Raw genomic sequence first — 130,620 nt, 5'->3', positions numbered from 1 at the left:
CCCAATCCAACCTTACAGAGCTTGAGAGGATCTGCAGAGAAGAAAACTCCCCAAATACACATGTGCCAAGCTTGTAGCATCATACCCTCATACTTGAGGCTGTAATCGCTGCCAAAGGTTCGTCACCAAAGTACTGAGTAAAGGGTCTGAATACTTACGTAAATGTGATATTTCCGTTATTTACTAAATAGGCAACAATTTCTAAAAACCTGTTTTTGCTTTGTCATTATGTGGTACTGTGTGTAGATTTATGAAGGAATTTTTTTTCCTTCATAAATCTACACACAATACCCCATGATGACAAAGCAAAAACTGTTTTTTAGAAATTGTTGCCAATTAATACATTTTAGAATAAGGCTATAATGTAAAACATTGGACACACCTACACATTCAAGGGCTTTTATTTATTTGTACTATTTTCTACATTGTAGAATAATAGTGAAGACATCAACACTATGAAATAACACATATGCAACCATGTAGTAACCAAAAAAGTGTTAAACAAATCAATATATATTTTACATTTTCAAAGTAGCCACCCTTTGCGTTGATGACAGATTTGCAAACTCTTGGCATTCTCTCATAGCCCTATTTGGTAAAAGACCAAGTCCATATTATGGCAAGAACAGATCAAATAAGCAAAGAGAAATGACAATCATTTGTCTTGAGTCTGCACAACTCTGCCAGGACCTAGGATCAAGGTAGACACTCAAGTGTTTTAGTACTATATCTCTTGACACATAGATTAAATAATCATGGCCTCTAAACTTTCAAGCTTCATACTGGACCCTATTCCAACTAAACTACTGAAAGAGCTGCTTCCTGTGCTTGGCCCTCCTATGTTGAACATAATTAACGGCTCTCTATCCACCCGATGTGTACCAAACTCACTAAAAGTGACAGTAATAAAGCCTCTCTTGAAAAAGCCAAACCTTGACTCCATTCCTCTCATATTTTAGAAAAAGCTGTTGCGCAGCAACTCACTGCCTTCCTGAACAAACAATGTATACGAAATGCTTCAGTCTGGTTTTAGACCCCATCATAGCACTGAGACTGCACTTGTGATGACCTTTCAAAGGCGTCAGACCGAGGCTCTGCATCTGTCCTCGTGCTCCTAGACCTTAGTGCTGCTTTCGATACTATCGATCACCACATTCTTTTGGAGAGATTGGAAACCCAAATTTGTCTACAAGGACAAGTTCTGGCCTGGTTTAGATCTTATCTGTCAGAAAGATGTCAGTTTGTCTCTGTGGATAGTTTGTCCTCTGATAAATCAACTGTACATTTTGGTGTTCCTCAAGGTTCCGTTTTAGGACCACCATTGTTTTCACTATATATTTTACTTCTTGGGATGTTATTCGAAAACATAATGTTAACTTTCACTGCTATGCAGATGACACACAGCTGTACATTTCGATGAAACATGGTGAAGCGCCAAAATTGCCCTCGCTGGATGCCTGTGTTTCAGACATAAGGAAGTGGATGGCTGCAAATGTTCTACTTTTAAACTTGGACAAAACAGAGATGCTTGTTCTAGGTTCCAAGAAACAAAGAGATCTTCTGTTGAGTCTCACAATTAACCTTGATGGTTGTACAGTCGTCTCAAATAAAACTGTGAAGGACCTCGGCGTTACTCTGGACCCTGATCTCTCTTTTGACGAACATATCAAGACTGTTTCAAGGACAGCTTTTTTACTTCTACGTAACATTGCAAAAATCTGACATTTTCTGTCTGAAAATGATGCTGAAAAATGAATCCATGCTTTTGTCACTTCTAGGTTAGACTACTGCAATGCTCTACTTTCCGGCTACCCGGATAAAGCACTAAATAAACTTCCGTTTGTGCTAAATACGGCTGCTAGAATCCTGACTAGAACCCCAAAAATGTATCATATTACTCCAGTGCTTGCCTCCCTACACTGGCTTCCTGTTAAGGCTAGGGCTGATTTCAAGGTTTTACTGCTAACCTACAAAGCATTATATGGGCTTGTTCCTACCCATCTTTCCGATTTGGTCCTGCCGTACATACCTACATATACGCTACGGTCAGAAGATGCAGGCCTCCTAATTGTCCCTAGAATTTCTAAGCAAACAGCTGGAGGCAGGGATTTCTCCGATAGAGCTCCATTTTTATGGAATGGTCTGCCTACCCATGTGAGAGACGCAGAATCAGTCTCAACCTTTAAGTCTTTATTGAAGACTCATCTCTTCAGTAGGTCCTATGGACAGAGTATCCCACCTCAGCTGTAGATCTCTGCAGTTCATCCAGAGTGATCATGGGCCTCTTGGCTGCATCTCTGATCAGTCTTCTCCTTGTATGAGCTGAAAGTTTAGAGGGGCGGCCAGGTTTTGGTAGATTTGCAGTGGTCTGATACTCCTTCCATTTCAATATTATTGCTTGCACAGTGCTCCTTGGGATGTTTAAAGCTTGGGAAATCTTTTTGTATCCAAATCCGGCTTTAAACTTCTTCACAACAGTATCTCGGACCTGCCTGGTGTGTCCCTTGTTCTTCATGATGCTCTCTGCGCTTTTAACAGACCTCTGAGACTATCACAGCGCAGGTGCATTTATACGGAGACTTGATTACACACAGGTAGATTGTATTTATCATCATTAGTTATTTAGGTCAACATTGGATCATTCAGAGATCCTCACTGAACTTCTGGAGAGAGTTTGCTGCACTGAAAGTAAAGGGGCTGAATAATTTTGCACCCCCAATTTTTCAGTTTTTGATTTGTTAAAAAAGTTTGAAATATCCAATAAATGTCGTTCCACTTCATGATTGTGTCCCACTTGTTGTTGATTCTTCACAAAAAAATACAGTTTTATGTTTGAAGCCTGAAATGTGGCAAAAGGTCGCAAAGTTCAAGGGGGCCGAATACTTTCGCAAGGCACTGTATATATATATATATATATATATATATACATACACACACATATGGAGAGTGAAAGAGAGAGAGCGAAAGAGAGCGCGAAAGTGTGAGTGAAAGAGATGTTTGTCAATCGATTCCAGCAATGTAGAATTCCCAGAGGGAAGAGCTACAAAATGTTTTTACAAAATGCATTTAAATATAGCAACCGGAAAGGTTTAATTTAACAAGACAGAGAAGCATACAGATAAAGACCGTCTGGTTACATTAGAAGGATATGTCTGTGGCTACACAGTGTGTGGTCATTGTGATTCTCAGTGGTGACAAAGGCAAATCCCTAAAATGGATTAACCTGAACGAAATCACTGGACAGGAACCAAAATAAGGCAGTGTACATAATACTAATGCAAAAAACTCTTCAGATGAGTACAGCATCTTACGTGGGGGAACAAACATTACGATTTGAAATTATACCTCTGTCTAGTGCCATAATATTAATAATAACTGGGTAGGCTGGAGCTATAAAAAAGCTCTTCTATACCAACAGTATTGTGACAGAGGCTGGAAATGCCAATGCCTCTCTCAGCTGAGTTGCCAATTAGTTACACTGCATATGTCACCTCATATCCAATCAATGATGTGCCATTCTGCCAGAAAACACCATGGGTCCTGTTTGAATACTCTGAAAATGCTTCCTTCCTTCCTGACATGACATAATAGGTGAACGCTATGAAATGGAAAGCTTACTTACACCAATCCAGTATGTCAGATCAGATCACTTCAATGAAGGAAAGAAGGAATGATTAATTGATGAGTACTGGAACAGGGCCCATGTACCATATCATGAAACACATGATTTAATAGCAGCAGCATACCCACAGCACAACTGCAACTGTTGTTATGAGTTTGGATGCACTTTATCTGGATAAACCAAAAACTAGTGTCACGTAATTTGGTCAGTTGCATGATTAACTTTGTTAGAAATTGAGAGTTACGGCGGTTTGCGAAGTCTCCACCCTTGCAAAAGGAAACTCTCAGCCAAAGCTCACATTTCTGCTAAGCACTCCAAGCGAAGAACATGCGCAAAGCACCCGAAGCGAAGCAGTTTAAGCACTGCCTTTGCCCAATCCTGATATGTCCATACAACCAGTGACAAAAAAACAAATACCGGAAATACTGCATCTCGTTATCTCAATTTTGTGTGGTTATCCTTCAATATATTCTCGAGACTTGCCCAGAATGGAATTGTTGATATGTTGTACATTTTATATTCTATACTGAACAAAAATATAAATGCAATGTATAAAGTTTTGCTTTAACTCATGTTTTATGATCCCAGAACTGTTTAGAACGCACAAAAATGTTACATCCCTGTTAGTTAGCATTTCTGTTTGTCAAGATAATCCATCCAGGTGTGGGATATCAGGAAGCTGATTAAACAGCATTATCATTACACAGGTGCACTTGTGCTGGGGACAATAAGAGGCCACTCTAAAATGTGCAGGTTTGTCACACAACACAATGCCACAGCGTGCAATTTGCATGCTGACTGCAAGAATGTCCACCAGAGCTGTTGCCAGATAATTTTATGTTAATTTCTCTACCATAAGCCAACTCCAACTTCATTTTAGAGAATTTGGTAATACGTCCAACCGACCTCACAACTGCAGATCAAGTGTAACCATACCAGCCCAGGACCTACACATCCGGCTACTTCACCTACAGGTTTGTCTGAGACCAGCCACCCGGACAGCTGAGGAAACTGAGGAGTATTGATGTCTGTAATAAAGCCCTTTTGTGGGGGAAAACGTTTTGCAATTGCCTCAGACTGCCTGCCCAGTCATGTGAAATCCATGGATTCTGTTCTAAAACATTTACTCAAATTGACCGGTTTCCTGATATGATCTGTAACTCAGTAAAAGGGTTGAAACTGTTGCATGATGCATTTATATTTTTGTTCAGTATAGATAAAACTTTTTTTTAAACGTGCAAAAAATGTCTTCAGTGTTTTACAGATAGAAATATGAAAAGTTCACAAGTTTGTTTGTTTTATTCACTGCTTTAGCACACTGCCAACCTGGATGTCTTAGCCATGTCTGAATCCTGGCTTAGGAAGGCCACTAAAACCCCTGAAATTTCCATCCCTAACTATAACATTTTCCAACAAGATAGAACTGCCAAAGGGGGCGGAGTTGCAATCTACTGCAGAGATAGCCTGCAGAGTTCTGTCTTACTATCCGGGTCTGTGCCCAAACAATTTGAGCTTCTACTTTAAAAAATCTACCTTTCCACAAACAAGTCTCTCACCGTTGCCGCTTGCTATAAACTGGAACATGCTGGGACAACCCGGCCATCATACAATCTAAGCTTGATGCCCTCAATCTCACGCAAATTATCAACAAACCTACCAGGTACAACCCCAAATCCGTAAACACAGGCACCCTCAACGATATCATCCTAACCAACCTGCCCTCCAAATACACCTCTGCTGTCTTCAACCAGGATCTCACCGATCACTGCCTCATTGCTTGCGTCCGTAATGGGTCTGCGGTCAAAAGATCTCCCCTCATCACTGTCAAATGCTCCCTAAAACACTTCAGTGTGCAGGCCTTTCTAATCGAACTGGCCAAGTATCCTGGAAGGATATTGACCTCATTCCACCAGTAGAAGATACCTGGTTATTCTTTAAAAGTGCTTTCCTCACAATCTTAAAGCATGCACCATTCAAAAAATGTAGAACCAGGAACAGATGTAGCCCTTGGTTCTCTCCAGACGTGACTGCCCTTGACCAGCACAAAAACATCCTGTATGGTACTGCATTAGCATTGAATAGCCCCCGCGATATGCTCCTTTTCAATAAGCATTTTTCTACGGCTGGCCATGCTTTCCACCTGGCCTACCCTGGTCAAAAGCCCTGTTGCCCCCACAGCAACTTGCCCAAGCCTCCCCATTTCTCCTTCACCCAAATCCAGATAGCTGATTTTCTGAAAAGTTGCAAGATTAGGACCCCTACAAATCAGCAGGGCTAGACAATCTGGACCCTCTCTTTCTAAAATTATCAGCATAAATTGTTGCAACCCCTATTACTATCCTGTTCAACCTCTTTCCTATCGTCTGAAATCCCCAAAGATTGGATAGTTGCCACAGTCATCCCCCTCTTCAAAAGGGGTAGACACTCAAGACCCAAACTGCTACAGACCTATATCTATTCTACCCTGCCTTTCTAAGGTCTTCAAAAGCCAAGTTAACAAAGAGATCACCGACCATTTTGAATCCCACCATATCTTCTCCGCTATGCAATCTGGTTTCCGAGCTGGTCATGGATGCACCTCAGCCACGCTCAAGGTTCTAAATGATATCATAACCTCCATCAATAAGAGACAATACTGTGCAGCTGTATTCATCTACCTGGCCAAGGCTTTCGACTCTGTCAATCACCACATTCTTATCGGCAGACTCAACAGCCTTGGTTTCTCAAATGACTGCCTCGCCCACTTCACCAACTACTTCTCAGACAGAGTTCAGTGTGTCAAATCGGAGGGCCTGTTCTCCGGACCTCTGGCAGTCTCTATGGGGGTGCCACAGGGTTCAATCCTCGGGCCGAATTTCTCTGTTTACATCAATGATGTCGCTCTTGTTGCTGGTGATTCTCTGATCCACTTCTACGCAGTCGATACCATTCTATATACTTCTGGCTCTTCTTTGGACATTGTTAACTAACCTCCAGACGAGCTTCAATGCCATGCAACTCTCACATTAAGCATCTCCAATCAAAAATTAAATCTAGAATCTGCTTCCTATTTCGCAACAAAGCATCATTCACTCACGCTGCCAAACATACTGTCGTAAAACTGACTATCCTACCGATCCTTGAATTTCGGCGATGTCATTTACAAAATAGCCTCCAACATTGGATCCAGTCTATCACAGTGCCATCCATTTTGTCACCAAAGCCCCATATAATACCCACCACTGCGACCTCTATGCTGTCGTTGGCTGGCCCTCGCTTCATATTTGGTCACTGGTCACCATAGCAGCACCCAACCGTAGCACGTGCTCCAGCAGGTATATTTCACTGGTCACCCCCAAAGCCAATTCCTCCTTTGGCCACCTTTCCTTCCAGTTCTCTGCTGCCAATGACTGGAACTAATTGCAAAAATCACTGAAGTTGGTGACTCATATCTCCCTCACTAACTTTAAGCACCAGCTGTCAGAGCAGCTCACAGATCACTGCAACTGTTCATAGCACATCTGTAAATAGCCCATCCAACTACCTCATCCCCATACTGTTCATTTTTTTTCTCCTTTGCACCCCAGTATCTCTACTTGCACATTCGTCTTCTGCACATCTACCACTCCAGTGTTTAATTGCTAAATTGTAATTATTTCGCCACTATGGCCTATTTATTGCCTTATCTCCCTAATCTTACCTCATTTGCACACACTATCTAGACTTTTTTTCCTATTGTGTTATTGACTGTATGTTTGTTTATTCCATGTGTAACTCCTTGTTCTTTGTGTTGCACTGCTTTGCTTTATCTTGGCCAGGTCACAGTTGTAAATGAGAACTTGCTTGGGGCGGTAGCCTAGTGGTTAGAGCATTGGGCTAGTAACCAGAAGGTTGCAAGTTCAAATCCCCGACCTGACAAGGTACAAATCTGTCGTTCTGCCCCTGAACAGGCAGTTAACCCACTGTTCCTAGGACGTCATTGAAAATAAGAATTTGTTCTTAACTGACTTGCCTAGTTAAATAAAGGTAAAATAAATAAACAACTAGCCTACCTGGTAAAATAAAAATTGTTTATCTCCACTCATAAGGAACAAATGTGTTCTTGCTCAATCGGTTTAGCTGTATTACGTTCACAGAAAAAAATGTTGCAGTGTTCATGACTAAATTTGTAACAGAAAATCAATGCTGTTGTTATTACCTGTTCGTAAACAACTGTTTATGCCCTTAATTAATGTAAAAGCCTGTGATGTGAAGCATTTTTTGTGCAAAGTACAAATAAGAAGAATATTGCTCATATACCGGCTTGTTGTGAAGCCTCTAGGTGCTTCTTGTGACTCAGTTGAATGTCATATGGTCGGACCAACTCAACACTTCCAATTTCTTTGCATGACAGTGACTTTTTTGGACCAGAAGATAATCTATATGGATGTATTGTTACACTGCAAAAACAGTAGTGCAGTATTATTGCTAATATTTCATTTGTACATAAGGAATAGCTTATAGTTGTAAGATGACATGGTCATTTTAGCCAGATCTGTGTGCTTACTGCTCTCAGTATTTCTTAATTAAATTATGTATCGATTCTTATTCAGACTAGCGGAGGGAGCTTCCTTTTTTAAGGTAGCTCGAGACGAGTCACTTTCTGGGATCAACTTTCACTATAACAGGGCTGGCACTGTCTATCAGTCCCCTATAGATTGTGTGCTCTGTCCATAATAAGTCTCTATAGAGCAAGTTAAACTCTCGTAACCCATTGTTACATTATCAAATCTGGCAACCCATTTTACTATTCATTTCTCTTCACTTTTTGCACCACTTACGTACATCTACGTGTGGGTGTACAAGTTGTATATTATAATTCCTATAGTTACTTTATCAAATCCCGAGTAACCCATTATACTCATCTTCACAAATTCCTCATTTACACTAGTGTTCCATTCATTCATTTCATATCTCCACATACAGAATCCCTATATAACTTTATAAATCAACATTAATGCTTACAGACAATTGTCATTGGGGCTTAGGTATTCACATCCACACCACTCCATGTGATTCTTCAACGATTCCTAAATGCCTACAATAACCTCGTACTATTACCAATGGTTTTCAGACCACGTAGACTTTATCGTTACATCCTATGTAACTTCCTATATGTAACTTCCTATATATATAAAACACCCCATGCTCAATAAAACCTCATGCTGGTAGTCCCAGACTACGATGGGCAGTAATGGACGGAACCCCTAGCTAACGTTGTAGCTCAAACAGAATTGGTTGGGGTATTCATTCAGGCACGCACCTCATTCACTCAGTACTTAATAGTAAGAATATCTCTTATCAAAATATATATTTTTGTTTGTTTGCTTATAGCGTAATATTGCTCATTCAATGCTGTCTTAGTGCCAGCCTCAGTCTGTGGTGGTATGTAAAACAGCTACGAAAATACAGATGAAAACTCTCTAGGTAGATAGTGTTGTCTACAGCGGCGTTTGGTAAGACAAGGGGCGGCGGACTATGTCTTTTTTTAGTAAATAACAGCTGTTGCACAATATCTAAGGAAGTCTCGAGCTATTGCTCACCTGAGTTAGAGCATGAAAAACATTTTTATACCAGGCAGGTGCGCCACGAAAGTCAGAAATAGCGATATAATAAATGCCTTACCTTTGAAGATCTTCTTCTGTTGGCACTCCAAAAGGTCCCAGCTACATCACAAATTGTCCTTTTTTCAATAAATTCCTTCTATATATCCCCAAAAACTCAGTTTAGCTGGCGCGCTTCATTCAATAATCCACCGGTTTCCCTCCTTCAAAATGCATACAAAATTAATCCCAGACGTTACCAATAAACTTTTCCAAAAAAGTCAAACAATGTTTATAATCAAACCTCAGGTACACTAATACGTAAATAAATTATACAATTTAAAACAGAGAATCGTTATTGTTTTTACCGGAGATAAACAACAAAGAACACGCTCTCATCCCCGCGCATGAAAACACTACAGCCAAAATGGGAGTTTATAGAGACATACCCCAAGAGACTTGCAGCTATAATTGCTGTAAAAAATACGTGTCTCTACAAAGTATTAACTTTGGGAGGGGGGAATAGTTATGCACACTCAAGTTTTCAGTTTTTTTGTCTTATTTCTCTTTTGTTTCACAATAAAACATATTTTGCATCTTCAAAGTGGTAGGCTTGTTGTGTAAATCAAATGATACAAACCCCCAAACAATCAATTTTAATTCCAGGTTGTAAGGCAACATAATAGGAAAAATACCAAGGGGTTGAATACTTTCACAAGCCACTGTACAGCACAAACAGATCTTCGACCAGGCTAGGACTTGTCTGCCTTTCAAGTGAAAGCAAATCAAATTAACACAACTGCAAACCTGCCAATCTGTAAGCATTTTGCGTTAGCATACACACATTTCGAGATCAAAGTACGCTGGTACGATATCAAGCTTGATACTACGCACATTTGAGTCAAGACGATTCTGTACCTTAACAAGTGCATCTGTGTAGCCTATTTACATTTTACATTACATTTTAGTCATTCAGCAGACGCTCTTATCCAGAGCGACTTACAGTTGTGATTGCATATTTTGTTTTACTAAACGTTGTTTTGTATTTTTGTATTTATTAAACCTCTCTGGGATAGGGGGCGGTATTTTCACGTCCAGATTAAAAGCATGCCCAACGTAAACTGCCTGCTACTCAGGCCCAGAAGCTAGGATATGCATATTATTATTATATCTGGATAGAAAACACTCTGAAGCTTCTAAAACTGTTTGAATAATGAGTATAACAGAACTGATTTGGCAGGTGAAACCCAGAGCACAATCCATCCAGGGAAAATTTTGTTTGAGGTCAATCTGTTTTCCATGGGTTCCTATGGCAAGCCCGTTTTAATAGAAATATGCTTGCAGTTCCTATGGCTTCCACCAGAAGCCTTTAGAAATTGGTTAATGTTTTTCTTTTGAGTAATGAAGAAGTAGGGCTGTTCAGAATGAGGGTCGAGTCTAGTGTACTGTTGTGTTTGGGGCGCACGACCTAGCGCTCACTCCACTTTCACTTTATCCGCTATTGAACACGGTTTATTCCGTCTTAAATTTGATCGATTATTTACTGTATGAAATACCTAAAGTTGTATTAGGAAAGTTGTTTGAAATGTTTGGACCAAGATTAGAGGTAACTTATTAGATAATGTTTAGTCATATTGGGCGAGTTGGAACCAGGGTTTTCTGAATCAAAAGCGCCAAATAAATGAACATTTTGGGGATATAACTGTAACGGTTTTCTTTACTTGAAGGAGAGGCGGACCAAAACGCAGAGTGGTGGTTATTCATGGTACTTTAATAAAGACACTATACATTAATAAACTAACAAAACAAGAAATGTGAAAAACCAAAACAGCCCTATCTGGTGCAAACACAGAGACAGGAACAATCACCCACAAACACACAGTGAAACCCAGGCTACCTAAGTATGATTCTCAATCAGAGACAACTAATGACACCTGCCTCTGATTGAGAACCATACTAGGCCGAAACATAGAAATACCCAAATCATAGAAAAACAAACATAGACTGCCCACCCCAACTCACGCCCTGACCATACTAAATAATGACAAAACAAAGGAAATAAAGGTCAGAACGTGACAATAACGACGGAATTAATCGAACATAAGGACCATTTGCTATGGTTATGGGATATATTGGAGTGCCAACAGAAGAAGCTCTTCAAAGGTAAGGCAAGAATTATATCGTTATTTCTGAGTTTTGTGTTGTGCCTGGCGGGTTGAAATATGATTGTCATGTGTTTGTTTGATGGGGTGCTGTTCGCATGGTTTGCTTTCACTGTAAAGCCTTTTTGAAATCTGACATCGTGGCTAGATTAACAAGAAGTGAAGCTTAGTTCGCAAGTTAAATATCTTTAATACATTTTTTGAATTTCGCGCTCTGCCATTTCACCGGATGTTGTCAAAACGATTTAATCCATAACAAGTTGCTTTGATCTCTGCAATGGTAGTAGGCGCAAGCACATGCAAGGAAACGTGCGGTATTGTGGTAGTTTAGTGTGCGTTGTTGCATGGATGGAAACAGACATGGCAGAGAGAGCTGTTCTGGAAACTAAGGCAATTTACACGAAAAGAAGGCAGTTTACATTTTCACCAGACTATCCACATAAAGACACTTTATGTTAGAAAAATCATTACCCCAAAATTTTACTTAGAAGAATGAGAGGGCACTGAGGGGGTCATTGAGAACACCTCTAAATTAATTCAGAATCTGACTGTGTTGGCTGCATTGTTTGATATCATTTTAGACTATAGGTTTCAGGAAAAGGCAGTTACAGGTTGTTTTCTTCAACCGTAACCATAGGTCTACATCAGCACCAACTTGTCAGAAAATCTTAGGGAGAATCCTGATTGTACATTGAAACTTTGTTCTAGTTACTTATCGTTGAGCAGCCAATTACCAAGTGCCCGTAAGATTCAAGAGTCTACAATTGCCACTGAGGCATCCTTCTGCCAACATCCTTATTAGGTTGAAAAGGTGCATTTGCTAATGATTTGAGTGGTGTATGGGTGTCCCACATGCGTCCGAGGCAGGGAGTGCGCCGCCGCTGCGCTAAATTGCTATTCATACAGATTCATCAAGGTTAGCAGGTCTGCAACTGTAAAGAAAAGTGTGTTTTTGAGCGCACAAACACTGAGTTTACAAAACATTGTACAAAACCACTGCTTACAAAAAAACATGACTATTTACTCGAATGCAGCACCTGGTTGACACAGATCATTTTATGGATGTACATATGCATTATCCAATGAATACATTATCCTTCTAGATAACCTTTACTCAGGGTCAGGGTCCATCTGTTGTGCTTAAAGAGCCATGCATATTCAGAGTATATACAGTTGAAGTCGGAAGTTTACATACACCAAATACATTTAAACTCAGTTTTTCACAATTCCTGACATTTAATCCTAGTAACAATTCCCTGTTTTAGGTTAGTTAGGATCACCACTTTATTTTAAGAATGTGAAATGTCAGAATAATAGTAGAGACAGTGATTTATTTCAGCTTTTGTTTTTTTTCATCACATTCTCTGTGGGTCAGAAGTTTACACACACTCAATTAGTATTTGGTAGCATTGCCCTAAAATTGTTTAACTTGGGTCAAACGTTTCCACAAGCTTCCCACAATAAGTTGGGTGAATTTTGGCCCATTCCTCCTGACAGAGCAGGTGTAACTGAGTCAGGTTTGCAGGCCTCCTTGCTCGCACACACTTTTTCAGTTCTGCCCACACATTTTTTATAGGATGAGGTCAGGGCTTTGTGATGGCCACTCCAATACCTTGACTTTGTTGTCCTTAAGCCATTTTGCCACAACTTTGGAAGTATACTTGGGGTCATTGTCCATTTGGAAGACCAATTTGCGACCAAGCTTTAACTTCCTGACTGATGTCTTGAGATGTTGCTTCAATATATTCACATAATTTTCCTTTCTCATGAAGCCATCTAGCTGGTGAAGTGTACCAGTCCCTCCTGCAGCAAAGCACCCCCAGAACACGATGTTGCCACCCCCATGCGTCACGGTTGGGATGGTGTTTTTCGGCTTGCAAGCCTCCCCCTTTTTCCTCCAAACATAACGATGGTAATTATGGCCAAACAGTTCTATTTTTGTTTCATCAGACCAGAGGACATTTCTCCAAAAAGTATGATCTTTGTCCCCATGTGCAGATGCAAACCGTAGTCTGGATTTTTTCTGAAGGTTTTGGAGCAGTGGCTTCTTCCATGCTGAGCGGCCTTTCAGGTTATGTCGATATAGGACTTGTTTTTACTGTGGATATAGATACTTTTGTACCCGTTTCCTCCAGCATCTTCACAAGGTCCTTTGCTGTTGTTCTGGGATTGATTTGCAGTTTTCGCACCAAAGTATGTTAATCTCTAGGAGACAGAACGCGTCTCCTTCCTGAGCGGTATGATGGCTGCGTTGTCTCATGGTGTTTATCTTGTGTACCATTGTTTGTACAGGTGAACGTGGTACCTTCAGGGGTTTGGAAATTGCTCCCAAGGATGAAACAATTGTAGGTCTACAATATTTTTTCTGAGGTCTTGGGTGATTTCTTTTGATTTTCCCATGATGTCAAGCCTAGAGGCACTGAGTTTGAAGGTAGACCTTGAAATAAATCCACAGGTACACCTCCAATTGACTCAAAGGATGTCAATTAACTTTTATCGGAAGCTTCTAATGCCATGACATCATTTTCTGGCGTTTTCCAAGCTGTTTACAGGCACAGTCAACTTAGTGTATGTAAACTTCTGACCCATTGGAATTGTAATACAGTGAATTATAAGTGAAATAATCTGTTGGACACAATTGTTGGAAAAATTACTTGTCATGCACAAAGTAGTTGTCCTAACCGACTTGCCAAAACTCCAGACCTGAATCCAATCGAGAATCTTTGGAAAGAACTGAAAACTGCTGTTCACAAATGCTCTCCATCCAACCTCACTGAGCTCAAGCTGTTTTGCAAGGAGGAATGGGATAAAAATTCAGTCTCTCGATGTGCAAAACTGATAGAGACATACCCCAAGCGACTTACAGCTGTAATCGCAGCAAAAGGTGGCGCTACAAAGTATTAACTTAAGGGGGCTGAATAATTTTGCACGCCCAATTTTTCAGTTTTTGATTTGTTAAAAAAGTTTGAAATATCCAATAAATGTCGTTCTACTTCATGATTGTGTCCCACTTGTTGTTGATTCACAAGTTTTATATCTTTATGTTTGAAGCCTGAAATGTGGCAAAAGGTCGCAAAGTTCAAGGGGGCCGAATACTTTCGCAAGGCACTGTATATATATATATATATATATATATATATATATATATATATATATATATATATATATATATATATATATATATATATATATATATGTATATATATACTGTATGTTTATATACATAATATGTTGCAGACCTGGCTTCAAATACTATTTGAAAGCATGTCAAATACTTTATTTGGCTTGGCAGAACTTCCCTGTGTTTCAATGGAACCAATAGAAATGTCCCAAAATTACAAATCCTATCCACCTGGCAGCAAATGCTCAATGTGTTTGAAAAATGTCAAATAGTATTTGAACCCAGGTCTGATCTGTTGTGTTGTAGGTCCTGAAAACCAAGAAGGAGAAGCAGGAGTTGGCTCATGAGGAGGCTCTTGGGGAGGTTGTGGAGAAACACTTCAAAGAACAGCAGGATTTTGATAAGAGAAAGAAGAACATCTAAGTAACCACACTTGAGTGCCATTTCCTAAGAGAAACTTGAGTCTAAAAAATACTCTCAAAGAACTTAAGTATTTAGCTAGGTAAAAGAAACATATATTTTTAAAGCAACGTTCAGAAACGCCACATGAGTCTAAAGATTGGGCTGTTAGTAATGTTGTATAATCACATTGAGTGCGAAAAAAAATCATTTAGGAATAAAATCAATGATTATTATCATGAGTGCTCTTAGAAACACTAAAGAACAGCAGGATTTAGGTAAGAGAAAAAAACGCCTCATTAATGCCCACTCCCTTAGAAACGGTTTGACCTTAACTGAATGCAAACTTGTAATACTTAACAACAAATCTCATCCAACAGATTTCAAGTCAACTTTGTATGCAATAACCCTACATCTATTGAGAACACAATACTGTAATGGTTTCATACTGTGCCCCATTTTTTACTGCAACATTTGCACACATACAGGGACACCCTCCACACACTGAGGGGTTGAGGTGGTGGGAGGAGATCAGAGTTTGGTGGGTTTGATTTCTGTGTGGGCCTCATGAGTATATGTGTACTCTGTACTTGGTTTAAGGTAAAAGTATCTGTTAGATGAACATATATATCATCTGCTTGTTAATTCCCCAGAGTCGACCAGTAACCAGAAGCTGATGCTAGAGTACAAGAACTGCCAGGAGCTGCAGATCAAGTGCAGGCCATGGAGGAGTGCAAGGGCCGCACCCTGGTGGAGCTCAACCTCTTCTACAAGGCCAAGCTCCAGGAGAAGATGCTCATGCTAGGACAGGGTAAGGGTGAGGGTAGAGACTGGGGGTCTGGGGGTGGTCGTATGGGGCTACGGGGTGCTTTGGAGGAGATCACCCTCTTCCAAGAGACGATGATATTTCTGGGCCATTGATTTGGGGTCATCCCGAATCATTTGCGCTGCGACGGTGTAAAAACATTGTAGCCAACTGAATGCGCCGCTTTGAGCAGTAAAAGCCTTTGCCATGTGTGGTCAACTAGAGGATAATTTCAGAACCGTTTTGAGACTCATCTTGATAAATCAATCAATGCCCGATTCTTGTTTTCACTGAATCTCCGTTTGGATATGCTGTTAACAATCGGATGGGAAAGTTGAGGTGAGTTGAGGTCATGATCATTAGTCTCGTTGTCTCATCTATCTATTTAACAGGCATCTATTTAGCATGTTAGTGGATTCTTTTGCTCTTTTTTCATTTAACTAGGCAAGTCAGTTAAGGGAAATTCTTATTATTCTCATTGTAGGAACAACCTAGGAACAGTGGGTTAACTGCCTTGTTCAGGGGCAGAACAGCATATTTTTACCTTGTCAGCTCAGGGATTTGATCTAGCAACCTTTCAGTTACTGGCCCAATGCTCTAAGCACTAGGCTACCTGCCATCCCTCCTACTTGTGTAGGAGCCATGATCCCATTCCTGAAGGTAAGACTCTCATGAACATGGATAGGCCTACTTGTTTTCTGTTTCCCTCTACAAAGCTCTTTACCCCCTTTTTCTCCCCAATTTTGTGGTATCCAATTGTTTAGTAGCTACTATCTTGTCTCATCGCTACAACTCCCGTACGGGCTCGGTAGAGACGAAGGTTGAAAGTCATGCATCCTCCGATACACAACCCAACCATGCCACACTGCTTCTTAACACAGTGCGCATCCAACCCGGAAGCCAACCGCACCTGGCACCAATGTGTCGGAGGAAACACTGTGCACCTGGCAACCTTGGTTAGCACGCACTGCGCCCGGCCAAACTCTCCCTAACTCGGTCGCGCCCGGTTACGACAGAGCCTGGGCGCGAATCCAGAGTCTCTGGTGGCACAGCTGGTGCTGCAGTGCAGCGCCCTTAACCACTGCGCCACCTGGGAGGCCGGGGCTGTAATTTAAACGTAGTCATTGCGAACTATTTCAGTCAGAAATGCATTGACGATAGCTAGTAAGCTAATGATAAAAACAATAGCAGAATTTGTCCGGAAGTCATCAACCTGGTCGGAAGTAAATTAGAACGTTGGAGGCAATATAATGCATAGAGCCTATTTGACCATGAAGGCCTAATTCACGCAGGCTCTTCTGAACAATTGATGTTGAGATGTGTTTATTACTTGAACTCGGTGAAGAATTTTTTTGGGCTGCAATTTCTGAGGCTGGTAACTCTTATAAACTTGTCCTCTACAGCAGAGGTATCTCTGGGTCTTCCATTCCTGTGGCGGTCCTCATGAGAGCCAGTTTGAATATAGCACCTGCTGGTTTTTGCGACTGCACTTGAAGAAACTTTCAAAGTTCTTGAAATGTTCCGCATTGACCTTCATGTCTTAAAGTAATGATGGACTGTTGTTTATCTTTGCTTATTTGATCTTTTCTTGCCATAATATGGACTTGGTCTTTTATCAAATAAGGCTATCTTCTGTATACCACCCCTAGTTGTCACAACACAACTGATTGGCTCAAATGCATTAAGAAGGAAAGACATTTCACAAAGTAACTTTTAAGTCATTTTGGCAAAACTGTCTTTTCCGCATTCATGTAATTATGGCACCGAAGCAGATACATTGAGCACACATTTGGCATGTCAAAGCTTGTTGTACTATTTACATATGCCAACAACAAAGGTGATGGATACAATTTTGGATTTTAACTTTCCTGACCGGGACAGTCATGCAAACCAGAAACCCTGAACATGTGAGTATATATATTATTAATGAGCTAGCAATGCTCTGTGTGTGCTCATCCGGAAAAAGAGTGTGCGTGACTTTTGACAATTCAGTATGGGGTGCACGTCCAACTGACCACCAGCTGGCTAAAGATTGTGTGTGTGGTGTAACATTACTGATTCAAATAACACATGGAATGTCAGAATACAACTATAGGGATTATATTAATTCTAGGTATAATAGATTGAAGCTAGTATATACTGCTGATTGCTTCTTATGGGAGCATGTAGCCCAAATCTATTGCTTCATGCTAATGCTAGCTAGGTAGGTTTTGATGTTTTGGTAGGGGCGCGTGTCGTAGCAGAATCAGAATTATTTAGGTAACATTTATAAACAAAATGTTTTATTTATTTTATTGCATGCTTATGTGAGATATTTGTCATTAGAATGTCTATTTTATCTCTTGGCTCCACAATGTCTGTGTGCCAGTCACTGTGTCTCTGTGATCTTGTCCAGGAGGGGTATATTTGATATAAGCTAGTGGATGAGGTAATGTCTTGGTACTATGTTGTACCAAGAACGAGAAGTAGAACCTCGTTTTAGGAGAGCAAACTGAACGATAATTTATAGCTAATGCTGTCTGGCTATGGGATACTCCTCTCTCAAGTAAAGTCTTCCTTTGTAATGTTCCTAAGATCTGTTATTCATCATGTGAGTTGAGATGGGTGTGTCTTGGCTATAAATGATACTAAGTAGGTTAATGCCATTTACCTTGGTTTCACAGTAACTTTTTGCAGTTACTGCTAATATGACCCCCATTTTCTCCAAAATACAATAGAGGCAGGATACTTGTCCACATGATTAAGTATAACGGATGTGAAACGGCTAGCTTAGTTAGCGGTGGTGCGTGCTCAATGGCGTTTCAATCGGTGACGTCACTTGCTCTGAGACCTTGAAGTAGTAGTTCCCCTTGCTCGGCAAGGGCCATGGCTTTTGTGGAGCGATGGGTAACGATGCTTCGTGGGTGTCAGTTGTTGATGTGTGTAGAGGGTCCCTGGTTCGCGCCCGGGTATGGGCGAGGGGACAGTTTAAAGTTATACTGTTACATAAGCATGTATTTAATGTAGCAGAGGTCAAACATTTTCTGTAAGTCTTCATAAGGTTTTCACACACTGTTGCTGGTATTTTGACCCATTCCTCCATGCAGATCTCCTCTAGAGCAGTGATGTTTTGGGGCTGTTGCTGGGCAACACGGACTTTCAACTCCCTCCAAAGATTTTCTATGGGGTTGAGATCTGGAGACTGGCTAGGCCACTCCAGGACCTTGAAATTGTTCTTACGAAGCCACTCCTTCGTTGCCCGGGCGGTGTGTTTGGGATCATTGTCATGCTGAAAGACCCAGCCACGTTTCATCTTCAATGCTCTTGCTGATGGAAGGAGGTTTTCACTCAAAATCTCACGATATATGGCCCCATTCAGTCTTTCCTTTACACGGAATAGTCGTCCTGGTCCCTTTGCAGAAAAACAGCCCCAAAGCATGATGTTTCCACCCTCATGCTTCACAGTAGGTATGGTGTTCTTTGGATGCAACTCAGCATTCTTTGTCCTCCAAACACGACGAGTTGAGTTTTTACCAAAAAGTTATATTTTGGTTTCATCTGAGCATATGACATTCTCCCAATCTTCTTCTGGATCATCCAAATGCTCTCTAGCAAACTTCAGACGGGCCTGGACATGTACTGGCTTAAGCAGGGGGACACGACTGGCACTGCAGGATTTGAGTCCCTGGCGGCGTAGTGTGTTACTGATGGTAGGCTTTGTTACTTCTGTCCCAGCTCTCTGCAGGTCATTCACTAGGTCCCCCCGTGTGGTTCTGGGATTTTTGCTCACCGTTCTTGTGATCATTTTGACCCCACGGGGTGAAATCTTGCGTGGAGCCCCCGGTCGAGGGAGATTATCAGTGGTCTTGTATATCTTCCATTTCCTAATAATTGCACTCACAGTTGATTTCTTCAAACCAAGCTGCTTACCTATTGCAGATTCAGTCTTCCCAGCCTGGTGCAGGTCTACGATTTTGTTTCTGGTGTCCTTAGACAGCTCTTTGGTCTTGGCCATAGTGGAGTTTGGAGTGTGACTGTTTGAGGTTGTGGACAGGTGTCTTTTATACTGATAACAAGTTCAAACAGGTGCCATTAATACAGGTAACGAGTGGAGGACAGAGGAGCCTCTTAAAGAAGAAGTTACAGGTCTGTGAGATCCAGAAATCGTATTTGTTTGTAGGTGACCAAATACTTATTTTCCACCATCATTTGCAAATAAATTCATTAAAAATCCTACAATGTGATTTTCTGGGGGGAAAAAAAATCAAATTTTGTCTGTCATAGTTGAAGTGTACATATGATGGAAATTACAGGCCTCTCATCTTTTTAAGTGGGAGAACTTGCACAATTGGTGGCTGACTAAATACTTTTTTGCCCCACTGTATATGTTTTACAATGCATTATAGACACTGTAGTTCATCATGCTACCGCATAGAGTAGGAATTAGTAGAATGGACACTGCCCTTCAAGTCAACAACTACCACAGTAGCTACTAGTACAACATCATGTTTTTTTATATAAAAGGGTTATAAGAAGCAGATAATCTGTGACCTGAAGAAGAAGAACCAGGAGCTAGAGAAGTTCAAGTTTGTCCTTGAATACAAGATCAAAGAACTGAATAAACAGATCGAGCCCTGGGAGAACATCAAGGGGATAAAGAAGCAGATGAAGGAGGACCGGGACAGGGAGATCCAAATCAAATTTCATTGGTCACATAAACATATTTAGCAGATGTTATTGCGGGTGTATCGAAATGCTTGTGTTCCTAGCTCTAGCAGTGCAGTAGTATCTAACAATTGAAAACAATACACAAAAATCTCAAAGTAAAAGAATGGAATTAAGAAATATATAAATATTAGGACAAGCATTGTCTGCGTGGCATTGACTAGAAACATATGAAATGAGTAAAGCAGTATGTAAACATTACTAAAGTGACCAGTGTTCCATTATAAAGTGACCAGTGTTTCCAAGTAAAGCCACCCCCCCTGGCCAAACCCACCTTTAACCCAGACGACACTGGGCCAATTGTGCCAGCCTGGTATTGAACCCGGGTCTGAAATGACGCTCAAGCACTGTTTCGTTATAGTTCTAAGTTAAATGTATAGATAATTTTGTGATTATTCATAAAAATCCTATAACATATTGTTAACTGAGGCTGAAAAAAATAAGTTTTGGATTGAAACGTTGTCAGTAAAGTGGTTAATTGGGAGCATAAACAGTGTGCAGGCCTTCCTGTTCTTTACTAGATCTCACCTAACCTCAGAGATATCGATGACACAGTCTTTCGGACCTACCAGGTCATTGCTGATAAGAAAGTCTTTGCCAACGTCAACAGTTTCATGAGTGTAGTGTTCCCCATCCTTCCTTAGAGGATGCCTCACCTGCCTTTTATTTTTTTACCCCTTTTTCTCCTCAATTCCGTGGTATCCAATTGGTAGTTACAGTCTTGTCTCATCGCTGCAACTCCCGTACGGACTCGGGAGAGGCAAAGGTCGAGAGCCGTGTGTCCTTCGAAACACAACCCAACCAAGCCGCACTGCTTCTTGACACAAGCTTAACCCGGAAGCCAGCCACACCAATGTGTCAGAGGAAACACTGTATACCTGGCGACCATGTCAGCGTGCACTGCACCCGTCCCGCCACAGGAGTCGCAAGTGCGCAATGGGACAAGGACATCCCTGCCCTTGTCCCATTACATATTCATAGATAGACAAGGCTTACCTTGCTTCAAAGTAGCACTCCCCTAACCCAGACGACGCTGGGCCAATTGTGTGCCGCCCCATGGGTTTTCCGGTCGTGGCCATCTGCGATAGAGCCTGGACTCCAGAATGTCTAGTGGCACAGCTAGCACCGCGGTGCAGTGCCTTAGACAACTGCGCCACTCGGGAGGCCCTCACCTGCCTTACCTACTTCAGAGGGGTTGGGTTAAATGCAGAAGACACATTTTGGTTGAATGCATTCAGGTGTGCAACTGACTAGGTATCCCCTTCCTCTTACTACCTCAACAGTTTTGTTTTTCACTGAAACCAAGTACTGTCTAATAATAGTAAACCCGCTTTCAAACTTACAAGTACAATAGAAAGGCAGGTTTTAAATTAAGATGATGCATTGTTCTAAGGCCCAAATTTAACTTGAAAGTTTTACAATGTTATCATACTATCCATGGTAAATACAACACATTATAAAAAATAATCTGAATAAAGAAATATCTTACAAACAGATACATTCTTGAATATCGTCAATAGGATACCTCCCCTGAAACCTGAATGCCTAGGCTACTTTACATATTCATAGATAGACAAGGCTTACCTTGCTTCAAAGTAGCCTAGCCAACATTTGATTGAGGGAATTTTTTTATATGAACATTGGTATGCAGGTTCAGTAGGTCTGAAGGGTGTACTACAAAGCAGGGTCAATGAGTTAGACAGTTAACTTTGATAAACAAGCTAAAATATCTACAGATTTTCAGGTTCATTAATAAAGCTAAATTTCAATATGTTTTGGGGTTTTTTGAGTCAATTTGACTATGCCCATTTCAATATTTAGGCAAGTTAACTGGCAAATTCATTGATTAGGCTTTGCAATATAGCCCTCTGGTGTGGGACATGGATTAAGCAACAACTGTCTCAACTGGGAAAAAGTATGTCCTCTCCTCGACTCCTCCATAAACCAAAAAGCAGTTGCCATATGTAGGAGTGTCAATTTGTTAATATGTGAACGAAAGTGTCCTCTCCTTGATAGCCTCCTCCTGCAGAGGAAGTACATGTGTATCCTTCAGACGGCTAGCGCAGAAGTGTTTTAAAAGCCGCCACACACCCTTTGAGTCAGCAGTTGTTTTCTCGATGGAGAAAAGCATGCATGCACACCTTTAAAAACAATACGCTACTTATCTACTAAATGTCTCACACAAAAAATACATTTATTTTTACTACTTTACACTTATTTTAGGATTCCACCCCTGTGACATGCTAGCAGAGAAGGTGAGTCTCATTTCATACAACTACATTTATTTCCAGGTTTCCTCCCCTCCTGTCTTCGATTACCTTTCAACTTTTTCAAAAGCAGTAGAGGACGGAGGAGTGGGCGCAGGTTGGAGATCGTAGACTTAGTTGCACTTCTCATCTTTGTGTCTGTGACAGCATGGGCAGCACCATTTTAATGTAGTCAATTTGTTATTCTACTACTTCTATGAGTTGGTAAATAAACTGAAAGGGTGCATACTGCCACCAGGAGTGTTTTGTTAGGACATGTATATATACTGGTGATATATACTGTATATACTGGTGTATATACTGGTGATATACTGCCACCTGCAGTTATGGAATGTTTTCTCACAAGTATAATTCAATGGATGATCTCTCCTGATGACCTGGGTGGGATTGTCTATCTAAGTCTATGGTGGAGGTGCAAAAAAACTACAAGTGGAGGGCCAGTCACACCATCAACCAATCAGAGCACATAAACAATTCAAACGGACTGACGGGAGAGCATACACCGTTCATAGTTACTCTAATAAGGACACCTCCACCCAAGAGGCTATTCATATGAAGTGTTCCCATTTTCCTTCAATAGCATAAATCACATAGCCTATCTTTATCTTCATGTTTGGCTCTGGCATAAACTATATGCAGTATTATGCCTACACATTAGGAGCTGACATTGGAGTTTGAACAGTATAAGATGGGAAAGGCCGGTTAGAGCCTTCATTGTGGCTAACACAAGAGGCAATCTTAGATCATGTGAATCAATGACGCCATGGAGTGACAGAGGGGGCATTATCTGGAGACACTGACATCAGAGCCACCTCCACAAACACACCAGCCGTCTCCAGCTCAGTCGTTGTGTCCATCGGCTGCCCCATTGTCTGTCTGTCCGCGTGCCGTCTCACTGCGAAGCACTGGTCGATGTCACCAATGCCACACCATAACAATCCCACCCTCCCCCCCTATTTCCACCATATGTATTGTGAATTGTGATTGTGCGGTTGTCCTCTCTCATTGCCCATGTGTGTGTGTGTGTGTGTGTGTGTGTGTGTGTGTGTGTGCGTGCCGGTGCTGGTGCCAGCGAGCCCGTGATGCCAGCTTTGACAGAACCAAGTCAAATAAGTGGGCAGTGTGTCACTGTCATCAGGCTTACCATCTTGTGGGTGAGCGAAGCGTATACAAATCTTCTGCCTACCCACCCTCACTACCATTATCATCACTAGCATCCCCACTCATGATGGATTGTCCTAGACTCCCTCCTTCTGTGTGTTATCATCCTTGATTCTCTACCCTGACAATTATCACAACTCACAGTGAAAGTGTATGTGTGTGTGTGTCTGAGAGAGAGAGATAGGAGAACAGACCAGAGCGAGAGAGAGCGATAGGAGAGCAGACCAGAGAGAGAGAGAGAGAGAGAGCGATAGACGAGCAGACCAGAGAGAGATTACACTAAGGAGGGAGGACCTGTTGACATATATCTCTCAAGTCAGCCATGAGGATCTCCTTCAGGACTGGAAACTACCTCAGATAACCTGACACCACTGCAAACAAGCATACAGTCAACGCTGGGGCACATGGACCATGACACAACCAGGATGACTCCACTCTGAGACCCACCAAGATGCACAGCTTTGGAATTATGAACCACAACTGTCTCAACCAGCCTCCAGGAAGTTTTGTGGAGTGTGTATGTCTATCATGATGTGTTTTTGTTATGATGATCTGATTGGAGGACTGACAGGTGGGATGACTAAAGAGAGGCTGGAGGAACAGGCTTGTTAGTCTGCGCTGGTAAGTAATCTATATGTGACTTTGTTACTATGGCGCCAGCACCATCACGTGCACATTTCAGTACAACTCCAATAACAATCTCTGGAGAACTACTGTAGTATAGACTGCATCCCTCGAGAACTTTGAGTTGTGCATTGCTAATATAAACAATGTTGATGAGGCAACTAGCACAAAAGAGAACAAGTAGAATGTGATGAGATTTGCATGACATCTTTAACCATTGATAGAGTTCTTAACAAAGCTCAATGCTAGTTACACAAGCATAGAATTTGAATATGACATTTAACCCAAACTGCTCTTAACCCCCTCAGGTACCTATTGTGAGCTGGCTGGATCAACCTCGAGGGTGGCTCCCCTAGTAGCCATGGCTGAGATGGAGGAGTTCTCCCCCATGTCCTCGCGGCGCACCCCACGCCGGAACCCCCGTGTGCTGCGCCTGGACCCGGCCCTGCTCCAGCGGCGCGTGTTGGAGGACCAGGTGGAACTGTGGTGGTTCCGCGAGCCGCGGCGCTCCCTGCTCTGCTACTGCATCTCAGTGTGCCTCGTCCTGGGCTTGGGGCTGGGCGGCGTAGGCCTCCTCTCCACCACCACCAGCCTGTCCGGGGAGTGGCGCCTAGGAGTGGGCACCATGCTCTGCCTCCTAGCTCTGGCTGTCCTCCTCAAACAGCTCCTAAGCTCCGCTGTCCAGGATATGAATTGCGTTCACAGCCGGAGGCGGATAGAGTTAATGAAGAGCGGTGGGAGGGCGGACCCGGTGGTCATCATTTTTACCGGGATGTGTTTGGCACTCTGCGGAGGGGTCCTACTATACATGTCGCTGGCCAGCGGGCACCATGGGCCCGGGCAGCGCCACAGGGATATGTTCCTGTCCGGGGTGGTGCTACTGTGGGTAGGGGGCACCACCGGGTTGGCGGTGGCTGGGTACTTGCTGGTAGTGCACCTCCAGCAGAGGAGAGAGAGGAGGATGTTGCAGAGGCGGAGGAGGGGAGGGAGAGGGTTACGGGGCAGGGCAGTCAGGGTGTTTACGGTCTCCTCTAGTAGAACTAGCCTCATCTGAGAGTGCAGAACCGGGTCTTGTTCATTAGGCACCAAACGGCATTGCCCTAATGAACACTACCCTTGGTTGAAATAGTATTTGTGTTTCTTTAAAAGACTTGAGCTGTGCTTGATTGAGCTTGCCTGGCGCAATGGGCCCAGAGCCATAGACACTGTATACATCCCAGGTCTGTTGAAGAGGAGAGGAAAACAAGTGAGGAGAGGAGAGCAGGAGGTGAAAAGAGGAGGGGAGAGGGAGGCAAGTTAGGAGAGGAGAGACGAGATGAGACTAGGGGACTTAATAGATGAAGGGACTTGAGGGGAGGGAAAGATAGGAAAGGGGTATCACCACTCACTCTCCCGGGTCTGTAACAGAGTCCTGTGTTTGTTGCTGGCACTGTGACTGCGTCATCCTGTTGACTAATGCCCATTGCAGACCATGCCCACTATGCCAACTATGCCATTCACCACTGCTGTGTTGTGGGAACCAGGCTGTGCAGGGTGACACCAGCCCCACGGACCCCCAGGACCCTCAGTCACACTGGCCATTGTTTCTATCAGTGGCAGAATGAGCGCTACACTGCCATCGTCACAAACAAGCCACCCGCATTGGGGGAGACCCGACCAAGTCACATTGTTCTAGTTTCTCTGTGTTGTTTTGACTCACTTGTCCTATTTGATGTCATTATATTGACACAAATTTGGTAGTCTTATCAGTGCTTAATTTGTAAATCGGAAGGTGCAGGAACAATTTTTTTGCATGAAATCAGGTGACGTGGGGGGCTCAGAGGTACTGGAAAACATGATAAAATAGATGCATCTTTATAATAAAGCATAACGTGCATATCGTCGCATTCACCTAGTGGCATAGAGTAGAGGCGCTTACAGAAGTTGCACACATGGGCAGTGGTGGAAAAAGTACTCAATTGTCATACTTGAGTAAAAGTAAAGATACCTTAATGGAAAATAACTCAAGTAAAAGTGAAAGTAACCCAGTAAAATACTACTTGAGTAAAAGTATTTGGTTTCCAATATAGTTAAGTATCAAAAGCACATTTAATTGCTAAAATATACTTAAGTATAAAAGTACAAATCATTTAAAATTCCTTATATTAAGCAAATAAGACGGCACCATGTTCTTTTTAAAATTTTAATTAACGGATAGCCAGGGGCACACTCCAACACTTAGACATTATTTACAAACTAAGCATTTGTGTTTAATGAGTCTGCCAGATCAGAGGCAGTAAGGATGACAAGGGATGTTCTCTTGATAAGTGTGTGAATTGGACCTGCTAAGCATTCAAAATGGACCTAGTACTTTTGGGTGTCAGGGAAAATGTACGGAGTAAAAACTACAAGATTTTCTTTGGGAATGTAGTGAAGTAAAAGTTGTCCAAAATGTAAATAGTAAAGTAAAGTACAGATACCTGAAAAAAACGACTTAAGTAGAACCCTTAGTAGCCTAGGGTCTGGGGAAAATGGGCCCTTTTATAAACACATTTCATGCAACTCTACGTACTTTTACGACTGCAGACTTTGGAAGAATCTTTTTTAATACCACACAGATGATTGAAATGACAGGCTGGTTTGACACTGACAAACTGAGAATCTGAATTCATTAAAAAACGACTGAGTCTTGAATCCATCAATAGCCTAGGCCTAGATGTGTGGAGACACATATTGTACAATATGAGGAAGAAATTACAGTCCTAAAATAGCTTTCCAGTTTCACTGATTCACCCAATGATGTGCAACGCACTTGTGGCAAAATCCTATCTCTTTCTTGTTATACTTTGTAAAACATTGTAAAACAATGCTGTTCGCTCAATAGACCTATTTGGAAGTTGATCAAATATGTTGGTAGCCTACAGACAGATTAGTCTTCTCTTTTAAATGGAGTAGTATTCTGAATTATTTCATTTATTTCTGTACAGACAGCAGTAATTCTATAACTTTGGCAAATGTATTTCAATGTATCAGGGGTGCTGACTCTATAAGGAAAAATTGGCATATTAAATAACTGAACAAACAAATGTGATGAAGTGCAATGCTGGAGAAATGAGAGTTGCAGGATCATGTCTTTCAGAGCAGAGAGAGGGAGAGAAATCATAGAAAGTGACTCTCATTCTAGTTCTGTGAGAGACAAGCGTGCTTTTCTCTCGCACCACAGCAACGGCCATTCGTTGGTCTCAAATAAAGGCTACAGTGTTGTGCAAACCTTAATCAACTTTTTTAGGGGGCAGGAAAATGAATGGCAAGGCAACTCAAATGAACTTTGATCGCTTTTATTCACATTTTTACATTGCAAACAGTGAAAGTTATTTATTGTGCCACAAGAGGTACCGGATCCTACCAAATAGGTTTCCTGGAAAGGAACAGTCCAAAAATTAGAGGTGCCAGATCCTGTTCACCTCTTCTAAGATGTCCTAATATGGACACCGCACACTTATTTTGTATGTACTGTATCAGATGAATATCAAAATTTTTACAAATATGATGATATAGACTCAACAGCTCCAGGTCAATCTGTCTGTATAGATTGTATATTCTACTGTTTTTAGGTTAGTCTTTTCTCCATGAGACTTGTTGTCTTAATTCTTCATCAATGATGATAAAGTGGCAAAGAAAATGACTGAAAATATGTTTTTTTTGTACAAGAGCCGCATTTCAATAATTTATTACCAAGTAGATTATAATAAATGTATCAATATCAATGGTGACATGGAAGTGTTGTTCATTTTTAAGGATTGACAAAACAACATCACTTCAGCATAGTGTTTGATGGATCTCGCATCTTGAACATAATACAATTTTTACATCATATAAAAAGTGTCAAAAGACTACACAAAGTGCCTTCAGAAAGTATTTATACCCCTGGACTTATTTCACAAGTTGATTAATTACAGCCTGAATTCAAAATGGATTACATTGATAAATTGTCTCAACGATCTAGACACAACACCCCATAATAACAAAGTGAAAACATGCGTTTAGAAAAGTTTGCACATTTATTGAAAATAAAATACAGAAATATTCAATTTACATAAGTACTCACACCCCTGAGTCAATACATGTTAGAAGGACATTTGGAAGTGATTACAGCTATGAGTCTTTCTGGGTAAGTTTCAAAGAGTTTTTCATACCTGGATTGTACAATATTTGCCCATTATTCTTTTCAAGCTCTGACAAATTGGTTGTTGATCATTACTAGACAACCATTTTCAAGTCTTGCCATTTTCAAGTCAAAACTGGGACTTGGCCACTCAGGAACATTCACTGTCTCCTTGGTAAGCAACTCCAGTGCAGATTTAGCTTTGTGTTTTAGGTGATTGCTGAAAGGTGACTCCATCTCCCAGTGAATGGCTCAAAACAGACTGAACCAGGGATTCCTCTAGGATTTTGCCTGTGCTTACAGTTGGAGTCGGAAGTTTACATACGCCTTAGCCAAAAACATTAAAACTCAGTTTTTCACAATTCCTGACATTTAATCCTAGGACACATGTCCATGTCTTAGGTCAGTTAGGATCACCACTTTATTTTAAGAATGTGAAAAGTCAGAATAATAGTAGAGAGAATTATTTATTTCAGTTTGTATTTCTTTCATCACATTCCCAGTGGGTCAGAAGTTTACATACACTCAATTATTATTTGGTAGCATTGCCTTTAAATTGTTTAACTTGGGACAAATGTTTCGGGTAGACTTCGTTCCCTCAGTAAGATCGGTGAATTTTGGCCCATTCCTCCTGACAGAGCTGGTGTAACTGAGTCAGGTTTGTAGGCCTCCTTGCTCACACACACTTTTTCAGTTCTGCCCACAAATGTTCTATGGAACAAGCTTTTACTTCCTGACTGATGTCTTGAGATGTTGCTTCAATATATCCACGCACTTTTCCTTTCTCATGATGCCATCTATTTTGTGAAGTGCACCAGTCCCTCCTGCAGCAAAACACACCCACAACATGATGCTGCCACCCATGTGCTTCACGGTTGGGATGGGATTCTTCGGCTTGCAAGCCCCTCTCTTTTTCCTCCAAACATAACGATAGTCATTATGGCCAAACACTTCTATTTTTGTTTCATTAGACCAGAGAACATTTCTCCAAAAAGTGCGATCTTTGTCCCCATGTGCAGTTGCAAACCGTAGTCTTGCTTTTTCATGGCGGTATTGGAGCAGTGGCTTCTTCCTTGCTGACCGGCCTTTCAGGTTATGTCTATATAGGACTCGTTTTACTGTGGATATAGATACTTTTGTACCTGTTTCCTCCAGCATCTTCACAAGGTCCTTTGCTGTTGTTCTGGGATTGATTTGCACTTTTCGCCCCAAAGTACGTTCATCACCAGGAGACAGAACACATCTCCTTCCTGAGCGGTATGACGGCTGCATGGTCCGATGGTGTTTATACTTTATTCACTCTGTCAATTAGGTTAGCATTGTGTATTAACTACAATGTTGTTGATTCATCCTGAAATGTTCTCCTATTATAGCCATTAAACTCAATAACTGTTTTAAATTCACCATTGGCCTCATGGTGAAATCCCTGAGTGGTTTCCTTCCTCTCTGGAAACTGAGTTAGGAAGACCCCCAGTATCTTTGTAGTGACTGGGTGTATTAATACACCATCCAAACTGTAATTAATAACTTCACCATGCTCAAAGGGATATTCAATGTCTGCTGTGTATTATGGTACTTGTTAAGCACATTTTTACTCCTGAACGTATTTAGGCATGCCATAATAAACGGGTTGAATACTTATTGACTCAGGACATTTCAGCTTTTAATTTTTAAAATAATTTGTAAACATTTTGAAAAACATAATTCCACTTTGACATTATGGGGTATTGTGTGTAGGCCAGTGACAAATACATATACATTTGAACCATTTTAAATTGAGGCTGTAACACAACAAAATGTGGAAAAAGTCAAGGGTTGTGAATACTTTCTGAAGGCACTGTACATTCTTAAAAAAAGTATATGTTGTTTTTACAAACAGATCATCAGCATTGCGGAGCGTCTTCAGAAAATGAAAATCATTGCAACTATAACAATTTGCATCATCATTACTCATCTTCAATATGCAATATCCTTATCATCCTAATAATAAACTACATTTAAAAGAACTGTAACGGCGTTCTTCCTTAGTTGAAAGAGAGTCGGACCGAAATGCAGCGTGTAAATTACTCATGTTTATTTAGTGAAGACAAACGAACAAACTATACACGAATAACTAATAAATACAAAAATAACAAACAGAACGTGAAACCTATTACAGCCTGACTGGTGCACACAACACAGAGACAGGAACAATCACCCACGAAATACAAGGCGAAAACCAGGCTACCTAAATACGGTTCCCAATCAGCGACAACGAGAATCACCTGACTCTGATTGAGAACCGCCTCAGGCAGCCAACCTATTTAACACACACACACCCCTAATCAACTACAATCCCAAACACTACAAACCCCAATACGAAAATACAATACATAATAACCCCATGTCACACCCTGGTCTGACTAACTAATAAACTAAAACACAAAATACTAAGACCAAGGCGTGACAAGAACTTCTCATTCGATGAGCCACCCTTAAGAAAGGGTGGCTCATTTAGTCCCACACCTGAGAAAAGTCCAACTTTAAACTAAACATAACTCTTAAGTCTTAATGAAGCCGTCATAAAACCTTTATAAGGCTGACATTTAAATCATTCATAAGCAAACATCATGCCATATAAGTTTGGATTGTGTTAAATCCAACTATGTATAGTTGGTGTCCCTGTAAGGTGGTGTCCCCCAAGGTTCTATTCTGGGTCCTGTGCTTTTCTAAACTGTTATTAGGCATAATTAGATGTAATTACCATTTATATCATAATTTATGTATGTGTTTGCTTACAAATGATTTCAATGTACAAAACATTAGGATCACCTGTTATTTCCATGACAGACTAACCAGGTGAACCCAGCTGAAAGATTTGATCCCTTAGTGATTTCACTGAAATCCACTTTCAAGTAGTGTAGATGAAGGGGAAGAGAGGTTAAATTAGGATTTTTACACCTTGAGACAATTGAGACATACACATTGTATGTGTACCATTCAGAGGTTTATGGTAGTAGGTGCCAAGGGCACTGGTTTGAGTGTGTCCAGAACTGCAACGCTGCTGGGTTTTTCATGCTCAACTGTTTCTCATGTGTATCAAAGGACATCCAGCCAACTTGACACATCTTGTAGAGTCCATGTCATGACAATGCTGTTTAGGCTGTTATGAGGGCAAAAGTGGTTGCAACTCAATATTAGGAAGGTGTTCCTAATGTTTGGTACACTCAGTGCACAAAGTGTGCTCTTCAAGGATGAATCCCGGTTTCAACTGTACTGGGCAGATGGCGTGTTATTGTGTCGTGTGGGCAAGCGGTTTGCTGATGTCAACATTGTGAACAGAGTACCGCAAGCTGGTGGTGGGGGTTATGGTATGGGCAAGCATAAGCTACGGACAACGAACACAATTACATTTTATCAATGACAATTTGAGATAACGTGACAAGATCATGGGGCCCATTGTCATGCCATTTATCCACCGCCATCACCTCATATTTCACCATGATAATTTACGGCCCCATGTTGCAAAGATCTGTACACAATTCCTGGAAGCTGAAAATGTCCCAGTTCTTCCATGGCCTGCAAACTCGCCAGACACATCACCCATTAAGCATGTTTGGGATGCTCTGGATGGACATGTATGACAGCATGTTCCAGTTCCCGCCAATATCCAGCAACTTTGCACAGCCATTGAAGCGGAGTGGGACAACATTCCACAGGCCAAAATCAACAGCCTGATCAACTCTCTCCGAAGGAGATGTCGCGCTGTATGAGGTATTTGTGACCAACATATCTGCATTCCCATTAATGTGAAATCTACAGATTAGGGCCTAATGAATTCATTTCAATTGACTGATTTCCTTATATGAACTGTAACTCAGTAAAAGCTTTGACATTTTTGCATGTTGCATTTATGTTTTTGTTTAATGTAGTATTTATGAAGACTTGATGAATGTTCTATAAAGCCTTAATAGGTTGTTGTTTGTTTAAAATGGGACCATGATCATTTCTCAGTATCTTTCATCTATCAACATATTCTCACCAGACCTGGATTCAAATAATAATTGTTTTCTTTCAAATACGTTGAGTGTTTGATTGAGACTGCCTGAAGTGCCTGTTTCGCCTGGAGGGCAGATTTTTCCACTTTAGGGTGCCACACAAGCTCAATTAAGCACAGCTGGAGCATCTGAAAGAAAACAAATTTTATTTGAATCCAGGTCTGGTCTGGACAGCATCTGCTCTGTGAAGTGAACCCACCACTGTCACCCAATCAACAGTAAATAATAATTTTCAACCAGTCCTGAAATCACCCAATGGTGAACTGAAGATCATCATCACTATCCTCCACCACCTCTCCTTCCATCCCTTCGTCCTCGTGACTCTCTGCCCTCGCCCTCTCGCTGGCCTGGATGTAATTATCCTCTATGAAGCCATCGTCGTCATCAGTATCCAACCCTCGATGGGTCCCATTACCTCCACGTCCTCGGCCCACCATACCGTGCCCAGGGACGGTAACCTCGTCTGGGCTCTGCTGGCTGGCTGTGTCCCCCTCGGGTAGCAAGGAGTGGTGGTAGCTGGCTAGGTAGCGGTGGAAAAGGCGGCACTTGATGGCCACCACGATGAACAGGGAGACGGTCAGGGCGGAGGCCAGCGCTGCAGCCATGTAGGGCCAGGTCTGGGAGCTAACGTCCTCACCAGGGGAAACAGCCTTGGTGGAGTTGACAGCTGTGGGATGCAGGGGACAGGAGAATGGGGTAAATTCTGAGAATATCCTGAGAATTTACCAAATACCCACCACACTAGCATACTACATAGATTGAAGCAATGTATTGAGCAAGCACCCTAGGTGGTATGCTAGTGTGAAAATGGGTACATAAGCATATTTATAGTAATTGAATGATTATTAAAGAGTTACTGAACATGGTTATTTGTTCACTTTGTCCAAACTAATACTGTATTTAGCCTATACCAAACCAAAGATAACTTGTCAAGGTATGTTAAGGGTTAACATATGCCAGTAAACTGAAACAGTGTTATAATTTAGCACTAGATTAGTGAGCTTTATATGTAGTCTGGGAAGGTGTTTAATGTAACCTGGGCTGGTGTTATGGGCGGGACATAGGGGGCCTGGCCTGCCCTACCAACTCAAATTGTATTGGTCACATACACATGATTAGCAGATGTTATTGCGAGTGTAGCAAAATGCTTGTGCTTCTAGCTCCGACAGTGCAGTAATATCTAACATATTACACAACATAAACCCAATACACACAAATCTAAGTAGGAATGAATTAAGACTATACACATATTGACGAGCGATGCCAGAGCGGAACGGACTAAGATACAGTAGAATAGTATAGAACACAGTATACACATATGAGATGAGTAATGCAAGATATGTAAGCATTATTAAGTGAATGAGATACCGTAGAATAGTATATAAAACAGTATATACATATGAGATGAGCAAATGCAAGATATGTAAACATTATTAAGTGACTAAGATACTGTAGAATAGTATAGAATACAATATATACATATCAGATGAGTAATGCCAGATATGTAAACATTATTAAAGTGAATAGTGTTCCGTACCTACCTCGCACATCGAAATAAAATATTGAAATATTCATAATTTATCTGTCCAGACAGCATCAGATACATGGACTACATGTAGTAAAACAGTGGCGCTGTTTCGCTCACTAGGATGCATTCTCTGGTGAGAGTTTCAGCAGAGAAGAATAGGAGAAGCGAGAGGACTCACTCTCACACGAATACGTCCAGAATAAGCACAATGGGTTGCTATGGACATAATATGCAGACCTAAGATCGTCACTAGCCTTCCCGCCTTTGGGACAACAGCTCCCATTGTTAGGGTTGAGACATGAGCATCTCGTCATTATATATAAATCTCCGGTTTCAGCCTCTCGCAAATTGGAAAGGAAAGTTGGCATGTGCACAGGGCACTGTTAAGATGCTGGTTTCCCCTAAAGTAAATAAATGTTTTGCCAAAATTATGTAATTACTCCTGTCTAAATAAAAACATTCAAAATACACCAGAGAGCATAACTTAACCAGAGGACCATTCGTTTATTTTAATATAGCTGTGGATTGTTTCAAATCATTTGTGTATAGGCCTATGCCTATTTGGGAATCTAGCCATTTGAGCAGCGCACATGGCAAAATGTCTAGCCAATTAAATTGCGGCGGTCAGTGAAAAGCATCTAAAATATGTGTGAAGATAATGTGTCTTGAGTATAACTTCAAATGCTGCAACAAGTGGGAGGGTGTGTGACGAAGATATGGCGTCTCGCTCCAGAATGCTCCAGAATTACGCGTTTTGTCAATCTTGTCATTGTCTTTCGTTTAGAGTGCTTCGTGAGCAATGAGCATGTGTCTGGTTTCACCGTCCTGATAACACCGAGGAAGTACGGGCCTGCGTGTATGCATAAAAGTAGGCCTATCTGGTGCTGATTTGGCAATGTCTGATTGTCTTAGCTCACCACATCCACCACTAATAAACAGAGCTTCTCAGTCATTTTTATTCACCTCACATATTGTAAATTAAGTATTTGTTTTAACATACATTGCAAATGATAGTTCCTCGGTATTTGATAAATATGTCCAACACTCACGGCCTTGATAAACACCAAGCTTTGGTGTGAAAGAGCAAAAAGCATGATCCCATATATCCAGTGGAAACGTCACTGGCGTGGGAAACTGATGGCCCAGAATAGGCTAGTTGATACGATGTTGCAAGTTCGCTTGAGACACGGCGGAGGAATAGCTAAAGTCAAACGGATAGAAAGGGAGGCAGACAGACGGAGTAGAATGTGATTGAAATAGCGATAATTTTCATCGCGATATTTTATACTATTTTTTTTTCCGGCTTTAGGCCTATGTACTGTATTCTACGCAGTTAATGATGGAAGTGATATGCCTACTGCAAATATTTATATAATAACCATCATATCGAAGTAAACTTGGTGTTACGCCATGACATGTTGTGTGGTCCTTCCACTACGACTCATCAGAAAAGCATGCCGTTCATTAGGCTACAGATTAAATAAATTATGATGAATTTCACAGGGCGGTGAAAGTGCAAGGTGATGAGTTTGATGCTCCTTTCCAATAAATATCGAGGGTTTTATTCTGGTGAAATTATCATCGATGCTTGCCTGCTGTGTGACAAATAAAAATAATCTTGCTCTTCTCTCCATAATAATCTCATCATGTAGGTTATATGTGTGAGTGCCAATACCAGAGTGGGCACACGCACGTAGAGTTGAAAATGCGAAGGAAACCCATTTAATTTGTATTTTTTATTTGGTACCTGGGAATTTACGGCAAACTGTATTTTGATCCCTACGCCATCACGCACAGCCTTTTATCTGCAACAAGTACATTTGATGGAATCATCTCTGGTGGGAAAATAAACAAATTGTTTTTATGCAGATTTTAGAATATTCTCACGAAAATCTGGCGCCAATTAGATGGAAACCTAGCTAATGTATCCATATGGCAGAGACTGGTGATCTCCCCATAGTTGAATTTTAACTTTTAGATTTTTACCATTTTACTTCAAATTATTATTATTTACCATGTGTCAATGCTTTTGAGAAACGAAAACATTATTTTTGAAATGAAACTGTTCCACGAAAATGCGCATACAAAAATAATCATAATTTTCACGCAGATCGATAGAAATGGTAGGCTAAATTGTAAGCTTCGCCTATAATCTTTACTAAAACGGTAATTTAAAAAAAAGATGAACGCCCAAGCGCGTGAACACCTACGGGGTCTTGTGAAAAAACGTGCCCGCCTACGGACATCATAGGCCCGTCCAACTGATTCGTTCTGGCGCCGGCCTTGAATTTAACACTCTTCGAATTAAAGATACAGGTGAATTTGCTGTGAAAATGACACGAATGAAATGCATGTATTTGTCTGTTGACAGTTAATTAATTACTGTTTGTTGAGGCACGGTTCTCGTCACCTTCCATCGGGAAGTTGCTTTGAAATGCTTGACTTTCTCCCAGGACTGATCGAGGAGGATGTGCACCTGTAATAAGTGCCATCCAGAAACAAAAGGCCAGGATCGCACTGCAGCCCAGATGTTCCATGATGATCCTACAGAAACAAGAAGATTTGAGTGACATGATGAGCAAGTGTACTTTAGAGAATCATTGTACCATCTAAACCGCTGTGAAATATATATTTTCTATAACAACAAATATAGTAATTTCTGCCATTTGAAGCTGGGAGAAGGGTGGAATTGTGGCCCACAATTCAGGGTGTTCCTGCATGTGGGCATTCCTGCTCATGCAGGAACCCCTCTCTATACTTCTATTGGTACATTTTTAAATTAGGACAGGTGGGGGGAGGGGGCGTTAATGCACAATAACGTTGGATGCCAGCGGTGATAAACCCCTCAGAAGAAGGGGCGACAACGGTAACTAGCTAGCCATACACAAGTGGTAGACAGTGTCCAATTGCCCTCGACTGTCAGGCACTGTTTTCCTACAGTTCTGTTGATGACGGTGAGGGCAGGTGTTCGGCAGGTGGGAGTGAAGGACACTGTGTGCTAGCTTATCCAGCTAGTCTTAAGGAGGACGCCGGTACACAGTTAGCTAATACACGATGTCACCCTAGCCTCCAGTCTGCTGTGCTAGCGGGAAGCGGGGACGACTGGTAGACAGTGTCCTTCACTCCCACCTGTCGGGCACAGTTTTCTCTAGTACACAGCAGGCGGTGGTGAAAGTATGCTAGCTAGCTAACTTGCAAGCTAGCATACAGTGTCGCTAACTAGCACATGGTGTTGCCCTAGTCTCCCCTCTGCTGTGTACCGGAGAAAACTGCGCCCGAAGGACACTGTCTACCCGTCTGTCAGGCACGGTTTTCTCCAGTACACAGCAGGCAGGGGAGACACTGTGTGCTAGCTAGCTAACTAGTGTCCTTCGCCCCCAGATATTACTTTTATTTCCCTTTTTACCCAAATTCAAAACTGTCACTTAAGCATGAAGATGTCGTGCTCATGTTGGAATAAATGGGGTGCTCGGTGGGGGGCGTGGGGATGGCCACATGCAGTAACATTTCGAATTTTAGGCTGCAGTTAAGGATATTAGAATCTGGTATTTTACCGAAAGTAACATTTGCTAAATCAAAACTTAAGAACAGGAAGCATAGAAATAGCGCACATAGAAAATATCTACCGCTTCTTAGACTTGCTTTCAAAGAATATGGCAGATCTATAACACACATTTCTTAGTGAATTTGGTCAGGTGGGACAAAAATGGTCATATTACATGTTACACAGATACTAAACTCATCTGCCCTGTTTCACTCTAGCTCTTGGATTGGACACATTGATAGACTGAAGGGTCGTCTCTTAGACTCAATAGCGTAAACAGTTTATGCATAAGAATGAGAGTTAACAAAATTAAGGAAAAGTATGGAATTTACACAATACTGTCCAATCCATAATTAACACTCATTCTAATGCACCAACTACCCCTGTTGATAAAAACAAGATGAGAGTAATAATATGATATTCAACACAGTGACAAAACAACCACTGGGGTGATTTTCAATAACAACCCACAATTAACCAAGGTTGACAGTAACAATTACATTATATCAAGGTTGTCACCACAAGTATTGTTTTGATTATCTTAATATTGCTCATAAACATTTTCCAAAACAAATTCTGAAAATAAAAGAGGGAATCTCCAGATTAAATGTTGAGTCTCGTGATACAGACAGGGTACATCAAGTCCTTTCTAGGTCAACAATATACAGTGGTCATATGACCACTGCATGCGTATAACTGACATTACTCAAAAGTATAGCTAACTCCCTCTCCATACGAATATTAACACATCATTTATATTACATACCTGACAAACAATATTTGTTGATATCCAAGTGGATTACAGAAGCTTCAAGATTTACAGGTGTTTTGTCCCCTTGTTTAGCCTTTAAATAGCCTACTGCGACTTGTGCTAAAGGTTAAAAGAGGTGTCACTGACTGCTCCATACATAGCCTTAAGAAAGAGAAAGTTAATAAGTAACTTTATTACTGGGTTTGGTTTGTCATTCATTCCTATCTCTGTCCCTTAATTCAGTCAGCTATTGAAGGCTCAATAATGTGCTGGTAATTGGCTTAGTAATGTATTAAATGGATTCAGTGGGGCTCCCGAGTGACGCAGTGGTCTTGAGGCGTCACTACAGACCCGGGTTCAATCCCAGGCTGTGTCAAAGCCGGCAGTGACCGAGAGACCCATGAGGCAGTACACAATTGGCCCGGTATCGTTAGGGTAGGGGAGGGTTTGGCTGGCCGGCATTTCCTTGTCCCATCGCGCTCTAGCGACTCCTTGTGGCGGGCCGTGCGCCTGCAAGCTGACACGGTCGCCAACTGGACAGTGTTCCTCCAACATATTGGCGCAGCTGGCTTCCGGGTAAAGCGAGCAGTGTCAAGAAGCGTGTTTCGGAGGACGCATGGACCTTCGCCTCTCCCAAATCCGTAGGGGAGTTGTGGTAATGGGACAAGACTGTAACTACCAATTGGATATCACGGATTTGGGGGGAATAGTACAACAACAAAAATATATAATAATGGATTCAGTGGGGAGAATAGTAGTATTTTCCTTGGAAATTACTTGCTGGCTGAAGCACCCATCTCTGTAAGCCTTGAATTAATTTGAGATGGTTCAAATGGAGTGTCAATAATAGGTACAGTGCATTCAGACCCCTTGACTTTTTCCACATTTTGTTACGTTACAGCCTTATTCTAAAATGGATTAAATAAAAACATTTCACTCATCAATTACACACAATAGCCCATAATGACGAAACAAAAAAATGTTTTATAGAATTTTTTGCAAATGTATAAAAAAAACAAATTCAGAAATACCTTATTTACATAAGTATTCAGACCCCTTGCTATGAGACTTGCAATTGAGCTCAGGTGCATCCTGTTTCCATTGATCATCCTTGAGCTGTTTCTACAACTTCATTGGAGTCCACTTGTGGTCAATTCAATTGATTGGACATGATTTGGAAAGGCACACACCGGTCTATATAAGGTTCCACAATTGACAGTGCATGGCAGAGCAAAATCAAACCATGACGTGGAAGAAATTGTTCGAAGAGCTACGAGACAGGATTGTGTCGAGGCACAGATCTGGGGAAGGGTACCCAAACATTTCTGCAGCATTGAAGGTCCCCAATAACACAGTGGCCTCCATTATTCTTAAATGGAAGAAGTTTGGAACCACCAAGACTCTCCATAGAGCTGGCCATCTGGACACACTGAACAATTGGGGGAGAAGGGCCTTGATCAGGGAGGTGAACAAGAACCAAATGGTCACTCTGATAGAGCACTAGAGTTCCTCTGTGGAGATGGGAGAATGTTCCAGAAGGACAACCATCTCCGCAGCACTCCACCAATCAGGCCTTTATGGTAGAGTGGCCAGACGGAAGCCACTCCTCAGTAAAAGGCACATGATAGCCCGCTTTGAGTTTGACAAAAGGCACCTAAAGGGTTCTCAGACCATGAGAAACAATATTCTCTCGTCTGATGGAACCAATATTGAACTCCTTGGTCTGAATGCCAATTGTCACGTCTAGGAAACCTGGCACCATCCCTTCGGTGAAGCATGGTGGTGGCTGCATCATCCTGTGCAGATTTTTCAGTGGCATGGACTGGGAGACTTGTCAGGATCTAGGGAAAGATTAACAGAGCATAGTACAGAGAGATCCTTTATGAAAACCTACTCCAGAGAGCTCAGGACATCAGACTGGGGCCAATGTTCACCTTCCAACTGCCATGTAGGTAAAATGGGATATGAGGTCTGTTATACTCACAGACATCATTCAAACAGTTTTAGAAACTTCTGATTGTTTTCTATCCAAATCTACTAATAATATGCATATATTAGCAACTGGGCCTGAGTAGCAGGCTGTCACGCTCTTTCAAAATCGAACCCAGAAGCAGACCAGGACAAGGAGAGTAGGAAGAAGGTAAGTATTTATTTACAAGTGAATGTGAATGGGTAGATATATCCAGGTGGCGTAGCGGGCAGCGGTGGTGAGTTGATGGGAGTAAATAGGTGGATCCAATGGGGTAGCGGAATTCTCCGACGACCAGGCGGGAATGGGGTAAATGATCCGGGTGAGTAACTGAAGACAGAACAAACGGAGGTAAGTTTAAGGCAAGCAATATGTAAAAAAACAACAAAACAAATTCTATCCAACTTGAGGCTGATACTATGACACGACATACTGTTCATGGCTAACGATCCGGCAGGGAATGGATGTCAGGTCCGGGCTTATGAAGAGGAGAGATGATGATCAGGACCAGGTGTGCAGATAGTTGATGGGATACAGGTGCGGGTAATCAGAACTCCCAACTGGCTACATTGCCCGGCAACCAGACAGGGTGCGTTCCAGGACGCCGGAAAAAACTCCAGAACAGAAAGGCAAAAAACAGACTCAGGAAATGGGATTCGTGACAGTACCCCCCCTCCGACGAACGCCACCGGGCGGACTACCCGGAGCGCCAGGGTGGAGGCGGTAAAAGTCACGAAGCAGGTCATCGTCAAGGATCTGACGCCGAGGAATCCAACTCCTCTCCTCAGGACCATATCCTTCCCAATCCACTAAATACTGGAACCCTCGAACCCCGCCGTCTGGAGTCCATGATGCGGCGCACCGTGTAGACAGGACCACCTCCGATCATCCGAGGAGGAGGAGGACGAGGAGGAGGGGGCAACAGAGGACTGAGGAGAACCGGCATGAGGCAGGAGACATGAAAGGTGGGATGTACTCTTAGTGTAGTAGGCAACTTGAGTCGGACCACAACAGGATTAATGATCTTCTCCACTACAAACGGACCAATGAACTTCGGTGACAGTTTCCAAGACTCAGTCCGTAGAGGAAGATCCCGTGTAGCCAACCAAACCCTATCTCCGACGGTATAAGCGGGGGCAGGAATACGGCGACGATTCGCCTGGATCTGATACCGGTCAGAAACCTTAAGGAGGGCCTTCCTGGCCCGATGCCAGGTGCGGTGGCAACGACGAATGTGGGTCTGGACAGAAGGAACCGAGAGATCCCACTCCTGAGAAGGAAACAAGTGAGGTTGGTAACCATACAGGCACTGGAAAGGAGATATCCCAATGTCACAGGGCAACCCGTGGACCCTGAACACCTCCCTAACCAGGATCTCGGACGTCTCAGTGGCAGAAGGCAGCTTGGAGAGGGGAACAAAGTGGGCAAACTTGCTGAATCTATCCACAATCGTCAGAATAACCGTGTTACCAACAGAAGAGGGCAACCCCGTGACAAAATCCAGGGCCAGATGCGACCAAGGTCGCCGGGGAATAGGTAGGGGGTGAAGAAGCCCAGAGCTGGCCCGATTGGTACTCTTATTCTGCGCACAAACAGGACAAGCGGCAACAAACCTCCGGGTATCGTCTCCCATGGCAGGCCACCAAAATCGTCTGCGCAGTGGCGCCATAGTCCGAGCAACACCAGGGTGACAAGCTATCTTGCTGGCGTGGGACCACTGAAGGACAGCAGAACGAACTGACTCAGGCACAAACAACTGACCGGGTGGACCGTTACCGGGCTGTGTCCGAAGAGCCGCCATCACCTCCTCCTCAATCCTCCATGTAACGGCTCCCACGACAACGTTCTGGGGAAGAATCGTCTCAGTCTTGGCCCCACTCTCCTCCGTCATAGAGAACATCCGGGACAGGGCGTCCGCCTTCCCGTTCTTCGACCCAGGTCGGAACGTCAGGGAAAAATTGAAGCGTCCAAAAAACAAAGCCCACCGGGCCTGACGGGAGTTGAGACGTTTAGCCGATTGCACGTAAGCCAGATTCTTGTGGTCAGTCCAGACCACAAACGGTTGCTCCACTCCCTCCAACCAGTGACGGCACTCCTCCAAGGCAAGCTTCACAGCGAGAAGCTCCCGGTTACCCACATCGTAGTTTCTTTCAGCTGGAGAAAGACGACAAGAGTAGAAGGCGCAGGGATGGAGTTTACCGTCAGTGGAGCTACGCTGGGACAGTATGGCGCCCACCCCCACATCAGATGCATCCACCTCCACAACGAACTAATGGGAAGTGTCAGGTTGAGAGAGAATCGGGGCGTTGGTGAATCGGCTCTTCAAATCTAGAAATGCTTGGTCTGCCTCAGGAGACCAACAGAACTTTCTGGTGCAAGACGTCAGTACAGTTAAAGGGGCGGCCACCCGGCTGTAATCACGGATAAACCTCCGATAAAAATTTGCAAACCCCAGGAATCTCTGGTGCTGCAATTTCGTACCAGGCTGGACCCAATCCCGAACCGCCCGAACCTTCTCTTGGTCCATCTTGATCTCTCCCCTGGAGATGATGTACCCGAGGAAGGACGTCGTGTGGGCGTGAAAATCACACTTCTCAGCCTTCACGAACAGACGGTTCTCCAATAACCGCTGCAGGACCTGCTTGACATGCTGAACGTGGCTAGAAAGCTCCTTCGAGAAGATGAGGATATCATCCAGGTAAACGAACAGGGTGCGTTCCAGGACGCCGGAAAAAAACACTCCAGAACAGAACACAGGCAAAAAACAGACTCAGGAAACGGGATTCGTGACACAGGCAGTTTACTCTGGGCACCTTATTAATCCAAGCTACTCAATTACTGCCCCCAGCCATAAGAAATTTAAGAAGCGTGGTTTGGCGTGTCATGTTTCGGAGGACGCATGACTCGACCTTCACCTCCTGAGCTCATTGGGGAGTTGTAGCAATGAGACAAGATCGAAAATTGAGGAGGAAAAGGGGGTAAAATACCATGATGGTAAGCTAAATAAATACCTGCTTATCAAGGCTAGGAATGTCCGTGTAAATGGGTGAAAATGACTCAAAACATGAGTAGGTTTGTTTATGTAGGAGAATATGCCCAGAGTTAGCTTAAATGACGACGTACCTATTACATGTTACAGGACACCCCGTCTTTTTCTATCATTCCATACCCTCTAAATCAGTACACCCCAGAAGTGACACAGAGTTGACTTGTTCTATCAGTCCAGAGATCCCAGCAAAAATCGGCTTTTCATTTATCTGACTTTCATTTATCTGCATGTCCAGCCCTTATATTTAGCCTTCCAATGAAGTCTTTTACCAGATCACAAAACAATTTGACATATAAACAGTTGCATTCTTGAGTTTTGTGGAAAAATTACAATAAAAAAATATTTTCTGCCAAATGCAAAAACCTGATAAAATTGTATTTATATGAATGCTGTAAGTACAAAAATTGTTTGTGCACTGGGGAATTAATATCTAACTAGTAAGTGACAACTGCAGCTATGTCTTTGACATAGACGCTTGCTAAAAAACTTTCATGAGCAAGCCTTCCTTCATGAACTAGCCTCTGTAAAATGGTACAGAGTCAGCTTGATCCGCTTGGACTTTCTTTTTTGATATTTTCTGTGGTATTGTTAACAAACACGCCCCCATAAAGAAAATGAGAATTAAAAACAGGTTCGACCGTGATCTTGCAGCGTTACTCCACCTCAATAATTGCATTTGGCGAAAGGCTTGGCACATGCATACTCAGGCTGACTGGCTCTCATTCAGGCAAATGAGAAATACGTGCACTCAGGCTATCTGGAAGGCCAAAGTTAGTTACTTTCAGGAGCAGTTCTCTCTCTGTGGGTATAACCCGAAGAAATTCTGAAAAACAGTCATAGACCTGGACAATAAACCCTCCTCACAGCTGCCCATGTCCCTTAAAGTTGAGGATGTGGTTGTTACTGACAAGAAGCACATGGCTGAGCTCACTAATCACCCTATCATTAAGTCAGGATTCCTATTTGACTCAGCCATGCCTCCTTGCCCGTCCAACATTTCCTCATCTCCCACCCCTTTTAATGCGACTATCCCAGATGCTTCTCCCTCTTTTTCCCCTGCCTCGCTACAAAGTTTCTCCCTGCAGGCAGTCACTGAGTCTGATGTGCTAGAGGAGCTCTTGAAACTTGACCCCATAAAACCATGTGGGTCAGATGGTTTAGACCCTTTCTTCTTTAAGGTTGCTGCCCCTATCATCACCAAGCCTAGCTCCAACCTTTTTAACCGGTCTCTCCTTTCTGGGGAGGTTCCCATTGCTTGGAAGGCAGCTGCGGTTCGTCCTTTATTTAAAGGGGGAGATCAAGCTGATCCACTGTTATAGGCCATTTCTATATTGCCCTGTTTATCGAAAATGTTGGAAAAATCAACTGACTGGCTGTCTTGATGTCTATAGTAATTCTCTCTGGTATGCAATCTGGTTTCCGCTCAGGTTATGGATGTGTTACTGCAACATTAAAGGTCCTCAATGATGTCACCATTGCCCTTGACTCTAAGCAATGTTGTGCTGCTATTTTTATTGACTTGGCCAAAGCTTTTGATATGGTAGACCATTCCATTCTTGTGGGCCGGCTAAGGAATATTGATGTCTCTGAGGGGTCTTTGGCCTGGTTTGCTAACTACCTCTCTCAAAGAGTGCAGTGTATAAAGTCAGAAAATCTGCTGTTTCAGCCACTGCCTGCCACCAAGGGAGTACCCCAAGGCTCAATCTTAGGCCCCATGCTCTGCTCAATTTTCATCAACAATATAGCTCAGGCAGTAGGAAGCTCTCTCATCCATTTATATACAGATGATACTGTCTTATACTCAGCTGGCCCCTTTATAGTGACTGGGTGTATTGATACATAATCAAAAGCCTAATCAATAACTTTACCATGCATTGGAAAAGCCCCCTGGCCTTTGCGGTTGAATTTGTGCTTGAAATACACTAGGGACCTCAGATAGTTTCAAGGTTACAAATGTAAAGTTTTATTAGTCCTTTTTACAGGATACGCATGGTCTACATCGTCCAACGAAATGCTTACTTGTATGTTTCTTTTCGACATTGATAATTGTATGTCTGGGGTAAAGAAAAAATGCCGTTAACCCCTATCATTGCACACAGATTGAGTCCATGCAACTTATTATATAATCTGTTAAGCACAAGTTGACTCCGGAACTTATTTAGACTTGCTATAACAAAGGGGGAAAATACTTATGTAACCAAGAAATTTGACATTTCAATCCCACTTTGTAATGCAACAATGTGAAAAAACCCAAGGTGGTGAATACTTATGATATGCACTGTATGCCCAGAAACACATGTACTTAAACACACACACACACACACACACACACGAGTAATGAGCAAAGTTATTGATATGTCCACGCTTCTTCCTAAATTAGCTATTGGTAAACATACATCCTTTATCACTACCATAACAGAAACTCCAGGGGGATGATGCAGACCAGAACACTACTGCCCCACAATGGCTATGGCCAATACATAGCATCAGCAATCCAGGGTTTATATACATCACTTGTTGTAACATACTGTACCTGACTGTATCCAGATGCTTTGATTGAGTCATTTGATCCCAACTTTAATGCATGATGTTTTTCTCTGCTCAGGATTTGTTTGCAAAGGTGATGTTTTGACTCACCATGACTGAAGGCTTGATGTGCAGACATAACACACATCTCATCTTTGTCCTTTGATCCAAAAGGTTTGCACCAATATGTCTACAGTACATTGATCCAAAAGGTTTGCACCAATATGTCTACAGTACATTGATCCAAAAGGTTTGCCCCAATATGTCTACAGTACATTGATCCAAATGGTTTGCATGTTGAGTTAAATTATGGAATGAAGATGTCCTTGAGTTCGTTATTGACCTATATGTCTTTACAATCAGTAATGGGGGGTGGGGGAGTTATGCTTGTTGTGTAGCTGTGGAACATATTTCCTCCTAAAGGTCAGTAAAGATTACCATCATCAGCAGAAGCAGCAGCAGTAGTATAAGAGCAGCTATATAGCGCGTAGCCTTAGGGCTGCACTCACTCAGTAGCTTTTCTTTGTTTCGAGACAAAAATACAGTACAAGCACATACACACTCATGGCTGAAGCAAAGGAAAAACCTCCAATATCTCTCTTCTTTGATTTTTCACTTGGAATGACCCTCCCCCTCAGTCCCCCCAAACAAACGAGTGTTATATGGATTGAACCCGTAATATTACTCCTGAACTTCTTCCTCCCCTCAAGGCATACAATATTGACAAGCTGACTTCTGTGTGCATGTCACGGACATGGCTCCACAATGCACCTGGCAGCACTGGAGAGAGAAGTTATTGGACAAAGCAGCAAGTTTTTCGACGGGGCCAATATTTCCCTTAGTATGCTGGTATTCATAATTCTACAATACAATGGGAAAGTACGTACACACTAGCACTATAAATGGTACGCCAAATTCATTATATTAATTATATACATTTACATTTGGATGTTGTCATTTATTTGTTTTAAATGAATGGCATAACAATATAGAAAGGTAAATGTTTATTTTATCGTGAATTTGGCATAATATTGAAAGTACTACACACCACAAACACATGCAGTACACACTAAAGGCTATGGCAACAGTGCTAGAAGACCAATATGTGACTGTGCGTTGGCTCTATCTAGTGGCCAAATAGGGAAGCACCTAAATGCCACGACACCTGGTTCAGCTTGTTATACAGTAACAGTCAAAAGTTTGAACACACCTACTCATTCAAGGGTTTTTCATTATTTGTACTATTTTCTGTATTGTATAATAATAGTGACGACATCAAAACTATGAAATAACACATATGGAATCATTTAGTAACCAAAAAAGTATTAAACAAATCAAAATATATTTTATATTTGAGATTCTTCAAATATCCACCCTTTGCCTTTATGACAGCTTTTAAAGATTGAAATTCAAATGTCCAATATCAACCAACTTTACCTTGGTTCCGAACCGAACCATATACCTACCGGCTTAATAAAAAGTTGGGTAAAAAATATTTCCCTCTGGATATTTTGTCTCAAATTTCAAGCAGCAGAAGGACAAACTTCACAACCAGTTGAGTAAGTTTACATGTAATTGTATTCAACATTATGGGTTGTAAGGAATAAATGTCTCAGGCTGTACATACACACCAATTCATTCTGTATTACAGCCTGATTAATCGGACTATAGCTAGCCTAGCATGCTGACCAAAAAGTCAGATTAAAGGCCCAGTGCAGCCAAACATGATTTCCTTGTTTTATATATTTCCACACTGAAGTTGGAATAATACTGTGGATTTAAAAATGTTTTTTAATGATAAACAGCTTACACTAAAAGGGAATTAAGACAGATTGAATTTTAAGCCTGTTTTGGTCTGCCTGTGTACATCACCAGGCAGTAAAACTAGTTAATACACTAATAAGAAAGAGTTCCAAACCACTCTGCCAATAACAGCTAGTTTTCCGTTTTCCCCTCCCCACTCAAACCACTGTCAGACAGTCCTAGCAAAATTATTGCTTGAGAAATTGGTGTTTGCTAAGAAGCTATTGTTTTTTTTACCATTTTAATTTATAACAATCGCAGTAAGGTACTTAATTGTTACCAGAAATGATTTGATAATGAGAAAACTGGCTGCATTGGACCTTTAATTAAAAACTAACAGTATTTCAATCTTTAATTATATAATTAACACAGCAGCAAATGACACCTTTCATCCCTGGATTGAGGTACGTTTTCAAGCCACATCTCTAGTTCGTCACAGCAATGCAAATATTACGGGATAGCTGCTTTTCGACTTGAGAAGGTACTTAACTTCAAATCGAGTTTTGGCGAGCTCTTTCGAAGCCTGGGGTTACCTGCAGATGAAAAACTTTTTTTAAATGCATAATTTCATGCACTAACAATTAAATACAAATAAGCCAGGAAACTCAATTGCGTTCTATATTTATTGCAATGATAAGATACAGATATACAATTAAATTATATTCCAATATTGCAACAGACAGTCTCTCTGATATTGATCCAAATATGGACAACTACATGACTAAAGACATTTTGACCAGATAGAACATGTATTTTGATGGGGGAAAAGCAGCATAGTTTAATACTACAATATACAACAGACTGTGCACGAAGAACACTCAAAAGAACAATTAGAGATTTTCATGAAAAAGCCAAAATTCTTAATACAGCTACTGACTGGCACCTCGCTTTCCAGAAGACATCAGGAAACAGAAAAGCAATTAAAACAAACATACTTAGAAAAAGACAAAAAAAGCTACACGATGTGCAGTTGTTAGTAGTATACATGTCCTGTAGAAGAGCTACACGCTGTTGAGAAGAGTTCAGGGAAACACGTCGATGAAGAAACCAGCTGGAGGTCTAAAAATCGGAGGTTAACATGCTCGTCGAAGAGGAAAGCAACACTGAGTACTTGTACCCCTTTTCACACTACTGAGCCTGAACAGAGATGTACTGCCGCCTGTCTGGTTACACATCCAACATAGTTCCAGGAACAAGCCGGCACTACAAAATAGTGTGATATGAGTGTCTCGAAGATACTCCTCAGTTGACTACATTGGGTCGATCTGTGTAGGGTGCGTGATATCAAAGCCCTCAAGTGACCCCCCCTTGCTCTCACAAGTTCTGCTCTACCATTCCACTGTGGGGAGAACATTCCACCCAGAACATTTGTGTGGAAGAGCAATATAAATGTTATGCAAGCCACTGCCAATGAGTTTCTCAACCACTAGTTAATCATTCACTATTCTTACGTGACTTACAGTAAGTAGCCAAATGGATAAACTAGCTACATTACTCTTCACACATTCAAAGAAATGACAGTGTAAAATCGATCAATATAAAATAAAATGGGGTAGCCCATCTGATCCACAAATAAACATAATCCACATTTCTAGTGTTTGAAGGTACACAATAATGAGTACAGTACACTCTTGACAATATGCCTATTGGAGGTCAAAATTATAGCAAAAAAAGTTTAATAAAAATACAAATAAATTACGAAAATAAGTCTTGATACCAAAAACCCAAACAAAAATGTTTCTGTTCAGGTTGAACAAAATAGGTTCATAATATCTCAGACTAAGTTTGTGTGTGTGTATATATATATAAACATATATATAAACATATATATATATATACACACACATTTGATATATCAATAGATATCATTATATAAATGATACATTTATCTATTTTATCCTCACTATGAGTAAAAAATGTGACCTTACGAATGGACAGTCTTGGACCACAGCCCACATATTGCAACAATTGAGGAGAATTGGACCACGACCCCATTTGGTTTCAAATGGAGTCTCCATGCATTCACAGGGGTCTTCATCATCATCTGTTAGCTTGACTAGAATACCAATGAAGGCAACACAACAAACGCAATCATGAAAGGATGGGCATCCGAGTTGAACTGACAACAAGCCTACCATCTTCATTATACGATAGTTTGTTATAATAATATTAAGTACACTGTCTGCTTTGCATGGCTTAAATAGAACTGAAGGGAGAATGGGATCAAAGTCTACAAACCAATGCCCTGGCTCCTACACTGCTCTGCATTCAAAAGGTTTGGAATTTGACAGTAAGTTAAAAAAAAAGAGTAATTGTACCAAAATCCCTTGCTGACACTTTTGACATGTCTTCTCGTATGAAAACAGCATGCATTGCAACAACAATTTACGTGTTTGGCACTATTTCATTTTGACGCCTCATTCTAAATGGTACATACAAACCTCAAACCGTTTTCCCATTCCATCTTTGCTGCCTGCACATGTGTGGCCTCAGATAAATTATTCTAGAAAGGAAAATTTTAGATGATCAGTTTTACACTTAAAATGAGTGCCACTGCTCATGGACACTACTCTTATGTAATGGACATGACTCTTGCGAAACTCTGATTTTATGTGTGTGCAGAACTGCACGATGATCATGATCAACCATACAAACAAGCATTTCTCATTGAAAATAGAAAGCACTGCAAAAAAAAAAACAAAGCTGTGGGAGAAACTACAGATTCTGGTCCATCCAGATTAGTTATATTGGCACAGCCAGCGGTTGGTCAATTGTAACGTGATGGCTGCCTACGAGAGATCAGATTCTGGCTTTAGTCCAAATACAAGAGCTGAACTGTGTACAGAGGGACAGCTGCCGCTGCTAGTACAGGACACTTGGCCCAGTTGTGTGACAATGGTCCAAAGGAAAGGTTTGGTTTGAGTAGGGAAAACGTGCCTACTGGACACACCACTGGGCTTAACTTTACTTTGATTGTACCAATCACACATCTTTCATAAGACCACAGTCAGGATTTGAGGGACAGGTAGAGAAGATGGCAGTATTTATCCTGGCAAAACAAGGATTCCATTGTTCTATAATTCCCTCATCTGTGGAGATAGACTAAAATTTTTGCCTCACATACAAAAACAAGACATACAAGGGACCATTGTACACATAACATGTAGAGCAGATGAGTCTTTCTGAACTAGGATGATATGGGATAAAGTCATAACGAAAGTACCAAAAAAATTGGGAAAACATCGGGAGAACAATCATGACAACTTCCTCAGACAAGCACATCTGTTAAGTTAGTTTGCATTTCTCGGTTGAAATAATTTCAGAACCACAATAAGGCGTTTTTTTCCCCCCTCTTCTCTTTTCCATTGTCATAGCCGTTTGCTTCGTTTCACCGGTGTCAATACCAAGACAGACGTGGTACAGTATAGTTAGTGGAAGATCGGAGCAGACAAGATGGGGAGGTGTCTCCTCAGCGAGGTTGAGATGACCTGGAGGAGATCCTTCAGAGGAGGAGAAGGAGGTGGTGGTAGTGATAATGTTTATGTTTGAACAGACAAGGGCTTTGCCTCACCGTCTCCCTTCTCCTCCACTCCTCTTTCCCCCTCTCCTTCCCCTTCCGTGTGCTGCTCCAGCTCTTCGCGGGTGATCATCTCAAAGTCGTTTCCGTTGCTGTGCTGCGAGCCCTCGTCCTCCCGGCGGTCGCTGTCCGTGTCCGAGTGGCGCTCGGCGGCGCTCACCAACGGCCCCGCCGCCTCAGTCACCTCGCTTTCTTCCGTCCCTTTCGGCGCCTTGCCCTCACCCTCTTCTTGTTCCACCTCTCCTTCCTCCTCTTCCTCCCCACCATCACCCTTCTCCTCGCTGTCCGACTTCTGGGCCTTGGCTGCGTCTGCATCGGTGGATTTGCCTTCCGTCTTGTCCGGGCTCTTCTTGCTGTAGCCCCTTGGGCCCTTGTACTCGTGCGTGTAGAGCGGGCGGAAGGAGTCGATGAAGCCCACGTCGGCAGTCAGGTTGGGCAGGAACCAGAAGTGGTGGCGACCGCCCGTCACCAGCCAGATGATCAGGAACAGGATGCAGCGAGCTGATGGGAGACAAACAAGAACCATGTCAAATGGCATTGTAATGTTAAGGTAAACGCCTGGAAGTAACATCATTGGTTCTGAGGGGAGGTAATGAAGTCCTATGACGTCAACTTTGGTGCATTGTTACCAGTTTTGACTAGGGTAAACAAGTGGTAAACTTACCAGGGCTGGGTTTCCCAAAAGCATCTTAGGGCTAACTTCGTTGCAAGAACCTTTCTAAATCTCCGAGCTGTTCCCCAAAATCATTGTTACTGAAGTTGCACTTAAAAACGCTCGTTATTTACCTACTGGCTTAGGCCACTCGTACAATAGCTAAGCGAGACGTTAGATCATTTGCCTTTGTTCACAGAAGACCTCCGCTAAACAGAATCAAGATGTTTATCGTTCTTTTTGTGACCGCCGATAACTTCAGAACGATACGCGCGTGTGTATATAATGTGTAACATGCGCAATGACTTGCCAAATCTACAATTCAGTGCATTATTATAGGGTAAGCATGAGAATAAGCCACCTCAATATTTGCAGCAATATGGTTGATAATATACACTACATTCCAAAAGTATGTGGACACCTACTCATTGAACATCTCATTCCAAAACCATGGGCATTAATATGGAGTTGGTCCCCTCTTTGCTGCTATAACAGCCTCCACTCTTCTGGGAAGGCTTTCCACTAGACGTTGGAACATTGCTGCGGAACATGCTTCCATTCAGCCACAAGAACATTAGAGAGATCCAGCACTGATGTGGGCGATTATGCCTGTTTTGCAGTCAGCCATCCAATTCATCCCAAATGTGTTCCATAAGGTTGAGGTTAGGGCTCTGAGCCAGCCAGTCAAGTTCTTCCACACAAATCTCAACAAACCATCTCTGCATGAACCTCACTTTGTGCACGGGGGCATTGTCATGCTGAAACAGGAAAGGCCTTCCCCAAACTGTAGCCACAAAGTTGGAATTGTCTAGAATGTCATTGTATGCTTTAGCGTCAAGATTTCCCTTCACTGGAACTAAGGGGCCTAGCCCGAACCATGAAAAACACCCAGACCATTCTTCCTCCTCCACCAAACGTTACAGTTGCAACTATGCATTGAGGCAGGTAACGTTCTCCTGGCATCCGCCAAATCCAGATTCGTCCGTTGGACTGACAGATGGTGAAGCGTGATTCAGCACTCCAGGGAACGTGTTTCCACTGCTCCAGAGTCCAAAGGCGGCGAGCTTTACACCCCTACAGCCAACGCTTGGCATTGTGATCTCAGGCTTGTGTGCGGCTACGCGGCCATAAAAAACTATTTCATGAAGCTCCCAACTAACAGTTTTTGTGCCGACGTTGCTTCCTGAGGAATTATGGAACTCGGTAACGAGTGTTGCAACCGAGGACAAACTATTTTTACGCACGACAGGACTCAGCGTTCCCTTTCTTTGAGCTTGTGTGGCCTACCACTTCACAGCTGAACCGGTGTTGCTCCTAGACAATTCCACTTAACAATAACAGCACTTACAGTTGACCGGGGCAGCTCTAGCAGGGCAGAAACTTGACAAACTGACTTGTTGGAAAGGTGGCATCCTATGACGGTGCCACGTTGAAAGTCACTAGGCCCTTCAGTAAGGCCATTTTACTGCCAATGTTTGTCTATGGATATTGCATGACTGTGTGCTCAATTTTACACCTGTCAAGGGGTGTCCACACACGTGTGTATACTACTATTCAAAGGTTTGTGGTCACTTAGAAACGTCCTTGTTTTTGAAAGAAAAGCACATTTTTTGTCCATTAAAATAACATCAATTTGATCAGAAATACGGTGTAGACATTGTTAATGTCGTAAATGACTATTGTAGCTGGAAATTGATGATTTTTAATTAAATATCTACATAGCCGTACAGAGGCCCATTATCACAACAATCACTCCTGTGTTCCAATGGCACGTTATGTTAGCTAATCCAAGTTAATAATTTTAAAAGGCTAATTGATCATTAGAAAACCCTTTGGCAATTATGTTCGCACAGCTGAAAACTGTTGTCCCGATTAAGGAAGCAATATAACTGGCCTTCTTTAGACGAGTTGAGTATCTGGAGCATCAGCATTTGTGGGTTCGATTACAGGCTCAAAATGGCCAGAAACAAATAACTTTCTTCTGAAACTCGTCAGTCAATTCTTGTTCTGAGAAATGAAGGCAAGAAATGGGGCAGCAGGTAGCCTAGTGGTTTGAGCGTTGGACTAGCAACCAAGAGGTTGCAAGATCAAATCCCCGAGCTGACAAGGTAAAAATCTGTCGTTCTGCCCCTGTCATTGAAAATGAGAATTTGTTCTTAACTGAATTGCCTAGATAAAGGTAAAAATAAAAACCTCTGTGGGCAATTGGAACACAGGAGTGAGTTACTGGAAATGGGCCTCTGTATGCCTATGTAGATATCCCATAAAAAAAAAATCTGCCTTTCCAGCTACAATAGTCTTTACAACATTAACAATGTCTACACTGTATTTCTGATCAAGTTGATGTTATTTAATGGACAAAAAAAAGTGCTTTTCTTTCAAAAACAAGGACATTTCTAACTTGACCCCAAACTTTTGAACAGTAGTGTGTGTGTGTATATATATATATATATCACACAAAAGTTAGTGTAAATACAGTGCCTTCAGAAAGTATTCACACCCTTTGACGTGTTTCACATTGTTGTTAAAGCCTGAATTTAAAATTGATTAAATAGCGATAATGTCAAAATGGAATTATGTTTAACAAAAAATTAATTACAAATGAGTATAAGTATTCATACCCTTTGTTATGGCAAGCCTAACAACTTCCAAGAATAAACATTTGCTGAACAAAACACATAATAAGTTGCATGGACTCACTCAGTAACAGGCTTTAACATAGTTTTTGAATGACCTCATCTCTGTACCCCACACATCCAGTACAATTATCTGTAAGGTCCCTCAGTTGAGCAGCGAATTTCAAACAGATTCAACCACAAAGACCGGGATGTTGTCCAATGCCTTGCAAAGAAGGGGACCTATTGATAGGGTACAAATAAAAAATAATAAAATAAATTTAAAAAACAAAAAAACAAAAAACAATGAACATCCCTTCGAGTATGGTGAAGTTATTAACTACACTTTATATCAATACACCCAGTCACTACAAAGATACTGGCGTCCTTCCTAGCTCAAGAGAGGAAGAAAACCACTCAGGGATTTCACCATGAGGCCAATGGTGACTTTAAAACAGTTAGAGTTTAAATGGCTGAGATAGAAGAAAACTGAGGATGGATCAACAACATTGTAGTTCACTCCACAATTACTAACCTAATTGACAGAATGAAAGGAAGCCTGTAAAGAATAAAACTATTCCAAAAACATGCATCCTGACTGCAATAAAGCACTAAAGTAATACTGCAAAAAATGTGGCAAAGCAATTCACTTTTTGTTCTGAATACAAATAGTTGTGCGTGGGGCAAATCTAATACAACACATTACTGAGTACCACTCTCCATATTTTCAAGCATAGCGGTGGCTGCATCATGTTATCAGTATGCTTGTAGTCATTACAGACTGGCGAGTTTCAGGATAAAAAAAGAAACGGAATAGAGCTAAGCACCGATAGAATCCTAGAGGAAAAACTGGTTCAGTCGGCTTTCCACCAGACATTGGGAGATGAATTCACGTTTCAGCAGGACAATAACCTAAAACACAAGGCCAAATCTAGTGTCCGAGTTACAGTTGACTTAAATCTACGGCAAAACCTGAAAATGGTTCTCTTGCAATGATCAACAACCAATTTGACAGAGCTTGAAGAATGTTGAAAATAATAAAATGGGCAAATATTTACAATCCAAGCCTGCAAAGCTCTTCGAGATTTACCAGGAAAGACTCTGTAATCACAGCTGTAATCACTGCCAAAGGTGATTGTAACATGTATTGACTCAGGGGCGTGAACACTTGTGTAAATTAGGCATTTCATTTTCAATACATTTGCAAAAAAAAACTAAAATCATGTTTTCATTTTGTCATTATGGGGTAATTTGTGTAATGGGTGAGAAATCAACTGGAATCAATTTTGAATTTATGTTGTAACAACAAAATGTAAAGGGGTATGAATACTTTCTGAAGGCACTGTAGATAAAATATAGTGTTAATGCATATGATTGTGTTGACTCCCAATCACCTCCATTTTTAACCAAAATATTGGGCGAAACAGTTCATCCCCTGAATGACTGAAGGCAGCAGACAATATACTAGGTGTGATTTACAACCTGATAGCAATATTTAGACTACTTAACGATTTATGGGTGAATTTTGTTAATCATGTATTGACTGCATCCATTTAATTCTGCCAACGGTGCCTTATTGTATGTAATGGATTTTTTTGTCAAGGCTTAAACTGTGAATGATATTTTAGACGGATATTGTGATCATCTATGCGTTTCATTTCTGTAAAGTACTTAAAACGGTGTCGGTTCCACTAAGTTCCATTGGGCCCAGATCAACTATTAAAAGGGTAAAGAAAAAAACAAACTTTTTATTGGAATTCCATTTAAGGGTTGGATAGGTGTGATTGTGATTTATTCTACCTAGCATATTAGGAGAACATGTTGAATGTACCATATTGATTGAAACTAACCAATCTTTTCAGGGAGTACACAAGTGTCTAGAGCAGGGATAGGCAACTTTGATGGGGGTGGGGGCTCATTGGCTCGTGCAGTCAAGAGTCTGCCTTGGCCTGTTGGGGGCCTTAAGCGGAATGTTGTTCAATCAAGGCTGGAATGAAAACCCGCAGACACTCAGTCCTTATATTTGAGTAGCACAAGATTAATTAATCACATCAGTCAACACAAACAGATATTGAAACAATAAAAACATCTACCTGCAATAGAGCTTGCTGGGAAATATGATGGGTGTGGTTTTGGTTCAAAGTGAATTGCATGAGTTCAGGCGAGTTAATTAGGGTAAAACTAGGCCCTCAAAATAAGGCCTCATGAAATGCGTATGACATGTTAAAATGTAAATGTATGATAACATTCACTTCGGATCTCACTTGGTGAAGTCCATAGGACACAATAAATGTATGAATGCAACAACCATGTCTCTTTCACTAACAAATACAGTCATTCTGTGAATACGAATCCAAAATGTGTTTTTTTCTTCTGCTGAAATGGGTTAATTGAGTGACTGACAAGAGAAACTGCTGATGCAAACCTCCCCCCCCCCCAAAGGCGTGTTTTCTTTCTGTCACTTACCAACAGCTAACAGCAGTATACTGGCCACGAAACAGCCTGCTGCCACGCTCAGGTAGTACACACCCACACGCATCTCAGCCGGCCACAGTGGGAAAAGAGTGGCCGCAATCACTGCAATTACTACAAACACAGAGACAGACACGCCTTAGTAGAGTGGAAAATAACCATTGTTATTCTCTTCTTTACCAATTTAGTTGCAGTTTTCAGTCATTTGTGTGAATGACTTTAAATCAGGTAGTTTAAAAAATGTCAACAAAATGTAATATTCTGGGTAATTAACACTACAATGCCACTCACCCAGAATCAGTCCCATGGCAAAGGTTTTAAAATGGACCGGATCATAGATCCAAACAAACACCTGGGAAGTGGAGTAAATGTCAATTTTACATTTCACCTTAAAATATTTGTTTATTTGGGAAAGAAAATCTGAATGCACCACAATTCACCATTTTCAGATATTACATGGTGTCGTCAACGCATGTCACATTGAACCATCTGCTATCATATGGAAACAAGCTAGCCTGGCAAACTGACGTCGCAAAGAATTTGGGTCTTATGACATGTCATGAAGAATTTGTCTCGTAAAGTGCACCCTCACAGTTATTTTGTGAAGTAACCTTTTTTTCTTGGAATTCTCTCAAATGCCACATGGAAACACGAACACCAAAGTGTTGAATTCATGTACAGTTGAAGTCCTACAGTTGGTCTCAACAGTGTACAGTTGGAGTCATTAAAACTCGTTTTTCAACCACTCCACAAATTTATTGATAACAAACTATAGCTTTGGCAATTCGGTGAGGACATTACCTTGTGCATGACACAAGTCATTTTTCCAACAATTGTTTACAGACAGATTATTTCACTTATAATTCACTGTATCACAATTCCAGTGGGTCAGAAGTTTACATACACTAAGTTGACTGTGCCTTTAAACAGCTTGGAAAATTCCAGAAAATGATGTCATGGCTTTAGAAGCTTCTGATAATAGGCTAATTGACATAATTTAAGTCAATTGGAGGTGTACATGTGGATATATTTCAAGGCCTACCTTCAAACTCAGTGGCTCTTTGCTTGACATTATGGGAAAATCAAAAGAAATCAGCCAAGACCTCAGGAAAAAAAAACAGTAGACATCCACATGTCTGGTTCACCATTGGGAGCAATTTCCAAAACGCCTGAAGGTACCACGGTCATCTGTACAAACAATAGTACGCAAACACCATGGGACCACGCAACCGTCATACCGCTCTGGAAGGAATTGCGTTCTGTCTCCTGGAGATGAACGTACTTTGGTGCGAAAAGTGCAAATCAATCTCAGAACAACAGCAAAGGATGCTGGAAGAAACAGGTACAAAGGTATCTATATCCACAGTAAAACGAGTCCTACATCGACATAACCTGAATGGCCGCTCAGCAAGGAAGAAGCCACTGCTCCAAACCTCCATAAAAGAAAAGCCAGACTACAATTTGCAACTGCACATGGGGACAAAGATCGTACTTTTTGGAGAAATGTCCTCTGGTCTGATGAAACAAAAATGGAACTGTTTGGCCATAATGACTGTCGTTATGTTTGGAGGAAAAAGAGTGAGGCCTGCAAGCCGAAGAACACCATCCCAACCGTGAAGCACTGGGGTGGCAGCATCATGTTGTGGGGGTGCTTTGCTGCAGGAGGGACTGGTGCACTTCACAAAATAGATGGCATCATGAGAAAATAAAATTATGTGGATATATTAAAACAACATCTCAAGACATCAGGCAGGAAGTTAAAGCTTGGTCGCAAATGGGTCTTCCAAATGGACAATGAAACCAAGCATACTTCCAAAGTTGTAGCAAAATGGCTCACAACAACAAAGTCAAGGTATTGGAGTGGCCATCACAAAGTCCTGACCTCAATCCCATAGAAAATTTGTGGGCAGAACTGAAAAAGTGTGTGCGAGCAAGGAGGCCTACAAACCTAACTCAGTTACACCAGCTCTGTCAGGAGGAATGGGCCAAAATTCACCCAACTTATTGTGGGAAGCTTGTGGAAGGCTACCCAAAACATTTGACCCAAGTTAAACCATTTAAAGGCAATGCTACCAAATACTAATTGAGAGTATGTAAACTTGTGACCCACTGGGAACGTGATGAAAGAAATACAAGCTGAAATAAATCACAGTCTCTACTATTATTCTGACATTTCACATTCTTAAAATAAAGTGGGGATCCTAACTGACCTAAGACAGGGAATTTTTTACTGGGATTAAATGTCAGAAATTGTGAAAAACTGAGTTTAAATATATTTGGCTAAGGTGTATGTCAACTTCCGACTAAACTGTACATACGAAAACGCTCAAACTGTACACTTTCTCTGATTCAGAGGGGTTGGGATAAATGCAGAAGACACATTTCAGCTGAATACATTGTTGGACAACTGACTAGGTATCCCCCTTTCCCCTTCCTTCAAAGCGGATATTACAAATACCTCTGGCTAAAGAGGTTTCTCATCTACATGTCAACTGAAACATGCTCACTTTTCCAGAAATTCTTGCTTTCATATTTCCCCATCCTAACCTGTTATCCGAGGTTACCCTGTGTTCCAACTCACCTCATTCCCATCCAGGAAGAGCTGGTCCTCATGAGGCTCCAGTTTGAACTTCTTCTTCGCATCCTTCTTCTTCTTTGGCATTCCGGGGCTATCATCCTGAACATAAATACACTGCAAGATCAGACCCATGGCCTTTATAGAAATATGACTGATCCATGTCTATGATGAGACTGCTTTAGTGGTCTACTTATAACATGCATATGGCCTACATATTCACACAATTTACTTACACTCTTCTCCTTCTTTGCATCTGAAGCCTCGGCATCCTTCTTCCCCTTCTTCTCCTCCTCCTTGCCGCTGTCGCCCTTAGCCTTCTCTTTTTCTTTCTCCTTATCTTTCTTGATGTCCTTCTCTGGCTTCTTCTTCATGACTTTCAGAGCGCGGTGAAAGAACTGTTTCTTCAGCAGCCTGAACAAGGAGAGCAGAAACAGTGTGGTAGATAGTTAGTCTGGTGTAAAGTTGTCGTTAGCTAATCAGGGTAGGGTGGTAGTTAACGGTAAATAGTGAAGTGTATAGTCAATGTGGTAGTAAGTGTGGTGTAGCGTGGTAGTGATATTAGTTAGTCTAGTATACAGTGGTAGTGATGGTAGTTAGTCTGGTGTGGTATGTTGTTGAAGGTAGGCGTGTCCCACCTATTGCAGTAGTCCACCACAGAGTCTCTGGTGGTGAACACAGCCTCCTCTCCCTTCTTGGCCTTGGCCCACTTGGAGTCCAGCAGAGAGTCTACTGCCTTGGAGGCTGACATGGGGAAACCGATAACATGTTCAAACATACAGACATAGAGATACGGAGTGTTGAAACTCAATGGCTATCATGCCATGTCAACCGCTGATGTGTGGGACCAGTTATCAGAAGGCTCAATCCAGGTCAAAAGTATCCTTTGTTGTCTCAATTCCGTTTATAAAGAGACAGTGATGAAATATTCCAAACAATTGTTGTGGGATCATAGACAATATCTTGGTTGTAGCATGTGATGTGGTATATAGAGCTTTGGTCTAGTTTTGTCGTCAAGTCTCATCCAAAAGCAAGAGGGGGGGCATAGACTCACTGGAAACAATTATTTTGTTCTGGGTGAACATTCTGAAATCCTGGCCCCTGGGGATATGACAAAAACTACTCTCTAACAGACACAGAAGCTCACACAGACATTTAACCCACAACTGTGCAAACAACATTTACTGACACTGTTGAGAGCAGCAGCTCTGCTATGGGGCTAACATTGAAAAGGTACTAAAACGTGATAGGATATCAGTCTTTGGCTAAAAGAATCTTGTATTAATCCACATCTTCATTTGAGACAGATCAAATGGCACAGTTCTAAGCCATCTTGTATCTATACCATTTCAAGCCAAACCCATGGCTTGAATGTACAAAATATTAGGAACACCTTGCGAATATTGAGTTGCACCCCCTTTTACTCTCAGAACAGCCTCAATTCATTGGCACATAGACTACAAGGTGTTGAAAGCCTTCCACAGGGATGCTGGCCCATGTTGACGCCAATGCTTCCCACAGTTGTGTGAAGTTGGCTGAACGCCCTTTGGGTGGTGGACCATTTGTGATAAACAGGAGAAACTGTTAAGTGTGAAAAGCCCAGCAGGGGTGCAGTTCTTGACTCTCAAACCGGTGCGCCTGGCACCTCCTACCAGACCCTGTTCAAAGACACTTAAAATCTTTTGTCTTGTCCATTCGCCCTCTGAATGGCAGATAGACAATCCATGTCAAGGCTTAAAAATCCTTCTTTAACCTGCCTCCCCCGTTCATCTACACTGACTGAAGTGGATTTATCAATAAGGGATCATAGCTGTCGCCTGGATTCATCTGTTCAATCTGTCATGGAAAGAGCAGGTGTTCCTAATGTTTTTAGTGTAGAGGGTTACCTACTGATCATAGCATGTTTGTGTTGGAGACGGTCTGATCTGAAATCCCACAGCTGAGGCCATGAACTGATTCATGTAAATGTCAAGTTTGATTTTGAAAATAGATCTTATTGTAATTCTGTCTTTTCAAACTAACAGACATTTAGATAATTAGTGATACTTGGTTAAAGTCTGTGCCGGCGCTGATTTGTCTCTGAATGGATACAATGTTTATAGATCTGACAGAGGTGTGGGTGTCACCATATTCATAAAGAACAACTTGCATGTTGCGGTGTGTACATCCACCTCAGTCCACAAACAATTTTAATATCTTGTCCTAAATGTAGGCCTGGGTATTCGTGCCCAACTAACATTAGTGGCAATTTATCACCCTTCCCAATAGATCTTAGCAAATTGTCTGACTTGCTGTCTAACTATGCTGCATCTGAATGATTAACATTGGGTGATCTTAACCTGGATTGGTTGATGCCTGTATCAGACAGACCTAAATATATTTGTACTGAGCTAAATTAACTCAACTGATAACTAAACCAACCCGCCCCAACTTAAAAACAATGAAAAATCTACTCTTTTGGAAATCATTCTGACAAACACCCCTTATAAAAGTATACAGCTAATGGAGTCTTTGCTAACGAGCTCAGTGACCATTGTCCCATTGCCTGAATTAAAGATACTAAGCCATCTAAAATTGTGTCCATGCATTATTACAAAGAGACATTTCAATGACCAACATTTCCTGTATAACCTGGTCGGGAGGGTGTGTTGTCCTCTATCTCCGATTCAGAACAGGCCCTGAAATGTTTTACCTCTCTGTTTAACTCTGATGCAGATAAGCATGCCCCATATAAGAGATTACGGGTAAAAGACCGCTATAACCCTTGGTTCACACATGAATGGCCTGAAAGATTTCATGAAAAAAAAAACTTAGCTTGGGCCAAGGCTAGACTGACATTCTACTTCAAAGGCAGTCCTTCAGATATTCAAGAAATAGATGTCTTACTCTGGTTAGAAAAGCAAAGTGAGCATACTTCTTGAATTGTGTATCTGAGGGGTTGAAATCCCCCCCTCGAATTGCCCCAGCAGGTTAAGACAGCCTCTGGTCCCATAACAGACTAAATAGACCACATTTGTGGTGCTTTACTTAACCATTTTGCCTCATTCAAATAGATATTTGAAATAATGGTTTCTGAAAATAGCTCAAGTTCCACAAGAAGGAGTCCTTTATTAATCTCTAAACAGACAGCAGAGACTGATGCACTTCAAGGCACTCTTTTTCTCTTTGAACCATTTTGTGTCAATGATGTGAAGTGCCTTGTAAAAAATGTATCAAAAGATATCCACTGGAGTTGATTTGCTTTACCCCTTTCTACCTCAGCTTTTTATGCATTGGATGGTTCTTTCATAGAGCAGGTTCCACCTACATATATGGGCTTTTTAATTTACAATAATTTGATAAAAAAAAAAAAAAATTAGCTAGTTATGATGAGATTTAAAAGTAGGCTTCTTTTATATAAATAGATCATGCCTCTCCTTAATTAGGAGGAAACAGACTGACCAAAAGTATGTGGACATTAGGGATGAATATTGAGGAATATTCAGGTGGAAACTTTGTGGGAATTAACGGGAATATATGCAATTAATATCATTTAAATTTATATATTTTTTGTATTGGATATATTTACCATATTACATGGAGACAGAAACATTAACCTTTTACCTTGTGAGTAGACAATTGCAAATTATTAAATCCTTCCAATACAAATAAAAAACAAAACAATTTAGTTACGAATTGAACTTTAATTAAATGAGTTGACTATTCACATGGGATGATTTCACTGAACAACAAAAGGGAATATTGAATGATCCCTTCGCATCTCCCCAAAAACAGACTCTGTAAAATTATAGTCTGGAAACTAAAGCTTGGGTTGTCTTCCTCTCAGGCTTCTCCCTGGACCTCCTCAATGTCCACCTCTTGAACAGACTCTGAGGCCTCATCTTCACTGTCACTTTCCAACCTAGTTGAGGATGACTTCGTTGTCAGGCTCAAAAAAGCCTCAAATTTGCCCGGATGGCCATCAATTTTTCAAGGCTTGTATTGGTCAGCCTGTTGCATGCTTTGGTGTGTGTTCCCAAACAAGGACCAGTTGTGCGCTGAGGCGGCTGATGTTGGTGGGATTTGAAGGATGATGGAGGCAACATGGGAAAGAGCCTCAGATCCACAAAGTCCCTCTCATCAGCCACCTGATGGAAGATGTTGGCATGACTGCCATATTGCATGTCCATCCCAATGCCCTTGCTTGGAAGTGTCCTTCGCCAGACTGCCAAGAACCTTGCCCTCATCCAGGCCAAGGTGGCGAGACACGGTAGTGATGACACCATAGGCCTTGTTGATCTCTGCGCCAGACAGGATGCTCTTGCCAGCATACTTGGGGTCCAACATGTACGCTGCGGCGTGTGTACGCTGCGGCGTGTAAGGGCTTCAGGCAGAAGTCTTCACGCTTTTTATGTATTTCAGAACTGGAGCAACAGTGGCAGGGCAGTACAGATTTATTCTCTTACAAGCAGAATCTGAACATCAGACAGGATGCCATTGTCTCCCTCAATCCCTGCAATGGCTACTGCTATAGGTTTCAGGAGCTTCAGGCAGCTTACCACGCTCTCCCAAAATACATCATCCAGGAGGATCCTGATGGGGCTGTCCATATCGGCAGACTGTGATATGGCAATTTCTTGGAGAGACTCCTTCCCCTCCAGGAGACTGTCAAACATGATGACAACACCACCCCAACGGGTGTTGCTGGGCAGCTTCAAGATGGTGCTCTTATTCTTCTCACTCTGCTTGGTGAGGTAGATTGCTGCTATAACTTGATGACACTTCACACGCCTAACCATTTCCTTGGCTCTCTTGTAGAGTGTATCCATTGTTTTCAGTGCCATGACGTCTTTGAGGAGCAGATTCAATGCATGAGCAGCGCAGCTAATGAGTGTGATGTGAGGGTATGATTCCTCCACTTTAGAAAAAGCAGCCTCCATGTTCGCAGCATTGTCTGTCACCAGTGCAAATACCTTCTGTGGTCCAAGGTCATTGATGACTGCCTTCAACTCATCTGCAATGTAGAGACCAGTGTGTCTGTTGTCCCTCGTGTCTGTGCTCTTGTAGAGTACTGGATGAGGGGTGGAGATGTAGTTAATTATTCCTTGCCCACAAACATTTGACCACCCATCAGAGATGATTGCAATACAGTCTGCCTTCTCTATGATTTGCTTAACCTTCACTTGAACTCTGTTGAACTCTGCATCCAGCAAATGAGTAGATAAAGCATGTCTGGTTGGAGGGGTGTATGCTGGGCGAAGAACATTCAGAAATATCAGAAACATCTTGGCCATGTTCCGTTATAATCTCCACCCGGCACAGCAAGAAGTGGACTGGTTATAGCCTGGTTCCTCTCTGGGTTTCTTCCTAGGGAGTTTTTCCTAGACACCATGCTTCTACACCTGCATTGCTTGCGGTTTGGGGTTTTAGCATGGGTTTCTGTACAGCACTTTGTGACATCTGCTGATGTAAGAAGGGCTTTATAAATACATTTGATTGATTGTACTTTTCTGTAGGCTACTATTCACTCTTTAACTTCTTTGGGACAGGAGCAAGTATTTTCACGTCCGGATGAAAAGCGTGTCCAAAGTAAACGGCCTGCTCCTCAGACCCAGAAGCCAAGATATGCATATTAGTAGATTTGGATAGAAAACACTGAAGTTTCTAAAACTGTTTGAATCATGTCTGAGTATAACAGAACTTATTTGGCAGGCAAAACCCAGAGGACAAACCATTGATTTTTTTTGTTTTTTTGAGGTCACCCTCTTTTCAATGAGCTTTCATTGGGAATCCAGATTTCTAAATCGACTTTCCTGCAGTTCCTATCGCTTCCACTGGATGTCAAGTCTTTAGAAATTGGTTGAGGTTTTTTCTTTGAGAAATGAAGTAACACTGTTCAGAACGACGGTAGAGAGAAGTGTACTCTGATAGAGGTACGTGACCGGAAAAGCTCACTCCACTTTGTTTTCCTCCGGTATTGAACACAGATCATCCCGTCTTCAATTTTATTGATTATTTACATTAAAAAATACCTAAAGTTCTATTAGGAAAGTAGTTTGACATGTTTGGACAAAGCTTACAAGTAACTTATGAGACATTTTTTAGTCATGTTGCGCGACTTGGAACCAGTGTTTTTCTGGATCAAAAGCGCCATATAAATGGACATTTTGGATATATAAATCGACAGAAATAAATCGAACAAAAAGGACCATTTGTGATGTTTATGGGACATATTGGAATGCCAACAGAAGAAGTTTGTCAAATGTAAGGCATGAAATATATCTTTATTTCTGCGTTTTGTGTCGCGCTTACAGGGTTGAAATATGCTTTTCTGTCTTTGTTTCTGTCTTTGTTTCCTTGCTTTCGCTGAAAAGCCTTTTTGAAATCTGACACGTTGGCTGCATTCACAACAAGTGAGGCTTTAATTTGGTATCTTGCAAGTGTGATTTCATGAAAGTTAAATTTTTATAGTAATATATTTGAATTTGGAACTCTGCACTTTCACTGGATTTTGGTGGGACCCACATATCCCAGAGAGGTTTTAACAAAAACTCATGTATGTCAAATAAAATATATAAAACAGTGCATTCGGAAAGTATTCAGATCCTTTGACTTTTTCCACATGTTCTTACATTACAGCCTTATTCTGAAATTGATTAAATTGTCGTCCCCCCCTCAATCTACACACAATACCCCATAATGACAAAGCAAAAACAGGTTTTTAGAATGTTTTGCTAATTTATTAGAAATAAAAACTGAAATAACATTTACATAAGTATTCAGACCCTTTACTCAGTACTTAGCGATTACAGCCTTGAGTCTTCTTGAGTATGGCGCTACAAGCTTGGCACACTTGTATTTGGGGAGTTTCTCCCATTATTCTCTGCATATCCTCTCAGGCTATGTCAGGTTGGATGGGGACCGTCACTGCACAGCTATTTCCAGGTCCAGAGTCTGAGGTCCTGAGCGCTCTGGAGCAGGTTTTCATCAAGGATCTCTGTACTTTGCCCTCGATCCAAGACTCCCAGTCTCTGCCGCTGAAAAACCCCCCCACAGTATGATGCTGCCACCACCATGCTTCACCGTAGGGATGGTATTGGCCAGGTGATGAGCGGTGCCTGGTTTCCTCCAGACATGAAGCTTGGCATTCAGGCCAAAGAGCTCAATCTTGGTTTCATCAGAGCAGAGAATCTTGTTTCTCATGGCCAGAGCCCTTTAGGTGCCTTTTGGCAAACTCCAAGCAGGCGGTCATGGGCTTTTTGCTGAGGAGTGGCTTCCGTCCGGCTACTCTACCATAAAAGCCTGATTAGTGGAGTGCTCTCTGACCAAGGCACTTCTCCCCTAATCGCTCAGTTTGGCTGGGTTGCCAGCTCTAGGAAGAGTTGGAAAAAGTTGAGCCACCATTTAAGAAGGAAGGAGGCCACTGTGTTTTTGGGGACCTTCAATGCTCTAGACATTTTTTGGTACCTTAGCATCAACACAATCCTGTCTCTGAGGTCTACCGACAATTGCTTCGACCTGGTTTTTTGCTCTGACATGCACTGTCAACTGCGGGACCTTATATAGACAGGGTGCGCCTTTCCAAATCATGTTCAATCAATTGAATTTACCACAGGTGGACTCCAATCAAGTTGTAAAAACATCAAGGATGATCAATGGAAACTGGATGCGCCTGAGCTCAATTTAGAGTCTCATAGCAAAGGGTCTGAATACTTACCTTATTTATGTATCAGTTTATTTTTAATACATTAGCAACCATTTCTAAAAACCTGTTTTTGCTTTTTCAATATAGGGTATTGTGTGTAGATTGAGGACGTATTTTTTATTATTAATCTATTTTAGAAATATTGAAGGGGTCTGAATACTTTCTGAATGCACTGTACTCCTAGTAATTTTTTCAACTGATACCGGAGAGACCTTCAGACGAGTCTTGTGAGCTTCCTAGAGCAAAACAACCGACATGTACATGTTCGTGAGAGTCTACTGCGTAGCCCAAACTGTTCTGACAAGAGAGACAGAAGTTGGCAAAGACATTAAGAAAACCCGCTAAGGCCTCCAACATTTTCAACCTCCCTCTGTAATGCCTAAATGTTTAAAGCAGACCACATAGTCCCTGTGCCCAAGATCGCCATGGTAACCTTAAGGCAAATATTTGTCTATTGTATTCGCGGGCTATACCTGAGACATGAAACAGATAGGTGGGAGGGCATACAGGATGTCGCCAATTTATTAAAGCACAATTTGCCTAAATGGGTAATGGAAACACTTCAACCACTACTTTTTTATTCAACGCTAGGTTTTCGCGACTCTGGGTGTTTAATTGTGGCGCTCATTACGTCCAGCTGTTTGTAAATCGAAAAGATCGTTACATGGAAACGCAACCAAGTAGGCAATAGTCGCATCTATTTTCTATGCTAACTTCCTAAATTCCGACCAAAAAAAGCTTATGGAAAACATATTTACTGACCGATGAAGTAGTCCACCCGATGGCCCATCATGTTAGTGGATTTGGTGGGGCAGTTGAAACGGAGGAACTTGGCCACTGCCTTCTCCTCCTTGGTGGGCTCGCTCACCTCCTACACACACAGACACACACGCGTGAGGAAGGCACAAAATAAAGTAGGCCTAAATGTTGTCCTTTCACTACTTCTACAGAGCATAGTAAATAACTTATATCAGACAAGTGAAGCAGATCAGCCAGTTAACCCAGGGCAGGGGTGGGCTTTAGGTCAAGTTGAAAGAAACTCCCACTCACTTCCAAACACACAACCCAGTACCAGTTGCATACATTTCCAGGTTCCTGCAGGGTCGGGACTTCCTTCCCCAGCACACCTTAACTGGACTCACCTGCACCCTAATCAGTTGATTCCTTCTTTGTATTATCCTCATGTGTGGAACCAAAGAGGAAGAGATGAAGCGAGAGGTTTTACTCATCCCAAAATCTATCCACGAAATTATGCCCATGAAGTGAGGATTTTTTTTATGGAGGTCAAATGAGTGTCGAATTTGGGCAACAAAAAATATAATTGCTCATTTGCTACGTGAGTCTTATTTAATCTAATAGAAGCTTCCTAATGGTTAGGTTGTTACAAATGTAGTGATAAGTAAAACACGTGGCATTTTTGGAACTTGGAAAGAAAGAAAAAAAGGACTTCATATCAGAGTTGTGTCTGTTGTAATAGATATGGATATAACCCGTTTTGGCATGGACATTGCCATTTAGGGATTCCACCATTTTAAAGTGTGGGTATTCCTAGGAGCTGGGAGCGATCAGCCAATGAAGAAGAAAATGTACTACTTTAAAATGGAGATAGCCTCAATGGCGCTGCTAATGATGACACAGACACTATAATGGCACTCATCCAAATATGCGTTCTCTAGCTCTATGGCGTGTTCACACGAGTATCTGCCCTTTCATTGGCTAGAATGGTCCCATCTGATCTGGACCCCTCCTGCCTGCGATCCATCTTTGAGGGCATGTATTTCCATTGTTAGAGCGCTCACTTGTCTATCTAGTCAACATTATAGACAGTCTTAGGTTGGAGTTATATGCAAGCTGGCGAGGGCCCAAAAAGGTAACAATTATTTTTCACAGAAACATGCGGAAAATAGGTGTAAACTGAATTTCAGTATGAGGCTGTCACAATATCAAAATTTTACTAAAGATGTGATACCAGAGCAAGTATCACGATAATGAGTAGTATCGGGATATCACAGGTGATGTCCTGCTATTGACACACGTTGAATTATGCAACAGAATGTGACAACCGTAATTAATGAGGCAGTCTAGACAGCGCAGGTGAGTGCCGGTAGGCACGGTTTGTGGTTGCAGCCCTGTTCCACCACGTTGCATATATGCAAATACACCCAGAGTATAACAAACAAAGGCTTGAGAGAAACAGGAACCCCATCACTGTCTGCACACCTCAGCTCGCCATTGCGACAAAATAACATTGACAAGAGAGACAGAAGCCTCAAATAAATAATGAAACATGTTCAATTTGGTTTAAATAATGCAAAAACAAAGTGTTGGAGAAGAAAGTAAAAGTGCAATATGTGCCATGTAAGAAAGCGAACGTTTAAGTTCCTTGCTCAGAACATGAGAACATATGAAAGCTGGTGGTCTTCAATATTCCCAGGTAAGAAGTTTTAGGTTGTAGTTGTTATAGGAATTATAGGACTATTTCTCTCTATACCATTTGTATTTCATTAACCTTTGACTATTGGATATTCTTATAGGCACTTTAGTATTGCCAGTGTAACAGTATAGCTTCCGTCCCTGTCCTCACTCCTACCTGGGCTCGAACCAGGAACACAACGACAACAGCCACTCTCGAAACAGCGTTACCCATGCAGAGCAAGGGGAACAACCACTCCAAGTCTCAGAGCAAGTGACGTTTGAAACGCTATTAGCGCGCACCCCGCTAACTAGCTAGCCATTTCACGTTGGTTACACCATCCTGATCTCAGGAGTTGATAGGCTTGAAGTAATAAACAGCTCAATGCTTGAAGCATTGCGAAGAGCTGCTGGCAAAATGCACGAAAGTGCTGTTTGAATGAATGCTTACGAGCCTGCTGGTGCCTACCACCGCTCAGTCAGACTGCTCTATCAAATCATAGACTTAGTTATAACATAATAACACACATAAATACGAGCCTTAGGTCATTAATATGGTCGACATCTGGGCTACTTGTGTGGGACACCTGGGTGACTTCATGATAAATGTCACGTAGCACACTCATTTTGGAAGTTATCAATCTGAAACTTTGCACAAGTACTGTTGCCCTCTTATGTTTTTCACTGAAATTGTCCCCATCATCCTATCTGAATGTTTGTTTTATCTTGTTCATTTTAAAGATGATGATACAACAATAAGAAAAAACGTATGTTTTTTTTCATTGTATTATCTAAACCAGATCTATTGTGTTATATTCTCCTACATTCAATTCACATTTACACAAACTTCAGAGTGTTTTCTTTCAAATGGTACCAAGAATATCTGAGCCAGAGCTACAGGCAGTTAGATTTGGGTATGTCTTCAGGCGGGAATTGAAAAAAGTAGGGGGGTAGCTCTAAGGGGATTTATTAACACATGATTTCATGTGTTATTACATAGATTTGGTGTCTTCACTATTATTCTACAATGTAGAAAATAGTCCAAATAAAGCAAAACCTTTGAATGAATAGGCGTCCAAACTCTTGACTGGTACTATATATATATATATATACACGTTATTTTTATAGCTCCGCTTGTGTGCATATTCAGTAACACTATGTACCTTGGTATGGTACAGAAACGGTATGACGATATGAAAATCTGGATTACCGCCCAAACCTAGCCAAAATCTTGGCCAAGTCCCAGTAATCTGCCTGCTAGCTAGCCAAACAAAAGTCTATCAGACTACATAAATAAAAGGTCCAAATCTGAACAATCAGGTGAGGATAATCAGATAGAAGCCAGATTAGCATAGCCATTAGCCCAAACAAAGGGAGCCATGTTTCAAAGTTGATATATGTGCATCCAGGTATACATTTGCGTCTGAGTCAATTTATTTTAATAACATCATTTAATACATGTTATTAAAGCCCCATGCAGCTTTTGCTCACTGTATGTCTAACAAATCACTGTGTGTGTTTGTTTTGGCTATGCTCGCTTTACGTTCACTTCACTCATCATGGTAAAGCAACATTACAAGCAGTTATTCCTGAATATTATTAACATAACATGGAGTGAGAGAGCACGCAAACCGGAGGGAAAGGAATTGATAGCATTCTAGCTGTTGCATAATAATGACATGTCCTGTTCTTTCAGGAGAAAACTGGCATAAATGAGATATGGGGCAGCAATTTTATGACATTTTGCTTGTAATCTTAGCACTGCAGTGAGGTATTTTATCGTCGTCATCATCATCAGGTTTGTGAGGTATTTTATCGTCATCTTCAGGTTTGTCGCGTTGAAGCGTGTTATGAGTTTGTCTCAAACAAAATTGAGAGGGACTCACACCCCACAGTACACTTATCAAGTCTTGCAATTTGAGCAAATGACCAATACATCTCAAAATAAATCCTGATACTATCTACGTTAAGTTACGGCATCGATTGGAAAATGAGAAATTGGCTATTTTCGTGCAGCCATCAAACATTAATGAATGAGGATGTACTGGCACATCATTGACATTTGGCTTGCTAAACAGTATTTATGCATACCAAAACACGCCTGCACATTTGGTTACTACCGCAACTTTGCCTGCTTTAAGTAAGATACCGAGTTTCGCTAAAAGATGCTAATAAGTAGGTTACGTGTTTTGCGCGAGCGTTTAATACATGAGGTGTATTCATTAGTATGTTTCCGATGAAAAACGGAAGCATACAGAGTAAACGTAACGGGTGGACGTACCTGAATTTGCCCAATAAATTCGTTCAAAACGTTTTGCAACGGAAACCGAATACTACACCCCTGGTTTCTGTGATACCCCGACACAGTGAAATATTCGGGTTACAGATAAGGATCTTCATAGAACATTACTTCCTGCAAAATAAAATATTTCAGTGGCTAGCACGCTAACGTCAGCTAGCTACCTTCTACTAGCAGCTTTTCGCCAATCAACTGCATCGATTCACCAGCAAGATTCCCTTCATATAAAATTAGCCTGTTGCTGAAACGTATACATATTGCCATGTCCGAAATGAGAACGGTTTTCAACTCTGTAATATATCAAACCAAATATTATCTTCTGCTAGTTAGCGTTAAAATGATTTTACCTGGATCCGTTTCTTATGCCTCCTGCGCTCCGCCATGATCCTCCAACACTGCTCTTTTGACGTGTGTTCACGTACGGGTAGTATCGCGATAGCAAAGATTATATTCCTTAGGGTTTTTACAACGGACTACATCTTAAAGTTGTATTGCTGCCACCTACTGTTCGGGATGAAAATAAAAGATCACAAAATACAACAAATATGTGGATAAAAATACTCATACTGACTACCAGAACGTCACTCAATATTCTCCTTGCCTCTACTGTTAAAATGAATAATCCATGTCTGATCCCTACACAGGCTCAGGAGCCTGGGGGGAGGGGGGGCACACATCTTCCGTTGCATATAACCCTTGCAACTCTTCCTCTGTGAATTCCTGATGCCCCAGATACTTTCCTGCTGCAGCCACAATGAAGGGCAATTTCTTTGACTTCCTTGCTACTTGATCCATGTAGTTTCACATTTGCAAATGAATGGCACAAAATCCACTTTATTTACATACAGCATGTCTGGTTCTCTTACATGCGTAGGGAGGTATTCATTATCAAAAACAATAGCACTGACAAACTTTCTTCCATTCCTCCATTCACTATGCGGGTCACGCAATGGGCCTTACCACACCTGGGATTCCCATTGCACCAACACCCCAGAGATGACTCCTTTAACAGGTGCCCTACTCAAGAGTTCGAAGCATGACACTTCAGGTGGTCCTTGTCCGACATACACTTATCATCCCCTTCAGTTTTCAACAATTTCTTCTTTTTCATTCCCTTCTTTGATACTACCGTTCTCCATTCCTCTTCTCTAACTCCACTCGACTCGCTTCTCTTTTCACTCTTGACATCCACTTCCGCCATGATCCTCCTTGACCCAGCAAAATGGATCAAAGCACTACATTCCCAAATACCCAAGATTATTTTTTTTCAACAACAGACCCTTCTTCAAAAAAATTTAATCGAATTAAACACCTTGTAGTAATAATGTTTAATCCAATATATGACTACTGTTATGTGTTTTAAAAATAGCCTTACCACTTTATCTCAAATGGATAAAGAGTTTTCATTCTAATCTAGATAAACTGGAGGCTTACTGAATCATTTTAGATCATGTGTAGCTATCTAGAAATGATTTATATCATTGATTTTCAGTGTCCATTGCTACATCAAAATTGAGTAACAACTGTCCCCGTAGTGACCAGGAATGTTCCTGATTTTTTTGTGATTTGAAAAAGTTGTGATTTGATAGGCTTTGTTGTGAAATTAAAATCAATAATTCATATTGAATCATAAAAAGGGGCAATATTCATTGGAAATAATTATTTTACTAAAACAAAATGAATGCATTAGCATTTAAATAATACTCTTTAATCTTTCCCAAACAGGTTCGACATTTCATTGGCTGCATTTAGACAGGCAGCCCAATTCTGATATTTTTTTTTCACTAGTTGGTGTCACGCCTGCTCCCGTCCCCCTCGCGCGCCAGGCTACCCTTCTTTACATGCACCTGTCACCATCATTACGCTCAACAGCGCTCATTGGACTCACCTGGACTCCTTCACGTTGTTGATTACCCCCTGTATATCTGTTTGTTCCTCGGTGGTGTTCTCTGTGTCCGCGTTATTGTTGTGTTCCTGTCAAGACGCTGTTCGTCAGCTATTACAACTGCAATCACTGTACCTGCTTCTCATCTCTTGCATTGATTCTTACAGTTGGATTTTTGACAAATCAGACCAGCTCGGAAAAAAATCTAATGCGAAAAGATCTGATGTGATTGGTCAAAAGACCAATTATTGGAAAAAATATCAGAATTTGGCTGCTGTGTGGACGTCACCGTCGGAAGTAGAGTCACTGCCTGCATCGGCAAAATGGCAGCGACTTGCACAGCGCTGTAGTTGGTAGTGATGTTACGTTTAATACCAGAGCTCCGGGGCATGTGGTGAAATCGCTAAGAAGTTTACTTCGAAGCAGTGTGCTTTTATCACTTTATCAGAAGAACGTGAGCAATGACATCCGAAGCTTTGTTTCTTCCAACAACCACCTGATTGGTTTTGTATTGGTTTCAGTAGAAGATAAAAAGGCTACTCTGCACGCGCTACAGCGTGTGGGACGTCATCTATAATAATTTGGTTGCACAAAATTCTTTTGACTAGCCACTAGTGTACACTGTGTTGATCAAAGCCTTGAATAATGTACTATTTTCGACACAATTGACTGGAAAGCTCAATGCTTCAGGAGGCTCAGTTTCCCCATCACTACTAGTTGGTCTGCACTGCAACGCTGCTCAATGAACAAAGGAATGTTTGACGGGAAAGAGGGGCCGAGCACTGAAAGTTATTCTAATTTTCACAATCTACATGGGAGGTGTGAATTGCAGGCTGTTACCACTTTCCAAGTGGTCAGGTAGAAGCCACATTAGCCTAGCCATTAGCCCAAACAAAGAAAACAAAATCAAATCAAAGTTTATTTGTCACGTGCGCCGAATACAACAGGTGTAGACCTTTACAGTGAAATGCTTACTTACAGGCTCTAACCAATAGTGCAAAAAAGGTATTAGGTGAACAATAGGTAATAAATAAAAACAGTGAAAAATAACAGTAGCGAGGCTACATACAGGCACCGGTTAGTCGGGCTGATTGAGGTCGTATGTGCATGTAGATATGGTTAAAGTGACTGCATATATGATGAACAGAGAGTTGAAAGTTGATACATGTGCATCCAGGTATACTTTTGTGGCTGAGTCAACTTATTTTAACATAATTTAATGCATGTTATTAAAGCCCCCATGCAGTCTTTGTTTACTGAATGTCTAATAATGTCTGTGTTTATTTAAGGAAAATAAGTCCAAAATATATTTTTTTATCATTTATTTCGCTGAGCCTCCTTTGGCCTTTGAAATGCTTGGTCTAATCTTGTGGGCTTTAGAAAACAAATGTAAATATATTTACATACACAGCCCTGATTGGTTGAAAGGATGATCTAGAGCCCACCTCCTTCACCAGAGGAACAGTCATTAGTCTATTATATTCAGATCACAGTGTGACATGAGGTGGGCCAAAAGTTCCATCCCATCTGAACAGGTTGAAAATCCAGGCATTTTTTTCATAATTTTCACAATTTCAGAACGTTATTTCGAACTCACTAGCTAGGTTTCCATCCAATTGGTGACAGATTTTCATGCAAATACTCTAAAATCCACATGAAAACAATATGTGCATTTTCCCACCTGATAAAAGGCTGCGTGTATATGACGTAGTGCACATAAATACATTTTGCGGTTCAATTCCCATGTACCGAATATAGAAAATACAAGTCAAATGTGTTTCCATCGCATTTTTTACTTCACTGATGGTTCTCACAAAACACTTTTCCATTAGTATATAGCAAGTGTGTCCACTCTGGTATTGGTGTAACGACTGTTTGAAGACGAGGACCAAGATGCAGCGTGGTACATGTTCATTTTTATTAAACTGAACACTGAAATAACAAAACAGTTCTGTCTGGTGCAGACACAAAAACAGACAATAACTACCCACAAAACACAGGTGGGAAAAAGCTACCTAAGTATGGTTCTCAATCAGAGACAACGATAGACAGCTGCCTCTGATTGAGAACAACACCCGGCCAAACACACAGAAATAAAAAACATAGAACACAAAACATAGAATGCCCACCCCAACTCACGCCCTGACCAAACCAAAATAGAGACATAAAAAGGATCTCTAAGGTCAGGGCGTGACAATTGGCACATGCTCTCTAGCCGACAGCTCACAGATACAGTGCTAGTATAGCCTACATGATGAGATTATTATGGACAAAAGAGTGAGATTATTTTATTTGTCAAAAGCAGCCAAACATCGATGATCATTTCACCAGAATAATACCCTCGATATTTATGGGAAAGGCGCATCAAGCTCATCACCTTGCACTTTCACCAGCCTATGAAGTTCATCATCAGTTATTTAATCTGTATCCTAATAAACTGCATGCTTTCCTGAGGAGTTGTAGTGGGAGGACCACACATGTCATCGTGCAAATCCAATTTTACTTTGATATGAAGGTTATTTTATCAATATGTGTGCATAAAAGCGTTTCCACCTAAACTTCTCACATAATTCATTTTACAGACACAAAAAGATCCCACCTTGTCTAGCGTATTTTGTTATGTCGACATTTGGAAAGTTTACTGACAAATTGTATGTTTCCGTCATAAACATTTCTATCTGACATGTACTTTACTCACGTTAAATGGTTGGATGGAAACCTGGTTATAAGTGTGGAAATATCATTTAAAAAAACAGGAAAATCACGTATTTAACTGCACTGCTCCTTGTGTGCTTTGTAAACTTTAACACGTGAAACAAAACATTGAATCATTTTGAGACAATAGGAAATATGTTGACTGCTATGTTAAACAATTGTAGTAATGGTTGCTTTGGTTGTCAACAGCCTTGTGGCTATTGTAGTCTTTTTACTGTAGAAAAACAAGAATCTCTAGGTAAGGCAGGCAGCATGTGAGGGAGGGATACCTGCGCAGGCGCCTAGACAGTCTGGAGCTGACCCATGGGTTGTATTCCCCTGCTCAGACTTTGCTGACGCATGCCAGATCTTATAACGCCTGGATAGGAATTTTACGTATCACCTAACGACATCATATGTTATAGCAATCTGGTTCCCAACAGCACAGTCAACCATTGGTTGATGCATGCAACTTCTGAGCAGGGGAATACAACCATGGTCTCCTGAATATGAAACAAGGTACAAAAAAAGTCCCAAATGTTTGAACTAGAACTAAATACTGTACATACAAAACAATTCCATCATATTCTTAGCAGTTTAAACACTGTATGACACACACTACAAAACTGAACCGAGCACGCCCCCATTCTCATCGACAGGGATATAGTGGAGCAGGTTGAGAGTTTCAAGTTGGCCCGTTCCTGTAGGTTCATGCTCTACAACATCCGCAGAGTACGACCCTGCCTCACACAGGAAGCGGCGCAGGTCCTAATCCAGGCACTTGTCATCTCCCGTCTGGATTACTGCAACTCGCTGTTGGCTGGGCTCCCTGCCTGTGCCATTAAACCCCTACAACTCATCCAGAACGCCGCAGCCCGTCTGGTGTTCAACCTTCCCAAGTTCTCTCACGTCACCCCGCTCCTCCGCTCTCTCCACTGGCTTCCAGTTGAAGCTCGCATCCGCTACAAGACCATGGTGCTTGCCTACGGAGCCGTGAGGGGAACGGCACCGCAGTACCTCCAGGCTCTGATCAGGCCCTACACCCAAACAAGGGCACTGCGTTCATCCTCCTCTGGCCTGCTCGCCTCCCTACCACTGAGGAAGTACAGTTCCCGCTCAGCCCAGTCAAAACTGTTCGCTGCTCTGGCCCCCAATGGTGGAACAAACTCCCTCACGACGCCAGGACAGCGGAGTCAATCACCACCTTCCGGAGACACCTGAAACCCCACCTCTTTAAGGAATACCTAGGATAGGATAAAGTAATCCTTCTCTCACCCCCCCTTAAATGATTTAGATGCACTATTGTAAAGTGGCTGTTCCACTGGATGTCATAAGGTGAATTCACCAATTTGTAAGTCGCTCTGGAAAAGAGCGTCTGCCAAATGACTTAAATGTAAATGTATGTAAGTTCCTTGGCGTCCACATCACCAACAAACTAACATGGTCCAAGCACATCAAGACAGTCGTAAAGAGGGCACAATAAAACCTATTCCCCCTCAGGAGACTGAAAATATTTGGCATGGGTCCTCAGATCCTCAAAAGGTTTCAACAGCTGCACCATCGAGAGCATCCTGACTGGTTGCATCATTGCCTGGTATGGCAACTGCTCTGCCTCCGACTGCAAGGCACTACAGAGGGTAGTGCATACAGCCCAGTAAATCACTGGGGCCAAGCGTCCTGCCATCCAGGACCTCTATACCAGGCGGTGTCAGAGGAAGGCCCGAAAAATTGTCAAAGACTCCAGCCACCCTAGTCATAGACTGTTCTCTCTGCTACTGCACGGTAAGCGGTACCAGAGCGCCACGTCTAGGTCCAAGAGGCTCCTAAATAGCTTCCACCTTCAAGCCATAAGACTCCTGAACAGATAATCAAATGGCTACCCAGACTATTTGCATTGGAACGCTGCTGCTACACTCTGTTATTATGTATAGTCACTTTAATAACTCTACCTACATGTACATATTATCTTAATTGCCTTGACACCTGCCCCCACACATTGACATTGACTCTGTACCGGTACCCCCTGTATATAGCCCCACTATTGTTATTTACTGCTGCTCTTTAATTATTTGTTATTCTTATTCTTACGGGTTTTATAGGTATTTTCTAAAAACTGCATTGTTGGTTAAGGGCTTGTAATTAAGCATTTCACTGTAATACCTGTGGTATTCGGCGCATGTAACAAATAACATTTTATTTGATTTGAACACAATAGCCTGATGAATATGGTAAGCAGCTTAAACACAGCCCTTAGGGCTGAAACACTTGCTGAATTCCAAATTGACCCCTACTTCCTACTACCTATGCACTTCTAACTGTTTGCAAGGATTGGACAGATGAAATTAACATTCCACCTTGCCAATCAGAGGGCAAGATGCATCCATTACTTATACCCACCCAATGCTTAAAGATCTACATTAAGTCCTTAGGGGGTTTGTGTCTATATGTACAGTATGTGGTAGGAGCTAGGGGTCAACTTGGAACTGAGTCACTGGCCCGAGGACTCGTACCCCCCTCACTGATGCCTCAGGCAGTTTCACTGCTGGCCGAGGGGGGAGAGGCGTTGTCAGTCTCTGGGAGGGGGTCTGTGGGTTTCCGGCCTTCTGGGTCTCTGGTGCAGGGGCTGCCCATCATCTCCACACTGTTACAGTATACAGGGGAGCTGATCTCTGACGATCTGTCTCCTCCGGCCTTCTCAGATGTGGCCTGTAGGGCGGCGGCAGCGGAGAGTGGGAGGCTCATCATGTAGAACATGCTGCCTAGCCGGCTCGAGACCTGGTGAGTGGGACAGAAAGAGCGATACCATGAGATATTCTAATAAGCAATGTGCTGATTTCATTATTACTCTTTTCCGAAAATGCTTGTGTGCTAGGTTATAGTAATTATAATCCATTGGAAATTAAATAGACAGCACTCCAGAAGATTTTGTTCTGCTGTCCGAATTTGTGAGACTAACTGTTTTTGATGGTTTGTATACCTGTGATCGTATCTTGAGTGCCGGGCCCAGCTTCAGTCCCATCGTGTCCAGTAGATGGTCTTCTGTCAGGAATGGCAATGTCTCTCCATCTATCATGTGGTCTTTGAACGTCTGCAGGGAATAATCAGGTATGATGAGGAGTAGTATAGTAATGCATATCCATAAGACAATTTCCTTAAAGACAGACGCAGCAGTATGACAGCAATGCAACTTCCTGCTTACATTAATTATGAACAGAATTCAAATCTGCCAAGATGGCCTTTATATGCTCTCTTCCAAAGTTTGAATGCCTCAAGGTAGGGTGCAAATTGGAAAGAGTCAATGGTGGCAGTCCTGGCCAATTTGAATTCTGTTGCTGATTAATACTTAGTGTACACTTACACTTCAGTGCTGTGATGCAAAAATCCTAGCAAAATGCTTGGCACATAGAATTAAATAAGTATTGTCAGATATTATTCATCCTAATCAGACAGGTTTTTTACATGGACGATACATTGGAGATAATATAAGACAAGTACTGGAAACAATAGAATACTATGAAATATCGGGGACACCAGGCCTGGTTTTCATAGCTGATTTTGAAAAGGCTTTTGATAAAGTACGACTGGAGTTTATATATAAATGCCTAGAATATTTCAATTTTGGGGAATCTCTTATAAAATGGGTTAAGGTTATGTATAGTAGCCCTAGGTGTAAAATAGTAAATAATGGCTACAGGAAGTTTTAAACTATCTAGAGGAGTAAAACGAGGTTGTCCACTATCGGCATATCTATTTATTATTGCCATCGAAATGTTAGCTGCAAAGATTAGATCAAACAATAATATTAAGGGATTAGAAATCCGTGGCCTAAAAACTAAGGTGTCATTGTACACTGATGATTCATGTTTTCTTTTAACTTCTTCGATATAGGGGGCGCTCTTTTAATTTTTGGATAAAAAAACGTTCCCGTATTAAACAAGATATTTTGTCACGAAAAGATGCTCGACTATGCATATAATTGACAGCTTTGGAAAGAAAACACTCTGACGTTTCCAAAACTGCAAAGATATTGTCTGTGAGTGCCCCAGAACTAATGCTACAGGCAAAACCAAGATGAAATTTCATACAGGAAATGCCCCAGATTTTGAATGCGCTGTGTTCCAATGTCTCCTTATATGGCTGTGAATGCGCCAGGAATGAGCCTACACTTTCTGTCGTTTCCCCAAGGTGTCTGCAGCATTGTGATGTATTTGTAGGCATATCATTGGAAGATTGACCATAAGAGACTACATTTACCAGGTGTTCGCTTGGTGTCCTCCGTCGAAATTATTGAGCAATCTCCAGCTGGTCCAACTTTACCATTTGGTTCAGAGGAGAAAGGCAACTGCCACGAATGATTTATCATTGAATAGATATGTGGAAAAACACCTTGAGGATTGATTCTAAACAACGTTTGCCATGTTTCTGTCGATATTATGGAGTTAATTTGGAAAAAAGTTTGGCGTTGTAATGACTGAATTTTCGGGGGGTTTTCTTTGCCAAACGTGATGAACAAAATGCAGCGATTTCTCCTACACAAATCATCTTTTTTGGAAAAACTGAACATTTGCTATCTAACTGAGAGTCTCCTCATTGAAAACATCCGAAGTTCTTCAAAGGTAAATTATTTTATTTGAATGCTTTTCTTGTTTTTGTGAAAACGTTGCCTGCTGAATGCTAGGCTTAATACTATATGCTAGCTATCAATACTCTTACACAAATGCTTGTGTAGCTATGGTTGAAAAGCATATTTTGAAAATCTGAGATGACAGTGTTGTTAACAAAAGGCTAAGCTTGTGAGCCAATATATTTATTTCATTTCATTTGCGATTTTCATGAATAGTTAACGTTGCGTTATGCTAATGAGCTTGAGGCTATGATTACGCTCCCGGATACGGGATTGCTCGACGCTAGAGGTTAAAACCACAATTGGAGTCTCTCCACGGCCTCTTAGAGGATCTAGATACTTTTGCTATCCTCTCTGGATTAAAACCAAATTATGATAAATGTACCATATTACGTATTGGATCACTAAAAAATGCACATTTTACATTACCATGTAGTTTACCAATTAAATGGTCTGACGGAAATGTAGACATACTCGGTATACAAATCCCAAAGGAATGAAATGATCTCACTCCAATACATTTTTATAGAAAGTTAGCAAAAATAGATAAGATCTTGCTACCATGGAAAGGAAAATACCTGTCTATTTGTGGAATAATCACCCTGATTAACTCCTTAGTCATATCACAGTTTACCTATTTGCTTACAGTTTTGCCTACACCTACTGACCTGCTTTTAAAAACTTTTTTTTTTAAATATTCAATTTTATTTGGGACGGCAAACCAGATCAAATTAAAAGGGCCTATTTATATAACGAATATGAATTCGGTGGGCAGAAATGATTAAATATTAAAGCATTAGACCTCTCACAAAGGGCGTCAGTCATACAAAAGTTATACTTAAATCCAAACTGGTTCTCTTGTCAATTGGTACGAATGTCTCATCCTATATTCAGGAAGGCCCTTTTCCCCTTTACTCAGATTACACCTGCTCACTTTCGGTTGTTTGAAAAGGAAATAATCTCCAAAATATCCATATTTTTTAAACAAGCCTTAGAAAGTGGGTTGCAATTTCAGTTTAATCCACCTGAAAGGACGGAACAAATAGTACAACAAATATTGTGGTTAAATTCAAATATACTAATTGATAAAAAAACTGTTATCGAAGAAATTTAAAAAAAAAGGTATAATTTTAGTGAATGGTATCAGAAATAGGACTCATTAAAAACCCTACAATGTGATTTTCTGAATTTATTTTTCTCATTTTGTCTGTCATAGTTGAAGTGTACCTATGATGAAAATTACAGGCCTCTCTCATCTTTTTAAGTGGGAGAACTTGCACAATTGGTGGCTGACTAAATATTTTTTCTGCCCCACTGTATATGCATGCGTGTATGGATATATACATTTACCCCAAAAATATGGGGGATTGGAAATGATGCAGACAATTGCATTGGAAGCAACATTCTTTCCAGCAATATTAAGGTGATCCACTAAACACGTAGTGTACAAAACATTAGGAACACCTTAATATTGAGTTGCTATGTCAGTCTATGTCATGGATAGATGAGTATATATTTGTAAGCACGAAATCACTTGTGTTTGATAATTATTAGGAAATGACACCAACCTGAGCATATTCAGAGCAGCTGGGCATGTTTTTGATGAAGATATACACGTCATTCACTGTCCACTTCCTAAGGTCTTCAACAGAGGACATATCTTGTCCGTTAAGAAAGAGATTGGGTGGCCCTGATCAAAACAAAAGACAAAACAAACGGCTCACATCGGCTCACATCTGTCACATCTGTCCTTGTTCATATACATTATAGAAATCAAATCAAAGACAGCAGCATTACCCCTGAATGGTTTGATCAATACAAGACTGTAGAAAGTAGACACTCACCAGGAGGGAACATGTAAGGCATGCCTGGGATAGGTCCACTGGCGGAGGGATACTGGAACGCAGAGCATTGACTGGGCCTGTCTTTGTCGCTGGCGCCACTGTTGCAGTTGGTGACGTCAGGGCAGCCATCTTGACTGTTTATGCAGGCTGTTCGCAGGCCCTGCGCCGCCTCCTTGTAGCTCTTTCTGCCATTCGACGAGAGCTCTGTGTCCATTTTGGCTTGATGTTGTTTGCCGACTGCCTCCCCTCCCATGTCCATTTTCCCCTCTGCCTCTTTCTCATCTCCAGAGGCACCCCCGGGACTCTGCTCCACGCTCTTGTCCTCCGATTGGCCCTTGTGTCCAGACGCATGGCTCTCTGCACTCTTGTGATTGGTTGCCCTGCGACCAGCCCTGCGGCCCCTCTCCCTCTGCAGCGTGCTGATTGGTGGATAGGGGCTGGAGGACATCAGGAGGTTGTTGGCCTGCATTTCCTCCAGGGTGGTACGGTGGACAAAGAAGTCGTGGCCGTCTGGGAGGCGCTGGCGCCCCCGGAGTGCCATAGCGTTGGACTGGTACATCATGGGCGCATCCATACCCATCAGACCCTTCTGATGGGCATTCTCCATCTCCTTCTGGTGGAGGATGGCATTCATCTCCATCCTGAAAAACAACCAATGCACACCAATCAGACACAATACATCACGACATAACCAAATAAACCAGTTAGATATAAATATACACCAACAGGACATAACAATAAACGTTTCTAGGTCACATGGGCTCTGAATATGGGCTCTGTATATATTCAAATCGTATCTGCCAACTGCTCTGTAACATAGTGCATAGAACAGACCCTTGGTATCAGGTTGAAGGGAGCTATAAAAGGAAGGCTGGGATATCCAAAGCCCTATAGTCCATGACGTGTACTTTGACAAGCCCCGTGACAAGCAGCTGCAGACAATACCTGGCGATATTCTGCTTGTGGATGAGCTCCTGTCGCCGGGCAACTGTCTCCATGGGCTCTGAGGGCATGAAACTGTAACCAACTCCAGGGAAGCCCCTGACAGAAATTCCAGGGTGTGGGGGCATGGGCGGACCCAGGTGACCCCCAATGTGCATCTGCCTGGCCTCGGAAGATACCATCTCCGAGGGTGGAACTAGCTCTCGTTCCATGAAGCGAGGCTCAAACTGGGTGGGCACCCCCTGTATCCTCTGCTGTCCTTGGGCCAGGATCTGAGGAGCCATGGCTATCTGGTTCCTCATCATCATCTCCTGCCTCTGACATAGCTCTGAAATGCAACACAGTAAACACAATGTTAGATGTGTTACAAGTCTACAGAACTAGGGCCGTACTGACTACTAAGTTTCTACTGACTATGTGACTTGACCAGGAAAAGCTCTGGGCCCCAGTAATTAACTTGGTTAAGGAAAAGTTCCTGACTCCAAGATTGTAAAGCATAAAAATATAGAGTGAATTTTCTAAGCAAGGCTAAGGATTTGCAAGCTAATACCTATGGCTTTAACTCAGCAGACTAACAAAGTCTTGAAGCATACAGATTCAAACCAGGTGGATGAGCCTTACCTCCAGCAGACATGCCGTTGACCAGGCGGTACCAATGTTTCTCGTCCAGAGGCCCCTGCTCCCCCATCACTGACATCTTCCTCAGCTGCTCCCTTGGGGTCATGACCCGACCTTTCTGTGGAACCGAGATGAGGAGATTAGTGTATAGATTAGTATATAAGACCAGTGTTTCTCAATCTGTGGCCCGTGGACCGGCACCTGTCTCTGGGATGTTGCTGACTGGATCTCGGCTTGGTTAGCTGACAGCAATTTAGTCTGTTTTCAAGTGCTAGTTTTAAATCGGTCTGAAGCACCCTAGCTTACGTATCCCTGGTACAGGAAAGATCACATTTGCCCGGGAACAAAAACAGTTGAGTAGTGGTGAGCAGATTATTGTTTGCTCGGAGAGGGCAACTCTCTTTAAATGGCTTGCAATTTTCCTCTTTCAACACTAGGAGTCACCCATGACTTGTAAATTCAAAGGCCCTCAATGACGATGATGATGCTACACAGTTAATACTCTATGCACGAATGTAGCCTCTTCGAGAACCAGGCTTCCCTAATCTGAAAGCCCGGGGAAATCAAATGCCTTGATTGGGCAGTGTTCAAAATGTGCCTATTAGTGCCGTAGAAGCAAGAGTGCGAGAGGATGGACAAGCAATCACTGATTAAAACCACGTGAAAATTTGTTAATGTATGCCATGTTTGTGCTGACTTTCAATTTCAATAAATCGCAGACTGTCGGCCACACTTGATACACTAAACTTATACCATAGCCTTTAGGTAGACACGCCATAACGTTGTTTTCTGTTCAAGCAGAGGAGTAGTAATGCATTCATCGACTCGGAAAACAGTGAACATAACAGTGAACATAACACGCAGCACCCCTTCTACGGGCATGTGGGGGAGGGTTCTTAAAAATGTAACAGCCAATAAAAATGGAGCCACTGGAATCCAGCAGATGTTTCGGCTAATACAATATCCTCCAGGCCTCCAAAGGAGGCATGACAACAATGCGATTTGGAGGTATGGTTGCACGAGACTAGCGCTAATGTAACTGAACAGATAGATATCAAACCTGGGTTGTTGGTCTCACACAAGACTGTGTTAGCCTAATGAGCAAAGCTATAGCCAACGAGGGATGCAGCATTAGTCCACGTCTCAGAAAGATTAGGCTACTCATCAGTAATCACATGAGCGTTTGCCTGTTCGACAAACCCCTCCACTACACTATAACTATACTTATTAATAGGTTGAGCATGTAAACATAACTAGGCATTGCTAAGCATGTGTTCATCAATAGTATTTAAGGGAGAGAGCCACAGATGAAGTGTTCCTGTGGAGATTTAAAAACCTGTTGGCTGAATTTGTCAAAAGTGACATTTAAGTTGGCAGAGGGACCAAATCTATATCGAGGAATACTGTCTCAACATTCACCTCAGAACAGGAGAACTCCAGGAGAACTCCACAAATGTTAAATCTAGAATTGGCTTCCTAATTTCGCAACAAAGCATCCTTCACTCATGCTGCCAAACATACCCTTGTAAAACTGACCATCCTACCAATCCTCGACTTCGGCGATGTCATTTACAAAATAGCCTCCAATACCCTACTCAACAAATTGGATGCAGTCTATCACAGTGCAATCCGTTTTGTCACCAAAGCCCCATATGCCACCCACCATTGCGACCTGTACGCTCTCGTTGGCTGGCCCTCGCTTCATACTCGTCGCCAAACCCACTGGCTCCATGTCATCTCAAGACCCTGCTAGGTAAAGTCCCCCCTTATCTCAGCTCGCTGGTCACCATAGCATCTCCCACCTGTAGCACACGCTCCAGCAGGTATATCTCTCTTGTCACCCCCAAAACCAATTCTTTCTTTGGCCGCCTCCCCTTCCAGTTCTCTGCTGCCAATGATTGGAACGAACTACAAAAATCTCTGAAACTGGAAACACTTATCTCCCTCACTAGCTTTAAGCACCAACTGTCAGAGCAGCTCAAAGATTACTGCACCTGTACGTAGCCCACCTATAATTTAGCCCAAACAACTACCTCTTTCCCTACTGTATTTTATTTATTTATTTATTTATTTATTTTGCTCCTTTGCACCCCATTATTTTTATTTCTACTTTGCACATTCTTCCACTGCAAATCTACCATTCCAGTGTTTTACTTGCTATTTTGTATTTACTTTGCCACCATGGCCTTTTTTTTGCCTTTACCTCCCTTATCTCACCTCATTTGCTCACATCGTATATAGACTTGTTTATACTGTATTATTGACTGTATGTTTGTTTTACTCCATGTGTAACTGTGTCGTTGTTTGTGTCGAACTGCTTCGCTTTATCTTGGCCAGGTCGCAATTGTAAATGAGAACTTGTTCTCAACTTGCCTACCTAGTTAAATAAAGGTGAAATAAAATTTTAAATAAAAAAAATACTGTCTCCAGTACCTCCGTCTCACTTCTACAGTCATTGTAAACAAACAGACCATGTCATTATATTGCACGCACACACAGTGCATATCATTGGCCGTCGCTGCAGATTGTCATTACACCCGATTGACTTAGACACCTCTGATTAGCCTCTTATGAATAAATCCCATTATTAAATATTAGACAGAACAGGCAGTGCTTTAATCCAGGGATGATAATCCTGGGCCAGTATGGGCAGTAGATTTACACAACATTGGAGATATAGATTACAACACTAACTAAATGGGAGATGAAGGGAAATAGCAGAGGGCACTTAGAAAATAAATGTGGTCATGGTGGAACTGAAATTACTAGGTGTCTCTTACTTTGTGTGTGGTATGTGTGTGTGTGTGTGCATGTCTCTATGTCTAGATACATATATAGTATACCCTCCAACCATACACCCTGAGTTTATTACCCCCTCTCCCCCCTCTCTTCTGCGGCCATAAGGTCCAGCCTAACCCTAACCGTTAGCAGCCCGTAGCCTTAGTCAGTTGTGTACCGTATTACCTCACAGTCCCCTAACGTTACCTCAGACACATCTAATCTGGGCTCCAGTAATCCTCCTGTTAGTCCCACCCAGTCTGCCAGGCCCAGAGAACATCTGCTGACCCGCGTGTCTTCCAACCCGGTCTGGGGGCATTGGCAGGGCCAGCAGGATCCAACACCTTATCCTCCCCCTCTCTCCCCTACTATCCGATTAGCCTAAATCCTGGCTATACAGCATTTTTAAAGGGATGTGTTGGAGGTAATCCGGGCGTTTAGGAGTTTTACCCTCAGGAAACCTTGTCTGTAAGCACACCGGACAAAACACCCTGAGTGATAAACCTATTAGCCTCCATCAGCCCCTTGAGATGTCCTGAAAACACCTTGGGGGAGAAAACAGTTTATGGGGAAAATATCTGGCTGCATAGTCACCCTGGTGTCATGTCTTGTTATGTCTGTTCCTGTCCTTTCTCTTCATTCTCTCTCTCTGCTGGTCTTTTTAGGTTACCTTCTCTGTCTCTCATTCCTCAGCTGTTCTACATCTGCCCTAACTAGCTCTTTCACTCTTCCCCACCTGTTCTCTCTTCCCCCTCTGATTAGGTCTCTATTTCTCTCTCTGTTCCTGCTACTTTCAGTGTCTGATTCTTGTTTGTGTTTTTTGATGCCAGAAGCAAGCTGTCGTCTCATTTGCTTCCACCTTGTCCTGTCCTGTCGGAGTCTGCCTGGCAGGAGCATCCTGCACTATACTAACGTTCTTTTTGTTCCGCTGACAACGTTGGAAGAGGATTTATGCCATTCCTGTATTTTCATTAAAGAACTCTGTTTTCTGTTAAAACCGCTTTTGGGTCTTCACTCAAGTTCATAACAGAAGAATCAGACCACGAATGGACCCAGCGGCTCCGGACCCTTTTCACTCCGCCGTCGAGATCCAGGGAGCGATGCTAGGCAGACACGAGGAGGAATTGTCTGCTGCTCAACATGCCGTTGAGACCCTGGCCGTCCAAGTCTCCGACCTCACAAGACGGGTTCACCAACTCCACCTCGATCCACCGCCCACTTCCAGGGTTTCCGAGTCTCTGGAGCCCAGGATCAACAACCCGCCGTGTTACTCTGGGGAGCCCACTGAGTGCCGCTCATTCCTCACTCAGTGTGATGTGGTGTTCTCTCTCCAGCCCAACACTTACTCCAGGAGCACAGCCCGCATCGCCTACGTCATTTCTCTCCTTACCGGACGGGCGCGTGAGTGGGGCACGGCAGTCTGGGAGGCGAGGGCTGAGTGTATTAACCAGTATCAGGACTTTAAGGAGGAGATGATACGGGTTTTTGACCGTTCTGTTTTTGGCGAGGAGGCTTCCAGGGCCCTGTCTTCCCTATGTCAGGGGAATAGATCCATAACGGATTATTCTATTGAGTTTCGCACTCTCGCTGCCTCTAGTGACTGGAACGAGCCGGCTTTGCTCGCTCGTTTTCTGGAGGGTCTCCACGTCGAGGTTAAGGATGAGATCCTCTCCCGGGAGGTTCCTTCCAGTCTGGACTCCTTAATAGCTCTCGCTATTCGCATAGAGCGACGGTTTGATCTTCGTTGCCGAGCTCGTAGAAAGGAGCTCACGTTCTCCGTTGCTCCCCTCTCCACATCACTGCCACCTGCCGCATCACTGCCACCCTCCTCCGCCGGCTCGGATGCTGAGCCTATGCAGCTGGGGGGTATTCGCATCTCGGCCAAGGAGAGGGAACGGAGAATCACCAATCGCCTCTGTCTCTACTGCGGCTCCGCTGGTCATTTTGTCACCTCATGTCCAGTAAAAGCCAGAGCTCATCAGTAAGAGGAGGGCTACTGGTGAGCGCAACTACTCAGGCCTCTCCTTCTGGATCACGCACTACCTTTCCGGTCCATCTCCGCTGGCCCGGTTCATCTGCTTCCTGCAGTGCCTTGATAGACTCTGGGGCGGAGGGCTGTTTTATGGACGAGACCTGGGCTCGGGAACATGACATTCCTCTCAGACAGTTAGGGGAGCCCAGGGCCTTGTTCGCTTTAGATGGTAGTTCTCTCCCCAAGATTCAGCGTGAGACGCTGCCTTTAACCCTCACTGTCTCTGGTAATCATAGCGAAACCATTTCTTTTTTAATTTTTCGTTCACCTTTTACACCTGTTGTTTTGGGTCATCCCTGGCTAGTGCGCCATAACCCTTCTATTAATTGGTCTAGTAATACTATCCTATCCTGGAATGTTTCTTGTCATGTAACCTGTTTAATGTCTGCTATCCCTCCTGTTTCCTCTGTCTCTTCTTCACAGGAGGAGCCTGGCGATTTGACAGGGGTGCCGGAGGAGTATCACGATCTGCGCACGGTGTTCAGTCGTTCCAAGGCCACTTCTCTCCCTCCACACCGGTCGTATGACTGTAGTATTGATCTCCTTCCGGGAACTACTCCCCCGGGGTAGATTATACTCTCTGTCGGCTCCCGAACGTAAGGCTCTCGAGGATTATTTGTCGGTTTCGCTCGACGCCGGTACCATAGTCTCCTCCTCCTCCCCCGCCGGAGCGGGGTTTTTTTTTGTTCAGAAGAAGGACGGGTCCCTGCGCCCATGCGTGGATTATCGAGGGCTGAATGACATAACAGTTAAGAATCGTTATCCGCTTCCTCTTATGTCTTCAGCCTTCGAGATCCTGCAGGGAGCCAGGTTTTTCACCAAATTGGACCTTCGTAACGCCTACCATCTCGTGCGCATCAGGGAGGGGGACGAGTGGAAGACGGCGTTTAACACTCCGTTAGGGCACTTTGAATACCGGGTTCTTCCTTTCGGCCTCGTTAACGCTCCAGCTGTCTTTCAGGCACTAGTTAACGACGTCCTGAGAGACATGCTGAACATTTTTGTTTTCGTTTACATGGACGATATCCTGATTTTTTCACCGTCTCTCTCGATTCATGTTCAGCACGTGCGACGCGTCCTCCAGCGCCTTTTGGAGAACTGTCTTTATGTGAAGGCTGAGAAGTGCACTTTTCATGCCGCCTCTGTCCCTTTCTCTCGGTTCCGTTATTTCCGCTGAGGGCATTAAGATGGATCCCGCTAAGGTCCAGGCTGTCATTGATTGGCCCGTTCCTAAGTCACGCGTCGAGCTGCAGCGCTTTCTGGGCTTCGCTAATTTCTACCGTCGTTTCATCCGTAATTTCGGTCAGGTGGCAGCTCCTCTCACAGCCCTTACTTCTGTTAAGACGTGCTTTAAGTGGTCCGTTTCCGCCCAGGGAGCTTTTGATCTTCTTAAGAATCGTTTTACATCCGCACCTATTCTTGTTACACCTGACATCTCTAGACAGTTTGTTGTTGAGGTTGACGCGTCAGAGGTGGGCGTGGGAGCCATTCTTTCTCAGCGCTCTCTCTCTGACGGCAAGGTCCATCCTTGCGCCTTTTTCTCTCATCTCTTATCGCCGTCAGAACGTAACTATGATGTTGGTAATCGCGAACTGCTCGCCATCCGCTTAGCCCTAGGCGAATGGCGACAGTGGTTGGGGGGCGACCGTTCCTTTTGTCGTTTGGACTGACCATAGGAACCTTGAGTACATCCGTTCAGCCAAACGACTTAATGCGCGTCAGGCTCGTTGGGCTCTGTTTTTCGCTCGTTTCGAGTTTGTTATTTCTTATCGTCCGGGCTCAAAAACACCAAACCTGATGCTTTATCTCGTCTCTTCAGTTCTTCTGAGGTCTCCACCGACCCCGATGGGATTCTCCCTGAGGGGCGTGTTGTCGGGTTGACTGTCTGGGGAATTGAGAGGCAGGTAAAGCAAGCACTCGCTCACACTCCGTCGCCGCGAGCTTGTCCTAGGAACCTTCTGTTCGTTCCCGTTCCTACTCGTCCGGCCGTTCTTCAGTGGGCCCACTCTGCCAAGTTAGCCGGCCACCCCGGCGTTCGGGGTACGCTCGCTTCCATTCGCCAGCGTTTCTGGTGGCCCACTCGGGAACGTGACGCGCGTCGATTTGTCGCCGCTTGTTCGGTCTGCGCGCAGACTAAATCTGGGAACTCTCCTCCTGCCGGCCGTCTCAGACCGCTTCCCATTCCCTCTCGACCGTGGTCTCACATCGCTTTAGATTTTATCACCGGACTGCCTTCATCAGCGGGGAAGACAGTTATTCTTACGGTTGTCGATAGATTCTCTAAGGCGGCTCATTTCATTCCTCTCGATAAGCTCCCTTCTGCCAAGGAGACGGCTCAGATCATTATCGAGAATGTTTTCCGAATTCATGGCCTTCCGTCTGACGTCGTTTCCGACAGAGGTCCGCAGTTCACGTCTCAATTTTGGAGGGAGTTTTGCCGTTTGATTGGGGCTTCCGTCAGTCTCTCGTCCGGCTTTCATCCCCAGTCTAACGGTCAAGCCGAACGGGCCAATCAGACTGTTGGTCGCATTTACGCAGTCTTTCTTTTCGTAACCCTGCGTCTTGGTCAGAACAGCTCCCCTGGGCAGAGTACGCCCACAACTCGCTTCCCTCGTCTGCTACCGGTCTATCCCCTTTTCAGTGTAGCCTCGGGTACCAGCCTCCGCTGTTCTCATCTCAGCTCGCCGAGTCCTGCGTCCCCTCCGCTCAGGCTTTTGTCCAGCGTTGCGAGCGCACCTGGAAGGGGGTCAGGTCGGCACTTTGCCGTAATAGGGCGCAGACTGTGAGGGCCGCTAATAAGCGTAGGACCAAGAGTCCTAGATATTGTTGCGGTCAGAGAGTATGGCTCTCCACTCAGAACCTTCCCCTTAAGACAGCTTCTCGCAAGTTGGCCCCGCGGTTCATTGGTCCGTTCCGTATTTCCCAGGTCATTAATCCTGTCGCAGTGCGACTTCTTCTCCGCGCTATCTTCGTCGCGTTCACCCGGTCTTCCATGTCTCCTGTGTTAAGCCCGTTCTTCGCGCCCCCGCTCGTCCCCCCCCCCATCCTTGTCGAGGGCGCACCCATCTACAGGGTTCGTAAGATTTTGGACATGCGCCCTCGGGGCCGTGGTCATCAGTACCTAGTGGATTGGGAGGGGTACGGTCCTGAGGAGAGGAGTTGGGTTCCCTCTCGGGACGTGCTGGACCGTTCGCTGATCGATGATTTCCTCCGTTGCCGCCAGGTTTCCTCCTCGAGTGCGCCAGGAGGCGCTCGGTGAGTGGGGGGGTACTGTCATGTCTTGTTATGTCTGTTCCTGTCCTTTCTCTTCATTCTCTCTCTCTGCTGGTCTTTTTAGGTTACCTTCTCTGTCTCTCATTCCTCAGCTGTTCTACATCTGCCCTAACTAGCTCTTTCACTCTTCCCCACCTGTTCTCTCTTCCCCCTCTGATTAGGTCTCTATTTCTCTCTCTGTTCCTGCTACTTTCAGTGTCTGATTCTTGTTTGTGTTTTTTGATGCCAGAAGCAAGCTGTCGTCTCATTTGCTTCCACCTTGTCCTGTCCTGTCGGAGTCTGCCTGGCAGGAGCATCCTGCACTATACTAACGTTCTTTTTGTTCCGCTGACAACGTTGGAAGAGGATTTATGCCATTCCTGTATTTTCATTAAAGAACTCTGTTTTCTGTTAAAACCGCTTTTGGGTCTTCACTCAAGTTCATAACACCCTGGTACCTGCCACCAATGGCACTCTACACACGACATTTTATCTTTTTTCTACTATACTAAGCAATTATACACAGGGGCGGATAGAGGTAAGAAGAGAGAACATTTAAAAAGATTAGATAAACCATACCGGATTACTGAAAAAGATGTGGTTCAAGGTTTTTTATGTCCTCCTTAGGTAGCCTGACTGTATATTTGCACAAGTCTTTACTTTGTGTATTAGGAGGTTGTGTGTCAAATGTCTCTATTCAACCAAATATGGGTGTGAGAAAATCTGTTGCTTCATTGTGTCATTTTGCCTGTGCATTTTGCCTGTATGTTTGTCTATGTGTGTATAAATAAATGAAAACTCACCGAGTTAGTGACCAGACCAACGCTTCAAAACAACAAACAGACTAATGTACATTCAAGCCTGTCACACCTATCATTACTGCACTACCAGTCAGAAGAGGAACGGAATCCTAGTCTTTGTGGTACAGAGTTCAAATGGAAAAACTACTTGTACTCAGTAATTAATCTTATACAGGAAGAGTAGAGCTTGCATGAACTTGAACCAAAAGTTTGGGGTAAGTCCGAAAGGCCTGGCCCCTATTGCAACAGACAGTACGAATTGCCTAATATCAAAGCAGCTACTACTGTACAACCTTCTGGATTCAGTAAAATGCCTGTTTCATTTTGGTTCCAATGGCGGCAACACCAGGGTTGTGGGTTTGATTCCAGCACAATAGCAGATGACCTTTAGCTTGAGTCCTAAATGGGTAACTTCTGACTAATGATGCAATTAGTCAATCCTCATTTACTAACTAACTAACTAACTAGCTAACTAACATGGGTGGAAGTAATGAATTATAAATACTCTCATTAATGTAATTGAGTAGCTTTTCCGAGTACTTGTACTTTTTCAGAGAATTTTTCAAAGTCAGTAATTTTACCTAAGTATATTTTTAATGAAGTATTGTACTTCGCTACCTTTTAAAACCATCCACTATAGAGTACAATTTTTTAAGCTATCCATAATAGTAGTCTACGGAAAGTTCTGTGGGCGGCATCACTCGCAAACAGGCCAATCAAATCAAGCTGTCCACCCCAAAAAATAACTTTGTGAGAGAGATGCGTCGGGAAAGGTTTTTCATCAAAGCGGTCTGTCTGAAAAACAATTGAGACGGAGGAGACTGAAGAGTCAGGAAACAATCGAGACACAGACCCAGGACTTTTCTCAATTAGAAACTCCTGCATCCTCTCCTTTGTCCTCACTTGCCTCGTTTTGACAAAGGTCAAAGGTAATTGAGGAAAGGTTGCGTGGAGAGGGAAAGTTGCTGAAAATGCGCTGGTATGAAATTAGACTTTCTTTCTCCAATCGCGTGTTATCTGGCAAATTACGTTTACAGGGTGGAATCTCAAAATAAGTGATTTCTTTTAAAGCTAGTTGTGCAAGAAATGTTATGGATAAAAAAGATAAGTAGCATATCATCATTGTTCAATGTTGGCATGCCTTTCTCCTTCCTGAAAACAATAGCTGATTCAAAGAGTGCGTGACAGATTTCAAAACTCTTCTGCGAAGGACTCAGGTAGGATACACTAGTGCTTTGTCGCCAAAAGGAGGCTATTGAGGACTTTCTTCTTCTTCTTCTTCTTCTTCTTCTTCTTCTTCTTCTTCTTCTTCTTCTTCTTTGGGGTTTAAAGGCAGTTGCCATTCAATATGTTGCATCACTGTCCCCAACTGGACTTTAGTATAAATCCATTATACCTTGTGATACAAAATGGGGTAAAAAACACTCTTCCAACTAACCCTAAACTCATTAAAAAACATTAAAAACCCACTACTTTGACCATATCTGTTCCTGCTCCTGCACCATGCCAATGGTAAATGGCCTGGGACGACGGGGCACCACCACTCAACACAACCTGTAACTCTTCTGAAGTCAAATCTCGTACATCCAAGTACATCTCTGCAGCTGCCACCACAGCATCTATATTCTGGGATTTACTTTCCATTTATGCAGCACCGTTGATAACCATTAATATGAATACTAAGAAGCCAACCTCTGTGGTGGCACAGATCTTCAACTCACAGGGATCCTCTCAGGATCCCTCACCCTTGACCCATCCTCCTCTACCATCTTCACTGCCTCAGCATATGACACCTTCTGCACTACTCTGATTCTGGTGACAACAACACCTGCCTCCCTCACACCGGACACTTCCGATCCTCAGAAACATGGGCACACCTACAGTACTTTTCCACCCGACCTGATACCACATATGAATCAGCCAAAATATCCACTATCTCTAAGAATCTCACTCTCACTTGACCAAACTCATCTTTATCATAACCATGTCCATTGATGCAAGGCTCGGGCTCGAAGCTCCTCACCACAAATTCCACTTCACTTAAATCTCCCTCATTCACTTCCATTTCACCTCCAAAGCTCGGTCTGGCGGACATCTCACTCTTTTTGTACTTGACCCCAGTCTGCTTCGACACAGCATGTCCTTTTTGATCTTCATCAAATTCAGATTCAATCTCTGCTTTCAACATCAACCTTCAACCTCTGCTCATTCTCTTCTTCCTATTTTTTCTCCACCATTACTCCTCTGAAATCAACCTTTCCGTGTCCCTGTCCCAATATTACTCTTCTCCCGTCCTTCATGGAGTCGTGGCTGCCAACGAGACATTCAAAACTGTAATATCTCATGCTTCACGGCGTCGTGGCTGAACAAAGACACTATGAACATACAGCTGGCTGGTTATACGCTGTACCGGCAGTATAGAACAGTGGCGTCTGGTAAGACAAGGGGCGGAGGACTATGTATATTTGTAAATAACAGCTGGTGCATGATATCGAAGGAAGTCTCGAGCTATTGCTTGCCCGAGGTAGAGTATCTCATGATAAGCTGTAGACCACACTATCTACCTAGAGTGTTTTCATCTGTATTTTTTGTAGCTGTTTACAGTACATACCACCACAGAGGCTGGCACAAAGACCGCATTGAATGAGCTGTATTCCGCCATAAACAAACAAGAAAACGCTCAACCAGAGGTGGCGCTCTTAGTATCCGGGGACTTTAATGCAGGGAAACTTAACTCCGTTTTACCAAATTTCTACCAGTATGTTAAATGTGCAACCAGAGGGAAAACAACTCTGTACCACCTTAATTCCACACACAGAGACGCATACAAAGTTCTCCCTCACCCTCCATTTGGTAAATCTGACCATAATTCTATCCTCCGGAAGTGCCAGTGACTTGATCAATAAAAAAGTGGTCAGATGAAGCAGATGCTAAGCTACAGGACAGTTTTGCTAGCACAGACTGGAATATGTTCCGGGATTCCTCCGATGGCATTGAGGAGTACACCACATCAGTCATTGGCTTCATCAATAAGAGCATCGATGACGTCATCCTCACAGTGACCGTACTTTACATACCCCAACCAGAAGCCACTCTAAACCAGAAGCTTATAAGAAATCCCACTATGCCCTCCGACAAACCATCAAACAGGCAATGTGTCAATACAGGACTAAGATCGGATCGCACTACACCGGCTCCGAAGCTTGTCAGATGTGGCAGGGCTTGCAAACCATTACAGACTAGAAAGGGAAGCACAGCCGAGAGCTTCCCAGTGACACGAGCCTACCAAACGAGCTAAACTATTTCTATGCTCGCTTCGAGGCAAGTAACACTGAAACATGCATGAGAGGACCAGCTGTTCCGGAAGACTGTGTGATTATGCTCTCCGCAACCGATGTGAGTAAGACCTTAAACAGGTCAACATTCACAAGGCCGCAGGGCCAGACAGATTACCAGGACGTGTACTGCGTGTATGCGCTGACCAACATGCAAATGTCTTCACTGACATTTTCAACCTCTCCCTTTCCAAGTCTGTGATACCAACATGTTTTAAGCAGATCACCATAGTCCCTGTGCCCAAGAACACGAAGGTAACCTGCCTAAATGATTACCGACCCGTAGCACTCACGTCTGTAGCCATGAAGTGCTTTGAAAGGCTGATTATGGCTCACTTCAACACCATTATCCCAGAAACCCTAGACCTACTCCAATTTGCATACCGCCCCAACAGAATCACAGATGATGCAATCTCAACACTGCCCTTTCCCACCTAGAAAAAAGGAACACCTATGTGAGAATGCTATTCATTGACTACAGCGCAGCGTTCAACACCATAGTGCCCTCAAAGCTCATCAATAAGCTAAGGACCCTGGGACTAAACACCTCCCTCTGCAACTGGATCCTGGACCTCCTGACGGGCCGTCATCATTTAATTTGCCGATGACACAACAGTGGTAGGCCTGATCACCACCAATGACAAGACAGCCTATAGGGAAGAGGTTAGAGACATGGCCATGTGGTGCCAAAACAACAACCTCACCCTCAACGTGATCAAGCCAAAGGAGAAGATTGTGAACTACAGGAAAAAGAGGACCAAGCACGCGCCCATTCTCATCGACAGGGCTGCAATGGTGCAGATTGAAAGCTTCAAGTTCCTTGGTGTCCACATCACCAACAAACTAACATGGTCCATGCACACTAAGACAGTCGTAAAGAGGGAACAACAAAACCTATTCCCCCTCAGGAAAGATTTGGCATTGGTCCTCAGATTCTCAAAAGGTTTTACAGCTGCACCATAGAGAGCATCCTGACTGGTTGCATCACAGCCTGGTATGGCAACTGCTCAGCCTCCGACCACAAGGCACTACAGAGGGTAGTGCGAACTGCCCAGTACGTCGCTGGGGCCAAGATTCCTGCCATCCATGACCTCTATACCAGGCAGTGTCAGAGGAAGGCCCTAAAAATTGTCAAAGACTCCAGCTACCGCACAGCAAGCAGCACCAGTGTGCCAAATCTTGGTCCAAGAGGCTTCTAAACAGCTTCTACCCCTAAGCCATAAGACTCCTGTACATCTAATCAAATGGCTACCCAGACTATTTGCATTACCCCCCCCCCCCTTTACACTGCTGCTACTCTCTGTTGTTATCATCTGTGAATGGTCATTTTATCAACTCTACCTACCTATACATATTACCTCAACTAACCGGTGCCCCAGCATATTGACTCTGTACCAGTTCTCTTATCCTTATTTTTTTAAACTGCATTGTTGGTTAGGGGCTCGTAAGTAAGCAATTTCACTGTAAGGTCTACACCTGTTGTATTCGGCGCATGTGACTAATACAATTTTATTTTATTTTATTTGCTAGTGGCCCGGTGGCATCTTGGCATAACTCCAGCATGGGAGCGTAAGCAGTGGCATAACTCTCGTCTCAACTTCTTGCCAATTAACATACTCGCGTATCGGTTTCCTGGTCATGGAGGAGAGAGGGTTGAGGAAATTCCCCAAACAAGAAAATCCCCCAGTGTCTGCGTCTTCTGAAGAGGACGGGGAGGAGAATCCCTGGTAGTGTTGTCAATTTAGCCACTTGTCATTCTATTTAGCAAGTTTTCAGACCCATCCAGCAACATTAATTGTTAAAAGAGGCTAGCCACAAATTCTGTTATTTTTCGGGCTGCATTCGGGGAGTTTTTCCACCTAGTTTCTACAGTTTTGATAGCATTTAGTGACTTTTCCAACTCAATTTTGCTGCAAACAAGAGTGGGAGAAGCTGTCTGTGCAACAGACAGACAGAGACGCAGAAGGGAAGGGTGTGTGTGGCGCGAAGAGGAGGCAAAATTGCTACTTTGGGGACAACAGCTATGCCGCAGCAAGGCAAATTGGTGATGTGACGTTGTCGCCGCAATGGCAAAACATCTATTAGCTTCTTCTAGCGACAAATCAAGGAGTCAATAGCTTTACTCAGTGAAAAATAGCTGGCAACACTGATTCCTGGCCGCATTTCAGTGACTGGCTCTCGTTCAAGCATAGGAGAGGTGACAGTGTAATCATGCAATGCAAGCTGCTTAGGGACAGTTTGAAATTAAAGACAGTCCAATCAAGATGCATTTTTTTAAATCACTTCCCCAACAGAAAAAATACTGAAAAAAAGCACACCCTCCACCCTCAGAATTAACTCAAAATAATGTTTACGACAACAAATAACAACAACTGTAGTGAACCTATGTTTAGAAAAGTGGTAATTGACTTTACCACTTTAGCTTGCTTTTGTGGCACAGTTGATGGCATGCAGGGCTATGGGCCAGAAGGTTGATGGTTCGCCGACGAGCTCACTCTCACTGCTTCTTTCATTAGGCCCACACTACGATTAGAGCCAGCTGCAGACAATGATCAGCTTAGGGGAAATCAGATTTTCAACATTTTGATGCCATATTTATAATTATATTAATGATATGCAACAAATTTTCCACACAGCTAATGGACAAAGCGTACTGCATGGTTTACGTTTTCTACACCACAACAAATAGACTATGTCAACCTCCCTACCCTGTAGGCCTATCCAGCATTAAGGCATGGGTTAACAATCTCTGAATGTCATTAAACTTTTTGGTGTTTTTTAACAGATGTCTCTTTCCATTCGTCAACTGGCCTCTGCACAGTTTGGATTGATTGATTTTATTAGTCAGGGAAAAAAAAATATATATATACACACAGTACAAAGAATTTAAAAAGTGACCGGGATTGCACAATGAAGTTGAGGTCTTATTTCCATTGTGGTCCTTATTTTTACATTGATACATATACAATTACATTGATACATACAAAAAAAGGTTGTACCGTTCACACATTAGCCAGCTTTTGACATTATTTTTTAAAAGTAGTTAGGGTTGATATGGCTTTTGAGTTGCTGTGGTGGTTTGTTCCACTCAACAGCACATGTATATAAAAATGTGTTCTTACCAGATAGACTCATATTTCAAATGGAATATTCGAGTCTCTGGCTCTAGTTTTATGCTGGTGGACATCTCTATCAAATGAAAAATAGTTGGATTGGTACCTGGGGGCTAAATCCTTGATAATTCTGTGGACCAGACCAAGTTGAATTAATATTACTCCACAGATGCTCGACCCCCAGATGAGTATGAGGTGGGAGTACAATTCTTACAAGCTTGTTTTAGCTGATCTGTAGGTTCTTTTTTTAGATGTTTGGGGCTGCTGGTTAACCATGATGTGCAAGCATAATCAAAGTGACACTGGACTCTCGCACTTGCCAGAATCTTTAAGGCAGGGAACATCAACTAGATTCAGCTGTGGACCAATTTGTTCTCGAACAGATGGTCAGGGAGCTGGAATCCCGCTTTAGGGGGGTTACATCCAATTCATGTGCATATAAAAAAAATCTGCATGAAAACAATTATGTGCATTTGCTCATCACTGTTGTGTTTTCATCAAATTGGCTTGTTGCGCATAAAAGTCTGCGAGTAAATAAACACTGCACATAAAAATAACTTTTGTGGTTAATTTCCCATGTACTGAATAAAAAAAGATAAATTAAATGGGTTTAAATCACATTTTCAGCTCTAGGTCTGCTGGTGTTTTTGTCACAAGAAAACATGTGCCTACTCTGGTATTGGCAAATTGGGAGCTTTAACAGTGTGCGGTCCTTCTTGTTCTATACTGGTTGTGTTAATGCCATATGCAAAACGTAATACATTTCTTTTTTACAATTACAAATATTTAGGCTATATTGAAGCGTTAGGTACTAGGTGCGCGAGGAATTAGCCACTGGATTGGAGAACAAGCAGAAGACACGTTAAGCCTGCTGGGAGCATACGCGGCCACATTATTACAGGATGACTTGGGATAATGATGATACGCAACATACAGCACATCTCAGTATCAGAAGTAAAAACAGAAGTACAGCCAGGCTGAACTGCTACTGTGACATTTTGGACCTTATAAACTGCTGAGAGTGGACCCACAACTGATCCAAATGGAATCAAACATTGAAATCATAGGGCTTTTGCACAGTTATTCAAATTACATTTTCACTGCAGCCTAGAGTTGAATTTTGGACTCGAAAACAATAACGCAATTAGTCATTGCATTGTAGGCTAATCTCGATAGTGTCACTGTTTTGTCCCTAAACAATAGGGGAGCTTTTTGAGCTGTCTCATGTCTTCACTGTTCTTTCATGTTCAATGATGAACCTGGCCTCTCTGCTGCCTATCAGCTATTGCTATTTTATTGTTTTGGATTCATATTGAAAATTGATGCAGCTTTCAATCCTTTTATGTGCAGTATGATTGCTAGTTAGCCTATTTAAGATCTGGACACATGATCCACCTAGCCCTATTGTCACTATGAATTGTGGATGGAGGGCAGAATAGAAAGACTGGTAGACTATAGTATATTGACCTGTGGTATGGTCGAAGTTAGCACATGGAAAAGCGTAGTGCATACGGGAAGTATCAAAACACCTTGATATAGGGGAGATGCATGCAAGCAGTTTAGGAAATTTGGCTAGATGGAGTAACTTTAAACGGGATTAAAAAATGCACTACCCTTCCGTGTGCCCACTAAAAGAACACACAACCCTCCCGAATGCAAAAACAAAAAGTTAGTCAACCCTACCCTTACCCAGAATGGCGGAGGTGGCTTCATACAAAAACTCTTGTCTCGAACTTGAGGAAACATGTAGAGGTAAGATAACTGGATAAGAGCGTCTGCTAAATGACTTAAATGTAAATGTAATAACTAGATATAAATCATAAAAAATGTTGAACTGGATGTCTTTAACAGCTAGTAGCCTTCATGTCTAGCATGCTAATGTTAGCTAACTATCCTTGCAACTAAGTTAGCTAGCTACATAATAGCCGTTATTGTGGCTAGCAAGACATTGTCACTATGTGTGGTGGCGTACGACATCTGGGCTAGCTAAGAACATTAGCTAGGCTAATGCTAGCTTGCTAATGCTAGCTTGCTAATGCTAGCTTGCTAATACTAGCTTGCATGGTCATGACACAGTATTTAGAGAGACCTGGCTAGGATTTTTAGCTATGTACTTTCTCCATGTACATTAGGAATTAACCTAAAAGCCAGTATCAGATAGAAAGGGAAAAATTGTATTCTTGTATAAAATTGTATTCGACTTTGAAGAATCTCAAATATAAAATAGATTTTGATTTGTTTAACACTTTTTTGTTTACTACATGATTCCATATGTCTTACTTCATAGTTTTGATGTCTTCACTACTATTCTGCAATGTAGAAAATTGTAAAAAATAAAGCAAAACCCTTGAATGAGTAGGTGTGTCCAAACTTTTGACTGGTACTATATATTTTTTCACTTTTACTTACTTAGCTAGCGTCGAATGCAGCTAGCTAGTTTAGCCTAGTCAAACACCCAGCTCAAACAGAGAGGGGTGTCATGTTAGCTAGGTGGCTTTCCAACAATGGAACTTTGGTTTTATGAATTTATTGCCACCGGAGCCCGATGGTGTAACTGCTAAACTGCTTGCTGTTTACTAACACGTTAGTTCGAGTAGCTATGTTTAAATGCTTTATTCAACATCTTATTTTTCTCATTGAGATGAAATCTGTTTTTCAAGAGACACCTGGTCCAACAGCAGCAGGGGAAACAACTATCATACACTAACACAACAATGAACAAAATTATAGACACACATACAGTACAACAATTACATATTACGTGAAGAAACAAAAATGTCATAACTAAAAAACTGCTCTCCTAAAGACAATTACACTCTTCTATGATATTTACATCGACCAAGTGTTTAAACTCCACCAACATGACTAGATCATCAAATTTTAAAATGTTCAGGAGAGAATTCCAGGACCACGGAGCTGAGTAACTAAAATTATTTCTACCTTGGCCTGTTCTAATTCTTGGTATTGTTAAAAGCAGATAAGAATGGGTGTCTTAACGACCGTTCCACAGGTGCATGTTCATTAATTGTTTATAGTTCATTGAACAAGCATGGGAAACAGTGTTCAAACCCTTTACAAGGAAGATCTGTGAAGTTATTTGGATTTTTATGAATTATTGTTGAAAGACAGGGTCCTAAAAAAGGGACATTTCTTTTTTTGCTGAGTTTATATAACATCACTAAAATCTAAAGCCGCCAGTAATGTATATCGAACCAGCTCCTTCCTGGTCTCCAGAGAGAAATAAGCTTTATGCCGGTAATAAATACACATTTTCAGCTTGAGCTTCCTTATCAAGTTCTCCACATGAACAGTGAAGCTCAGCTTGTCATCCACCCTCACTCCCAAATATTTTTACACTTTGACATGCTCTAAGGTATGTCCATCCAATGTAGCAATGACATGACTAGTAACATGCCTGGCATTTGAAATTACTGTGCATTTTGTTTTACCTGAATTCAGAACCAGCTTCAAATCATACAGATTCTGTTCTATGGTGTTAAATGCTCTTTAAGCATTTTTAAATGCTAAAGATAAACTACCACTTGAATAAAGAACAGTGTCACCTGCATAGAAATTAACATGCGCTGTTTGACTATGATCCCCAATGTTGTTTATATACAAAATGAACACCAGTGGGCCCAAAATAGAACCTTGCAGAACAGCTGAGCACAACTCTATTGACTCAGATTTACAACCATCTGCCATTACACATTATGTACGTTTTGATTGGTTTATAAATTACCTATCTAAAGCATGACCAGTTATATCACAACATTTTAACCTTTGTACCAACACAGCATGGTCCACGGTGTCAAATGGCTTTAACAAATCAATAATGTCAGACACACATTGTAACTTCTCGTCAAGAGCACAGTGAATGTCATTTAAAACCATCAATGTTGCTGAAACAGTGCTGTGGCCAGACCTAAAACCCGATTGCATTCCATTTAAGATGTTGTCTTCTTGGAGGTAGGCCTTCAGCTGCCTACTAACTAAGGATTCCATTACCTTAGACAGTACAGACAGTTTTGATATGGGTCGATAGTTGTCAAGTAGCGAAGGATCTCCACCTTTCAGGAGAGGCCGTATAAAAGCAGATTTCCTTAACTTGGGGATTTCCTTAACGTCAAGTGTGAGGTTAAAAATACATGTTAAATACATGTTGACTATGATGTGACAACGATGTAGGCTGTGTGTAGCGGTTAGCAGTCATGATACGAAAGTTTGGCTTGGAAAGATTTTTTCACCTGGTCACAGACAGCTGATGTGTTGTGCACTGAAGTCCACAAGCGAAGGGAAAGGGTGAGAGGAGAATAGCGCGTAGATAGATGCGAGAGGGAATTATATATTGTGGCAGACCAGGTGGTTTGGTCAAGACGTTTACACAGATCAGACACGGACAGAATTGTATTAGCTCGGTTTCAAGTGTGTTTATTTAAATAACAAACAAAGAAAAAAGAATAAGGAGACCTCATCTGGGATACCGCCTTCTGGGCTACGGGGTCTTGCTGTATCGTATGGGGAACAAAACTGAGATCCCGCCATTATCTCTGGTACTGAACACGACTATACGGGAATAACCTCCTATCCCCCAGTCCCGTGTGCTGCCCTCCGGGCAGCTTTATGGGACTCGTCCAGCTGGTGAGCAATCAGCCTCTTGATTACTCACCAACCACAATCAGTCCCAATTAGTCCTGGCCGGAGATCCCGTTGAGACCTGACACGTTCAGCAGAGACTCCGTCTGTCACCAGGTCTCGACAAGTCTCCCCCGGTGGCTAACCTGCTGTACGCCACAATATACAACGAGCTGTTTGTATGTGGCTGCTTTTAAAGTGTACTATGTTTGCGTGTAATCAGGGGTGTATTCATTGCACCGATTCAGTTGAAAAACGTAACAAAACAGGGATAAAAATACCTGACTTTGTCCAATAAAAACTCTAGTTTGCAACTGTTGGAATAATGATTACACCCTAGATCAGCTGGATGCAGGCAAGAGTGTGCAAGGCGGTATTGAATGTGTCACTGTCACGTTGGTTACTCAAAATTCTCTTGACCTGTGCACCTACAGTACGTCGTAAACTTTCATTCATAGGCTAGGTTGTAGCAACCTCATTATTGGTACAGAGAAAAATTTGCGTATCATGTAGTAGCCTAAACCTATCGATGTTACATTGAGCTGGGTGAATGTAATATGAATAACAGTCATCCAATATGCTGTAAATAGAAATAGAAAAGGCCATGTTCATGTAAAAAAAATACCATCCTCCCTCATCTTAAACGACTGTGACCACCACTGAAAAGTATGGAAAGTCTGTGTTTGGGTGGGTTATTGTAATGTCAGTGATATGATGAACTAAGTTGCCACAAAGCAGAATTTTCAGAAATACTCATTGTGTATTTGCCACGATACAGGTTAACATAATGTATAGACGAGACAGAGCAACAGAGGGAGTATTTATCTGATGAAGATAATTTCTTCTCATAACTGATGCCCAAAAGGTCACAAGGTAAAGGGGACCTTGATGGGTACCTTTCCTGTTTGTCAGACAAGATGGACTTGCTTCATTCCTTTCCATACATAAAAAGCTGTCTCTCAAACTGAGCACAGGCCTGCCTGCCTCTGCCACCTGTGAGAATCTTTTTAGATGTGCTGGACGGCTATTCACTGCAAAGCGAGCCAGGATAAACTTGATTCTCTTTGAAAATCGGCACCTGCTGAAACTGAACAGCAAGCTCAGAGAGAAGTGAAGGCAGTAGAACAGAACTTTGTTTTTGCTGAAGGAACACTACATAACGTAATGTATTCTGTACATGAAGCCTATAGTTTATCAATCTATTGCAACATCTATAGTGGTGTCTTAAAGGTTTTCTCATTCATGTGTAACAATGTTCAGGTACCCTTAGGGAAATTAGCTAATTATCAAGGTCAGTGTTTTATTTTAAAAGTAACTCAATTGCTGTTTACTCTGAGTACTTTTTAAATTAGCTACTTTTGTCTTTAACTTGAGTGTAGTAGTTTTACTTCTACTTGAGTAAAATGTCATTATAGTTACAATACTTCTACTTGAGTAGGATATTTTAGTACTTTTTACACCTCTGCTAACTAAGCACCTAGCTGATTCTATGGTATATTTGAAATCAGGCCACTTTACCCAGTAGCCAATCAGAGTAATGCCATTCAATTGGATAAACACTTACCTTTTTAAAACATTAGAAAGCTTGAGGTTTCAAACAGTGAGACTTAGGAGTCTCCCCATCCAATCTGGCATATTTCCACACACCAAGTGGGATTTTGGCATGCATGTGACAAGTGGAAGCTACACTGCATCTAAGCCTAGAGCTCTGGGTGCCTGAACTTGCGGCTGCCCGGGCTAATCTCATTACAAGAATGAGCTAAGGGAAAATTGCTGACGACTTACATGAAGCCTTGCATTTGGGGAGGTCATACCAGACAAGACAGCAGAATTGTCTGAAACATTTTAATCCCTCTTAGTGACAAACAAGTGCGAGACGTACTTTTGCTGAGACCGTAAATACCTTGTAATTATGTTTGAATGAACCTGAGCCATTTTGATATCAATTAGCTTTAGATTTTAATTAGATTTGGATTTAGTTAGATTTTAATTTAGATTTAACACGTGAGAGTATTGGGTAGGTTTGAGAAATAAAGTTTCACATTTTTTGAAAATGTTTGAAAGTGTCGGAGCTACAGACAGGTGCATAGTTCAAAGCATCATTACCTAAATATTTTACAGAAATCAAATAAATGAACTAAACAGGCAACAAGTTAAAGGGATAGTTCAGCGAATTTGTCATTTTGATATTTATTTTCTTACTTTGAAAGCAGTCTACAGACAAGGAGTGACTGCAATCCACACTTTTTTTTGTTACCCACGCTTAGACTAGCCATTGTCAACAAATGCTAAAGCTAGCAATTTTGGACCCAAACCCCATGTATTTTGATAAATCGCTGAACTATCCCTTTAAGGATAACATTTCGGGGATACAAAGTTGATGTAGACATTTGACCATGTCTATTTTCTGAAATGCATACAATTTGAAATAAGTAGAGTCAACGTAGATAGAATCAATATACTGTGTGTATGTATATATATATATATATATATTGTTTTAATGGTATTTGCTGATCTTTACATGATGAAATGCTATAAAATCTTATTTCAAAAGTGTTTAGCTCTTGCAACACATTAGAATGAATGAATGAGATAGTAGAATAGAGAGAAGCAGGATTGAAGAGTAACAGAGAGAAAGTGGACACAAAGATCAATTAACTCACCTTCAAGTTCCTACCAATGAGAAGAGCTTGTGACTGGCTTGTCCCAACGAAGTAGACAGAATGAGAAGGTAATCTGAATAGAATTTCAATAAAAAGCAGTACAAAACCTTCAAGCTAGACTCGATCTTCAGGTTAGGAGTTCACAATATCTGATGGTGACAGACTCCTTAGTGCCTTGGTATACTAGCCTAGCTAGACACCTCTGATAAGTTAAGTGACAACTCAAACCGATCAGCCAATCAGCCACACCCTTGTTCTGTGTCAATAGCTAACGACTAACTAAAGGCCTTAACCAAAAAATAACTTTAAATACCGCTTCGCCTCATCTCCATTAGTCTGGCTTTATCTCCAGTGTTAAGCCCCCCCCCCTTTACTGAAATCGAGGTGATCTTCTCGTCCAACTACGCACCGGCTGGACCAGGCGCTACACAGTAATTACTCCCAGGAGTTCTGCCTTAGGCGTTGGGCAGCTAAACCTCTTTTAACATTTACCCCACTAAGCCCTTGTTAGCACTTTAGGCTGCAGATAAGACACCTAAATGCTTTAGCTTCCTTTTTTTCCGATGGCGAGGCCTTATAAGTAATCACTACCACTCGGTGGCCACTAACAGTACAGGGAAGGTTGCCCGTGTGGACTGTGTTATGTGGGAAGAACAATCATGTTTTTTTGGGGGGGTGAGGTTTCTGGGTTTGGCACAACTGTTAAGACTCCCTGTAGTTCAATACGTTGATTCTGGCCAAACATGCAAGCTGGTCATTTGGTAGGAAATAAAATCCTGCTAAATGTGTGACCGGGATCATCCTCTCAGACTTCTTAATCTGACAGTTTGTGCTTACCACCCGCTTACAGCAGAGGCCCCTCGATTTACGTTTTTTTTTATGCTGGAGGGATAAAGTGGGATTAGTCTACAGCTAGGTGTGCGGTATTGATGGCCGGGTGGGGGTGTTTTTGCATCCCTCCCCTTCCCTCTCTCTCTCTCTCTCTCTCCCCAGTCTAGGAGTGAGCATGAGGATCGGGCAGAGCTAAGTAGACTCAGGGTCATTATGCTGTTGCTATGCTTATGCACACACACAGACAGGCGCACACTCTCACAAAGCATGTAAATAAGTCATATTCCTCAAGATATGCAAAACAACAATACACACAAATGCTGACATTTACCACAAATATATCAGCAGTATTTGAACATTTGTCATATATTTGACAAACACAAAAAAACATTCACAGTTATGTATTTTACTGTAAGAAAATTGGGTTTAAATCTGGTCTGTCTGTCTGTCTGTCTGTCTGTCTGTCTGTCTGTCTGTCTGTCTGTCTGTCTGTCTGGGGGGCAAGGTGCCAAACCAGACAGACATATCGTGAGGGGAATGCTCACTTCATCCCACCAAAAAGAAGAGCAACTCACTAATAAAGGATTTAGGAATTTGGTAAACAGAGTATTAACACAGTTAGCTAAACTGCTAATTTAAGAATCTCCGGGTGTAAATCGGGATTTCTGTTCAGCTTGTTTGCATCCTGTATTATGGAGTCACTGTGAGGCAAAAAGGTTAAAAGCGGGTTTAACCATTAAAAAAGGCAGGACAGGGCTGTCCAAAGGTAAACAATGATCAATTTCTTAAAATTCTGTATATCATCATTTTTTTCAACAGGTTACAAAAAGCACACACAATCACTTATTTTGAAGCCTAATCCTTGAGTAACAGGCATCCCTGTTGCTTTGGGACACAAGAGAGTATTTAACTAGTCATATTACTGTACATAACATATGGCCTCTAATATTACAATAAAATAAAATAGAAAATAAATGACTGTAAAATAGAAATAAATGGGCCAGAGAAAATGTTGATCTACTTGTGATAAATACATACTACCATTCAAAAGTTTGGGGTCACTTAGAAATGTCCTTGTTTTTGAAAGAAAAGCACATTTTTTGTCCATTTAAAATAACATAACATTTATCAGAAATACAGTATAGACATTGTTAATGTTGTAAATGACTATTTACATGTGCTAGCTAATCCAAGTTTATAATTTTAAAAGGCTAATTGATCATTATAAAACCCTTTTGCAATTATGTTAGCACAGCTGAAAACTGTGGTTCTGATCAAAGAAGCAATACAACTGGCCTTCTTTAGACTTGTTGAGTATCTGTAGCATCAGCATTTGTGAGTTCGATTACAGGCTCAAAATGGCCAGAAACAAATAACTTTCTTCTGAAACTCGTCAGTCTATTCTTGTTCTGAGAAATTAAGGCTATTCCATGCGAGAAATTGCCAAGATACTGAAGATCTCGTACAACGCTGTGTACTACGCCCTTCACAGAACAGAGCAAACGGACACTAACCAGAATAGAAAGAGGAGTGGGAGGCCCCGGTGCACAACTGAGCAAGAAGACAATTACATTAGAGTATCTAGTTTGAGAAACAGATGCCTCACAAGTCCTCAAATGGCAGCTTCATTAAATAGTACCCGCAAAACAACAGTCTCAACGTCAAAAATGAAGAGGCGACTCCGGGATGCTGGCCTTCTAGGCAGAGTTCCTCTGCCCAGTGTCTGTGTTCTTTTGCCCATCTTAATCTTTTCTTTTTATTGGCAAGTAAAAAAAATGGCTTTTTCTTTGCAACTCTGCCTCGAAGGCCAGCATCAAGGAGTTGCCTCTTCACTGTTGACGTTGAGACTGGAGGTTTGCGGATACTATTTCATGAAGCTGCCAGTTGAGGACAAGCTCATTCCTAAGGACCCTGGGACAAAACACCTCCCTCTGCAACTGCATCCAGGACTTCCTGATGGGCCGCCCCCAGGGGGTAAGGATAGGGATGGTTCACAGCCCAGTACGTCCTGTGCCAGCTCCCGCACTCGCCGTGCAAAGTGTGTCATCGTTCCGGTTCACAGTCCAGAGCCGCCAGCGATGGTCTGCAGTCCGGAACCTACAGCGATGGTTTGCAGTCCGGAACCTCCAGCGACGGTTCGCAGTCCGGAGCCTCCAGTGATGATCCATGGCCCGGAGCCTTCAGTAATAATCCATGGCAGGATGATCGGGCCCTACGTCCCGCACCAGAGCCACCACCGATGCTGGTGGATCCACGAGCTGAGCGGGTTCTTCGTCCCGCACCAGAGCCGCCACTGATGCTGGATGCCCACATGGACCCTCCCCTATAGAGTCAGGTTTTGCGGTCGGAGTCCGCACCTTTGGGCGGGGGGTACTGTCACGCCCTGACCTGAGAGAGCTTTTTATTATCTATTTTGGTGAGGTCGAGGTGTGACTAGGGTGGGTAATCTAGGTTGTTTATTTCTATGTTGGCCTGGTATGGTTCCCAATCAGAGGCAGCTGTTCATTGTTGTCTCTGATTGGGGATCCTATTAAACAGCCATTTCCCCACTGTGTTTCGTGGGATCTTGTTTTGGTATAGTTGCCTGTGAGCACTCCATAGCTTCAAGTGTTGTTTGCTCTTTATTGTTTTTTTTGTGTGTTTCACGAATTAAAAGATGTGGAACCCATATCATGCTGCGCCTTGGTCTGTCTCTCCTCAAGAACGTGACACTACATAATGATCAAATAGCCAACGTAGCCTACTTGACCACTGTTAAAACTGTAAGCGGGTACAGGCTCATTGTTCCCAGTAAATGTGCGCTGGCAGTTGTGCAGAATTTTCACAAAGTTCAAGTTTGTGCTCAGCACACCTGAAATTTGCTGAGTGCTCAATTTATTTTGAGGGAACATTGCTCTCATTCATGGTTGAGCTACGCAATTACTGGTACCCTAGAGGAGCATCATGCTGCATGTTGGTTGGGTTTGAGTAATGCATGTTCAATTATTATCGGTAAACTTGTCTGATTACTTGGGTTAGATTTAGGTTGTTTGTCTACTATTTGTAAGTCTCAAAACTAAAACATTGTTTGAAAATGTTTTTTCTTCTGAAAAGCATAAACATTTTTTAAATAAGATAAAATAAAATATTTTAGAACAAATATGCCTAATTATAATTAATAATTATTATATGTCAATAACCCAGAATGTAATTATCATGACTGCATTATAATTAATTATTCATGTCTATGTTTATATATTTATGTGTAAATATTTATATACACATTTATAGCACTTTTTACATCAGCAGTTGTCTTTAAAGTACTTCTTCACATTAAACTGTCTGTGTGTGTCGGATCCAGAATGCAGGTGTTCCAGGTGCAAGTTGTGACCCTGCTTTCCCTCCAGACGGCCCAGGCTCAGAGTCTCCATGCAGGCCCCTGCTCCATGTCGCCCATTCAACAGGAATTTGTTGTCCCCAGGTCAATAACAGTCTGTCGAGTCATTGGGATCAGGGCTTGCTATGAAAATAATGTTCTTTCTCGCTCAATCAAAAACTAGGCCTAGGTCCTATTACTGCAACATTTAAATCTGAAATGCAGTCATACACATCAACAATCATTGTTTTTTATAGCTTAATAACACAATATAGATATTTGGCTCCACTAGACTACAACAAGTGTCTAGTGTATCGTAAGGTTCCGAATGAACTGTACAAATTAGTTCAATCGTGGTCTAGCGGTTAGGGCATTCAGCGTGCACATACAGTGCTTTCAGAAAGTAAGCATAACCCTTAACTTATTGCACATTTCTGTTGTGTCACAGTCTGAATTGAAAATGGATTACATTTTTTTTCTCTCACCCATATACACACAATACCACATAATGATAAAGTGAAAACATCTTTGGAGAAATGTTTGCTAATTTATTGAAAATGAAATACAGAAATGTCTGATTTACATCATTATTCACACCCCCGAGTCAATATATGTTAGAATCATCTTTGGCAGCAATTACAGCTGGGAGTCTTTCTGGGTGAGTTTCTAAGAGCTTTCTACAATATTTGCACATTCAGATTATTTTTCAATTTTTCAAGCTCTGTCAAGTCGAACAGCCATAGATTTTCAAGCCAATTTAAGTCAAAACTGTGACTTGGGCCAATCTGGAACATTCAATCTGGTTGTGGTAAGCAACAGTGTATATTTGGCCTTGTGTTTCAGGTTATTTTCCTGCTGAAGGGTGTATTTTGTCTCCCAGTGTCTTTTGGAAAGCAGACCAGGTTTTCCGCTAGTATTTTGCCTGTGCTTAGCTCTATTCCATTTCTTTTTATTCTAAAAACAAGCATACCCATAACATGAAGCAGCCATATTTTCAAGGCAATTTGTATTTTAGGACATAACGTTAATTTCTTTGACAATTCTTTTGCAGTTTTACTTTCGTGCCTCGTTGGAAACAGGATGCAAGTTTTGGGTTATTATATTCTCTACAGGCTTCATTCCTTTCACTCTGTCATTTAGATTTGTATTGTGGAGAAAGTACTATGTTGTTGGTCCATCTTCAGATTTCTCCTATCACAGCCATTCAATTCTGTAACTGTTTGAAAGTCACTATTGGCCTCATGGTGAAGTCCCTAAACGGTTTCCTTCCTCTCCATCAACATAGTTAGGAAGGGCGCCTGTATCACTGTATCGTATTGATACACCATCAACGTGTAATTAATAACTTCACCATGCTCAGAGGTATATTCCGTGTCTGCTTTTTACATGTTTTATATTATTGTACACAGAATGAGTCCATGCATCTTATTACGTGATTTGTTAAGCACCCATCTACCAATAGGTGCCCTTCTTTGCGAGGCATTGTAAAACTCCCTGGTCTTTTGGGTTGAATCTGTGTTTGAAATTCACTGCTCGACTGAGGGACCTTACAGATAATTGTATGTGTGGGGTACAGAGATGAGGTGGTCATTCAAAAATAATGTCAAACAATATTATTGTACACAGAATGAGTCCATGCATTTTATTACGTGATTGGTTAAGCACATTTTTACTCCTGAAATGATTTAGGCTTGCCATAACAAAGGGATTGAATACTTATAATCAATTTCAGCTTTTAATTTTGTATTAATTTGTAAACATGTTTGTATGTGAAAACTACTTCCAAGGAGCATACATTCAGTTGTTCCAAACTCACTTCACTCGCACTAAAGAGGGAGGCTCGCTCGGCTGGTGCTAGCACCTGCGTAGATCAAATCCGCAGCTGAAACGCAGATGAAGGTGCTTACATGTCCTAACAATTTGGACTCTATGTGCATGCCATGTGATGAATGTAAAACATATGCATTTTCTAGACTGAATCAGGTAGTCTCTTAGGCCTACAGAGACATGTCAACGCACAGCTCTTGGCTCTGGTCGGTGACGGTCATCACGTCGATGTTGATGCCGTTGGAGGTGAACACGTTGTACAGCTCCCCAAGTTTCTCCTTAGAGAGGGTTGGCTCTCTGCTCAGGATCCAGGCAAAGTCCACGTGGAAGGCACCCAGGTATTCAGTGCAGCTGTAGACCACAGAGTGGCCCTCGTAGTCAGTGGATAACACCCAGTAGGGGCCAGGGGAAGAGTCTGCAGGAGAGGAAAACATATATTCAAAAACATACAGTATACATAGACATATACGCCTCAGACCAGACATGGGTCAAAGACAGACAACATAAAATGTCAAATGGACTTATATAGGTCAACCTCACAAGAATGTTGAGACAAATATATTAGAGGTATGTTTACCCTCGAAGAAGGTGACTTCCAGCTTGGCGGGCTCAGAGGGGTCCTTGACCTTAGCATAGCCAGTAATAGCATTGACAGTGTTGTTAGACCTGAGAGAAAAAGGAGAGAGAGAGGTTAAACACATTTAACAATGACGTTTTGTGAGGCCTACTTACTCATGGGCCCCTATTCAATCAATAGTAGATAAAGGAAAGCAGCACTTGCACGTTCACTCTGAATGTTCATGCTGTATCGGAGGTGATAACCTTGTTTACCGAGTCACCCCCACGCAAGCTGTGAACATTTTCATTGGATATTGACATCCCACCTTTTTTAAGTTACCATTCTGAGTAAACCCACAGTGCGGTTTCTCTTTAACTGTAGTTGATTGAATAGGAGCCTCGGACGTGGGTTATTAAAGGACAGTCTGCTTTCATGTAAAATTAGTTACATTTTGCTAAACTATTCCTTTAAAGTTAGAGTCAGCGATTCATGAAGTAAACAGCAATGTCGGATCGATTTCCACAACAACTAACAGCATTGAAGCGTAATGATAAACTTCTCTTGCTGTTTCAGATTCAGAAACTGTCACATTGTAGCTATTGAAGCTAACCTGTGCACAGGCGCAGATACTCTGAGATTCTCTGGGTGCATCTTCTTGCGTTGTGCTCATCTGGATCTATGGTGCTGCTCGTGGCAACGTCATATCTCTGATTCTCAGTTTAATGTACAAACATTTTATTTTGTTGAACAATCTCTTAAATTTACATACAGCAGCTCCCTGTTGAGCACACCAACTACTCCGGGGCTCTTCAAGGAGTAGGTGGCAGTGCTGCACTCGCCCTTCTGGAAGATGGCAGGGAGCTTCTGGATCTCATACCACATGCCCAGATACTGTACGAAAGACAAAGATAAAAGTTTACATGACAATTTTATGACATGGAATGGCTGAGTGCTCTGGGGTTAGGTTCCCCCCCAGGAATAGATCTACGTTAGGGTTAGGATAAGGGATAAGGGTTAAGGTTAGGGTTGGAGCTAGGGTTATTAAGATAGATAGTTGAAATGTTACTGATAGCCTGTCGATAGACTAGAGCATCTACAGATGAACTATCCAAATTACTACACATGCATAGAAGCAACTTCAGGGACACTTTGTTTGGATAGTCCATCTGTAGATGATCTACAGACATTTAGTAACAGTTCAACTATCTACTAACCCTAGCTCTAACCCTAATCTTAACCCTTATTCTAATACGAATCCTAACTGTAACCTTAGTAAGCAGTTGCTTATCAACAGATTTGTTGATAGTATAACCATCTGTAGAGCATCTACAGATGGAAAATCCAGACTATCCAAGTAAAGTGTGTCCGCAACTTAATATACAGTAATAAGTGTTTGGTATAGTCACCCTGGCGGTGTCAAAGTTTGCCTGGACGGGGGGTTGGGGGCATTTTCCAGGGCGGAAGGTCTGGGCGTTCGCTGCCAGAACGGACAGCAGAGCCAGAGACAAAACCTGTAGAGCCTGCATCTTGGGGTCTGTAGAGCAAAAGAAAGAAGAGTAGAGACAATGTCAGCAACTCCACTGGAGGACAATGAAAATTGACTTCAAATATTCTGTACTTCATTCAAAATCAAAACATTTTGAATCAAATCACATTTTATTGGTCGCGTACACATATTTGGCAGATGTAATCACGGGTGTAGCGTAATGCTTCTGTTCCAAGCTCCAACGGTGCAGTAATACCTAACAATTCAAAACAATACACACAAAAATTAAAAGAAAGGAATTAGGAAATATATGAAAAGGTAGGAAACAGAAACACATACTGTACAAGAAATTCTCATAGACTCTGACCAAGCAATGTACATTTTATGCCAGAATGGTGTTAGAAATAACAACTTGCACATCATCATTCATAAGGCAAAGTGAATTCGCAGAGCTTAAAGCATCATAGAGATAAAGAGTGGAATGAATGGGTACAAGTCCCACTTACCTTGTTCAGATCCTCAACCTGGTTACAATAATGTTCAGTGGGTTACAGACACCTATTTAAATGTATTGGAGTGGGGGTGGCATGGTGGTGGGGTGCGTGAGAGCTTGGCACCTGTTCAAATGGCTGTTATAGAAACAAACTCCTTGCTGACTCTGCTAATGACTGACATGTTTGTGCTTTTGGTTGTTACACGAGTGGAATAACATGCCATTCAGAAGATGCTTTAATCCAAACCGATTTACAGTAGTGAGTGCATGCATTTTCTTGTGTGTGACCCACAATGGGAATCAAACCCAAAATGCTGCCATTGAAAGCGCAATGCTCTAGCAAAGTATTAAGTAATAACAGTAATAATAGTACAATGTTGTTAATAGTGTGATTACGGTGTTTCTACACAAGTATAAGGGTATCTTAACTTCCTACTACTTTCTTAGATATTGTACCATTGCACGACATTGCCAGCATTCAAGCTAAGACTTGAGTAAATGGGCAGTAAAATGTCTAATTTGAGCACCTCATCCATTTGAACACGATTATTGTATATATTTTTTTACTTGGGTTACAAATGAACTTAGAGTATATTGTGGTTCATTTTGTCAACTGTGAGGACCATTTTAGGGGAAATAGAAGCACAAGCTCTCCCTCGCCCTCCATTTGGCAAATATGGGCGTAGTCAAGGACCATATCACCTCCACCCTACCTGACACCCTAGACCCACACCAATTTGCTTACCGCCCAAATAGGTCCACAGACGATGCAATCTCAACCACACTGCACACTGCCCAAACCCATCTGGACAAGAGGAATACCTATGTGAGAATGCTGTTCATCGACTACAGCTCGGCATTGAACACCATAGTACCCTCCAAGCTCGTCATCAAGCTCGAGACCCTGGGTCTCGACCCCGCCCTGTGCAACTGGGTACTGGACTTCCTGAAGTGCCGCCCCCAGGTGGTGAGGGTAGGCAACAACATCTCCACCCCGCTGATCCTCAACACTGGGGCCCCACAATTGTGCGTTCTGAGCCCTCTCCTGTACTCCCTGTTCACCCACGACTGCGTGGCCACACACGCCTCCAACTCAATCATCAAGTTTGCGGACGACACAACAGTGGTAGGCTTGATTACCAACAACGACGAGACGGCCTACAGGGAGGAGGTGAGGGCCCTCGGAGTGTGGTGTCAGGACAATAACCTCACACTCAACGTCAACAAAACTAAGGAGATGATTGTGGACTTCAGGAAACAGCAGAGGGAACACCCCCCTATCCACATCGATGGAACAGTAGTGGAGAGGGTAGTAAGTTTTAAGTTCCTTGGCATACACATCATAGACAAACTGAATTGGTCCACCCACACAGACAGCATCGTGAAGAAGGCGCAGCAGCGCCTCTTCAACCTCAGGAGGCTGAAGAAATTCGGCTTGTCACCAAAAGCACTCACAAACGTCTACAGATGCACAATCGAGAGCATCCTGGCGGGCTGTATCACCGCCTGGTACGGCAACTGCTCCGCCCACAACCGTAAGGCTCTCCAGAGGGTAGTGAGGTCTGCACAACGCATCACCGGGGGCAAACTACCTGCCCTCCAAGAGACCTACACCACTCGATGTTACAGGAAGTCCATAAAGATCATCAATGACAACAACCACCCGAGCCACTGCCTGTTCACCCCGCTATCATCCAGAAGGCGAGGTCAGTACAGGTGCATCAAAGCTGGGACCGAGAGACTGAAAAACAGCTTCTTTCTCAAGGCCATCAGACTGTTAAACAGCCACCACTAACATTGAGTGGCTGCTGCCAACACACTGACTCAACTCCAGCCACTTTAATAATGGGAATTGATGGGAAATTATGTAAAATGTATAACTAGCCACTTTAAACAATGCTACCTAATATAATGTTTACATACCCTACATTATTCATCTCATATGTATACGTATATACTGTACTCTATATCATCTACCGCATCTTTATGTAATACATGTATCACTAGCCACTTTAACTATGCCACTTTGTTTACATACTCATCTCATATGTATATACTGTACTCAATACCATCTACTGTATCTTGCCTATGCTGCTCTGTACCATCACTCATTCATATATCTTTATGCACATATTCTTTATCCCCTTACACTTGTGTGTATAAGACAGTAGTTTTGGAATTGTTAGTTAGATTACTTGTTGGTTATTACTGCATTGTCGGAACTAGAAGCACAAGCATTTCGCTACACTCGCATTAACATCCGCTAACCATGTGTATGTGACAAATAAAATTTGATTTGATTTGAAATCTGACCATAATTCCATCCTCCTCATTCCTGCTTACAAGCAAAAATTAAAGCAGGAAGCACCAGTGACTCGGGTCAATAAAAAAGTGGTCAGATGAAGTAGATGCTAAGCTACAGGACTGTTTTTCTAGCACAGACTGGAACATGATCCGGGATTCTTCCGATGGCATTGAGGAGTACACCACATCAGTCACTGGCTTTGTCAATAAGTGCGTAGATGACGTCGTCCCTAAAGTGACTGTACGTACAGGCCCAGGCTCAGAGTCTCCATGCAGGCCCCTGCTCCATGTCGCCCATTCAACAGGAATTTGTTGTCCCCAGGTCAATAACCGTCTGTCGAGTCATTGGGATCAGGGCTTGCTATGAAAATAATGTTCTTTCTCGCTCGATCAAAAACTAGGCCTAGGTCCTATTACTGCAACATTTAAATCTGAAATGCAGCCATACACATCAACAATCATTGTTTTTTTATAGCTTAATAACAAAATATAGATATTGAGCTCCACTAGACTACAACATACAAGTGTCTAGTGTATCGTAAGGTTACGAATGAACTGTACAAATTAGTTCAATCGTGGTCTAGCGGTTAGGGCATTCAGCGTGCACATACAGTGCTTTCAGAAAGTAAGCATAACCCTTAACTTATTGCACATTTTTGTTGTGTTACAGTCTGAATTGAAAATGGATTACATTTTTTTTCTCTCACCCATATACACACAATACCACATAATGATAAAGTGAAAACATCTTTGGAGACATTTTTGCTAATTTATTGAAAATGAAATACAGAAATGTCTGATTTACATCATTATTTACACCCCCGAGTCAATATATGTTAGAATCATCTTTGGCAGCAATTACAGCTGGGAGTCTTTCTGGGTGAGTTTCTAAGAGCTTTCTACAATATTTGCACATTCAGATTATTTTTCAATTTTTCAAGCTCTGTCAAGTCGAACAGCCATAGATTTTCAAGCCAATTTAAGTCAAAACTGTAACTTGGGCCACTCTGGAACATTCAATCTGGTTTTGGTAAGCAACAGTGTATATTTGGCCTCGTGTTTCAGGTTATTTTCCTGCTGAAGGGTGTATTTTGTCTCCCAGTGTCTTTTGGAAAGCAGACCAGGTTTTCCGCTAGTATTTTGCCTGTGCTTAGCTCTATTCCATTTCTTTTTATTCTAAAAACAAGCATACCCATAACATGAAGCAGCCATATTTTCAAGGGAATTTGTATTTTAGGACATAACGTTAATTTCTTTGACAATTCTTTTGCAGTTTTACTTTCGTGCCTCGTTGGAAACAGGATGCAAGTTTCGGATTATTATATTCTCTACAGGCTTCATTCCTTTCGCTCTGTCATTTAGATTTGTATTGTGGAGAAAGTACTATGTTGTTGGTCCATCTTCAGATTTCTCCTATCACAGCCATTCAATTCTGTAACTGTTTGAAAGTCACTATTGGCCTCATGGTGAAGTCCCTAAACGGTTTCCTTCCTCTCTATCAACAAAGTTAGGAAGGGCGCCTGTATCGCTGTATCGTATTGATACACCATCAACGTGTAATTAATAACTTCACCATGCTCAGAGGTATATTCCGTGTCTGCTTTTTACATGTTTTATATTATTGTACACAGAATGAGTCCATGCATCTTATTACGTGATTTGTTAAGCACCCATCTACCAATAGGTGCCCTTCTTTGCGAGGCATTGTAAAACTCCCTGGTCTTTTGGGTTGAATCTGTGTTTGAAATTCACTGCTCGACTGAGGGACCTTACAGATAATTGCATGTGTAGGGTACAGAGATGAGGTGGTCATTCAAAAATCATGTCAAACAATATTATTGTACACAGAATGAGTCCATGCATTTTATTACGTGATTGGTTAAGCACATTTTTACTCCTGAAATGATTTAGGCTTGCCATAACAAAGGGATTGAATACTTATAATCAATTTCAGCTTTTAAATTTGTATTAATTTGTAAACATGTTTGTATGTGAAAACTACTTCCAAGGAGCATACATTCAGTTGTTCCAAACTCACTTCACTCGCACTAAAGAGGGAGGCTCGCTCGGCTGGTGCTAGCACCTGCGTAGATCAAATCCGCAGCTGAAACGCAGATGAAGGTGCTTACATGTCCTAACAATTTGGACTCTATGTGCATGCCATGTGATCACTGTAAAACATATGCATTTTCTAGACTGAATCAGGTAGTCTCTTAGGCCCACAGAGGCATGTCAACGCACAGCTCTTGGCTCTGGTCGGTGACGGTCATCACGTCGATGTTGATGCCGTTGGAGGTGAACACGTTGTACAGCTCCCCAAGTTTCTCCTTAGAGAGGGTTGGCTCTCTGCTCAGGATCCAGGCAAAGTCCACGTGGAAGGCGCCCAGGTATTCAGTGCAGCTGTAGACCACAGAGTGGCCCTCGTAGTCAGTGGATAACACCCAGTAGGGGCCAGGGGAAGAGTCTGCAGGAGAGGAAAACATATATTCAAAAACATACAGTATACATAGACATATACGCCTCAGACCAGACATGGGTCAAAGACAGACAACATAAAATGTCAAATGGACTTATATAGGTCAACCTCACAAGAATGTTGAGACAAATATATTAGAGGTATGTTTACCCTCGAAGAAGGTGACTTCCAGCTTGGCGGGCTCAGAGGGGTCCTTGACCTTAGCATAGCCAGTAATAGCATTGACAGTGTTGTTAGACCTGAGAGAAAAAGGAGAGAGAGAGGTTAAACACATTTAACAATGACGTTTTGTGAGGCCTACTTACTCATGGGCCCCTATTCAATCAATAGTAGATAAAGGAAAGCAGCACTTGCACGTTCACTCTGAATGTTCATGCTGTATCGGAGGTGATAACCTTGTTTACCGAGTCACCCCCACGCAAGCTGTGAACATTTTCATTGGATATTGACATCCCACCTTTTTTAAGTTACCATTCTGAGTAAACCCACAGTGCGGTTTCTCTTTAACTGTAGTTGATTGAATAGGAGCCTCGGACGTGGGTTATTAAAGGACAGTCTGCTTTCATGTAAAATTAGTTACATTTTGCTAAACTATTCCTTTAAAGTTAGAGTCAGCGATTCATGAAGTAAACAGCAATGTCGGATCGATTTCCACAACAACTAACAGCATTGAAGCGTAATGATAAACTTCTCTTGCTGTTTCAGATTCAGAAACTGTCACATTGTAGCTATTGAAGCTAACCTGTGCACAGGCGCAGATACTCTGAGATTCTCTGGGTGCATCGTCTTACGTTGTGCTCATCTGGATCTATGGTGCTGCTCGTGGCAACGTCATATCTCTGATTCTCAGTTTAATGTACAAACATTTTATTTTGTTGAACAATCTCTTAAATTTACATACAGCAGCTCCCTGTTGAGCACACCAACTACTCCGGGGCTCTTCAAGGAGTAGGTGGCAGTGCTGCACTCGCCCTTCTGGAAGATGGCAGGGAGCTTCTGGATCTCATACCACTTGCCCAGATACTGTACGAAAGACAAAGATAAAAGTTTACATGACAATTTTATGACATGGAATGGCTGAGTGCTCTGGGGTTAGGTCCCCCCCCCCCCAGGAATAGATCTAAGTTAGGGTTAGTATAAGGGTTAAGGTTAGGGTTGGAGCTAGGGTTATTAAGATAGATAGTTGAAATGTTACTGATAGACTGTCGATAGACTAGAGCATCTACAGATGAACTATCCAAATTACTACACATGCATAGAAGCAACTTCAGGGAAACTTTGTTTGGATAGTCCATCTGTAGATGATCTACAGACATTTAGTAACAGTTCAACTATCTACTAACCCTAGCTCTAACCCTAATCTTAACCCTTATTCTAATACGAATCCTAACTGTAACCTTAGTAAGCAGTTGCTTATCAACAGATTTGTTGATAGTATAACCATCTGTAGAGCATCTACAGATGGAAAATCCAGACTATCCAAGTAAAGTGTGTCCGCAACTTAATATACGGTAATAAGTGTTTGGTATAGTCACCCTGGCGGTGTCAAAGTTTGCCTGGACGGGGGGTTGGGGGCATTTTCCAGGGCGGAAGGTCTGGGCGTTCGCTGCCAGAACGGACAGCAGAGTCAGAGACAAAACCTGTAGAGCCTGCATCTTGGGGTCTGTAGAGCAAAAGAAAGAAGAGTAGAGACAATGTCAGCAACTCCACTGGAGGACAATGAAAATTGACTTCAAATATTCTGTACTTCATTCAAAATCAAAACATTTTGAATCAAATCACATTTTATTGGTCACGTACACATACTTGGCAGATGTAATCACGGGTGTAGCGTAATGCTTATGTTCCAAGCTCCAAAGGTGCAGTAATACCTAACAATACAAAACAATACACACAAAAATTAAAATAAAGGAATTAGGAAATATATGAAAAGGTAGGAAACAGAAACACATACTGTACAAGAAATTCTCATAGACTCTGACCAAGCAATGTAAATTTTATGTCAGAATGGTGTTACAAATAACAACTTGCACATCATCATTCATAAGGCAAAGTGAATTCGCAGAGCTTAGAGCATCATAGAGAGAAAGAGTGGAATGAATGGGTACAAGTCCCACTTACCTTGTTCAGATGCTCAACCTGGTTACAATAATGTTCAGTGGGTTACAGACACCTATTTAAATGTATTGGAGTGGGGGTGGCATGGTGGTGGGGTGCGTGAGAGTTTGGCACCTGTTCAAATGGCTGTTATAGAAACAAACTCCTTGCTGACTCTGCTAATGACTGACATGTTTGTGCTTTTGGTTGTTACACGAGTGGAATAATATGCCATTCAGAAGATGCTTTAATCCAAACCGATTTACAGTAGTGAGTGGATGCATTTTCTTGTGTGTGACCCACAATGGGAATCAAACCCAAAATGCTGCCATTGAAAGTGCAATGCTCTAGCAAAGTATTAAGTAATAACACTAATAATAGTACAATGTTGTTAATAGTGTGATTACGGTGTTTCTACACAAGTATAAGAGTATCTTAACTTCCTACTACTTTCTTAGATATTGTACCATTGCACGACATTGCCAGCATTCCAGCTAAGACTTGAGTAAATGGGCAGTAAAATGTCTAATTTGAGCACCTCATCCATTTGAACACGATTATTGTATTTTTTTTTTTTTACTGGGGTTACAAATGAACTTAGTATATTGTGGTTCATTTTGTCAACTGTGAGGACCATTTTAGGGGAAATAGAAGCACAAGCTCTCCCACGCCCTCCATTTGGCAAATAAGGGCATAGTCAAGGACCATATCACCTCCACCCTACCTGACACCCTAGACCCACTCTAATTTACTTACCGCCCAAATAGATCCACAGACGATGCAATCTCAACCAAACTGCACACTGCCCAAACCCATCTGGACAAGAGGAATACCTATGTGAGAATGCTGTTCATCGACTACATGTCACGCCTTGGTCTTAGTATTGTGTGTTTTAGTTTATTAGTTAGTCAGACCAGGGTGTGACATGGGGTTATTATGTATTGTGTTTTCGTTTTGGGGTTTGTAGTGTTTGGGATTCTAGTTGATTAGGGGTGTGTGTGGTGTTAATTAGGTTGGCTGCCTGAGGCGGTTCTCAATCAGAGTCAGGTGCTTCTCGTTGTCTCTGATTGGGAACCGTATTTAGGTAGCCTGTTTTTCGCTTTGCATTTCGTGGGTGATTGTTCCTGTCTCTGTGCTAGTTTTCACCGGACAGTTGCGGTCACTTTTGGATTTTCGTTTTTTCTTGTATCGGAAGAGAAAAGAACGAGCGCCATTCTCCTTGCGGAGATGGTGCTAAATACATCATCACGGTCGATCCCTGGGATTGGGCTGGCTAACACGATTCGTTTTGCTTGGAAGGAAAAGGAGTTGGAGCCGTTAGGACGAGAATCTTTTGGAAGAATTATATTGATGGGGATTCTAAAGCTGACGGTGAAGGACGTGTTTTGTTTCCAAGGCAACTCGTTGGAGGGAGCATACGACGTCGCGCTATATTCTGAAGAAAAGCATGATGATATCCTTAGAAGGGCAAGAGCAGTGGGAGGAGAGAGGCCGATGTGCCACTACGAAATATCAAGTCTGGCGAAGAATAACTTTAGGGTTGTGACTGTTAACATGTATAACCCTTACGTTAAGGATGAAGAGGTGAGGGCTTTTCTGGGGAGATACATGGATAACGTTTCCTCAGCTAGGCACCTCAAAGACTCCCTTGGGTTTTGGAATGGGAGGAGAGGTTTCCAGGCCCTCCTCAGGGAGGACCCAAAGGGACATGGTGGATACCTTCATCCTCCTGCTATGTTCTCCCTTGGGGCTGACAGGGGGACTTTGTTTTATGCACGTCAGCCCCCATTTTGCAGGCGCTGTATGGCCTATGGACACATTTTTGCCTCGTGCAGCATGAGAAAATGCAGATTTTGTGGATCTGAGGATCACGAGGCGAGGGATTGTGACAAGCCTAAGACATGCCATGGGTGTGGCTCGTCAGCACACCTGTGGCGCGAGTGCCCGGCCCGTCAGAGGTCATATGCGTCTGCGGCTGGGGGGGGGGGGCAGGAGCTGGGGATGGGGGAAGAAGAGGAGGGGAAGGAAACATGCCTCATGATAAGACTACAAGTCCAGAGGGGAAGGCTACAAGGAAGGAGGAGGAGCAAGAAGCGGTGGATGGAAGAGAGAAGGAAACGGAAGGCACGGGAGTAGGAGAACCAGGAAAAGCGGTGGAAGAAGGTAACCGAGTGGAGGAGAATGAGAGAGAAGAAAGTGAGGGAGGAATGTTAGAGAAGAAGACGGTGGAAGAGCAAGTGGACTGGGGGAAAGTGACATGGTGGAAGAGATGAGGGGTATGGTGGAGGAGCTGGCGGGGGAGGGGGTGGTATCTCTCCACTGCCGCCATCACCAAAGAAGAGAATGAAGAGGAGGGTGCGATTGGCCGACAGTGAGGGGGTGGGGATGGCCAAGAGAGTAATGGGGGTGGGAGAAACCTCTGGGTTGCTGCTGGTTTCCCAAGACTCTCAACTTCATTTGGGTGGTGACACACCTAACAAGACTCAGGACTGGGTACAGGAGGAGGTGGGGGGTTTTTTGTTTGGGGACTCAGCCTCCCCAATTTTCTTCCAAACCAGCTGCAACACTGGGGAGGGGGAGGATTGTGGGGGTAGACCCAGGGTGCAGGGCACCCCGAAGCCAAACACTATTCCTGCATCCTGGGATGGTGTGATGGAGGAAGAGGGGGGGATGTCGGGATTACAGATGGTGTTCTCACCGGTAGATATGGAGCAGGGGAGCATCGGGTGAGTCTCCTGTTTTTGTTTTTTTTTTCTGTCTGGGTTTAGTATTTGAGTATATTACATGTTGTATTTTATTTTCTTCATGGAGTCTAATTTTACTTTTGTTAGTTTAAATGTAAGGGGTTTAAGAGATGTTGTTAAGAGGAGGGCGGTTTTTAGTTATTTGGAGGGTGTGGGTTTTGATTTTTGTTTTTTACAGGAGGTTCACCTGAGGGATGGAGGGGATGTTAGTAGATTTAAGAGGGAGTGGGACAAGGGAGAGTCGGTTTGGGGTGTAGGGGGGGGGTGCACTCATCTGGGGTAGGGATTTTGTGTGGACACAGGGAGGTAAAAGTAGAAGATTCCTTTGTTGTAATGCAGGGGAGAGTTATAGGGGTGGATGTCACGATAAGGGAGTGTAAATTTAGATTAGTGGTGGTGTATGGGCCACAGGGGGTGGCAGACAGGAAGGAGATGGTGGACTGTCTGACGCCCCTGTGTGTTACAAATAGGAAATTAGTGATAGGGGGGGATTTTAATACAGATTTAGGAAGAGGGGGGGATAACAGTGCAGGCGCCATTGCTAGGCTAATGGCTTGCCATGGTCTGGTAGATGGTGGTATGCACACTACTCCGAAAATGGACGGTCCTACATGGCGTAACTCCAGGGGGGTTGAGCGGAGGCTCGATTATATTTTTGTACCCAGGTCTTTGGGAAAGTTGTCTGGGCGGCTGTTGCCTGTTTTCTTTTCGGATCACGACGGGGTGCTCCTGCAGGTGGGGTCGTCGGTCTGCCTCTTTGGTAAGGGGTACTGGAAGCTAGATCGGGACGTGCTGGAGGAGCAGGCTTTTGTTGACGGGTTTTATGTTTTCTTTAGGAGGCTTGAGGGTCTCCGGTCCATGTGCGAGGGGGTGTTAGAGTGGTGGGAATTAGTTAAGGTGAGGATTAGGGCTTTTATAATAGGGTATTGCAAGAGGAAAAAAAGGGAGGAGAGGAGGGAGGTGGATCGTATCCAAAGGTTAATTGATCTCGAATACGAGGCAGGCAACCTCGGCGGGTCGTTTGACTGGGAGAGATCCTCAACCCTAAAGGCGCAGCTCAGGGAGTTGCAGGAGCGGAAGGCTCGAGTTTTCCTGGAGCGTGCGCATAGCGGTTTTCTAGAACATAATGAGACTTGTTCTGCTATGTTCTTTAAGTCGGTTAGGGCAAGACAGAGTAGGAAGGTAATGCTTGGTGTTAGGGAAGAAAATGGTAGTATAGTTAGAGAACCAGAGGATATGGTCAGGGTGACAACTGATCATTTCCAAGGTTTATTTAAGGAAAGGGAAATAGATGTAGAGCAGGGAAATGTGTTTTTAGAACACTTGTCCAGGCGGTTGCCGGAGGACATTAGAGAAGTGATGGAGGCCCAGATTTCACTAGAAGAGGTTGAGAGCGCTCTTAGGAGGATGGGAAAAGGGAAGGTGCCTGGGATGGATGGGCTGCCGGCTGAGTTTTATCTCAAGTTTTGGGGTATACTTGGACCAGTGGTCCTCAAAATCTTGAAGGCCATCCTTGAGACGGGGTTCCCGGGGGGATCAATGGCTGTTGGTGTGCTGTCACTTTTATATAAGAAGGGGGAAGTAACTGACCTTGGCAACTGGCGGCCGTTGACCATGCTGTGTGTAGATTACAAGCTACTTGCAAAGGTTTTAGCAGACCGGTTGCGCACAGCCCTTCCCTACGTCGTTCATGAGGATCAGACGTGCGGGGTAGAGGGCCGCTCTATTAGATGGAACCTACAGTTAATCAGGGACTCCATCGCTTGGGTTGAAGATAGAGGACTGCCTTTTATGGTAGCAGCGCTAGATCAGGCGAAAGCCTTTGATCGCGTGAATAGATCCTTTTTATTCAGAGTGTTAGGTCGATTAGGATTTGGGGAGAAGTTTATAGGATGGATTCGTACATTATATGTCGGAGCGGGGTGCCGAGTTAGTGTAAATAGTCACTTGGGTGACGTTTTTGACCTCTCGTCTGGGGTCAGGCAGGGGTGCCCACTCTCGGCTCTCCTCTTCGTTCTGTACATGGAGCCTCTGGGGGCTGCCATTAGGGCAGACACAGGGGTGGAAGGTCTGCTGATCCCTGGAAGTGGTGGACTGCGTGTTAAGATGACGCAGTACGCCGACGACACTTCCTTGTTGTTGTGCAAGGACTCGTGCCTGACAAGGTCCCTTGCCATCTTTGGGGATTTCACTCGAGCGTCGGGAGCAGTTCTGAATCATGCAAAGTCTTCCGTCAAGTTTTTCGGAAGATGGCGCGGTAGAACGGATGTGCCTGGGGGGTTATCTCTCTGTAAGGGGGCCCTGAGGATTCTCGGGGTCCATTTTGAGACCTCCGGCTCTGCGACGCTAAACTGGAACATGTGTATTGCAGTGGTACAGAGGAAGCTAGCAATGTGGAAAGCTAGGTTTTTGTCTTTTATGGGCAAGGTCCTGGTCCTAAAGGTGGATGTGTTGCCGTCGCTTTTGTATTTGGCATACATCTACCCATTGCCGGTTTGTCTGAGAAGGCCTCTAGTGAAGCTTGTGTTTCAGTTTATGTGGAGTGGCAGGTATGAGTGGGTCGCCAGGGCACGTATGATCTGTCCCATCGGGGAGGGAGGTAGGGGGTACCACATTTCCCCCTCAAGCTGGACACAATTTTTGTTTCTTTCTTGTTAACGGAGCTTGCTCAGCCAGTGATACACCCGTCCGGTTACTTCCTGCGGGTGTTTTTCTCGTATCAGGCGAGAAGCATAATGGTGTGGTCTAACACGGGTCCTCGGGCGGAACAGCTGCCGTGGCACTTTGGTCATGCGGCCAAGTGGCTGCGTGCGCACCCTGAGGTTGAAGTTGCCCGAGTAGGTTTAGATCATAGGCACCTGTACGAGGAGGCCAGAAAGGCAGAGAGTCGGGCGCCTGTAGTAGGTATCTCGGAAGCGGTCTGGGAGGGAGTGCAGGTGCGGGGTCTGGACAACAGGCTCAAGGACCTGAATTGGTTGAGCCTTCATAAGCGTTTGCCGGTACGTTCCATCTTGTACCGGTTTAGTTTAGTGCAATCCCCCACCTGTCCAAGATCCTCTTGTGGCAGGGAAGAGACTGTGCGTCATGTCTTTTGGGACTGTGCCTTTGCCGGAGTAGTATGGGCTAGGGCACGGGTGTTGTTAGGTTTGGTAAAGGGGGATTTTGTATTGACGTGGGCCAGGTTAGAGAGGGGTGTAGGGAGAGTGAGAGGGACGGATAGGGACAGGTTTCTGCTCTGGCTTCTCATGAGTCTCTTTAAACGGGGGCTGTGGGAAGCCAGGCAGAACATGGTGAAGACAGGGAGAGATTGGGGGGTGGAAGGGATAGTGAGGAGAGTGGAAGGAGATTTGAGGGGAGGATGAAGAGGGAGGAGAGGAAGTGGGGGCAGCATGCTGCTCGGGAGAGGTGGAAGGGGGGTTTAGGGCTGGGTGTCATTTAGATTTGTAAGAGGTTAGATTAGGGACGGGGAGATAGGGAAAGGTGTTTTGTAGGGTGACGGGGAGGGAAGATGCTCCCCTGAGGTTTTGTTTGGGGTTTATGTTTAGTTTCATTTAATTAGTTTAATTAAAAATATCTTTTTGTGTATGTATGTAAATTATGATTTGTAAAGAATGAATGGTACTGATGATAATAAATTATTTTTTATAAAAACCAGTCAGGCTGTATTAGGTTTCGTTCTGTTTTGTTGTTTTTGTATTTAATAGTTATTCGTGTTAGTTCGTTCGTTTTTGTCTTTCACTTAATAAACATGAGTAACTTACACGCTGCATTTCGGTCCGACTCTCCTTCAACTAAACAAGAACGCCGTTACAGAATCACCCACCAAACTCGGACCGAGCAGCGTGTCAACAGGCAGGAGCAGCGCAAAGAAGAGCCGCGCAAAGAGGAGCCTCGTTATAAGGATTTCTGGACATGGGAGGAAATCCTGGACGGAAGAGGACCCTGGGCTAAACCAGAAGAGTGTAGCCGCCCTAAAGCGCAACAGGCGAAGAGTAAACAGGAGCAGCGTGTCAACAGGCAGGAGCAGCGCGTCAACAGGCAGGAGCAGCGCAAACGGGAGCTACACGAGAAACAACAGAAGCAGCTTCAGTGGGAGAGGCTACACCATTTGGAGAATTGGACATGGGAGGAGGAACTGGACGGAAAAGGACCCTGGGCTCAGCCTGGTGATTATCGCCTCCCCAAGGAAGAATTAGAAGCGGCTAAAGCGGAGAGGCGCAAATATGAGGAGGCAGCACGGCGATGTGGATGGAAGCCCGAAAAGCAGCCCCAAATTTCTTTGGGGGGGGGGCTATCAGGGGGAGTGGCTGAGTCAGGATACAGACCTGAGTCAACTCTCCCTGTTTATTGTGAAGAGCCAAGGAGGAGGTCGGAACCAGTGTTGGAGGTGAGCGAAGCAGAGACTGTGAAGGAGTTAATGGGAAAATTGGAGGAGAGTCTAATGAGGGAGTTGCTAGTTTGGTGCTTTAGATATAATATTCGGCCGACGGAGCGTGTCAGGGATTTGATGGCACCTGGGTCAGCACTCCATACTAGTCCTGAGGTGCGTGTTAGTCGGCTGGTGGAAAGTGTGCCAGCCTCACGCACTAAGCCTCCTGAGTACCAGCCTAGCCTTGCACGTCCTGTGCCAGTCCTGCATTCAGGCTCTCCAGTACTCTTTCACGGTCCAGTCCATCCTGTGCCACCTTCACACACCAGTCCTCCGGTAGTAGCTCCTCACACCAGGCTTCCTGTGCCTGTCCTTTATCCAGAACCACCTCCACACGCCAGCCCTCCAGTAGCAGCTCCCCGCACTAGGCTTCCTGTGCGTGTCCTCGGCCCAATACCACCAGTGCCAGCCCCACGCATCAGGCCTTCAGTGCGCCTCGCCTGTTCAGCACAGCCAGCGCTTTCTCTCTCTCCTGCGCTGTCGGAGTCTCCCGTCTGTTCAGCGGTTCTAGAGCCTTCCTCCTCTACAGCGCTGCTGGAGTCTCCTGTCTGTTCAGCGCAGCCAGCGCTTTCTCCCTCTCCTGCGCTGTCGGAGTCTCCCGTCTGTTCAGCGGTTCTAGAGCCCTCCTCCTCTACAGCGCTGCTGGAGTCTCCTGTCTGTTCAGCGCAGCCAGCGCTTTCTCCCTCTCCTGCGCTGTCGGAGTCTCCCGTCTGTTCAGCGGTTCTAGAGCCCTCCTCCTCT

General features: G+C 42.6%; 6 protein-coding genes across 8 annotated transcripts; 1 reads left to right on the top strand and 5 right to left on the bottom strand.

Moving 5' to 3' along the window:
* Positions 1 to 24,001: 24,001 nt before the first annotated feature.
* LOC135507313 (transmembrane protein 125-like) lies at positions 24,002 to 25,480 on the top strand. The gene is made up of 2 exons (XM_064926881.1): positions 24,002 to 24,423; positions 24,735 to 25,480. Exon 2 carries the CDS (start codon positions 24,788 to 24,790, stop codon positions 25,478 to 25,480), a length of 693 nt encoding a protein of 230 aa, XP_064782953.1. The 5' UTR covers positions 24,002 to 24,423; positions 24,735 to 24,787.
* Positions 25,481 to 30,622: 5,142 nt separating this feature from the next.
* On the bottom strand, positions 30,623 to 38,579 carry LOC135516789 (type III endosome membrane protein TEMP-like). 3 transcript variants are annotated; one of them, XM_064940957.1, is made up of 3 exons: positions 38,446 to 38,579; positions 36,519 to 36,679; positions 30,623 to 33,274 (listed from the first exon to the last, which is right to left on the bottom strand). In XM_064940957.1, exons 2-3 carry the CDS (start codon positions 36,670 to 36,672, stop codon positions 32,856 to 32,858), a joined length of 573 nt encoding a protein of 190 aa, XP_064797029.1. In that variant the 5' UTR covers positions 36,673 to 36,679; positions 38,446 to 38,579; the 3' UTR covers positions 30,623 to 32,855. The 3 variants fall into 3 exon arrangements, with proteins under 3 accessions (XP_064797029.1, XP_064797030.1, XP_064797031.1); XM_064940958.1 differs by having other exon boundaries at positions 36,546 to 36,679; XM_064940959.1 differs by having other exon boundaries at positions 36,612 to 36,679.
* Positions 38,580 to 48,386: 9,807 nt separating this feature from the next.
* sec62 (SEC62 homolog, preprotein translocation factor) lies at positions 48,387 to 72,475 on the bottom strand. The gene is made up of 8 exons (XM_064940956.1): positions 72,411 to 72,475; positions 68,115 to 68,223; positions 60,307 to 60,412; positions 59,905 to 60,082; positions 59,675 to 59,770; positions 57,385 to 57,445; positions 57,088 to 57,207; positions 48,387 to 51,855 (listed from the first exon to the last, which is right to left on the bottom strand). The coding sequence occupies exons 1-8, from the start codon at positions 72,444 to 72,446 to the stop codon at positions 51,317 to 51,319; spliced, it is 1,245 nt and encodes a 414-aa protein (XP_064797028.1). The 5' UTR covers positions 72,447 to 72,475; the 3' UTR covers positions 48,387 to 51,316.
* Positions 72,476 to 79,168: 6,693 nt separating this feature from the next.
* Positions 79,169 to 84,776, bottom strand: LOC135508251 (sterile alpha motif domain-containing protein 7-like). The gene is made up of 6 exons (XM_064928316.1): positions 84,674 to 84,776; positions 84,056 to 84,380; positions 83,111 to 83,751; positions 82,835 to 82,956; positions 79,620 to 79,730; positions 79,169 to 79,417 (listed from the first exon to the last, which is right to left on the bottom strand). Exons 1-6 carry the CDS (start codon positions 84,774 to 84,776, stop codon positions 79,169 to 79,171), a joined length of 1,551 nt encoding a protein of 516 aa, XP_064784388.1.
* Positions 84,777 to 113,461: 28,685 nt separating this feature from the next.
* On the bottom strand, positions 113,462 to 115,376 carry LOC135507300 (apolipoprotein D-like). The gene is made up of 4 exons (XM_064926872.1): positions 115,257 to 115,376; positions 114,620 to 114,741; positions 113,869 to 113,957; positions 113,462 to 113,706 (listed from the first exon to the last, which is right to left on the bottom strand). Exons 1-4 carry the CDS (start codon positions 115,374 to 115,376, stop codon positions 113,462 to 113,464), a joined length of 576 nt encoding a protein of 191 aa, XP_064782944.1.
* A 4,970-nt stretch (positions 115,377 to 120,346) lies between these two features.
* On the bottom strand, positions 120,347 to 122,264 carry LOC135508243 (apolipoprotein D-like). The gene is made up of 4 exons (XM_064928304.1): positions 122,145 to 122,264; positions 121,511 to 121,632; positions 120,760 to 120,848; positions 120,347 to 120,597 (listed from the first exon to the last, which is right to left on the bottom strand). Exons 1-4 carry the CDS (start codon positions 122,262 to 122,264, stop codon positions 120,347 to 120,349), a joined length of 582 nt encoding a protein of 193 aa, XP_064784376.1.
* Positions 122,265 to 130,620: the final 8,356 nt, after the last annotated feature.

The sequence above is a fragment of the Oncorhynchus masou genome, chromosome 3 (assembly GCF_036934945.1).
Source record: "Oncorhynchus masou masou isolate Uvic2021 chromosome 3, UVic_Omas_1.1, whole genome shotgun sequence".
NCBI lineage: Eukaryota > Metazoa > Chordata > Actinopteri > Salmoniformes > Salmonidae > Oncorhynchus > Oncorhynchus masou.
The sequence above is the reverse complement of the archived record's forward strand: the minus strand, read 5'-3'. Positions and strand labels throughout refer to the sequence as shown.

Bases quoted from the DNA above. Each gene is read 5' to 3' on its own strand.
- LOC135507313 (XM_064926881.1), top strand. From the start codon at position 24,788: ATGGCTGAGATGGAGGAGTTCTCCCCCATGTCCTCGCGGCGCACCCCA.
- LOC135516789 (XM_064940957.1), bottom strand. From the start codon at position 36,672: ATGGAACATCTGGGCTGCAGTGCGATCCTGGCCTTTTGTTTCTGGATG. The intron at 33,275-36,518 runs GTAATTAATTAA...TGCATCCCACAG, and splicing joins GAACCGTGCCTCAACAAACA to CTGTCAACTCCACCAAGGCT.
- sec62 (XM_064940956.1), bottom strand. From the start codon at position 72,446: ATGGCGGAGCGCAGGAGGCATAAGAAACGGATCCAG. The intron at 68,224-72,410 runs GTAAAATCATTT...CTGTGTGTGTAG, and splicing joins GGCATAAGAAACGGATCCAG to GAGGTGAGCGAGCCCACCAA. The intron at 59,771-59,904 runs GTAAGTAAATTG...ATTTATGTTCAG, and splicing joins ATGCAAAGAAGGAGAAGAGT to GATGATAGCCCCGGAATGCC.
- LOC135508251 (XM_064928316.1), bottom strand. From the start codon at position 84,776: ATGACCCCAAGGGAGCAGCTGAGGAAGATGTCAGTGATGGGGGAGCAG. The intron at 83,752-84,055 runs GTATTGTCTGCA...GTTGTTTTTCAG, and splicing joins CACAAGCAGAATATCGCCAG to GATGGAGATGAATGCCATCC. The intron at 79,731-82,834 runs GTTGGTGTCATT...TATTCCCTGCAG, and splicing joins GCTGCTCTGAATATGCTCAG to ACGTTCAAAGACCACATGAT.
- LOC135507300 (XM_064926872.1), bottom strand. From the start codon at position 115,376: ATGCAGGCTCTACAGGTTTTGTCTCTGGCTCTGCTGTCCGTTCTGGCA. The intron at 114,742-115,256 runs GTGACTATACCA...TCTTTCGTACAG, and splicing joins CAAACTTTGACACCGCCAGG to TATCTGGGCATGTGGTATGA. The intron at 113,707-113,868 runs GTAAACATACCT...CCTCTCCTGCAG, and splicing joins GGAAGTCACCTTCTTCGAGG to ACTCTTCCCCTGGCCCCTAC.
- LOC135508243 (XM_064928304.1), bottom strand. From the start codon at position 122,264: ATGCAGGCTCTACAGGTTTTGTCTCTGACTCTGCTGTCCGTTCTGGCA. The intron at 121,633-122,144 runs GTGACTATACCA...TCTTTCGTACAG, and splicing joins CAAACTTTGACACCGCCAGG to TATCTGGGCAAGTGGTATGA. The intron at 120,849-121,510 runs GTATGTAAATTT...TTTTTCTCTCAG, and splicing joins GTGCTCAACAGGGAGCTGCT to GTCTAACAACACTGTCAATG.